This window comes from Primulina eburnea, chromosome 3, assembly GCF_022965805.1.
Source record: "Primulina eburnea isolate SZY01 chromosome 3, ASM2296580v1, whole genome shotgun sequence".
NCBI classification, from domain to species: domain Eukaryota; kingdom Viridiplantae; phylum Streptophyta; class Magnoliopsida; order Lamiales; family Gesneriaceae; genus Primulina; species Primulina eburnea.
This window is the reverse complement of record NC_133103.1, coordinates 51,891,273-52,021,133: the sequence shown is the minus strand read 5'-3', so window position 1 is coordinate 52,021,133 and position 129,861 is coordinate 51,891,273. Positions and strand designations below refer to the sequence as shown.

General features: G+C 35.6%; 7 protein-coding genes, 1 long non-coding RNA gene and 1 pseudogene across 16 annotated transcripts; all 9 read right to left on the bottom strand.

The window, feature by feature from the left end:
- Nucleotides 1-5,902: 5,902 nt before the first annotated feature.
- On the bottom strand, nt 5,903-8,764 carry LOC140827881 (uncharacterized). Of its 2 annotated transcripts, XM_073190816.1 has the most exons (4): nt 8,624-8,764; nt 7,970-8,020; nt 7,310-7,361; nt 5,903-7,153 (listed from the first exon to the last, which is right to left on the bottom strand). In XM_073190816.1, the coding sequence occupies exons 1-4, from the start codon at nt 8,732-8,734 to the stop codon at nt 6,948-6,950; spliced, it is 420 nt and encodes a 139-aa protein (XP_073046917.1). In that variant the 5' UTR covers nt 8,735-8,764; the 3' UTR covers nt 5,903-6,947. The 2 variants fall into 2 exon arrangements, with proteins under 2 accessions (XP_073046917.1, XP_073046918.1); XM_073190817.1 differs by lacking the exon at nt 7,970-8,020 and having other exon boundaries at nt 8,624-8,744.
- Nucleotides 8,765-18,377: 9,613 nt separating this feature from the next.
- LOC140827468 (uncharacterized) lies at nt 18,378-24,710 on the bottom strand. The gene is made up of 5 exons (XM_073190143.1): nt 22,961-24,710; nt 22,718-22,867; nt 20,904-21,922; nt 20,283-20,828; nt 18,378-18,974 (listed from the first exon to the last, which is right to left on the bottom strand). Exons 1-5 carry the CDS (start codon nt 24,708-24,710, stop codon nt 18,378-18,380), a joined length of 4,062 nt encoding a protein of 1,353 aa, XP_073046244.1.
- Nucleotides 24,711-29,053: 4,343 nt separating this feature from the next.
- Nucleotides 29,054-35,758, bottom strand: LOC140827467 (uncharacterized). Its single transcript, XM_073190142.1, has 5 exons — nt 33,637-35,758; nt 33,394-33,543; nt 31,580-32,598; nt 30,959-31,504; nt 29,054-29,650 (listed from the first exon to the last, which is right to left on the bottom strand). The coding sequence occupies exons 1-5, from the start codon at nt 35,756-35,758 to the stop codon at nt 29,054-29,056; spliced, it is 4,434 nt and encodes a 1,477-aa protein (XP_073046243.1).
- Nucleotides 35,759-42,166: 6,408 nt separating this feature from the next.
- Nucleotides 42,167-48,925, bottom strand: LOC140827879 (serine/threonine-protein kinase ATM-like). Of its 7 annotated transcripts, XM_073190811.1 has the most exons (10): nt 48,143-48,925; nt 45,150-45,287; nt 45,006-45,068; nt 44,753-44,880; nt 44,166-44,307; nt 43,927-44,067; nt 43,680-43,781; nt 43,521-43,567; nt 43,027-43,085; nt 42,169-42,927 (listed from the first exon to the last, which is right to left on the bottom strand). In XM_073190811.1, the coding sequence occupies exons 1-9, from the start codon at nt 48,356-48,358 to the stop codon at nt 43,040-43,042; spliced, it is 1,023 nt and encodes a 340-aa protein (XP_073046912.1). In that variant the 5' UTR covers nt 48,359-48,925; the 3' UTR covers nt 42,169-42,927; nt 43,027-43,039. The 7 variants fall into 7 exon arrangements, with proteins under 7 accessions (XP_073046911.1, XP_073046912.1, XP_073046909.1 ...); XM_073190810.1 differs by having other exon boundaries at nt 42,167-43,085; XM_073190808.1 differs by lacking the exon at nt 43,027-43,085 and having other exon boundaries at nt 42,172-42,927.
- A 27-nt stretch (nt 48,926-48,952) lies between these two features.
- On the bottom strand, nt 48,953-63,345 carry LOC140827877 (serine/threonine-protein kinase ATM-like). The gene is made up of 19 exons (XM_073190805.1): nt 63,052-63,345; nt 62,518-62,680; nt 62,408-62,433; nt 62,122-62,291; nt 61,916-61,979; nt 61,716-61,788; nt 60,385-60,488; nt 59,478-59,534; nt 55,822-55,906; nt 55,386-55,430; nt 55,210-55,284; nt 54,708-54,749; nt 52,241-52,289; nt 51,355-51,425; nt 50,896-51,039; nt 50,731-50,804; nt 49,380-49,944; nt 49,224-49,271; nt 48,953-49,117 (listed from the first exon to the last, which is right to left on the bottom strand). Exons 2-17 carry the CDS (start codon nt 62,656-62,658, stop codon nt 49,899-49,901), a joined length of 1,266 nt encoding a protein of 421 aa, XP_073046906.1. The 5' UTR covers nt 62,659-62,680; nt 63,052-63,345; the 3' UTR covers nt 48,953-49,117; nt 49,224-49,271; nt 49,380-49,898.
- A 3,074-nt stretch (nt 63,346-66,419) lies between these two features.
- LOC140827876 (serine/threonine-protein kinase ATM-like) lies at nt 66,420-78,966 on the bottom strand. Of its 2 annotated transcripts, XM_073190803.1 has the most exons (17): nt 78,664-78,966; nt 78,123-78,284; nt 78,013-78,038; nt 77,727-77,896; nt 77,521-77,584; nt 77,309-77,381; nt 75,746-75,817; nt 75,267-75,413; nt 75,099-75,179; nt 74,829-75,016; nt 69,650-69,765; nt 69,379-69,399; nt 69,219-69,265; nt 68,341-68,410; nt 67,641-67,756; nt 67,405-67,529; nt 66,420-67,017 (listed from the first exon to the last, which is right to left on the bottom strand). In XM_073190803.1, exons 1-15 carry the CDS (start codon nt 78,784-78,786, stop codon nt 67,710-67,712), a joined length of 1,407 nt encoding a protein of 468 aa, XP_073046904.1. In that variant the 5' UTR covers nt 78,787-78,966; the 3' UTR covers nt 66,420-67,017; nt 67,405-67,529; nt 67,641-67,709. The 2 variants fall into 2 exon arrangements, with proteins under 2 accessions (XP_073046904.1, XP_073046905.1); XM_073190804.1 differs by lacking the exon at nt 75,099-75,179 and having other exon boundaries at nt 69,379-69,477; nt 69,624-69,765.
- A 2,978-nt stretch (nt 78,967-81,944) lies between these two features.
- Nucleotides 81,945-84,602, bottom strand: LOC140827466 (uncharacterized). The gene is made up of 2 exons (XM_073190141.1): nt 82,726-84,602; nt 81,945-82,026 (listed from the first exon to the last, which is right to left on the bottom strand). The coding sequence occupies exons 1-2, from the start codon at nt 84,600-84,602 to the stop codon at nt 81,945-81,947; spliced, it is 1,959 nt and encodes a 652-aa protein (XP_073046242.1).
- Nucleotides 84,603-94,771: 10,169 nt separating this feature from the next.
- On the bottom strand, nt 94,772-97,846 carry LOC140827882 (uncharacterized). The gene is made up of 6 exons (XR_012117059.1): nt 97,832-97,846; nt 97,648-97,688; nt 96,808-97,106; nt 95,938-96,008; nt 95,201-95,318; nt 94,772-95,090 (listed from the first exon to the last, which is right to left on the bottom strand). It is a non-coding gene; the product is annotated as an uncharacterized lncRNA (long non-coding RNA).
- Nucleotides 97,847-102,740: 4,894 nt separating this feature from the next.
- On the bottom strand, nt 102,741-125,916 carry LOC140827465 (serine/threonine-protein kinase ATM-like; annotated as a pseudogene).
- Between the last annotated feature and the right edge of the window lie 3,945 nt (nt 125,917-129,861).

The window sequence follows — 129,861 nt, the reverse complement described above, 5'->3', positions numbered from 1 at the left end:
AATCCTTAATCTATTGCTCTCAATTTGGTTCGAAATCTAGGTTGCTAAGTGGGAAGCAATTTTGAGCCAACTTGGATGATTTGCTTCCAACCAATCAAGTAAAATAATTTGGCATATAATATGGTTGGATTTTTTCGAAAATCCCTAGCAAAATCATGCCTTATTTCTTCTAACTTGTATAATATCCTAATCTTCTAAATCTTCTTACCTATTTTCGAAAATTTAGTATGCCTAAGTGTAGGTATTGTTGACTTGGTAAAAGATTTCTCACAATTAATTCCCCAAGGTGCATATCTCATTATATTATTTATTTATTTTACACAAGAATATCAAATCCTACAATCTTAAAAAAAATTCGGTTCTCACAGGCTCTTGCCTTGAAAATTACACCTTAAATTATATATATTATTAAATAAACACTCCATGATTTTAAATCTAATAATATTTTATAATTTATTCGATATTTCAAAAGAACATTTTTTCTTAAACTATCTCTATACCATTATGAAATGTGTTTCTTAAAAAATATATTCATGTAACATGAAACAAAACTTTGAAAATAATATCATATTTAAAATGTTAATTAAAATCTTTTAATATCATATTTAAAAACAACGCGAACTGAAGGCTAAAAAAGGTTCTCAAAAGCATATTTCATGAATTTGAGAAATGTCCCAAAGTCCTAATAAGATAAGTAGATAACAATGCAAATTACAGTTATACCTTGGATATGAAATCAGAAACCATCGCACCAAGATCATTTGTGTTATCTAAGCTGCACAATGGAACAAGCTTCCATGCAGCAGGAAAAATTTCACTTTCCAAATGCCAATTCCATTCTTACAATTAAGTTTTATCATGTTAACTTGTTCATTTGTGTTTTATGTTTTAATTTTTTTCCTGCTTGTTTTGAGAGCATCAGCAATCTTTTGCCTCATGTGCTTAGAGTTTTTAGACTAATTTGCATCAACATCAACTTTTGTTTGGTACTTGTATCTATGTGTAAATTTTAATGATTTTTCTAGTTTGGTTCACTTTCATATGTTTTTCGAAGGGGAAATTGCATACAACCACTAGTTGACATGGGTGCGCATATATTTTCGTACCTGGATCGACTTTCATACCAAGAATTTTATTTTGATAGTATACAATACAATAACCAATTATCAAAGCCTTGAGGCACTAAATTTAATAAATATATTATATATACTCGAATTTCATTAAAAGAAAAAAGTGAAAATAAATCTTGTGACAACTCAAAAGCTAGTGAATTTAGTTGTATCAGTAATTGTATTTTAAGTTTCTTATATTCATTTGTTAATTTTACTAATAATTATAATAAAAAAACGTTGAACTTTTTAAAATTTAAATTTTCATTGACTATAATTATTGGAAAGTAAAATTTTTTTTTTTTGGAGAGGTGTTGGAAAGCTTTTTGAACATGAGTACCTTGTGAGACGGTCTCACGGATATTTATTCATAAAACAGTTCAACTCGGCTCATATTTACAATAAAAAAAAGTAATAGTTTTGGCATAAAAATAATGTTTTTTCATGAGTGATCCAAAATGAAATATTTATCAAATAAATTGACCCATGATACAGTCTCACACGAGTTTTGTATTCAAATATATACCACAATGGAGCTTTCCATTACCATTTATGACCAATTATTAGATACTGTAAATAAAATAATTAATTATAACTATATTCTAATTTTTAATTTTGTTAAGAAAACTCGAAATCCAAAAGCCTAAAAATACGATATTTAGGTTTTTGTTTTGCTTCTCTTTAAAAAATAAAAGCTATATTTTGCTACTTCATACAAATCTATACTATTATATTAAGTGTGAGGGCCTTAGAATAACTAACTTTGAGGACACCAAAATATTTAATTTCATAATTACCCTTCTTACCATACTTAAAACATTTTCAAGTCACTACATATTTTAAATAGAAAAAAATCAAAATAAAATTTTCCTTTTAAATCGAACAACTTTTCTAAATCGAAAATAATTTTGTGTTAATTATTTAATATTATTTGATCAAATTAAAAATAATAATAATAGCACATGCAATGCATGTGCATCTTTTACTAGTATAAAAAATGATTATGCATTTTTTAAAAATCAATGGTAAAAAGTCCGACTTAATGAAGTGTTCTTCTTAAGAAAAAATAACTACTTCTTCTGTAGCTAAATTGACCCTTATTGATTACATAATTTGGATTACATATGTTTGTTAAAAATGCATATTCTATATTGTTTTTTCATTCCCTATGTCACACCCCAAGACCGGAGTTAGTCGACACCGGCGTTGTTTTACAACCACACAATTGAAAAAAAACAAGTCTCGTAGTAAAGTATAAACCAAAAACCAGTTTATTACTCATAATCAATCATAAGATTGTCTTTATAACGTAAATTCTTAGAATGACAAAAATTATGCGGAAGCGTTTACAACTTACTAAAAGAAAAATAAACTAAATTTCTTGATTCATCTTATTATCAGCCTCAACTGGTCTTGTTCATCTTCCTCGATTTTCTCTTCTAATTTATCTGGGGAAGGTAGAGTAATGAGTGAGTGATATATATGGTCGTCACTTAGTAAGTGGGGGTCGTTCGAGCACATACATAACAAATACACATGAATTTCGAAAACCACATATCATATCATGCCTAACATAGTGTGAAAGCCACGTCAGGACGAATGCGCAACGGAAGTTTAAAAATTTGTTTTCAACAAGAATCGAGCACCCTAATGTACTAGTGTGTAGCATATACGAAAAACACGAAATATGTCATACTTAGGGTGTTTTTAAAAAATATACCTATCAATCTCTTGAGATTGATGTTTGGCTCCAACTTAGTTGATAAACAACTAAGCTCTTCAAGGATGACAATCTACAAGCTTCACCTTGCTTTTGGACTCTTTTCTTCAAAATTAGGTCCACCACTAACAAAGTAGAACCACCCTAATTTTGTACTAGAAAAATTAGGGCATTTTCCATTGAGAAGTCTAAGCTTTCCTCAACAAGTGAAGAAGCAAAAAATTGGAGAGAATTAGAAATCAAATTTTCGGCCATAAGGTGATGGGAGAGAAAGGAGAACAATTTTCTTGGTGGTTGAAAAAGTGTTGTGGTGTCCCAAAAGCATGCCATGCCTTGGACCTTGAAAAGTTGTCTCCCAACTTTTCACCTCCCCATGCACATTCTATTTGGTCTTGTAACAATTACAAGGCCCATGGACTTTTATTTAAATGTCTCAAACACATTTGAGCTCATTTAAACTTTACTTGATTTTACTCAAGCCCACTAGTTTAAATAATTATTTCAATTGGGCTCTACAAGACCCAATGTGATTTAATTAATTCAACACTTGAATTAATTTAATTATTTGGACTCTACTAGGCCCACTAGTGTTAAATTAATTCAACACTTGAATTAATTTAATTTAGTCCATAATAATGTTTATGAAAATCACATTTTTCAAATACATTATTTGTTTGGCCAACTTTTAATTTAGGAACACTTTCTCAAATTAAAAGTTATATTCTCCTTATATAAGTCATACTTCTATTTTTTTTTACGCTTATAAACTCTTTTATAAGCCGGTCAACACATTGAACTATTTTACTTTTCAACGGGATCTAAAAAGTTCGCACTTGTGTGACCCTCAATGGTTCATTGATACAACTAGCTGTGGGTTCACATCTCCATGTGATTCGGACTAAACATGTCCTTATACGAGCATATCCCAATAGCTCCATTCTTAATTATCAACACCTTGATAACAAAAACGTCAGAACTCAAGTCTGATAGTACCCAACCAATCATGTTAAACGCCTAGCAGCATCACTTACATGATTCCCTAGGTATCAAATGATAGTGCCTGCAAGAACCATTCAATTATGGTTAGCGTACAGTACGGTCCCTTCAACTCATATATCCCGACCGATTCGACAACCATTGGTATATCGAGAGTTGTCAATGAATCGATACTATGTGTCATGTTGTAGTTGCATCGATGGTGTAATATATGAACCTCTTTCATAATTACCACCATACTCTGATCAGAGATTTCATACTACATATACATGAGATCAAATAGGATATTCATACCAAAAGGTAAGCGGTGAATCCCCGACTACAATGCATCGACTCCTATATGTTTCGATAGAACACCCAACCTTGCCACCTGATGACCCCTAAAGAGTCGGTAAATAAGTCAAATTGCAATGCTATCACATAGAGTCTCAATGTTGTCCCAGGTCATAAGGACTAATGGTGTACAACCATAAACTAGTGAGAACCACTTGGAAAGTCCTTTATGGAGGATTGTTCAGTGCACTCTACCAGGAGCACCTATCTGCATGCTCGGACATCACAATGTCCCCTACCAATGAAACATGGTACTCACATCGCAGATACTAGTCTCAAACTCGAGCGGCCTATATCCTTCTTAGCGGCGGCTGAATCGACTAAGAACTGTTTAGAATATACAGTATTCCAAATATGAGTTTCATGATACTCATCATATGAGCATCTCATATTCTTTCTACTATTTGTATATTCAAGGACTTTATCTATGCAACTAGCATGGGTATACAGATAAAGATGTGTCAAAATAATAATTTCAAATATTATTAAAATAAATATTGTTTATACATAGAGTTTATTGTGAATACTCGGCCAACACTTGGCTCGACGTGCACCTACTATAACATTTAATTCTCCTATTGCTTATCAGTTTAAAATGCATGTTTGAAGTAGCTTATAAATGATTACAATAGATTTCTATAACAATTTGGGTTACCATATGCACAAAGTAATGATGGATATAAAGTAGTTGTTGCAAAAACTTATTGAGCAATCACACAGGTTTGGCCTGAGGCATGGTATTCATCCTTTTTTTTTTTTTTTTTTTTTTATCATGATTAGTTCATTTAGATTGAATTTCTCCTTTTTATTCTTGCAATTGGTTGATTATATTTTCATTTTTTTGTACTTTTCATAGTTGTTTTCCAAAGAATGCCCTACTTGTAGAAAATAAATTTGTTTTCTCGGTGCTTGGAGAAATCATGACAAAGAGATAAATTTCGTGTGCTTTATATGTGGAACATGCAGTTAAATGTTTAGATACCATTTAATACGTAGCAATTTCTCGTAAATGAGCTAGTGCATTAACCACTGTGGTTGCGTGCGAAATACAATCGAAATAATCTAAGTGACATGTCTACTTTATGAAATGACTCATGTGTAGTTTGTTTTGGAAATTAAGGATAAAATGTGTAACCCTTGTTCTATTCTCATCCATTACTTCCATCTTTGAAGTTCTGAAGTAATATATTTCTTGGGAGTGAGAACTTGCGGAAGCATCATTGACCTGGCCTTTGGAACTTTGTTGTAAGATTAAATTGAATTTTAGGTTCTATAACACTTAATTTGTCGTCATGCATGAGATGCATACTGAGATTTAGATATTTGAAATTGAGGTCTCTTGTTCTTAAATTATAGATTTCCAGAAAAATGAATGTGTTCCACAGATTTGCAAGTTACAACACTATTTTATTGTAGAGATGTGTTTTTCTTGAGGGGTATGTATATGTGTTCATAATTCTTCCTTATTTTACACATTTAAATCTGCCAATTTATATGAGTTAAGATACATAACATAACCACAGATTCTTTCATTGAAAATGTATCAAATTTCCTGTAGAATCAGATCAATTTCCATTTTCCTATCAAGATTTGGCACAACGTTTGGATTCCACTGCAATTGAATTTTCATTTTAGTTGTGTGGTTTGAAAGTTACGCAGCGCGGAAGTACGCTGTTTATCCATGTCTTGCAGCTTTATAATGTTTTATCATATGGAGGGTTCATGTTGGTTTTTATTGTGTTTATGTGCTTCGGGATCATTGTCTTTATTTCAAGGGCTTCGCATGGTTTGTCTCTTGATAGAATTATGAAATTATTTTGTTGCTATTCTTGATTATTCAATATTGGAGACACTCGTGTCCCGTGTTACTGAAGGTGTAGTAATGCTGAACCTTGACTTACAAAGACTGTCGGTCAGAAAAGTCTATCATTTGAAAAATAGCACGTATGGCGGCTCTATCAGAATTTAACAAATAGCACGTTTGGCGGCTCTATCAGATCCATAAAGTCTATTATTTGAAAAAATCATTAAAAGTAATCAAAACTTTGGATTTAATCACCTCACTTAGTCTCTCAAGTTTGAAACGAGTTTCATTTGTTACACAACTTTTCCCAACTTTAAAAAATACTCCAACCCAAAGAAAAGATGGCTTGATCAATTTTTTATTTAAAAACAATTAGAAATTTTTTTTTGACTAAGCCCATTTCCAAAACGATCCTCCAAGTGCCTAATAACACATGAAGTAAAATAAAATAATCTACCTATTGGGCAAAGAGACCCTATTTTTTAATTAACTTCAGACATAACCACCTGAAAAATTGAGCTAATTGTCTTATACAGAATTTAAAAGACATGAAACTCTTTAAAAATATTAATAAATTTTAAAAAGCAAGACACATTTACCTCTCTGTTAGGAGGTTTTTATGCATGAGATTTTGATGCAATGAGCCCCTAAAACAATTTACATAATGATTTTAAAAATTGTTTTTAAATGTATGACAATATTATGATATCATTCGTATAAGTTCATAATAGAGTGTACTGTGGAAAGGGCTGGACCGGTTTCAGCCCAATAGGTCAAGATGAATTCTATTGACTTCGGCCCAGACCCATTTAACTGTGTAGTTTATATTTCCTCCCCTTTCAAGAGGACTGTAGTGTCGCTCACTAGGTAAAAAGTGGGGAAATAAGTTTCAAATCTCGTGTTTTTTTTCTTTTTCTGCTGATTAAGCTCGTAAAAAATGACCAATATCCTGTCTTCAAATAAATGATAAAGGTCAAATTGATGTTTAGTACATCAAGACAGTGTTTGCATCCACATCTTCTCCATTTTCATCGTCAGCATCCAAAAATAATCTGAACTTGAGAACCTTATGAAGACTTGTCAATGGATTGACTTGCTTAGCTGGGGTTTGCTTGGGGTCCATTAAGCGTCTGCTGGACAAAAGGTTCGTTTCGGATGGCCCCGTTTGTTCATGAGCAATAGGCGTCACTTCTGCATAAACAAAATGCTTATGGCAAAGTAAATGATAATGTTTCACTACCCAACTTATGAGTCTTTAAGACTAACATCACATATGATACGAAAGGCAACTGCTCAACTACATGAACCAAACCAATCAAAACTCAAAGAATAGTAAATGTGACTCACCACTTTCATCGAAGATGATGCAGGTCCCTATTGTTTCTTCATATTCTCCAATCTGGTGGCACTCAAACAAAAATGAATTAAGTTTAAGAAGCAGATGTAACATTCAATTAGTCTAATTGTGGAAGGTTCCAGATAATTTTAAATAATGTGCATGCCCCCGTTATGTTTTATGCTGCAGTCAAAGAGACATATCTCAGGAAGTGGATTGACAAAAAAGATAGCATCGTCCATTAAGGTAATCATCTAATACCAGTGTATTCGAGTATGAACGGGCAACTAAGATAATGAAATCTTCTAGCTCAAATCATGGTAAAAGGTAGCCACAGGTTCCACAGAATGCTTACATCTTACATAACATAACCTCTTAACAAAGATCATTCTGTCAAAAAACTTTCAAAAACAGTTGCAGAAAATTAAAAACATACAAAAGTTGGCTCATTAAAATATATTTCTGAAATGGCAGTGCATCAAGAATACTTGTCCTTTGAAGGTAAGCTTTTAGAATTAGTTACCTTTCACAAGTTTTTCCTAACAAAATAAACAGAACGAAATCAACACTAAAATTCACTCATGAAAAGGAAAAATCTAAACGAGAAAGAGGCACTTTATTTTGAAGCCCACTAACGCAATATACATTTTTTTAAAGTCTTTCTCACTTACCAACTTAATTTTGTTATCGATAATCAGAATAGGGTTGAGCGTATCCAGACCCTGCATTATTTGTTCAACAATAAAATTATGAATAGTATGAAATTAAGAAAGAAAAACGAAATAAATAAAGAAAGTAAGTGCAATAATCATGCTATTATTCATGAATTAGATGCCCATAACACAAGGTCGGAGTAACAAAAACAAAACAAAAACCTTAACAAAACATATGAGAAATTTTTTCTCCAAACGTTGTATATTTTGCATGGTTGATAACAACATTGCATGGTTGATAACAACAATTAGGTGTTAAGAATCAATATTCTACATAAATACGCCCAAATCCAATTTCGATGAATCATCGCACTTCCCAGGAGCACCCAATTGCGCCTTTGAAAAAAAGGAGGTACACAAAATAGCGAGTGAAGCAATGAAGAAACCAAGTTCAAATTTGTAATCACCTTTTTCAGTTATCAATTACTTTTATTGGGTTCCGGAACTGCTAAACGAAAGATTGAGTGTTTGCCCAAAATATTACAATTCCAGTTCAGATTTCATCAAGAAAAGAACAAATTGGAACAGGCTGCTGCATAAAACTTCAAACACTAAACTAGCAGAACAGAAGATATGAATTAAACACAAGTGATTGGAAGGTAGCAATCGTACAGAAAGAACATATGGGGCATCCTGTGGAATATCAATGTCGGCTGAAACGTTGTCCAAGTCAAGCAGTACATACTCTTCTTCCTCTCCTATTTCTTCTCTATCTTGGCCCATGGATTATTTCTTGGTACAAATTGCAAAACATGTGACAACCTATAAAGCAGCCCCGAAACTTCATAAACTTTCTTACAACTTAACAAAATTAAATGTTAAGAGTTTATTTTATTCGAACGTTTCAAAAACTCCAACTTCAGATAAAATAGAAAAGTTTATACATCATAGCAAAAGTACAAACTCACTGTAATTTGCGAGCATGTATAGGTACTACCATAGAAAAAAAAGCGTACAACAGTTGCACAAAAAAGAAACAGAATCAAAGTAAATAAAATCAAAACAAAAAACCCAAAATACACATACAGAAACAACCATAGTTCAGACAAAAATAAAAACCAAATCCCGAACTTTTTCAGCAATAAAAAATCCCTAAACGAGACATAAAACAGTTAATTTCTGCAAATAATATTACAAAAAACTGTGGTTAATCTAAGGTTAACTAAAAGATTAGGTTTTTAACCAGTCAGTTGAAACTTGGAGTTGCTGAATGAATTGGGGGTTTCTGGAATAAATACCTAAATTGAATCCAGCTGCATTTATTATTTTCTGTTTTAATTCAAGCGCCTTTGGAGGTCAAAGTTTGGTTTGCCAAACTAGCTACTTGTGAATTACCGAGAATAACCCCACTTATATTCCTATTTGACATTTTTATATCGCGATAATTCTCACACTTTCAACTTTATTAATTATTTTGTATATTATTATTTATTATTAAATTTATAAATAATTTGGGATGGTTTTGTATTTGGGTTAATTTATCAAAATATAGTGTTTTTTAATAAAAATTATATAGAATTATGACTAGGGATAATTTCGTCCACTTAAAAGAGAAGTGTCGTTACACTAAAGATAATGAGATAAATAAATGATTGATTATATTATAGATAACAAGGTTGATATATTATTAATCAAACATTATGTGATACTTTTAAGATTGTTTGGTTCAACATTTTGAATATGTGATTAGCTTCTAAATATTAATAAATTTACTATTATACACTTGTAAAGTTTACTTATTTGTTGTACACCCAGGGAAGCAAATTCACGTTAAGAAGAATAATTAGGAAGCAATAAGGTAAATGACATACAAACAATGGACCAAATAAGTTACAAGATTCAGAATCTAAGTTTCTAAATATTAATGAATTTACTATTATATCATTGCTAAGTTTGCTTATTAATTAAATGAGATATTATAACTAATTTTTAATATTACACACGCGTGTGTGTTATATATATTTTTGTTGATGACTAGGCAAAATTGTTATTTCTCATCTCACATTTTTTTTATATTCTAACAATGTAGCAATAAATAACTATTGTATAAAAATCAATGCTCAAATGTACAGGTATCACAAAAAGGGAGGAAGAACACAAAGAACCAAGATACAGGAGAGGAGCCAAGGGAAAGAAACAAACCAATAATTCTTATTTCTATTCATTCCAAATATAACAAACATTACATGCATAAATCGCTAGTAAAGACTCCTAACAAACTAATAATATATATATATATATATATATATATATATATATATATAAGACAAATGTAACATATGAATATTTGGTTATTATAGTATTGACAATGATAATGCAATTTGATGAAATTAGTATGATTATTATTATATATTCCTAATATTAATACCATAAGAAATTCAATATCAAGATAAAACTTCATGAAATTTACCTAGATCCAAACACTCTCCCACCCCCAAAGAGAAATAATCATTGTTATCTCGATACACACACTTTTGCAAGCAATGCAAGTCAATACCTAAAGAAACACCGAGAACCTAGAAACTGAAAAAAGTGAACTTCCAGCAGGCAATGCAGTTGCCTATCCTCACAACTTCCATGGTAAGAATTTTTAAAAAAAGAAACAAGTTTTGCCCCATTCCCACCCCTAAAACTTTGTAATCTAAAACTTCTATGCATTTTTAGGCCCTTATTTATAAACCTCACGAAGCTGATACAATTCAAAAGGCTGATTCCAGTCCCAACAAAATAAATGCTAACAAATAAAACGAACCACAGAGAAAATGGACAGCGCACGTTTGTCCGGAATTAAGAGGCGCAATTTAATTTAAACACAAAATGAAACTAATATAGAGTCCAAAAGATATTAAAGTTTACAAATCCTTACCGAAATACAAGAAATTCAGAAAGGTAGAACCTGTAATCGGAGACCGAACGAGAAGAACCAAGTCAGGTAGCAGCGGCTGTTTTTATGGAGTTCGGCTGCAGAAGAATAGGTTTAAAACCAGTACTTTAAGTGTTCGGGTTTTGGGCTCAGATTTAGAAAAATTTTAATTGGGCCAACCCAGTGTAGACTTTTCTTTGGGCTGTTAATATATATATTCATCGATGGTGTAAATTGCATAAAAGTTGTATTATTATTCCATGAATTTTTGATTATATACAATTATTTAATTATTTTTTCTAGATATGTCAACGTGACAATATCATCATAAAATTTGAATCATATATTATTTACTTATTATGGAAATTTTTAAAAGAATCTTTCGACATATGTTACATTATCAATTGTTGAGTTTTGTTTATTGATTATGCTATTTTTTTAAATAATATTTTAGTAGAATAATTTTTATATGTACTTCATGTGCATATGTTATTAATGCTTCAAGAAATTGATTTATGTTATGTTATTTTATTTATTCTTGTGCAAATAGCATTTTAGCATAATGATATGCAAATTAAAGGCAATTGTGTTAAAGTGGTATAAATTAAATTGTTTCACCAATATCTCGTGTTCAAATCATTCCAAATACATTTGTACTGATATTTTTATTTATCAAATTAAAAAATGAGTCGAGCTCGAGCCCGAGAGTCACATAAACGGCTGATATCGAGCTCACGAACATGCTCGTGAGTTTATGAGCCTAATATCCTTAAGCTCGAGCTCGAAACTATATATACTTTAAACGATCTGAGCCCGAGCCTGATACCATTCTGTCCTGCTTGATTCGTTTACATCCCCATTTTGCACCCGCCGATGATGTTTGTTGGCCACTTGAAGAATAATGCTTACAAAGCAGTTATTCACAATAAAGACTGGTTTCAAATTTCATTATACATATATTTTCATAGGTTTACACGAGTTTCCGTCAGCTATTAGGTTATTAGTCAATTACTTTACTATACCTAAAACTAGGGAAGCATTCCCATCTATTATAACTTTTCGCTCATGTTTTTTGATGTTGTTTATCCTCCCGTGTCAATCCTCATTGAGAAATTGTGAAGGATTGCTATGCGAGCATTACTTCTTCAAGTGGCCAACAAACATCATCGATTGGTACAAATCCACATATTTCAGTGTCATCTTATGATTCTCAAGAGTGATACTTTATAAACGTTAAATTTTCTTTCTTCTCAACAGTGGTAGTGTATTACACAAAATTTGCAATTTTTAGTTATTTATGAATAAATTTACACTTTTCAATATTATTTTAGTCTTATTTTATAAAGATTCATTCTATTATATGTTTGAGCTCGATTCTATCTTTGGTGAGCTCAAATCAAGCTCGAACTCGATCTTTGTTGTATGCTCAACGAGCTTCAAAACAAACCCGCTTAACGAGTCAAGCTCGAGCCAAACTCATTAAACATTAATACAAGCTATTAACGAACGGAGCTCGAGCTCGAGCTATTCCCGAACTCAGTAATTTCAAAGCGAACGGAGCTCGAAGCTAATTTTAAGAGCTCGAATCGAGCTCGAGTCTGTATAAATTTTAAACGAACCAAGTTCCATCATCTCAGTGTTCAATTCGGCTTGGTTTGTTTCATCTCTGTTTGTCCACAATATACAATTTTAAAAAAAGAATTCATCGAGTTCAATTATTGGTCTACAACCGGATAAAAAAACTCATTTCATACGATGTAAGCTGAAATATAATTTCTAAAATGTAGGAGGGTTGGTGCACTCATCTCTCCTAACCAACAACTCAATACATGGATTAAACTTTAAAAATAGTCTCACAATAATCCCATAGTAAATCATATAGTGCATTGTCAACTCCTATGATGCTTTGAACAACCGTCTTTTTCGCTCTTAACACTTTCCATTTACTGACATCCACACCACAATTTCTCATGATAATATTTCGTAACCGATCAATTTTTATATCAGGATTATCCCTCAATATGCTTTCAACTCTCGTGGACAAGTACTTGTAATTTGCTATACTGTTTGTGTGCCTTACTCACATAATAGTGCCCCTTTTATAGTTTTCAATCGCAATGTTGGACCACCTTGTACTAAAGAACCATGGACTCTCAAATTATACCCTTCTTTGCAGCTGTCATCCTAATCCTCTAATTTTTTTTCATTGTTAATTCATACTCCTTTCACACACTATAATTTCTCAGGACTCCTCTAAACTCAGAAGCATTCTTGATTTCATTTCCACAACTAGATTGAAAATTTTCATATCATGTCCATTGTAAACAGCATAAATTGGAGTATCCTCATCTGACCCATTAATGCTTAGAAGATTATAATTATGCAGAATATTATTATGTTCACCTGCATCACCAAACCAGTTAGTTTCCTCTTCACTATGATTTTCCTAACTCGTATCTAAGCTATTTTCTTTGGTTTGGCCTCACTATTCTTTTCATTTTCTAATTCCATCTCTTTTAGACTTATTTGTACCTGCAAATATATCCTCATCACTTGCGCCTTCAACATCACCTATCAATTCACTAGGTGCATCAGATTCAAAGTTTTCAAATGATGATAAATTTATCAGGTGCTTTGTATTCTCATGATCAGAATCACTACAAGTACTCACTTCATGTGCATCCCTGCTATTATGTTCTTCACAAAGATTAACTTCATTAAACTGGGAGTCAAATAGCTGTTTTCTACTTTCATCGACTTCTAGGAGATCGGGTGGTGGACAATCTGCTGCATCGAGTCCACAATTCAATATTGACTCACAGTATTCCCATCTGGGTCCACTACACTGTCAAGCTCGGGCATGATTCCTCAATCTATATGGTGCTTTGAAATCCTTATACCATCGTTTCAGAAATCCGTCGATCTCTGTAAATCTTGTTGGTCCAATCACATATCCAAGATTTCGTAAAAAAAATCTAACATTTGCCTTGTCGCCCATCATTAACTACACAATGAATCAAAATTAAATCTGTCAAAGTTTATTTCTCGAAAACTCGTGCTTCATAACACCAGCATACTGCACTTTTGGTTCATTATCATTCATCAAAATATTTACTTTGGAACAATTATATTCACCAACCAATAGAAAAATTTGCCCAACATCACTGCACAAATGCGAGATTTAAATAGTAGAAAATTTCACCTTCGAGAAACAACTTACCAAAGCTCACCGATTTACCGTTGTTTTTGTAAGTACTTGATTGATTGTAGAGTTTCATCGTCTTCGAAAGCAACTACTTGATTGATTGGTTGTTTTTGTAACAACTTACCAAAGCTTTTTTTTAAGTTTTCAAATGAGTTTTTACGATTATAAGAAATGGGAGAAAGAATGGCATAACAAGTAGTATTTACTATTTATAATGGACATTTTAGTGATTTGACATTAAGATATAATCCTAGAAGCCGCGCAACACCAGCAAGACATATAAAATCAAATTAAGCATGCTGAAATATCATAACATCTGATGTTCTGGTAAATTGCTCAAAGAACAATCCAAAATGTATAGTAACTGCCTAACTTGGGTAACATAAAAACAAAACACACTTTAGAGACTTTAGAATCATGCTTGAGCTAACTTATGTGAAAGTTCTGTTTCCACAGTGTATATGTGAGTGAGTTGAGAGTGAATGTTGTGTGTTTCAGAATATAGGTGTTGTACGTAAGTGTTGTAACACTCACGACAACATGCAGCGGAAGTTATAATTTTAACACACCTAAACGTAGTTGGAATAACGATAATAATAAGAGAGACGAGATATAAATTATGCACAAGTATAAAATACTTGTGCGATGCCTCAGGGCAAAATACTTCACTAGAAAAACTTGTAAGTTTACAAAAACCAATACTAGTGAGAAAACAAAACAACTCCCTTGTACAGGCGAGTGACAAATTGCGTCCTATACTTCTAACAAACCGTATAACAAAACTATATCGGATGCATCAACCGAGAAGTGATAAACTCTTCGAAACTGAACACACTAATCACAGCCGTGATTAGGTGTTGTCTTCAGATGTCGGCAACACTTCACAGCAACAGGTTATCAATCACACGAGATTGCTAGGCTTCGGTAAACGTCTCTGCAAATCGTCTCATCCACACCCAGTTCTGTATCTTCTTCTCCTATTTCTACTAGCTTGTCTTCGGAGTCCTATAAAATATGGAAAACCAATTTTATAAGGAAACAAACTCATTTTAAATTAAGGATAACATATCTTGAAGATCAAATCATATCTTTTCTACATTATCGATGATTCTATTAAATTTTATAGGAGATCATATAGTATGTCTAGAAAGGCAAAACAACAAAGATCTTTTTAAACAAGGAAAGTATTAAACGAAGGAAATATTTCAAGGAATAAAATTCCTTTCAATCTCCCCCTTTTTGCCTTTCTGGACAAAACTCAGTAAAATGGTAACTCCCCCTGGATTAGTCAACCAGTTGTTGACTCCCCCTGAAAAACAAACCCAGTAAAAAATTTGCAAGTTAGATGTTGCACGATAGATGTTGTAACACTCAGATTATATCATTGATTAGGTCAATAACAAGGAGAGACTTAGAACAGAACAAAAGCAGTTAAAGCACCAAAGTAGTCAGTCCAACAATCAACAAAACATCTGTAGTGACCCGTTCCAGAATCACCTACTAGTTGAGAACTAAACATGCAACTAACTTAATTAAAAACAATCAGAGATAACAGCGGAAAACTGTCAACAAATGGTAGTTATACAACCCAATCGAAATCAGAACAACTCAAAATATATTCGGTACAACCATATCGAAATAGAATAGTACTGAAAACTAAACCAACCAGATACTCACTGTCCTCCTCCTACTCTTCCCGAGCTGTCCAACCTGAGGCCTGCCCCGTGGAAATGGGGTGTCCAAGATAAACAAAACCGAGGACGTGAGCGATAAGAACGCCCAGTACAAAAGCATGAGTATACAAACCTATATGAAATGCACATGCTATGATATGATACCAGGGTAGTCAAGAAACAGGAGTCACAAAAGATCTCAAAATGCTCAGTCTAGAGGCGCCAAGTGGATAGTGCCGCGCGGTCCTACCTCTGGGTCACTGCATCCACTGCAAGAACAGACGTGGACCTAAAATGTCCCGGATCACCGAAGCCCTCCCGACCCGTCGGCCACTGTGTACTCTCGGTGTCCATGCGTCCACAAGACAAGACAGGGCTGAGCGGCCCCACAAGATATAGCTTATCTCGAAAGAGATACAGCTCAACAGTAAAGGCTATCTCGAAGAAGATACGGCTCAACATGAAATGCAACATGCATCATACAACGTGACATAATAACATGCATCATATGACATATAACAATGCAGCAAATAATCATGCAACACATATATGAATGTATACTCGACCAGGATATCTCGGATAGTACTTTCGTACCTCTATCACAGCAAGCCTAGCCTTACGCAACACCGCTAATCAGGTCTAGAACAAGCCTACGCATCAAAAGCATACCCAATGAACAATACTACCATGCTAGACTAGCAAAACCAGTACTCCCTAGTACTACCAAAGGTTTAGGGTTTACCTTCGTCCGTCGACAGCCCTTTGATGTCGATTGCCTCGTAATTCAGGCGTCGCTACACTACCAATCCTGGCAGCTCTTGGCTATCGCTCGACCGGCAACTAACCCTAGAAACCTTCCAAATCTCTCAAATATGAGACACAACTCAAGGATTGTCAATACAAAATGAGGAAATCCGAGCACTATTTATAGGCTATGTTCGGATCCACCGAACCCACTTCGGAACGTCCGAACTCCTACGTGTCCATCAGCTCTTGACACCTCACGATCGGATCCACCGAACCTACACTTCGGAACGTCCGAACTCCCACGTGTCCATCGGCTCTTGACACCTCACGATCGGATCCACCGAACCTACACTTCGGAACGTCCGAACTCCCACGTGTCCATCGGCTCTTGACACCTCATGATCGGATCCACCGAACTCGCTTCGGATCGTCCGAACTCTTCGGTGCTACCGAACCATCTTCGGTCCGTCCGATCATGACCACGGTCAAAATTACACATTAAACCTTCTTAATCACCATTAATCCGTTAATTACCCAATTTGGAATTCGGGCTACTACAACATCAGTCAGTTTCCTTGTCTGCGTCATCATCTTGATCGGCCATTTTTGTCCCACTGGTCCCAGCAGCAGTGTCTACTCCCCCTTTTTGTCCAGAATGGAGACTTGCCGCTAGCAAAAGCTCATAATCAGCCACTTGATTTTCATAATGCTCGATGGTCGCCCTAGCATTATCAATCTGTTGTCGACCATAGGCGATTTGAGCACGAATGTAGGAGAGGGACAGTGTAACATAGCCAGCAGGAGGTGTCGGGGGCAGACTCGAAATGTCAGGCAGAGGGTCAGATGTTGTTTCACCAGTGTGGCCAACATCTGCAGCAACACTCGAACCCATCCAAGGCAGATCGACTTTTCTGTTGCCCTTGAAGTAAGCTGGGGAAATCTTCAGGGAATCGCCAACAGGGCAGAGCTCTTCATCAATATCCGGAATGAACCCTTGAGATTCCAGGATGCCATAGATGAGCGAAGGGTAAGGAAGCTTGGTTTTCTTGAAATCCCCTTGAGCGTATTGCACTGTATTCTGAAAAACCAACTTCCCAAAGTTAAAGGCACGCCCGGTTCCAATAGCGAATAGCATGATGGCCTGTGAGCGAGTCACCGTGGTAGTGTTGCTCGATGGAGTCCAGTTCCAAATAGCAGTTTTATGTAGAACAGAAAAGAAGGAGGTGAGATTTGCAGCACTCAATTTCTTGGGATGATCAGGGAAAATTTTGACCACACCTCCAGTAAGCACAGTGGTGACAGCATGAATATCTAAGTCCTCTTCAGCCTCTTCAATATCTGGGGTGTCATAAAAAGCATTGATCACAGTTGGTGAGAAATTGTAAATACGATCCCGAACGAACACTCTGCCGTATTTCACCGAGTCCTCATCGGCCACACTCCTCAAAAGATTGCAATAAAACTCCAACACCACTCTGCGACAGTAGGGCATGACTGCAGTGACAGTTGAGAGCAGCCTTCGGCTCTTCAAAAATTCAATCAGATTATGCTTTCCATACGCATCAAAGTCAATGTTTTTCTCTTCAATCAACTCTCGATGAATAAATATGGGCCACAATGCCAAGGCCTCTTCTTAGTAAAACTTCGGAGAGAAGGACTTACTGAGATCATAATCAGCAGAGTCAGTGTTGTGGGAGGTGTTGTCAACATCATCCTCAACATCGGGTGCAGCAGCAGCAGCATTCTCAGAGGATTCGCTGGCTTCAGAGTCAGTCTCCTCAGATGCATCATTACCTTGTTCCTCTGATTCAAAGTCAGAGACAGACGATGAGGAGGACTCGTCAGAAGCGCCAGGCTGGTTTTGTTCAAATTCCTTCATCATTTCTGAATCAGGTTCTTCCTCCTGAGCCATTTGTTTCTTGGCCGCCTTATCTTCTTTGAGTTGTGCCAGAAATTCGGCAGGGATTGCTCATCTTCTTCAGGCTCACCAGGAACTCTTTCTTCAGCAACATCTTGAGTGTCCGTGACTGGGTGTTGCTTGTGGGCACCAGAAGAAGAGCCACTCTCCTTTGCAGTAACAGTTGGTTTGGGGCGAGCCACCAACTCAAAATCCTCATCATTGGAGTCGTCTCCAGAAGAGAAATCAGGGTCCAGAATAAATGGGACGGTGGATGCCCTTGGTTTCTTCGTAGGAACAAAGTCAGGATCGAACCCTGCTTGTCTCTTTGACGTGCGACGCATAGGAACAGGGGGGAAAGCTCTATTCACCGCCTCAAAATCTGGTGGATTTTCAATGTCGATTGCATTCCCGGGTTCACCAGGAGCAATAGTTTCCAGCGGCACTGGTTCTTCTGGTACACTGACCATTGCCATCCCTTCCACATTGGTTTCGGCTGAGGGTGTTGAGTAAGGTGATTTTTCCCCCAAACTCGCAGCCATTTCATTTCTGATGTCGTGACGATCGAAGCCAGCCATCTGTAGAATAAAGAACACAAGAAATAGTGTGGAGCGAAGGGACACAAGAAAATTCGAAGACAGAGATAACTTTTCGCAACAAATGAGTAATGAGAGCAGGACAAAATTATATATTGTGCGAGAAAATAACAGACAATAAAGTTGTTGCATCATCCATTCCTGAGTATTTAAGCATATCCCTCCAACGGTAACATTCTCTCAACCCGTAACCGCAGCTTCTTTCCAAATCAGAATTTACGCTCATCCAACGGTAACTTTCCGAGCCAGTGTAATCATTAAAAAAAATCAGGCAGAATGAAACGCCACATCGAATTAACCCCACTAACCGTTAGATAACAATGTATTTCAAGATTGGGTTGGTTGGGGTTTTTCTTCGTCTTTCATTTGTCAAGAACTGATAGCCCACTGGACATGATGAATTTACATAACAGCAATATGAATAACTTAAAATTTATGCCTAAAATGTGATCAAAAATGAAATATACATGCAAGTGACCAAACTGTGATCAGCCTGTACTTGGGTGTTGGCAGCACCTCTTGGCAACACTCACTCGTGAGACTAAAACTTTCTTGAACCTCTTTAATTCAGACATGGTAGCTCCCACTCCAGAGGAACGGTCTTCATAGGACTCCTCTAGGTAGCTTTTTCCATCTGTATTTTGACTTAGAAGTGGTAGCTCCCACACTAGAAGAACGGTCTTCATGGGACTCTTCTAGGTAGCTTTTTCCATTTTCTTCTAAACAATTTTTTTGTTCAGTTATTCTCCTCTTTTCTATTTTTCACCTTATTGCTCAACAGTTTTTCAAGTCATTATCTGCATAGGATAAGATCATGTGGAACATAAACATCCGCAACAGCATTATGACTTGAATTGAGCACACTCCATACCTTTTAGAGAATTTTGATAGAAAGTTCGAATCACACCTGAGAGTGCGCCATTTAGTGTCCTTCACTTTGTTACGGGCTTCACACAAAACAAGATGTATGCAATATGTCTAGCATCCTAAAAAAAATGCACATGCATGCTGAGTGTTGTCCGCCAGTGTTGGAACACCCAGGACAACATCCGTAAATGATCATTGTGCACACAAGCTGAGAGACTTCCTAAGATTGGAGAATCTCTCAAAATCCAATGGTTTTGTAAAAATATCAGCCAGTTGGTTTTCAGTTCCAACAAATTCCATTCGAATTATTCCCTTTTCAACTAAATCTCGAAAAAAATGATGTCTAATGTCAATGTGTTTAGTTCGAGAGTGTTGTACTGGATTTTTTGAAATATTGATTGCACTCGAATTGTCACAGTATACAATTAAGGTGTCACTGCTGAATCCATAATCGTTAATCATTTGATTCATCCACAAAAGTTGTGAACAACAACTAGCAGCCGCAACATATTCTGATTCAGCAGTGGACAAGGACACACAATTTTGCTTTCTGCTATACCATGACACCAAATTGTTACCAAGATAAAAACATCCACCTGTGGTACTTTTCCTATCATCTAAGTTTCCAGCCCAGTCAGCATCACTAAATCCCACTAAATTGGTGTTTGTTTCTTTGGTGTACCATAAACCTAAGTCAACTGTTCCAGATATATATCGCAAAATTCTTTTGACAGCCTTTAGGTGAGTGACTTTAGGATCAGCCTGGTACCTAGCACACAAACATACACTAAACATGATGTCGGGACGACTCGCACTTAAGTAAAGAAGACTGCCTATGATGCTGCGATACTGGGTGTTGTCAACATCTGCGGCAACATCTTCTTTTGACATTTTTTCAGACGATCCCATTGGAGTTTTCATGTGTTTAGTGTTCTCAGCAGAAAATTTCTTCACCAAATTTTTGGCATACTTGGATTGACATAGAAAGATACCATCATGCATTTGTTTAATTTGCAATCCAAGAAAAAAACTTAATTCTCATACCATGCTCATTTCAAATGTGGTAGACATGCATTTAACAAATTCATCAACATCCTTTTGAGAAGAAGCACCAAAAATGATGTCATCCACATAAATTTGACACACCAGAATATCATGCTTCGATTTTTGAATAAACAGGGTTTTATCAACCTCACCTCTTTTGAAGCCTAAGTCAAGCAGAAATTCCGTAAGCTTACCATACCATGCTCGAGGAGCTTGTTTAAGCCCGTACAGTGCCTTCTTCAACTTGTAGACATGGTTCGGATGGTGTGGATCTTCAAATCCTTTAGGTTGGCTTACATAAGCTTCTTCTTTCAAGATGTCATTCAAGAATGCACTTTTCACATCCATTTGATATAATTTTATGTCCATGTGACATGCAATAGCAAGTAAAAGTCTAACCGATTCAATCCGGGCAACAGGGGCAAACGTTTCATCAAAATCAATTCCTTCAATTTGTGTATACCCTTGAGCCACTAGCCTAGCTTTGTTTCTCACAACAATTCCAGATTCATCAGTTTTGTTTTTAAAGATCCATTTGGTTCCAATAACATTCACATTATCGGGTCTGGGAACCAAATCCCACACATCATTCCTAACAAATTGTTCAAGTTCCTCATGCATGGCATCAACCCAAAATTCATCTTTTAAGGCTTCACTTATATTTTTGGGTTCAACGAGTGAAACAAAACAAGAGTGGCTTACTTGAGAGTACACGGAAGTCATGCATACTAGTCCCATCATTTTCCGATAGTCTACCTTCTCATTTCTTCTAGTTTGCATTCCTCCAAATGTTTCACCGAGGATCTGAGATGAAGGATGATTTTTCTGGATCTTACTGGGAATATCAATCCCTTCATTGGTTACATCATCCTCCTTTTCAGAATTCTCTCCTTGTTCATCTGCCGGTGCAGGTGTTGTCTCAGGTGTTACAACACCGGGTCCAACATCTGTGTTAGGCAGTGTCTCACTTGTATTCAGGAGCCCATCAACATCATCCTCGATTGTTTTTCCTGCTAGATCTGCAAGATCGTCAAACACAACGTTAATAGATTCCATAGTCGTTCTTGTTCTCAGATTATACATGCGATATGCACGACTATTGGATGAATAACCAAGAAATAAACATTTGTCACTTTTAGAGTCGAATTTAGCAAGATGGTCTCGGTCATTCAAAACATAACATACACACCCAAAGACATGAAAATACTTGAGGTTCGGCCTCTTTCCCATGATGATTTCATAGGATGTCATAGTAGAACCACTCCTTAAGTACACACGATTTGAAATATGACATGCTGTGTTCAAGGCCTCGGCCCAAAATCTCTTTGAAATATTCTTAGAGCTTAACATGACCCTAGCCATTTCTTGCAGTGTCCTATTCTTCCTTTCGGCTATTCCATTTTGTTGAGGAGTCTTAGGGGCCGAAAATTCATGAGTTATCCCTCTCTTTTCACAAAATGATACAAAGCGTGAGTTTTCAAATTCTTTACCATGATCGGTCCTTATCTTACCAACCCTCAGATTATGTAGATTAGTAATCTTAGCATGTAATTTCTTGAAAACATCAAATGTATCGGATTTTTCTCTAAGAAATCTTACCCAAGTAAAGCGAGAGAAATCATCCACACAAACACATGAATACTTCTTACCTCCAAGACTTTCCACTTCCATTGGACCCATAAGATCCATGTGCAAGAGTTCAAGACACCGTGTTGTCCCAAAGTGTTGCAACACTTGGTGGGGAACACGTGTTTGCTTATCTTTTTGACATGCACCACAAACATACGAAATTCCAGAGGATAGATTAGGCATACCTCTCACAGCATCGTACTTACCAAGATTCTTTAATGTCTTGAAGTTTGCATGTCCCAATTTTTGATGCCACATGTTTAATTCGCTCACCTTTGAATGATTGCTTACTACGTCTTCTCCAAGTTGATAGCAATTATCAGCAGACCTAGTACCTGTCAAAATGCGAGTATTAGCATTATCAAACACTTCACAATTGTCTTTATCAAACTTAACATGCAAACCGTCATCACAAAGTTGACTTATGCTTATTAAGTTTGAGTTAAGCCCTTCGACATAGAGCACATTGTGTAGATTAGGCAGTCCATCAACATTCAAGGTTCCTTTGCCAGTAATTCTTCCTTTAGCACCACCACCGTACGTCACATGACCACTCCTTAGTTCAACAAAGTCAATCAAATGGTCTTTAGAACCTGTCATGTGGCGCGAGCAGCCACTGTCAAAGTACCATATTCCTGCAATGTTAGTCTTTAATGAAGTATAAATAACAGAACATTGAATCTGTGCCTTTGGTACCCAAACCTTTTTTACCATCGGTTTTCTGTTGGCAGTGTTGCGCCGGGTGTTGTACAACACCTGTGGCAACACCCGTTCTGATTCCCATCTCTTGTAATCATCTCTCAGTTTAAAGCAGTAGGGTTTGATATGACCAGGTCTGTAACAGTAGTGACAGATGAAGTGGCGCTTTCTGGATTTAGACTTCTTGATAGACATTCGCCCTTTTGATGGAGTACTCTTTTCAGTTTGTGTAGCATTCGAAGCTTCAACACTTCCTTTGACAAAAACAGTTTGTTTTCCCTTAGTATTGGAAGATTCTCCAATTTCAAACAGACTATTCGGATAACCAAGTCCAGCTTTGTCATTCTGTCCAGTCATCAAAAGTGAATCAAGTTTGGATGAGCTTGAATTCATCTTGGCAAGAATCTGAGTTGCTTCTCCAAGTTCCTCTTTGATTTTGCATAATTCCAAATCTTTCTTGCTTAAGATTACTTCAAGTCGTGAAATTTGTGACTTTAGCTCAACATTTTCTTTGGAGAGACTTGCATTTACTTTGGTTCTTTTGATCCAGTCTTCATATAATTCTTCGTACATCGTCTGCACACTTTCTAGAGTGACTTCATCATCATCTATTTCTTGAATTTCAGACTCACTTGCCTCCGCAAGGGTTGTAGATTTAAGACATACTGACTTCGAAGAGGTGTTGCGGCCAGGTATTGCAACACCTGTGGCAACACCCAAAGGATTGACTTGCATTGAGCGCTTTTCCTTGATCACAGAAGATAACGATGTGTGATTTTCAGATTCACTCGATCCTTGATCATCATCAGACTCTTCATCACTCAGGGTGACAGTCATGCCTTTGTTTTTCTTAAGTCGATTGGCACACTCATTGGCATAGTGTCCATATCCCGAACACTCTCTACATTGCACCGAGTCCAGGTTTCTGACATTAGATTGGATTTTCACTTCGGTCTTTGGTCGAAACTGTCCTTTCATAGGAGTAAACTTTTGAGGTTTTGCAAATGTGGAGTTATTGGGCAGCTCAGACTTTTGTCCAATTTTCTTCTTTTCTCTCATAGTCTTCAAATAATCACCAAATTTCTTAGTAAAAAGAGAGATCGATTCTTCACCTAAATCAGACTTATCCACCTCTTTAGATATTTGAAGGATTTCATCATAAGATTCAGTTGAGGCTTTAAAGGCTATTGTCTTCCCTTTATCCTTCCTTTGAAGATCGAGATTCATCTCAAAGGTTCTGAGAGAACTCATTAGTTCATCTAAGTTGATTGTTGACGTGTCTTTAGATTCTTCAATAGCAAAGACTTTGACATTGAATCTCTCAGGAAGAGATCTTAGGACCTTGTTCACCAATCTTTCATTTGGTATGGGATCTCCTAGGCCATGTGATTCATTTGAGAGTTGTCTCAGCCGGCAGTCATGCTCAAGGATAGACTCCTTGTCCTCCATTCTCAAACTTTCGAACTTTGATGTCACCATCCTTAGCCTAGTTTTACGCACACTTGCGGATCCTTCACAGTGCTTTTGGAGTATCTCCCAAGCATCTTTGGCGCATGCACAAGTGGTGATTAGTATATGATTGATTGTAGAGTTTCATCGTCTTCGAAAGCAACTACTTGATTGATTGGTTGTTTTTGTAACAACTTACCAAAGCTTTTTTTTAAGTTTTCAAATGAGTTTTTACGATTATAAGAAATGGGAGAAAGAATGGCATAACAAGTAGTATTTACTATTTATAATGGACATTTTAGTGATTTGACATTAAGATATAATCCTAGAAGCCGCGCAACACCAGCAAGACATATAAAATCAAATTAAGCATGCTGAAATATCATAACATCTGATGTTCTGGTAAATTGCTCAAAGAACAATCCAAAATGTATAGTAACTGCCTAACTTGGGTAACATAAAAACAAAACACACTTTAGAGACTTTAGAATCATGCTTGAGCTAACTTATGTGAAAGTTCTGTTTCCACAGTGTATATGTGAGTGAGTTGAGAGTGAATGTTGTGTGTTTCAGAATATAGGTGTTGTACGTAAGTGTTGTAACACTCACGACAACATGCAGCGGAAGTTATAATTTTAACACACCTAAACGTAGTTGGAATAACGATAATAATAAGAGAGACGAGATATAAATTATGCACAAGTATAAAATACTTGTGCGATGCCTCAGGGCAAAATACTTCACTAGAAAAACTTGTAAGTTTACAAAAACCAATACTAGTGAGAAAACAAAACAACTCCCTTGTACAGGCGAGTGACAAATTGCGTCCTATACTTCTAACAAACCGTATAACAAAACTATATCGGATGCATCAACCGAGAAGTGATAAACTCTTCGAAACTGAACACACTAATCACAGCCGTGATTAGGTGTTGTCTTCAGATGTCGGCAACACTTCACAGCAACAGGTTATCAATCACACGAGATTGCTAGGCTTCGGTAAACGTCTCTGCAAATCGTCTCATCCACACCCAGTTCTGTATCTTCTTCTCCTATTTCTACTAGCTTGTCTTCGGAGTCCTATAAAATATGGAAAACCAATTTTATAAGGAAACAAACTCATTTTAAATTAAGGATAACATATCTTGAAGATCAAATCATATCTTTTCTACATTATCGATGATTCTATTAAATTTTATAGGAGATCATATAGTATGTCTAGAAAGGCAAAACAACAAAGATCTTTTTAAACAAGGAAAGTATTAAACGAAGGAAATATTTCAAGGAATAAAATTCCTTTCAATCTCCCCCTTTTTGCCTTTCTGGACAAAACTCAGTAAAATGGTAACTCCCCCTGGATTAGTCAACCAGTTGTTGACTCCCCCTGAAAAACAAACCCAGTAAAAAATTTGCAAGTTAGATGTTGCACGATAGATGTTGTAACACTCAGATTATATCATTGATTAGGTCAATAACAAGGAGAGACTTAGAACAGAACAAAAGCAGTTAAAGCACCAAAGTAGTCAGTCCAACAATCAACAAAACATCTGTAGTGACCCGTTCCAGAATCACCTACTAGTTGAGAACTAAGCATGCAACTAACTTAATTAAAAACAATCAGAGATAACAGCGGAAAACTGTCAACAAATGGTAGTTATACAACCCAATCGAAATCAGAACAACTCAAAATATATTCGGTACAACCATATCGAAATAGAATAGTACTGAAAACTAAACCAACCAGATACTCACTGTCCTCCTCCTGCTCTTCCCGAGCTGTCCAACCTGAGGCCTGCCCCGTGGAAATGGGGTGTCCAAGATAAACAAAACCGAGGACGTGAGCGATAAGAACGCCCAGTACAAAAGCATGAGTATACAAACCTATATGAAATGCACATGCTATGATATGATACCAGGGTAGTCAAGAAACAGGAGTCACAAAAGATCTCAAAATGCTCAGTCTAGAGGCGCCAAGTGGATAGTGCCGCGCGGTCCTACCTCTGGGTCACTGCATCCACTGCAAGAACAGACGTGGACCTAAAATGTCCCGGATCACCGAAGCCCTCCCGACCCGTCGGCCACTGTGTACTCTCGGTGTCCATGCGTCCACAAGACAAGACAGGGCTGAGCGGCCCCACAAGATATAGCTTATCTCGAAAGAGATACAGCTCAACAGTAAAGGCTATCTCGAAGAAGATACGGCTCAACATGAAATGCAACATGCATCATACAACGTGACATAATAACATGCATCATATGACATATAACAATGCAGCAAATAATCATGCAACACATATATGAATGTATACTCGACCAGGATATCTCGGATAGTACTTTCGTACCTCTATCACAGCAAGCCTAGCCTTACGCAACACCGCTAATCAGGTCTAGAACAAGCCTACGCATCAAAAGCATACCCAATGAACAATACTACCATGCTAGACTAGCAAAACCAGTACTCCCTAGTACTACCAAAGGTTTAGGGTTTACCTTCGTCCGTCGACAGCCCTTTGATGTCGATTGCCTCGTAATTCAGGCGTCGCTACACTACCAATCCTGGCAGCTCTTGGCTATCGCTCGACCGGCAACTAACCCTAGAAACCTTCCAAATCTCTCAAATATGAGACACAACTCAAGGATTGTCAATACAAAATGAGGAAATCCGAGCACTATTTATAGGCTATGTTCGGATCCACCGAACCCACTTCGGAACGTCCGAACTCCTACGTGTCCATCAGCTCTTGACACCTCACGATCGGATCCACCGAACCTACACTTCGGAACGTCCGAACTCCCACGTGTCCATCGGCTCTTGACACCTCACGATCGGATCCACCGAACCTACACTTCGGAACGTCCGAACTCCCACGTGTCCATCGGCTCTTGACACCTCATGATCGGATCCACCGAACTCACTTCGGATCGTCCGAACTCTTCGGTGCTACCGAACCATCTTCGGTCCGTCCGATCATGACCACGGTCAAAATTACACATTAAACCTTCTTAATCACCATTAATCCGTTAATTACCCAATTTGGAATTCGGGCTACTACAACATCAGTCAGTTTCCTTGTCTGCGTCATCATCTTGATCGGCCATTTTTGTCCCACTGGTCCCAGCAGCAGTGTCTACTCCCCCTTTTTGTCCAGAATGGAGACTTGCCGCTAGCAAAAGCTCATAATCAGCCACTTGATTTTCATAATGCTCGATGGTCGCCCTAGCATTATCAATCTGTTGTCGACCATAGGCGATTTGAGCACGAATGTAGGAGAGGGACAGTGTAACATAGCCAGCAGGAGGTGTCGGGGGCAGACTCGAAATGTCAGGCAGAGGGTCAGATGTTGTTTCACCAGTGTGGCCAACATCTGCAGCAACACTCGAACCCATCCAAGGCAGATCGACTTTTCTGTTGCCCTTGAAGTAAGCTGGGGAAATCTTCAGGGAATCGCCAACAGGGCAGAGCTCTTCATCAATATCCGGAATGAACCCTTGAGATTCCAGGATGCCATAGATGAGCGAAGGGTAAGGAAGCTTGGTTTTCTTGAAATCCCCTTGAGCGTATTGCACTGTATTCTGAAAAACCAACTTCCCAAAGTTAAAGGCACGCCCGGTTCCAATAGCGAATAGCATGATGGCCTGTGAGCGAGTCACCGTGGTAGTGTTGCTCGATGGAGTCCAGTTCCAAATAGCAGTTTTATGTAGAACAGAAAAGAAGGAGGTGAGATTTGCAGCACTCAATTTCTTGGGATGATCAGGGAAAATTTTGACCACACCTCCAGTAAGCACAGTGGTGACAGCATGAATATCTAAGTCCTCTTCAGCCTCTTCAATATCTGGGGTGTCATAAAAAGCATTGATCACAGTTGGTGAGAAATTGTAAATACGATCCCGAACGAACACTCTGCCGTATTTCACCGAGTCCTCATCGGCCACACTCCTCAAAAGATTGCAATAAAACTCCAACACCACTCTGCGACAGTAGGGCATGACTGCAGTGACAGTTGAGAGCAGCCTTCGGCTCTTCAAAAATTCAATCAGATTATGCTTTCCATACGCATCAAAGTCAATGTTTTTCTCTTCAATCAACTCTCGATGAATAAATATGGGCCACAATGCCAAGGCCTCTTCTTAGTAAAACTTCGGAGAGAAGGACTTACTGAGATCATAATCAGCAGAGTCAGTGTTGTGGGAGGTGTTGTCAACATCATCCTCAACATCGGGTGCAGCAGCAGCAGCATTCTCAGAGGATTCGCTGGCTTCAGAGTCAGTCTCCTCAGATGCATCATTACCTTGTTCCTCTGATTCAAAGTCAGAGACAGACGATGAGGAGGACTCGTCAGAAGCGCCAGGCTGGTTTTGTTCAAATTCCTTCATCATTTCTGAATCAGGTTCTTCCTCCTGAGCCATTTGTTTCTTGGCCGCCTTATCTTCTTTGAGTTGTGCCAGAAATTCGGCAGGGATTGCTCATCTTCTTCAGGCTCACCAGGAACTCTTTCTTCAGCAACATCTTGAGTGTCCGTGACTGGGTGTTGCTTGTGGGCACCAGAAGAAGAGCCACTCTCCTTTGCAGTAACAGTTGGTTTGGGGCGAGCCACCAACTCAAAATCCTCATCATTGGAGTCGTCTCCAGAAGAGAAATCAGGGTCCAGAATAAATGGGACGGTGGATGCCCTTGGTTTCTTCGTAGGAACAAAGTCAGGATCGAACCCTGCTTGTCTCTTTGACGTGCGACGCATAGGAACAGGGGGGAAAGCTCTATTCACCGCCTCAAAATCTGGTGGATTTTCAATGTCGATTGCATTCCCGGGTTCACCAGGAGCAATAGTTTCCAGCGGCACTGGTTCTTCTGGTACACTGACCATTGCCATCCCTTCCACATTGGTTTCGGCTGAGGGTGTTGAGTAAGGTGATTTTTCCCCCAAACTCGCAGCCATTTCATTTCTGATGTCGTGACGATCGAAGCCAGCCATCTGTAGAATAAAGAACACAAGAAATAGTGTGGAGCGAAGGGGCACAAGAAAATTCGAAGACAGAGATAACTTTTCGCAACAAATGAGTAATGAGAGCAGGACAAAATTATATATTGTGCGAGAAAATAACAGACAATAAAGTTGTTGCATCATCCATTCCTGAGTATTTAAGCATATCCCTCCAACGGTAACATTCTCTCAACCCGTAACCGCAGCTTCTTTCCAAATCAGAATTTACGCTCATCCAACGGTAACTTTCCGAGCCAGTGTAATCATTAAAAAAAATCAGGCAGAATGAAACGCCACATCGAATTAACCCCACTAACCGTTAGATAACAATGTATTTCAAGATTGGGTTGGTTGGGGTTTTTCTTCGTCTTTCATTTGTCAAGAACTGATAGCCCACTGGACATGATGAATTTACATAACAGCAATATGAATAACTTAAAATTTATGCCTAAAATGTGATCAAAAATGAAATATACATGCAAGTGACCAAACTGTGATCAGCCTGTACTTGGGTGTTGGCAGCACCTCTTGGCAACACTCACTCGTGAGACTAAAACTTTCTTGAACCTCTTTAATTCAGACATGGTAGCTCCCACTCCAGAGGAACGGTCTTCATAGGACTCCTCTAGGTAGCTTTTTCCATCTGTATTTTGACTTAGAAGTGGTAGCTCCCACACTAGAAGAACGGTCTTCATGGGACTCTTCTAGGTAGCTTTTTCCATTTTCTTCTAAACAATTTTTTTGTTCAGTTATTCTCCTCTTTTCTATTTTTCACCTTATTGCTCAACAGTTTTTCAAGTCATTATCTGCATAGGATAAGATCATGTGGAACATAAACATCCGCAACAGCATTATGACTTGAATTGAGCACACTCCATACCTTTTAGAGAATTTTGATAGAAAGTTCGAATCACACCTGAGAGTGCGCCATTTAGTGTCCTTCACTTTGTTACGGGCTTCACACAAAACAAGATGTATGCAATATGTCTAGCATCCTAAAAAAAATGCACATGCATGCTGAGTGTTGTCCGCCAGTGTTGGAACACCCAGGACAACATCCGTAAATGATCATTGTGCACACAAGCTGAGAGACTTCCTAAGATTGGAGAATCTCTCAAAATCCAATGGTTTTGTAAAAATATCAGCCAGTTGGTTTTCAGTTCCAACAAATTCCATTCGAATTATTCCCTTTTCAACTAAATCTCGAAAAAAATGATGTCTAATGTCAATGTGTTTAGTTCGAGAGTGTTGTACTGGATTTTTTGAAATATTGATTGCACTCGAATTGTCACAGTATACAATTAAGGTGTCACTGCTGAATCCATAATCGTTAATCATTTGATTCATCCACAAAAGTTGTGAACAACAACTAGCAGCCGCAACATATTCTGATTCAGCAGTGGACAAGGACACACAATTTTGCTTTCTGCTATACCATGACACCAAATTGTTACCAAGATAAAAACATCCACCTGTGGTACTTTTCCTATCATCTAAGTTTCCAGCCCAGTCAGCATCACTAAATCCCACTAAATTGGTGTTTGTTTCTTTGGTGTACCATAAACCTAAGTCAACTGTTCCAGATATATATCGCAAAATTCTTTTGACAGCCTTTAGGTGAGTGACTTTAGGATCAGCCTGGTACCTAGCACACAAACATACACTAAACATGATGTCGGGACGACTCGCACTTAAGTAAAGAAGACTGCCTATGATGCTGCGATACTGGGTGTTGTCAACATCTGCGGCAACATCTTCTTTTGACATTTTTTCAGACGATCCCATTGGAGTTTTCATGTGTTTAGTGTTCTCAGCAGAAAATTTCTTCACCAAATTTTTGGCATACTTGGATTGACATAGAAAGATACCATCATGCATTTGTTTAATTTTCAATCCAAGAAAAAAACTTAATTCTCATACCATGCTCATTTCAAATGTGGTAGACATGCATTTAACAAATTCATCAACATCCTTTTGAGAAGAAGCACCAAAAATGATGTCATCCACATAAATTTGACACACCAGAATATCATGCTTCGATTTTTGAATAAACAGGGTTTTATCAACCTCACCTCTTTTGAAGCCTAAGTCAAGCAGAAATTCCGTAAGCTTACCATACCATGCTCGAGGAGCTTGTTTAAGCCCGTACAGTGCCTTCTTCAACTTGTAGACATGGTTCGGATGGTGTGGATCTTCAAATCCTTTAGGTTGGCTTACATAAGCTTCTTCTTTCAAGATGTCATTCAAGAATGCACTTTTCACATCCATTTGATATAATTTTATGTCCATGTGACATGCAATAGCAAGTAAAAGTCTAACCGATTCAATCCGAGCAACAGGGGCAAACGTTTCATCAAAATCAATTCCTTCAATTTGTGTATACCCTTGAGCCACTAGCCTAGCTTTGTTTCTCACAACAATTCCAGATTCATCAGTTTTGTTTTTAAAGATCCATTTGGTTCCAATAACATTCACATTATCGGGTCTGGGAACCAAATCCCACACATCATTCCTAACAAATTGTTCAAGTTCCTCATGCATGGCATCAACCCAAAATTCATCTTTTAAGGCTTCACTTATATTTTTGGGTTCAACGAGTGAAACAAAACAAGAGTGGCTTACTTGAGAGTACACGGAAGTCATGCATACTAGTCCCATCATTTTCCGATAGTCTACCTTCTCATTTCTTCTAGTTTGCATTCCTCCAAATGTTTCACCGAGGATCTGAGATGAAGGATGATTTTTCTGGATCTTACTGGGAATATCAATCCCTTCATTGGTTACATCATCCTCCTTTTCAGAATTCTCTCCTTGTTCATCTGCCGGTGCAGGTGTTGTCTCAGGTGTTACAACACCGGGTCCAACATCTGTGTTAGGCAGTGTCTCACTTGTATTCAGGAGCCCATCAACATCATCCTCGATTGTTTTTCCTGCTAGATCTGCAAGATCGTCAAACACAACGTTAATAGATTCCATAGTCGTTCTTGTTCTCAGATTATACATGCGATATGCACGACTATTGGATGAATAACCAAGAAATAAACATTTGTCACTTTTAGAGTCGAATTTAGCAAGATGGTCTCGGTCATTCAAAACATAACATACACACCCAAAGACATGAAAATACTTGAGGTTCGGCCTCTTTCCCATGATGATTTCATAGGATGTCATAGTAGAACCACTCCTTAAGTACACACGATTTGAAATATGACATGCTGTGTTCAAGGCCTCGGCCCAAAATCTCTTTGAAATATTCTTAGAGCTTAACATGACCCTAGCCATTTCTTGCAGTGTCCTATTCTTCCTTTCGGCTATTCCATTTTGTTGAGGAGTCTTAGGGGCCGAAAATTCATGAGTTATCCCTCTCTTTTCACAAAATGATACAAAGCGTGAGTTTTCAAATTCTTTACCATGATCGGTCCTTATCTTACCAACCCTCAGATTATGTAGATTAGTAATCTTAGCATGTAATTTCTTGAAAACATCAAATGTATCGGATTTTTCTCTAAGAAATCTTACCCAAGTAAAGCGAGAGAAATCATCCACACAAACACATGAATACTTCTTACCTCCAAGACTTTCCACTTCCATTGGACCCATAAGATCCATGTGCAAGAGTTCAAGACACCGTGTTGTCCCAAAGTGTTGCAACACTTGGTGGGGAACACGTGTTTGCTTATCTTTTTGACATGCACCACAAACATACGAAATTCCAGAGGATAGATTAGGCATACCTCTCACAGCATCGTACTTACCAAGATTCTTTAATGTCTTGAAGTTTGCATGTCCCAATTTTTGATGCCACATGTTTAATTCGCTCACCTTTGAATGATTGCTTACTACGTCTTCTCCAAGTTGATAGCAATTATCAGCAGACCTAGTACCTGTCAAAATGCGAGTATTAGCATTATCAAACACTTCACAATTGTCTTTATCAAACTTAACATGCAAACCGTCATCACAAAGTTGACTTATGCTTATTAAGTTTGAGTTAAGCCCTTCGACATAGAGCACATTGTGTAGATTAGGCAGTCCATCAACATTCAAGGTTCCTTTGCCAGTAATTCTTCCTTTAGCACCACCACCGTACGTCACATGACCACTCCTTAGTTCAACAAAGTCAATCAAATGGTCTTTAGAACCTGTCATGTGGCGCGAGCAGCCACTGTCAAAGTACCATATTCCTGCAATGTTAGTCTTTAATGAAGTATAAATAACAGAACATTGAATCTGTGCCTTTGGTACCCAAACCTTTTTTACCATCGGTTTTCTGTTGGCAGTGTTGCGCCGGGTGTTGTACAACACCTGTGGCAACACCCGTTCTGATTCCCATCTCTTGTAATCATCTCTCAGTTTAAAGCAGTAGGGTTTGATATGACCAGGTCTGTAACAGTAGTGACAGATGAAGTGGCGCTTTCTGGATTTAGACTTCTTGATAGACATTCGCCCTTTTGATGGAGTACTCTTTTCAGTTTGTGTAGCATTCGAAGCTTCAACACTTCCTTTGACAAAAACAGTTTGTTTTCCCTTAGTATTGGAAGATTCTCCAATTTCAAACAGACTATTCGGATAACCAAGTCCAGCTTTGTCATTCTGTCCAGTCATCAAAAGTGAATCAAGTTTGGATGAGCTTGAATTCATCTTGGCAAGAATCTGAGTTGCTTCTCCAAGTTCCTCTTTGATTTTGCATAATTCCAAATCTTTCTTGCTTAAGATTACTTCAAGTCGTGAAATTTGTGACTTTAGCTCAACATTTTCTTTGGAGAGACTTGCATTTACTTTGGTTCTTTTGATCCAGTCTTCATATAATTCTTCGTACATCGTCTGCACACTTTCTAGAGTGACTTCATCATCATCTATTTCTTGAATTTCAGACTCACTTGCCTCCGCAAGGGTTGTAGATTTAAGACATACTGACTTCGAAGAGGTGTTGCGGCCAGGTATTGCAACACCTGTGGCAACACCCAAAGGATTGACTTGCATTGAGCGCTTTTCCTTGATCACAGAAGATAACGATGTGTGATTTTCAGATTCACTCGATCCTTGATCATCATCAGACTCTTCATCACTCAGGGTGACAGTCATGCCTTTGTTTTTCTTAAGTCGATTGGCACACTCATTGGCATAGTGTCCATATCCCGAACACTCTCTACATTGCACCGAGTCCAGGTTTCTGACATTAGATTGGATTTTCACTTCGGTCTTTGGTCGAAACTGTCCTTTCATAGGAGTAAACTTTTGAGGTTTTGCAAATGTGGAGTTATTGGGCAGCTCAGACTTTTGTCCAATTTTCTTCTTTTCTCTCATAGTCTTCAAATAATCACCAAATTTCTTAGTAAAAAGAGAGATCGATTCTTCACCTAAATCAGACTTATCCACCTCTTTAGATATTTGAAGGATTTCATCATAAGATTCAGTTGAGGCTTTAAAGGCTATTGTCTTCCCTTTATCCTTCCTTTGAAGATCGAGATTCATCTCAAAGGTTCTGAGAGAACTCATTAGTTCATCTAAGTTGATTGTTGACGTGTCTTTAGATTCTTCAATAGCAAAGACTTTGACATTGAATCTCTCAGGAAGAGATCTTAGGACCTTGTTCACCAATCTTTCATTTGGTATGGGATCTCCTAGGCCATGTGATTCATTTGAGAGTTGTCTCAGCCGGCAGTCATGCTCAAGGATAGACTCCTTGTCCTCCATTCTCAAACTTTCGAACTTTGATGTCACCATCCTTAGCCTAGTTTTACGCACACTTGCGGATCCTTCACAGTGCTTTTGGAGTATCTCCCAAGCATCTTTGGCGCATGCACAAGTGGTGATTAAATTAAACATCCTTGTGTCAACGGATGAAAATATAGCATTGAGAGCCTTGGAATTATAGTTTGAAGATTGCACTTCATCGACAGTCCATGTACTTTCAGGTTTGAGCCGTGTGTCTCCATCAGCATCCTCGAGTTTTGGTGGACTCCAACCATCAAGTACACGTTGCCAAGCTCTTTCATCAATGGATTTAATAAAAACCCTCATCTTTACTTTCCACAATGCATAGTTTGATCCATCCAACACGGGAGGCCTAAAAACAGTATTTGTTGATCCTTCCATAATTCCTTTTTCACTCTGAAAACAAAACAAAACAGGATCTCATTTAGTATCGTCAAGTGGAAGCTCTGATACCAATTGAAAGTTCTTTTTCCACAGTGTATGTGTGAGTGAGTTGAGAGTGAATGTTGTGTGTTTCAGAATATAGGTGTTGTACGTAGGTGTTGTAACACTCACGACAACATGCAGCGGAAGTTATAATTTTAACACACCTAAACGTAGTTGGAATAACGATAATAATAAGAGAGACGAGATATAAATTATGCACAAGTATAAAATACTTGTGCGATGCCTCAGGGCAAAATACTTCACTAGAAAAACTTGTAAGTTTACAAAAACCAATACTAGTGAGAAAACAAAACAACTCCCTTGTACAGGCGAGTGACAAATTGCGTCCTATACTTCTAACAAACCGTATAACAAAACTATATCGGATGCATCAACCGAGAAGTGATAAACTCTTCGAAACTGAACACACTAATCACAGCCGTGATTAGGTGTTGTCTTCAGATGTCGGCAACACTTCACAGCAACAGGTTATCAATCACACGAGATTGCTAGGCTTCGGTAAACGTCTCTGCAAATCGTCTCATCCACACCCAGTTCTGTATCTTCTTCTCCTATTTCTACTAGCTTGTCTTCGGAGTCCTATAAAATATGGAAAACCAATTTTATAAGGAAACAAACTCATTTTAAATTAAGGATAACATATCTTGAAGATCAAATCATATCTTTTCTACATTATCGATGATTCTATTAAATTTTATAGGAGATCATATAGTATGTCTAGAAAGGCAAAACAACAAAGATCTTTTTAAACAAGGAAAGTATTAAACGAAAGAAATATTTCAAAGAATAAAATTCCTTTCATTATGTACTACTACTATCAATCCTAAACATCTACTTCATTCACATGTATTATACATAAAAAATCTCCTGGAATATGTGAATCATTAGAATCTTGACAGGGTTGGCCATGAGGCATTCATATTTTGAATTTGATCAACGGGAAGGAGTGGTTTAGCATCCTGATACCAAAACCTTACACGACTTCCAAATATTATTGGCACAAAAAGGAACAAAGAACCAATATGAATAAAAGATAGAATGGACAAATAAAATAGCACAACGTAAAAAAGCTTGGTAACTTTTTTCGCGGCTTTCTCACAGAATCATGCATTTGGATTACGGAACCAGGTTCCTTCGATTTCGTCAAACATCTAGAAGCATTGAAAATATCTAGGATTACTCATTGTATAAGCAAAAAACTGAACACGTTTGAGATATTTTTATACGTCGAGTCGTATTTGAAACCAATATTTGATTTTCGACGAAAATATGAACTTTTTAAGAACTTGGCTGATATTTTCACAAACTTTCCTAAACAAAATATTGTAAATATTAACTAATGGGCTTAATGGGCCTATTATACTAGGTTAATGAACCTACGCTTATACTATGTTTTAATTAAAATAAAAGGCCCTAAACCCTATCCCAAACTCCATGAACACACGCCCCACCCCTCTCTAAACCTACTAGGACTCTTCCTACAGCAATGAAGCACACACCACACGTATTTTGTGAAGGGAAGCCACGGTTTTGAAGAGAAATTCAGCAAGTCCCCTCTACATCGACGTTCTTCGCATCTCAACTCGTTTTCGTGCGTAATAAACGCAAAGGCATACCTTAATTTCATTTATCTCATCTATCACACCATATTATATCTTTGATGTATGTTTGCATGAAAAAAGTATGAACTCTTGTATTATTTTCGTTTTTGTGCCATAAAATGCCAATAACTCAAGTTTTTGTGATCCAAAACTTATGATAACATTGCACAAAGGGGCTGCCATGGTAGGGACATCATAAGGGACGATTTTCAGTAGGTTTAAAGGTCACAAGACATGGCTAAGGACTGGAAAAAAGCTAAGGAAGGCTTGAATGAAAATAGAGTCCTTAACGGCTAGGGTTCTTCGGCTAGGAGTCTTTGATGGCCACAGCTTCTAGCTGGAGAGCCGCGCATGCCTTGGGACGAGTTTGAGGGGTTGTGGGTTTTAGGCTTTTCAAGCTTGGTCCAGTAGGGTCCTTGGGTGGTCAACTAGGGGCTGGTCATGGTGGATAAGGGTTAGGGCCGAAGCTTGCATGACTAGGATGGCTAGGATTTTCGCAAATAGGAACAAGGGTTCAGTAGGTGTCCTAGGCTGGTTCGAAGGTCTTAATGGGCATGAATTGGGTTGAATATGGTTTAGTTAGGTGTTAATAAGCTTTGATTCGAATTTGGTAAAGTTTGGGTAAGTTTCAAGTCAATACGAGTCAACCGGGATATACGTCTAAGCTTTTAAAACAAATTGGGAAATTAGTCGAAGGGCTTCAGTTTACGTCTAAGAAATAATTATGGGTTTATTTAATGTAATATGTTAAGTTTGGAATGATTTGAGACATCGGTTTAAGGTCTAAAGACAAATATGGAAAGTTAGGGTTTCAGGAGCAAAACAGTCATTTTACACCTGAAAAATGTTAGACATCCTGGTAGTGCCCTGAATTCTGTAGTAAATATTAAAACACATATTTTAAATTGCTTATGGAACATTATGATAAAACGTTAACGCTAAAAGACGTGTTGCATGCTTGGTTTCAAAAGAAAAAATGATTTATATATGCTTGAATTTTATAAGTGATAGAAATATGAAAAGTTGAAGGAGATGAATTAATTGTAACTAATATGATAATACGATGATATGATGATATGTAAGGCCAATGCTCAGTTGACGGGTGAGAGTGTCTCCACCGCCTGGTACCATGGTTATACGTAGATGGATCCATCGACCTTCAGCTGATACGAAAGTCACAATTAAATATCTCAATTCAATGAAAAGGAAATATGTATACGTTCATGATGATATGAAAAAGTATATGTTAAAAGGGACATGTTTATGATGAAAAGTTTAAAGTTTACGTTTACGAAAAGCTATTTTAAGTAAAAGTATTTTCACTATTGCATGTTGATGTATATGTATTACATGCTATCAAGATTAAGGTTTGCTGAGTCAATAGACTCACTAGATGTGGTCGATGCAGGTGAACATGATGTTGTTGGAGGCCTTGATGGTTGAACTAGATGGACTGAAGGTGCATATAACCCGAGAACCGTCGCTAGTTTTTCGCACTTATATTATGGTTTATCCTCACTTTAAAGATTTTACGATTTTTATATGTTTTGAGAATATTTAAGAGTTTACTATTTATTTTGCAAAATACTAAAATTAGGTTTGGTTTTACGTTTAGGATTTCACGTTTTGAATTATGTTTTGGAGTTCATCTTCCTGCTGCCTTGTTATTTATAGAAGTTGTAATGACTCGAAACTGCTCACCCGCGATCATTATTCATAGGACTTCTCCAGCCCAGGCACTGGAACTTTTACCTTCCCAGGATCCTTTGCGGATTTGAGTTCCGGACTTCAAAATCTTGCCATAGCTTTTCTTTATTGCCTTCCAGCTGTGGTTGGCCTTATCTTTTTGAGTGGTTGGTTAAGTGGTCCCTCCATTTTTCTTGAGTTGCCTATTTCTAGATTATCAATCTAGAAACAACTTGTTCTTCCATTTTTATCTCCTGGAACAACCAGTTGATATGGGTTTGGATCATCTCGGCTGAGATTTCATTCCCTCATTTTTTTAACAGTTTGTAGAGATCTTTGAAAATCTTCAGCTGCTTTCTTATCACCCTGATGCGTTTTTAGAAACCTTCAAATATGTAGAATACATTTTCTTTGGTTCCCGACTTTGTTCTTGTGTATTTTACTTGTTCCCGTTTATTCTTTATTTATGGGTGTAATTGGGGTCCAAGTCTTTTTTGATAGTGGGAAAATCACATGTCCCAAGAAAAACGTGATTATGGTCACATGTCCCTTTACTTTTGTCGGAGAATCTTAAACTTTTGGTGTCCCCGAGAAAATTTGAATTGTGGTCCTTCACCACTTGATCATGTCTCTGCAAGATGCTTCCTATCTGCTCTTGGTCTGAAGCCCTTGCCAAACTATGGCTTTTTTGATTCGGGCATTTTGGACATATTTTTTTTTATCATCTTCCCACATGAGCCATATTACAAAATTTTCGACAAGTTTCTTTAATTCCCGACAGCCTTTTCGAATAGATCTTCTGCAAAACTTGTTTTTCCAGTCATGGTATTTAACAAGAATGATCCATTTACAGAATTATGGTAAAACTTAAATGGAAACTTGAATTTGTCCATCTCTGATAGAAAGACTCATAGACCCCATGCTCTTCTGGCGGAGATGTCATCTTCAGTTATTGAAACAATAAGGGGTGTTTCTTTTGATGGAGGATTCTTGATAAATTTCTGGACATTTGTATCTGGACTCCTTAGCTTGATGAAATGAAAGGATTCATGAGAGCCCTTTCCTGCTGGTTCTGGTGTTGTACTGAAAAAATATAGCTCCAGAATGTCTCATCTGGACAAATATTCATTATTTGCCCATGTTTGATGAACAGCTTCCTGGATCCATTTGGGTAATCCTTAGATTTCTGGGAAGCTGGGTGATGTAGTATAAATCGAGGCCAGAGCCCCGAATTCATAGCATGCCTTTACCTGCTTTGAATATGAATTTGATTTCATCCATATCCTAGGATATTTCTCTGAAACATCAACCCTGATTGTGGCCAGGTTAATGCATATTCTTGTTTTTAATTTCTTTCAATTTTGTTGATATACATGTAATGGAGAAATTGCAGTTTCATTAGTATCAACCTTAGATTTACCCTTGTCTATATTAGGTTTAAGGTTGATCTTTCCATATTCAATCCACGAGGTAAAGGTTGACTTGAAAGTTCGAGATAAGGATCTGGAGTTTCAATTTTTGTTTTAGCCGATTCATCTAGAGATGATCCCTACTTAATACTTGTGCTAGGGGTATTTGAATCCCCAGCTCCAGGTATATAGTCATGTACTCGAAAATTCTCCATTTGGGAAACTAGTGGCTTCTCAATGCCTTGGAGGATAGGCCGTTACATTACAGATCATAACTAAGTATATGTAATGCACATGGGCTGTTCCCGATTGGGCTTAAGTCCCCTCACGGTTATCCCATTACCCGTTACTCATAGAACTTCTCCAGCCCAGGCACTGGAGCTTTTGCCTTCCCAGGATTAGAACCCAAGACCTCCTCTGCTTTTGCCTTCTCAGGATTAGAACCCAAGACCTCCTGAGGAGGTCTTGGGTTCTAATCCTGGGAAGGCAAAAGCTCCAGTGCCTGGGCTGGAGAAGTTCTATGAGTAATGGGTAATGGGATAACCGTGAGGGGACTTAAGCCCAATCGGGAACAGCCCATGTGCATTACAGTATAAGCCTATAACATCCTGTAATTCGACCGGAGACAATTCTCTTATCGGCTTGTTGTAGCCTACCCGCAACTTCTGCATTTAGGGCAAGTTTATTGAACTCGTTTTTTAAGCATTTCAAGGTGTTCCCTCAAATGCATCTGCATTTTTATGATGACATCGATATCACCGCTATCCATCTCTTGTTAAAAAATCTGCAAGAATATTTTCATGAAATTTAATAATCATAATATCAAAAATATAATTTTATCTAGCTTTCTCAGATTTAGATTCTATTTTTTTTTCTCAAGAAATCTATTACTTGTGTTATCAACTTTTAACGTAAATTTCTTTGCAAGTAAAAATAATGGTCATTTTTCAAACGTCCTTTTTACTGCATAAGATTCTTTCTCGTTGATATGACATCTTATGGCTTCTGCTTCTGAGAAAAGTCTACAGCAATATTTATATGATTGTTCTCCGTCTGATGTGAGTTTGGTTAAAATTGCTGTCCACCAATGATCACTGGCATTGGTGTATAATACTCGATCATCTTCGTCTCGAGGAATAGCCATTTTTGGAAATTTTTTACAAATCTCCTTTAATTGGATAAGCCACTCTGTGTGTTCTTTTGTCCATAAAAATCTTGCATTTTTTTTGTAACAATAACTGCTTTCTTTTCAGATAAAAGCAGTTCTTCTTCTTAAAAATTTAGAGAAAATCTCTAAATGATTGATATTTCTTCTATATTTTTATATGTGATGAGAACATCATCAATATAGACAAACATAAATTTGAAATAATCTTTGAATAGATTATTCATTTTTCTTTGGAATATCTGGGTTGAATTAGCCAATCTCATTGGTAATACTTCTCAAATATAGTGTCCTTGTGGTGTAGAGAAAGTTGTGAATTTCTTGCTTTCTTCTTGCATCCGAATCTGATAGAATCCAGATGTACAATCAAATTTAGAGAATATTTTAGTGTTGCTGCAACTAATTAGATGTTCTCTACTAGGTATGAAATACACATCAAATTCCAATATCTTATAAATTTCTTGATAATTAATAACTAACCTTTGTTTGTTCTTTTGATCTCACCATGATTTCTTATCAGAAAACCTTGACTACTATATGATGATATTCCTGCTTTGATTAGTCCAAGGTCCAGATGTTCCTTGATAATAATCTGTATATCTTTTTGATCGATTATGTTCATCAGGATAGGTTTACATCGGACAAATTCATACTCTTTGTCTTCTTTTATTTTAAGGCAAGTTGGAACTATATGCTTGTCATTCATGCCAGCAACTCAACAAAGAACAGGTGTTTGGCCAAAGAACTTACAAAGCCTACCTATAAACATTTGTGCATGATCAATGTCTATGCACCAACTTGAGGAGTATTATAATAAATTTTATATAAAAAAAATTAGCAGAAGTCCAGTATCTAAGTGAGTAGAATAAATTAAGATATGCATAATTATTTGTAACCTATTTTAGTTACTGTTTTCTTCATACATATTTGTTCGTCCTAGAAACTTCCATAGATATCTTTCCTATAATGAAACTTAAATCACAGGAAAAATGACATCATATACATCAAACTTCAAAACAAAGAATGAAGATAAGCACAACGCATGATTATAGCACAGTCAAAAGCTAACAGCAGTCTCAAATACTTCTTTAGAAGCCTCATAAGGACTAGAAGAGCTTCTTCCGATATGCCTGTATCTGCATGGATGTTAGTTTCTCCCATGCCAATAGCTATTCCAAACACAGGTACTGAATAATCACCAGGCAGATGGAATACAACACGATGAGGATCGCCAATTCCAATCTATAATCATAACTGAAGCATAATCAAATGTACTCGAAAGCATATTTCATGAATTTGAGAAATGTTTCCTAAGAGATCAAAATGCAACGCTACTGTTACCTTGGATATGAAATCAGAAACCATTGCAGTATTGCACAAGATCATTTGTGTTATCTAAGCTGCACAATGAAACAAGCTTCCAAGCAGCACGAAAAATTTCATTTTCCGAATGCCAATATGCATCTTTGAAATCATTTTGATCTCCAAGAAATATCCCACTTGACCCAATATTTTTATGCAATGCTTTCAGTTTTTTAGCTATCTCTAGATAGAAGTAGTTAATTTCTCTCCTAAACATCCTCTAATGAAGCAAAAGAATGATGCTATCACTTTAGAAAATTTTAAACATGTAATTAAGACAAAAAAACCAACCGCACTCACTGTGACTAAGAAGTTGTGTCAACTATACTCTTCACTATACTGTTTAAGCCAAAGAAATATTACATTTACAGAACAAAATAAAAAGAGAAATAAGATGTGTTTCTACCATATTGTTTCAGCAGTAGAAATATTATGAAACAAAAAAATGTGAACTGGGAGAATAAAGGACATACCTGCAAAGAAGTAATCTTGGAGGGACATAGTGAGGTCTCTTTACATACTGAAAGATTAAAAACACTCTTATAACAAAGTAAGATATTAATGAAGAACACAAACGGCTTGAACATTATGGTCCAGTGTCAATAAACATGAGGCAGGTAGCACTTGATTACATTCAGTAAGTGAACCCTCGGTGAGTAGGTTTGACGTATTTTCCGGTGGAAGTCTCGTATTTCATTAATTAATATATCGAATTCAGGGAATGCCACTAGTTCCTGATTGAGATATTGACCAACAATAATGAGCAATTGCAATTAAAAGCTGTGAAAGTGATTGTTGTAAATAAATAGTTTACAGCATTAAAATTTTACGTGTATATTCTGAAATCAATCATTGCAATCAAAAATACATAGATCATACTTTTATGAATTCAACCATAGATGAATCAGCACCAATGATAAGTTGTTGGAGAAGTAATATAGCTCGGGATGATGTATTCACGGATAGCTTCTTATTAGTTCCACAAGGGATGCAACATGCGACCAACTCTGACACTAAAAACTATCAAGTGAAACAACTAAGTCAGCATAAATCATAAAACATTATCAGCATAAATATAAAACATTAAATGAACAAAAGAGATTAAAATATGTTGTTGCCTGAAGTTGTTCACCAAGCACTCTGATAGTCTCCCCTGATGGGTAATCTCTTGATATATTGAGCAGTGTAGAAATTATACAACAACGTTGATCAAGTAAACAGTCGCAACCAATGAATTGACCAATCAAATTGAGAAGGTAACTGTTCAGAAAATTAACACCAACCATTGCAAGAACACATGATATAAGAAGCCCCTTGAGAGTTCAACTAGTATCCAAATTAAAGTCAGTTGTACCCTCTGACTCTATTCTAAAGAAACTCCTCCAAGTATTTAAAAAAACTCTTTTACAAGTGAAAAATATCATACTCAAGACCACATAACACACTGAGAATTGCAGTCAACAGAGCTAAGTTATAAACGACCATTAAGACTCCATTAATCTTAAAATTGTATTCAGAAAAATATGATAAAATGTTCTTTGTATCAACAAACATATCATGGTATATACGACTCAACATAAACAAAAAATTTCGATAAAAATGTTACATATTTATATGCCTCCCAAACAGAAAAATAATGGAGTAGAGTAATTCCTAATATTTATATCACCAAGTCATGGGTGTAAGATGTGCGAGCAATACTCACTTAAAAGTACTAGGAATTACAGCACTATGCCCAAGCAAATTGACGAGCACCTCAATGCCGGCCAAATGGTTGCATTTATGCCAATGATGAGCCGCAGTAGCGATCTTGTAATGTAGATCAACTATAAACTACAAACAAAGGTGTCATTTATTTTAAAAATATGCATTCAACAATAAATACACAAGACAAAATTACTGGAAAGGAAAATATAATAACGAAAAAACAGCTTGAAATATAAGTTTTGAAGAATCACCATGAATACTCTGTCCGGTCTGAAGATGTTAATCTTGTCAACAAGTTCGAAACTTTTAGAGTGCTCCCCACTGCAAGAATAAAGCAATCAATAATAGAACACTCAAACTTTTAGAAGAAACATGGAAAAAAATATAGACAACTAACAGAAGGTATTGAACCTATCCAAGAAGCAATCCACAACAGTTTGAATTGTACATGCAATTGTATCTTTAGAAAAGAATGGAAGTGGACAGTCAGAGGAGCTGGAAGCTTGAGAAAATGTATGGTTCACAATAGAAACCTGCATACAAAGTGAAGAACATAACAAATCAGTAAGCGTATATAGCTCGCACAATGTTTTGCATCATCATATTTTCATTTTAAATAGAATTTGATGTATTAGAATCAGAAAATTAGCCGTCCGATATTTTGTATCGATAAATTTTCTTTTTAGATAGGCTTTGATGTCTGACAATCAAAATACTAATTGCATGAGTGATTCCTATTGATTGTATAGTTTACTATTATAGAATAGGTTATGCATATTGTGTATAGGTTTCCCTAGTATATATTAAGATCATTCAACCATTTATCAATTTGTACTGGTATAGAAAGTAGAAACCGCAATTGTTCTTTCTTTTCGGCTGAATTAGAGCCATGACTTTCTTAATCTTTCATCTAGTTTTTACATCATGTCTGGAAAAGCAAATGTGAACACTCTTGATGGCAAAAAGCAATTCATAGCAACTGTCCATGAAATTTTGTTTCCAACAAATTTGACGAGTTGGATAATGCTAATTATTGTATTTGGTCTCAACTTATAGAGATGCATATTGCAGGCAGAAGAAATTGGGATGCATCACAATGACGAAGGTTGCATCGCATAGAACGGCCCAAGATATGAGGAATGGGAGGCTAAAGATGCTACGGTCAAGTCTTTGCTCATCAATTCCATGATAGAAGGCTGATGGCCTATTTGCATAGTGTGGCGGCTAAAGAAGTTTGGAATAGAATCAAGAACTATCTGGATGTGTCAAATTCTTCTTGAGTCTAAAAGCCAATGAAGCAAACATTCCAACCACACCAAAGAGATCGCCCTCTTGTGGAGTAATGTAGTGAGTTGGACTCAAAATTCTTGCAACTTGATTACTGTAGGCTAAATGATATAAAATGTCCATAGGATATTGAGAAACTAAGGAAATGTACCGTTACGTATCGGCTCTATATATTTTTTTTTGGTCTTGATCACAATCTACATCGAGTTAGGGACCAGGGCTTTGGCTTCCTCTCTTTGCCAAATCTAGATGAAGCTTATTCACAGCCCAATCGAAAAGCATAAAGGTGTTAATAGTAGATTAAATGATCATTCTAAAGCCTCTGCAATGGTTATCAATAAAAATAATATAGGGCCAACACTCGTCATTGCACCAACTGCAATAGCCCTAAATACTCAATCGATAATTTCTAGGAGAAAGATGGCTATCCATATCAATACAAACCGAAATGAACTGAAAAGGAAACAAGAAATAAACTCATATTTCTCTTAATGATTCATGTCTCAGGTTTCTTGTTATCTCCTCAAGAAGGTAATTCGGTCTCCCGGTTATTTATTCAGGGAGACTAAACTTATAGCTAGCAGACCCACCATACTTAACACTCTATTGTCCCCAACTCTTCATAGGGCTCGGCTCCTATGTCCATCTCAAGAGGTGGAACATCATATTTACTCTTAGACTATCCATTTCATCCATCTTGCTTGCACCTTGTTTTTCAAAAGTCTTATTAGAGAGATTGCTAAACACCATAGTTATTTGGGGCGCAAGGCGCACTAAAGCGCTAGGGTGCCTTGGAGCCTGAGGCGCGAGGCGAAGCGCACGCTTTACCGAAGTAAAGCGTATTTGACGCAAATTTTAAAATTCAACATATATAAAGTATTTTATTCTATTTATATTAAATACTTATTCCCAAAAATAACAAATAATATAAATAAAAATCAATTAACAGATAATGTAGCCACTAGAACAGAGAGAGACGAACAGAAACAGAGTTTGAGACGTGGAGAGGCCGCAACGCATACACAGAAAAAATTTCACAGACCGGCACATGTAGATTGTAGGGCTCTTTAAAAAGTTAAACATGGCTTTTGTTTGTTATTGGGCTTTTAATTTTATTGGGCTTGAGTTATATATATTGAAATAATTGAATCTAATCATATTATACAAACCTTTCTGCAGGCGCGCGCGCGCTTGTTTAACGTCGTGCGCCTGGGTCATAATCTAGGCGCAACAGGTGCGCCTGTCGCCTAGGCGCAGCCAGGCGCTCGCATTTCATAACTATGCTAAACACCTTAAATGTTCAGAGGCATTTCCACTCACTCTGCTTGAAGACAATCCTACAAAGATTGAGAATGATACTAACAAGGAGAGAAAATGCACCTATTTCTTGGATGTGATGAGAAAGTTACAATCTGAATTTGATCATGTTTTCCAAGTAACAAAGAAGATATTTCTTTCTATTCGCACTAGTTTTTTTAAAAAAGAAACGATATTATATAATCAAAAGAAATTAATTACAAAAAGCAGACTAAAGGTCCATGCATAGTAAGGTAAGACTCGTACTACGAGTCGATTCTTATACAAGTCTGCGACCAAGAACGATTTAACCTCCACATTCTTAGAGATCCAACTTGAAACCCTAAACTTAATCTTGTCCCAACATTCTTCCAAAGAATTCTAAATCTTCAAAAATCATCGTATTCTTTCTAGTTCAAGGTGTCAATTATCCACTTATATTATTCACTTATGCTGAGAAACATCACATAAAGTTCAAAACTCCAATTTTTGGCGGGTCAAGCATAAAAAATGAACTTTTTAATTGAATGTAAATTTTACCATTGTTTTACAAAACACTTTCATAAATTAGAATTAAAATTGCTTTTGAGACTGAAACTTGATACATACGTGTAACAGACAAAGGTTTTGTTCAGATTAGTTCATTTTTAATTTTTTACCACAATTTAGTATAAAAGAAAAATATTTCAAAGAAACACAATTACAACATTAACTTCATGCAAACAGTATCAAATAGAATGCAGCTGATTTTCAACATGAGATGTTAAAAGTTAAAACTAAAATTGTAGACAGTAAGTGAAAGTACCATTTGCTTCTTAATGAGTTCATCCCTTTCATGTTCAGAGATATCAACGATAAGTAAAATAGAAGTTTCCAGCACTCTTGATCCCCTCTCCCACCCAGCTTTCTTACTGCAATGCATTGCCATACAGACAGAGAAGATATGCACAAAGTGACTCTTAACTAAAGCTGCACAAGGCTGGCAAGCAACCTGGGAAAAAAAAAATATAAAAACCAGCATATATAGTTCAAGATATTCAATAGCAAAAATGTCATCTTATGATCCTGACATGGGTAATATCAATTCGCAAAGATCAATCCACATCGAGTGAACACGACATACAACTACCCTATGCTAAAATCGTTGACTCGAGGTACTATCATTTTTAACATTAATTAGATCAAACGCCTCACCACATTAAGAAAACATAGAAGACATCTAAACCAAAATAACTTCGACAAAGATGTAATACAAATCTAAAAATAATATTAATGTTCAAAAAGTTAAATGATTTGTCCTCGTTGATCTGGTTTGTCCTTGTTGATCTGAAACCTAATTCTCGCGACCTAACTTCTAGTAACTATGCTTCAATTGTATCTTTTTTACTTCAACTTTTATTTTAACACTGGATAATTTGTACAAATTAAACATTAACTTACAATTGCATTCCTCAAGACTGTTCTGACAAAAGCTAAAAATGACATGTATAAAGTCAGCAAAATCAAGTAAGAAACAAAAATATTGACACTAATAACTCAAACTCACATCCCACTTGCCATCAATAATTTTCACTAACATCCAAGCATGTTTAGAGATATATCACAACTATCACACCTCTTCGGTCTCCCTTTTCGTAAAGGAAGATGCAACAGTATTCTGAGTTCCAACCCCATTTGACTGCAACAGGCTTGCCACCAAAAAACAGATGCCATCCAGTATATAGGAACACGGGAATTTAAGATTTTCATATTAATTTACTACATCAGTCATAGACGTAACCTGCAGAGGGGAAATCAAATAGAGACCGCGTAGTTTTAGAATAATCAAATGGTGTCACCAAATTGCTTGCATTGAAATGACAGAGACGACAAAAAGAGCACAATACCAAATCCAATATATGCCGGCTGAGAATGCATAAAAAGTTTTCTAAAACCTACTCAAATACGAAACAGAAATAAATTACTTGTGTGCATGATAGCTATAAAGCAAATGCCAAGAAAAACATGGAACGTAAAGGTATGACCGTATGAGACTAAGATACGTGTGGGTCGTTCTCTTTTCCCTAAGATTGAACATGATTTCCCACGTCGACAATGATAAAATTGGGAAAAAACTTGAAATGATTGACAGGAAATTCAATTTCTGATTCACTAAAGAAACGGAAGACCCAGTTGTCTGAATACAGTCAAAACCTAACCTATCTACATCAATAGACCCGCCGTTCATATCCAACTCCACATCCAAAATCAATTATTTTCTGTTATTTAGCGGCAACGGATCATGAATGGAGTGGGCGTCTGATAAATCGGGGAAGTCTGGCTTTGCTTGAGAATTCCTTCTGCACTCTGAACATCTTTCATACAGTTTTGGAAGGGCTTTCAGAAGCCTCTCAGAAGATTGAACAATTCCAAAATAAAATCCAGAACTTGCAATATTTTTCTCTTGGCAATTGCTAAGAAAAGGCGAGCTAGTGAAACTTTTAAAATAAATCGCAGTCGAGTCAATGTTATTAATTATGGAGCTCCACTCCAAACATCCTGACAAACCATCATTGTAATATTTACGATTCACCCAGTTTAGAAAAGAAACGAGGAATTTCTCTGATCCTGAGAGTGAAAGAAAAAATGTGAAACACTGTGAGAATACAACAGAATATTGAAAACCATATCCATAAAAATTTATAGTTGTTCGAGAAAAATGAAGGAAATAATAAAATATGCAAACAAGTGCTAAAGAGAAACGTGTCAATAAATTTATCACAAAAACATTATATTTGACGAAACAAATGACTAAGATCAGATTGAAACAAAAAGCCTATAAATTGTTAGTGAAAGCAAAAAAATAATGGAATGAATAAAATTGGCATCCCCAATCAAGTGATTGAGAAAATATGGACCTTCTAATCAAACCAGAACAAGAGTGCGATGGGTAACCATGCAGGCAATGAACAATGTCACGCCGTCATGTGCAGGTTTGTCTCAAGCCCCAATTACGTGGAGCTTATTAAAAGTTTACAGAGGAGCATACAACACGGTTCAAAAGAGTTTAAGTGAAGTCATGGGACATATAAAAGGATTACTGCCGCAACAGAGAATGGGAAGGATCAATGAAAGTGAAGATTGACCTTGTTGAATACGAGCAGAACATGAAATTAGCTAAGAGAGTGCATGTGTAGATAACTTCTGAGAGGCATTTTGTCAATTTCTACTTCTTTTATGCATTCAAGAACGTGATTTTCCATTTCACGAAGCAGCTGATCTCATAGATTCAGTGGCAATCGTACATTTTGGCAGTAATTGGACAAATTCACCAACAAATTTATAATAACTGACAGTGCAAATCTATCAGTTATTAAAATTTCAAAAGTAGCAAAAAATAGAAGTATGTGACACCTTTGGACCAGAATCAATGTCAATCTTCGCAAGAACTTCAACTGAGCATTCCAAAAAATCACTTGGACTTTCCTCTATCTACCAGACATCGGATACAACCTTTTAAGATAAGTCATTATACGTGAGATCAAAAGGTTTATAAGGATGGATTTGCAAGAATAATACCTTGGCCAATTCCTCCACAGGCTCAAGCATAGAGCAACGGCAGAAGTCCTGAAGCGTCATAAGAAGAGGGGTAGAACCAGTAGAAAGGGCATATGCAGCTGCCGGCAGCAGCACAACGAACCGCTCATTCAGTGTTGTGAATTCCTATGTAATTAGGAGGTCAATCAAATATTCTAAATAATGTCAACATCCTGCACCACCTATACATGTATAAAAGAAAAACAAAGAAGTAAAGAGATACAAAAAAGGATGTAGTACTAGGTATTAGAAAATTGATGGATTCATCATATTCTCTCAATCTATACGTTGATGGGATTCATTTCTTATGCAGATAGATTGGAATTTTCACAGAGAATCATTTGAAGATTGTAAAAAAATTCCTTGGTTATTAAAAGTTATGATCAATCTCATCAAATCACTTCAAAATATCAAAGCCACTGTACCTAGTTTGGAATGTACCTTCAAGTTAAGTATAGCTAAAACAGCTGGTAACACATTCTGCCGAAGATACAAAAAATCTTGCAGATCACCTTGCAGCAAGAAAACGAATACTTTTAAGTTACAATCTGGATCCTTCCAATAAATTGAAACACGTGAAACACCCTTTTAAAATGTAATCCATTCAAATTGAATTCAAAAGCTAAAATAAAGAAAAGCTGTTAAGATGAAGGAAAATCTTTTTTCGATCCCAAGAATTTCATTCCTACTAACAAATTTGCAGGCTTAGATACATGACGAAGAATTACTAACACTGTCATCCAATATGACATATAGCAACGGGAAACAAGCACAAAATAACAAGCTTTGCATCTCAGGGAAAGACGCAAAAATCAAATACACCATTTTATTCGCAGTTTATGATAATGGGATGGCAACCCTTTCCTTTCCACCTACTAAAGCACCAATCAATTATTACCAAGTCTATAAACATGGCCATAAATATTAGAGGAAGAAATTCCAGATTCCAAAACTACAAATTTGGAACCGCAACAAGATGCCTACCTGTATGCTTCTCATGGTCATCATACTCTTGACTATATCAACTGTAGAGTAAGCACCATTTAGATATTTTCCAACCACCATAACAGCTTTGAAATAACAAAAGAAATCAAAAGAAAGATACAACCTGAACTTTAATAGCCATGTTTCAACACAGTTGAGTCATTCTGTTTTGAGTTGTTGATGAGAAAAGACCCTCATATATGTTTCTACACAGCAGAGTTGTTATGTTTCGGGTTGGTTATAAGAGAAGAAACTAAGAGAGAAATATCAAATACACGAGTCTGAAAAGCACTCTTGCAGTTATTAAAGGAATACAAAAATGAGAAATATAATGGGTTCTTACCAACGAGGTTCTCCTGGAGAAGTAGCATGAGATGAAACACAAAGCAGACCTGAAGTATATTTCCCAACATCAGGACATTGGATAGAATCATCGGAAAAGAATTACGACAGCTAAACGAAAATTATACTCTTGCATTCTGAACTCTGAATCAAAGATTAACATTGATATTCCGAGAGAACATACAGCAAGTTACTTTAACATAATCACACACGGCACACCAATAAAATATGGTGGGAAACTAATCTCAAAAACAAATTTTTTGTAGGGGATCCATACACAAAAATTTCAAGCCAGTGAATTGAATAATGGTTGTGCAAGGGTTTTATTTTCACCTAAACTACTCTTAACTAGAATTTTCCCCTTAAAACAAAAGTTTGCATGATAACACGAATATCTTATCACATAAAAGCATTCTAAAACTTGACCCCGGAAGAAAGGAAGTATTCAACTATATTGCATTTCGTGCATCAGCCATCTCATGATAAGACTAGAAAAATCTACTTCTTTACAACCCCACAATTTTCATTCTTATTTTAAAAAAAGTCAGTGAGAAACACTTCCTCTGAAACATAAGCGAAAATCAAATCGTTATTCGTTTATCACTCAAACATACTATAAAATAACTCCACATACCATGGTATTCTAATGGCGACAATGGAATCTAAACCTTACAAGTTTCGTAATTATAAAATAAAAATTGCTATTGTTCATAAGGATGTAGTTGATGGTAACTGCATAATTTAAATCTTTATGAATGTATAGTAACTTAAATGTCAACAAACAAATACTACATTGCTGCCAGAAAGAAAAAAAGGCAACATCCATATAAGACCAACAATTCCGTCCTAATGTTTACTCTAAACTGCACTTCACTAATTATAGAATTTAAGTGCTTGATAATACATAAAAAAAACAACTGATGGTTTAAACATTAAAGACTCAACTCTTTGAAACAGAATCACTGAACCAACAATTCTAATAATTCGATTAGATTGAGGTAAGCTGTAAGCAACAATTGTCACCAACTAATTCTACCCAAGATATTAATGAAGAAAAAAATAAAAAAGGCAATAGAAAAAAATATGAGAAAACCATCGAAGATATCATGGAAATCAAATAACTATTTAAGGTGTTCAGAATTATCAGACCATCACGGAGGAGATCAAATGGATATATAAGGTGATTATTCCGTAAAATATTTACCTAGCAATATTAAAAGCAAAATAAAATGAAAATTTAAAAAAGTAGCATATAGGAAGGCCGATAGTAAGGCTTCCATAATTCCATGTCACACAAGATATTAGGAGTTGCAATTTATTTTGAAAGGTGTATGCACTTAATACACTAGTCTGCCTAGTTGTCCTCTCTTACTCAGCTTAAGAGACAGCATATGATTAATATTTGGTTAGTGCTGATATAATATAACCAATGGTCACATTTAAGATATATATTAAGGTGAATTAAATTCTAACAAGAATTATGAAATATGCCTTTGGCTTGACATGATATATTCTATGTTAGAATAATTCAGTTTTTATAAACTGGAGTGGCTGACGCATCTAATAAACAGACCTTTAGGGTTGTTTTTCATTGGACTCCAGTCCTACATCCTTTAAATTTGTAGTTTCATCCCAATGGCGAGAAATATCGACATCAGAATTCTAGATTGAACATGTTCTCTTTTTCACGTCGAATGATTGTCCCGATATTTCCGGATAGAGATGAACTTCAAATCCTTGTGAGTTATTATTTCTCAACCAATTATAACTCTATAGCTACAAATAGTGGGTATTGTACACAAACTTTAAAATGTATGCTAATGTATGCCAATTTTACACCAATTATTATGCATTCAAATATTCTCCCGTTTCATATTTTCTCTTGGGCATCGGAGGATTTTTGCCGAAATATGGCTGGTGACCCTAAAGCATCTTTTTGCATGACATATTTTAGTGGCAACCTAAGTCATATATTCTTCGTTGGACCCAAATAGCGAACACTTTACCATCTCAAGAGAAATTAATTTTACTAGAAATTAAAGTAGCTAGAGGTTTCCAAAAAAGCTGAACGAACCATCCCATAGTACCACGGGTCATATTCAAGAGAGTAAACGAACAAAAATATATATAACATGTATCTCTCCGGAACAAAGAAAGAATATCAGACAAGTATTAAGTGGATTTTAGGGTAAAGATGAGATCGACAATGTCATACAACGAAAGATTTATACTCTAAAGCAACATGAACGACAAAAAGTTTGCAAAGGTGAATCACTCACGTTGGAAGTGTGCGTTTAAATAGCGGAAGATCCCATATCTCGAGAGAAACAAGATATGAATCTTTTGTATCCTAGGTAAATGCCAAGCAAAGAAGTTATTATACTGAAATCATGGAGAAGCAAGCATTTTACTAGCAAAGAAACAATCAAATCAAAATAAGAGAAGCAAACAGTTATCTATAATCTTACGCTCGACGTTATGCTACAAAGCAGCATAAAAGCAGCCTCCACCTGCAAAGACGAGAGCACAACTAACCCTGTAATACTGAATTTAGAGCTTGAAAATTTGATTTCAGAATTGTATAAATACTTGAACATCCAATCAAAATTACAAATAGAAGAACATTATACAATATGGAAACATGAAGAAACTGGTGTTAAGACATCGTTAAGCTATCCTTAACCTTCAATTTAGGGGTCACCCATAACAAAAGTGAGGTAGCTTTTTTTCTCTCCTAACTTAAGTGCATAATCAATGCCATATTAAAAACACATTCATTTTAAACACGCATTTATCAAAATGAGATTGAGATTTCGTGAGAGGGAATCTAACTGTACCTACTTTTTCCTACAATATGAAATGCTAAGTAGATGAATTGTACTTAACAATTCCCCATAAGAGGAAAGGAAGCATTTCAAAGATCTATCTACACCATGCCTTGATGGGAATTTTACACAAATGGATGCTTACAATTGAGGTGAGATTGCAAAATGTTGGCAAACTCCGCATAAGGCAGTTCCATATCACATGCCAACCTTTGCCAACCTACAGAATTTTTACAAAAATAAAACAAAATATGCACAAGGATTAAAAGAAAAAAGAATATCAAGCAGGTCCCTGCATTAGACATCCTACAAACGCGATACCTCATATAATGGTCCAGAAAGTTCATGGAGTTTATTTTCATTATCCTTAGAAAGCCCCAGATGCCACACAAAAAAAAAATTAATCAGTGCCATTTTTCTTCAAAAAAGACGTTGATAGAAAGAGGCAGAAAAAATTTATTAATAAGAAAGGAAAGGGAGAGAAGTAGGAAGGTAAGATGTTCGCAATAATTGATGAGCAACAATCCAGTCCATCCACAATATATGATTGCTATTGGCCATGATAAAGAAAAGTGAACAAAGAAACCTAGACTGCATCCTTCCCCACATATTATACAAGCAAAGCTTGCATTAAAAACGATCCTTCTTAATTAGCATATGACTATGACAAGTCCAAGGAACAAAATTATTCCAAGAAACCAGGAGGACACACCGAATAAAACTATATCTTTTCCTCCATACATATAATGTGATATACCTCATTCAAGGGAAATGCTAGCTTCTTCGATGATTTCTCATTTGGAGCAGCAAAAAGCATCGATAAAGAAAGTCTAAGCAGACTCCTTCAAATAAAATAAAAAACTCGTGAGAAGAATCTTACGAAGACTCATTCAAATGAAATACAAAATTGGTCAGAAGTTAAAATGAATAACAAAGAGTGCTGACACGAGATTAAACTTAGGGTTCCATGCTGGATTACAAATAATGTGGAGTTTAAAATGTTTTCGCTGTCAAATTTGTTTACGGATTGGAGTCTCATATGGCGTTAATATGATTCCAGTTCTTACTTTGTTATGTGATGACCTCTGGTCTCCTTTTTGTAATTAAAATCTTTTATTAAAATAATATTGTTTCTTATCAGATGTGAACAAATTTGGAAATTATTGAAAACTATTGTGTCGGATTTTCCATTGAATGTGTGATCTATGAACAAGGAAAAAATCCACCAGCCCAAAGGATACTGTTAAGTATTGAGATATTTGATGTTTATATTTTTTATCTAAGCAAAAGAACAAGTTCTGTTGAAACCTACCACAGCCATTAGCCCTCCACGACTCTCTTTTATCAGGACAACCACATGGTCCCTCCGGGCTCGTTTTTCAGTAACTGGGCTTTTATATGTAATAGCGCACACCTGGAAAGTGAACATTGCGTTGTAACCTTTAACCATAAATATGGAAAACTGTTTTTCTCAAGATTGAAATAAAGAGGAATACTTCAAGTCATATCAAATACATGGAAGCAACTAAAAAGATCTCAAACTATTTCAAAAAGTAAAAGAATTAGAAATCAAATTTTGATATTTACTTATGTTCTCTCAGTTTATTTACTTATGTTCTCTCAGTTGTCCTTCCCTCTCATTATGTTTTAAAAATTTTGCATCATATCACAGCTGAAAAGCCTTCAACAGTTTTATACCGTATTTATTTCTGCTCAATATGATATAAGTGGATTCTACATATTGATGTCCAAAATTCTATTAAGCCCTTTTAGTTCATTTAAAAGCTTAAATTCATGTTAATTGTTGAATCAAAAAGGGGTCAGAACTCAATTTTTCATTTGATAGAATCTCACTTGGTATCGTCAATATTGAAATCAATTTGTAATTTGATTGAAGTTGTTTACTCCACCATTAATATCCCAAGATATCCTCTTACGAGCATGAAGTGGTGACAATTATATAAAATCAAGAAGAAAAAAAATTAAGTTGTGGCACGTCGTTTATGGCGACAACACTTATGACCAGACTTTTCACTTTTTTCTGTTGTTTTTCCCATCTTCCTATTATTCAAAATTTAACGGAGTAAGCTGCTACAATTTTAGCAACAATGGAAGATAAAATAAGGTTGAAAAGAACCACCAGAAGATAAAACCGAGCCCATAACCAATGAAATACAAAAGAGCCATATCGTGGCTGGTAAGCACACAACCACAAATATGTAATGGACTATCAACTTTAAAAGGCACGACAATTAAGTAGCTGCAATAAGTACCCGGCAAAAAAAAAGGCCAGCAAGCTCCGCCACCTTGAACTGTGAGCTTGTCATAATCCCACATTTTTCACCCCTAGTTGAGTCACTCAAAATAAAAATAATAATAATAATAAATAAATAAAATACAAACAAGAACAGAGAAGTAGCATTTCATAAACCCACCAAAAATTAAGCACGTTGTAATTCTAACCAGGGTGAATTGGTGCTGGAAGTACTCATTTGATCAAGCTCCTTGCTCATCACATCCAAAAGTTCTAGTAAAATAGAACCGTCATCCACACCTCTAGTTAAACTTACTTGCGATTTTGCATAGCAAATAAGAGAATCCTACTGAAAGATAAGGAGAAATTTGAAGGCTGCGTCAACCCCTTTAGTGCAACATTTCAAAAAGATACTAATAACTAGATACAAAAGCAAAGGACTCCTTCACTTCAGCGCCATCTAGATTGTCTTCTTTTTCACTAAATTTAAGTGATGAAATGTTGGTGGTAATTCAACACAAGACCTTTCGAAGTGAGGAGGATAATGTTTTTACACATGATTGACAAGATGAAATGAGAACAGACCTTTACGGCAAGTTAAAGCCGGCCGACAAGCAACATCACTCTTGGAAGACTCTCTAAGATAAAGTCACAGATAGTTGCATACATCAAAATTCATTCAAATTAAAAAGGTATCTAAGATATTCACCACAAGAAATTCTGCGAACAAACACAACATTATCAGATTGCTTTCATGTTCCATATGAGACAAAAACTTCAAACACTAACCTGAACACCCATCATCCTGGGCTCGTTGCACAATAATCCGAACAGTCTTCCCAAAAATTGACTTCGGTAATCTCTTCTTGCTGGATGAGATCTTGGAAGATGCACGTTGCATTAAAATTTTGACAAGAAAAGGCCAAGTCTCAGATGCACAAAAAAGTAGTAAGCAACTGCACACCATCAATTCATCCAAAACAATAAAAATAAAACGAAATCTTTCAGATGGTTAAACATAGATGGTTATATATGCTTACAATGTGGAACTTCGTTAGGCTTAAGCACTGAAGTTTTATCAGACAAATATCTACAGAATCCAATGGATCTATCGGTTTCTAACCATGTATTCAACAACTTAACCCCTTCCTGTATTCATAAACCAAAAGATAAAAAACATTAATACACTACATGAGCAAAATATTATCCACGAAAAAATTATCTCAGAATATTAATCACTTGTAGAATTGAAGAGGCGGATATGAAATTACCTAAACTTAATTACAGAAAAAGCCAATTATAAGTATTTCCAATAATTCTCGCAAAAGATTCGAAGTTCATAACGCATGTAGCGAATGAGACTCCCTGTTTGAATAATTTAAAATCAAATAAAAGAAAGTAAATTACCTTTATGTTTATCTGACTGGCCCATTTCAGGGGGAAAATAAATTAATAAAACAAGGTAATGACAAACATCAAAAACTATCATCATGTACCCGCCAAACTTCACAAAATAATACAAAGAAAATGAATAAAAGTTTCCTTCATTTTTAAATAGATACAAAAGGAATGGCAATGAGCTCTATATATTGTTCAATGCCTATTAAACAATAGGACTCAATGCCATCCTAAGATAAGAAATATGAATCGGAAATGTTTCAGCAAAACAAACGAACTGTGTGAAAGTATACAAGTATGAATTCTACTTATTGCTCGATCCTATTAAACAAAATCATTGAAAATTATGTAAAAAGATGATTTCATATACAAGAAACTCAACTCGTTACCCTCCAAGAAACTATATCTTCTTGATTACTTCTCGAGCTTTGTCCTTGTCGGATGATAGCTTGGAGACGATCTCTTGAATATCTCTGGAAGTGAGTTTCAAGGACATTTTTAGCGTATCCAATATCACTCCTTCGGAGTAGAGCGCTAGGGTTTCTTTAGAGAGAAAAGGCGGGAGAATCAGGAGATGGATCGGGGAAGAAGAACCCCCTATTACGGGGTATTTGATAACTCCACAATGGGAGCGGAGGGGAGCGGGGCATAGTGTTTGTTTAAGCATCAAATTATTACAGTTGCAAACCATATCACACTGATTTCTTAGGCTCAATTATACAGAGTGAAATGAAGTTTTTGCATGTAAAGGAACAACTTACTGCAACGTGCAGAACAGATCGTCATAAGAATGCTCTAAAGTTTCAGCGTTAATAATTCTGCAATCGAGAACAAGCGAATTCCGGAAATCAAAATTTGACTGCGAACTCCAGAAAGGGCAAATGTGATATCAGAAGTATGAAAAACAGAAACATTAGAAACAAGTCTGAATGGCGGTATCACTTGAGTAAGGCAACTGATGAATTAACATTTGTACTGAAAAGCAAAAGGAAAAAGAGAACCTACAAAGCACATGACAAACCAACAAAGATAAGAGAATTGTGCCTCTGCAAGACCCTAACAAGAAAAAAAATAGTTCCCTACTGGTGCCAAAAGAATAAGTTTGAAATTAAGGCAAAAAGAAAAACAGACAACAGCTCTCCTCTCCCTCAACGAAGAGGTATAGATATTAACCAAATTAAAATATCAAGAAAATGTGAATGCATATCCAGCACACAGGAAGGAGACAAATAGACTACAGGAGCACAAATTTTTTGTCACCGGAGGATGAAATATAAACCAGTCAATAAAGCTACAGGTAACAGTCAAGATTTCACAATAAAATCAATAAGTGATCTTTACGGATGCGAGTAGAATAATTGCGGATGAGACAAACAATTGCAGCATGCCTGCCACGAATATTAGCTCGTTTTAACTCAAGATGGTGGATAATAAGTAGCAACATGAATGCAAATGTGAACAATAGATTCTCATTCTTTTGAACGTAAAAACAAATTTGGAATTATTGAAAAATATTGTGTCGGATATGCCATCGAATGTGTGATCCATGAACAAGGAAAAAACATGATATCACACCATCCACCAGCCATAAGGATACTGTTAAGTATTGAGATATTTGATGTTTATATTTTTTATCTACTCAAAAGAACAAGTTCTGTTGAAACCTACTGTGGCCATTTGCCCCCCATGACTCTCTCTTTTATCAGGACAACCACATGCTCCCTCCGAGCTCGTTTTTCAGTAACTGGGCTTTTATATGTATTAGCGCACACCTGGAAAGTGAACATTGCCTTGTAACCTTTGACCATAAATATGGAAATGTCCATTACCGTCTACACTGATTGATTTCTGGGTTATGATTGTTCATTGCGTCTTTTGGTCCTTATGGTTGGAGAGGAATAGAAGAATTTTTGAAGATGAAACCGACTCGATTGAACAAGTATGGGACAAAGTCAAATTCAGGATTGCAATATGGACGACGAGATTGAAAGAATTTAGTCATTTATGTATAAATGATTTAGTCCGAGATTGGAAGTTTGTAATGCCACGGCAATAGTGTCAAACTCGGTTCATTTAGGTTAAGTTAGTAAGGGAGTCAGCTCAACGAGGATTACTTATCCTCGTTTTATCGTTTTATTGTAACTAAAGCTTATTATTTTAATAAAATAGTTTTCTATCAAAAAAAATAAATAAATATGGAAAACTGTTTTTCTCAAGATTGAAATAAAGAGGAATGCTTCATGTCATACCAAATACATGGAAGCATCTCAAACTATTTCAAAAAGTAAAAGAATTAGAAATCAAATTTTGATTCATTAAAATCACACTTAATATTTACTTTTGTTCTCTCAGTTTATTCACTTATGTTCTCTCAGTTGTCCTTCCCTCTCACTATGTTTTAAAATGTTTGCATCATATCACAGCTGAAAAGTCTCAACAGTTTTATACCGTATTTATTTCTGCTCAATATGATATAAATGGAATTCTACATATTGAAGTACAAAATTCTATTAAGCCCTTTTGGTTCATTTAAAAGCTTAAATTCATGTTAATTGTTGAATCAAAAAGGGGTCAGAACTCAATTTTTCATTTGATAGAATCTCACTTGGTATTGTCAATATTGAAATCAATTTGTCATTTGATTGAAGTGGTTTACTCCACCATTAATATCCCAAGATATGCTCTTACGAGCATGAAGTGGTGACAATTATATAAAATCAAGAAGAAGAAAAATTAAGTTGTGGCACGTCGTTTATGGAGACAACACTTATGACCAGACTTTTCACTTTTTTTCTGTTGTTTTTCCCATCATCCTATTATTCAAAATTGAACAGAGTAAGCTAAAATAAGGTTGAAAATAACCACCAGAAGATAAAACCGAGCCCATAACCCAATGAAATACAAAAGATCCATATCGTGTCTGGTAAGCACACAACCACAAATATGTAATGGAGTATCAACTTTAAAAGGCACAACAATTAAGTTGCTGCAATAAGTACCTGGCAAAACACAAGGTCACCAAGCTCCGCCACCTTGAACTGTGAGCTTGTCATAATCCCACATTTTTCACCCCTAATTGAGTCACTCAAAATAATAATAATAATAATAATAATAATTAATAAATAAATAAAATACAAACAAGAGCAGAGAAGTAGCATTTCATAAACCCACCAAAAATTAAGCACGATGTAATTCTAACCAGGGTGAATTGGTGCTGGAGGTACTCATTTGATCAAGCTCCTTGCTCATCACATCCACAAGTTCTAGTAAAATAGAACCGTCATCCACACCTCTAGTTAAACTTACTTGCAATTTTGCATAGCAAATAAGAGAATCCTACTAATGAAGGACAAATTAGAAGTACTACAGACATTTAACTTTAAATTAAAACCATCAACTTAGTACCGCTCAAGACACATTTTAGACTTCGATCATGAGTAGCAAACCAGTACCGAAACACGAAATGATTTAATGCTTGATGAATTTCCAGGGATTTGCCACCTAAATTTGGTTCATCCTTTAACAAATATGTATTGATGCACTCCACAAGCTTGCAAGAAATTTTTCCCTCATCCCTAACATGCAAAAAGAACAAAATTATAAAGTTGACGATTATTGCAATAGAATAACTATAAGAAATCTGTGTGACGATTATTTGACCAAAATTATCTGTGCTCAGGCTTGTTTCCACCTTTTCCATGTACAGAAGTACAAGATCTGTCCATATAGAAAACCGATCTGCAGATGAAATTCACAGTCATATAGATAGTGTATTAGCCAAGTTACTGGAGGTACACTCACTGGAGTAAACTTGTTTCCGCATGTGAAACCGATAATATGTAACTTCCAAAAGATAGCGAAGGATAACACAATACTCAGATTGGAAACTTGGAACATCTTTGAGGACAATCCACACATGATTGAAAAGTGATTTAGCCACATGTAGAAGAAGATTTTTTTTTGCCTGAAAAACAGAAGAAATCAAATGAAACAGAAAAAACTACATCAATGATAAATCTTACATTGATGACCTACGACTACAATTCTTGATACAGAAACATGTGGATCCCCTCACCAATCTGCAGTTCTTAATAATCCTTCATTTTTAAATAGATACAAAAGGAATGGCAATGAGCTCTACATATTGTTCAATGCCTATTAAACAATAGGACTCAATGCCATCCTAAGATAAGAAATATGAATCGGAAATGTTTCAGCAAAACAAACGAACTGTGTGAAAGTATACAAGTATGAATTCTACTTATTGCTCGATCCTATTAAACAAAATCATTGAAAATTATGTAAAAAGATGATTTCATATACAAGAAACTCAACTCGTTACCCTCCAAGAAACTATATCTTCTTGATTACTTCTCGAGCTTTGTCCTTGTCGGATGATAGCTTGGAGACGATCTCTTGAATATCTCTGGAAGTGAGTTTCAAGGACATTTTTAGCGTATCCAATATCACTCCTTCGGAGTAGAGCGCTAGGGTTTCTTTAGAGAGAAAAGGCGGGAGAATCAGGAGATGGATCGGGGAAGAAGAACCCCCTATTACGGGGTATTTGATAACTCCACAATGGGAGCGGAGGGGAGCGGGGCCAATTCAGATATGGAAACCGACAAAACGCGTTTTATTTTCCCCGTTTTTAATTTATTTTACTAAAATAATTTTGTACAATGTTTTATATTTGAAATAACTTGATAAACTTATTAATTATAATTTAATATCTCAAAATGCAAAATTTTTATTTTTATATTTTACATATTTTTAAAAGTAACAATTATATAAATTTATTAAATTAACAAAACAAGAAGAAGAAAAAAACATGTCTCATTTAATTTGAGTAGGCTTCCGTCTGTTTTAAAGTTTTTATTACTATTTTTTATTTAAAAAACTCGATCTTCTTTCTTTCATTTTTTAATATTATATTCTTGCAGTTATGAAAGTCGATTGATTTTCTATTTGACTTGTGTTTAGTCTTGAGTTTGAGTTTTGGGGATTTTTTAAAAAATTAATATTAATGAAAAACTATTTAATAAAATATTGTAAAAATGATATGTTTGTAAAACAGTTCAATCCGTAGAAATTTGCATGTCACAGATTCCCTATTTGACTTGTGTTTAGTCTTGAGTTTGAGTTTTGGGGATTTTTTTAAAAATTAATATTAATGAAAAACTATTTAATAAAATATTGTAAAAATGATATGTTTGTAAAAACAGTTCAATCCGTAGAAATTTATAGCGGATTCTAAATACTTTTTAAAAGAAAAATTAAATAAATATTTAACTCGTGTTTACTCTTGAGTTTGAGTTTTAGGCTTTTTTAAAAAAATAATATTAATTAAAAAACTATTAGTAAAATATTGTAAAAATGATATGTTTGTAAATATATTGTAATCCGTAGAAATTTATAGTGGATTCTAAATTTTTTAAAAAAATGAAGAAAAAGAGTCTGTCACGGATTCTAGGGAATCCGTCACTCTTCCTCTTTAAATTGCGCGCATTTTCTCCTTTTCATCTGCCCAAAATGCTTCTTTTCTCCGGTTCATTCTCGCAAAATATTTCTTTCCTCCGATTCATTTGCGTAAAATTCTTCTTTTCTCCTTCGACCTTGTATTAATATTATTTGTTGATTTTGTCATCCATTCCATTCGAAGAGGTGTGAGGAGGTAATGTTTAATTTCGTTGATAATATTATAATTATATATTAAAAAGTAATATTTTGTTTTGTGTAAATTTCCATTAATGTTTGTCATTTATTTCAGATATTAACATTATCCGTTGATTGTATTATAAATTTCGTATAACCACGTTTGAGAAGGTAATTTAAGCGATTTTTTATTATTTTATTTGTATTATTTATATGGTATTAATGTATTTATAATTTTGTTCACTAGCATTATACGAATAAGTATGATTTTGTTAAATAGTATACTTTTTATATTAATCATGATATAAATATAATAATGTGGATATTAAAAAATAATAAATATAATTTTGTGCTTTTTGAAAATATTTCAAGGTTATTATTTTTGCGTAGTCGGAACACAACCGGAAACAAGAATTTCTTAACAGCCTTCAAGTATTTTGCGCAAAGAAATCGAGGAAATGCAAAGAAGTCGGAGGAATTGCACAAAGAAGTAAGAGGAACTGCACACAATTTAAATGATGGTAGTCATGGATTCCTAGAAGCCATGACTGCATGTCACGGATTCAGAATCCATGACAATCTGGCACGGATTCTACGCCTCTGTTTCTTTATTTTTTTTAAAAAAATATTAAGAATCCTGTAAAATTTTCTATGGATTGCATTATTTTTACAAGACTCGCACTTTTGCAATATTTTGCTAAATAGTTTTTAAATTAATATTATTTTTTTAAAAAAAAGCCCTTGAGTTTTTAGGGTACGAGGATGGATCATGTGCTTTTTACTTTTTTTTAAAATAACTTTTTGTTGTTTATTTTGACAATATATATTAATTCATAAAACTTACGTGAAACAGTCTTATAGTTCAATTGTGTGAGCTTGATCTACAACTCGATCTATTTCATTTAAAAAAATTAATTTTTATAATACAAGTATTGTATTCCACATTTATTAGTATGAATCAGGTTAATACATCTCATGGAAATATATGTAATATCTTCTCAAGTGATACATAATGTTAATTTTTATCCTTAACTCTAAATCACATGCAATGGAGGATAGCTTGGCTCGTTGTTTAATTGTCTTGAGAATGGGAAAGCCAAAGTAAATTTCGTAAAAGTTGGGTTTTAAAAAATGGTAGAAAATGGATGGTTGTTATCCGAGTAAGTGCTTAATTATCTAAAATAAATTGATGTACATTATGTTATATATGTTACTTGTGGAATTTTATTATGAATACCCGTTACAATTCCATCCAAAGAAAAAGTTTATTCAAATTGAAGATAATATAAGAATGTCTCCAATCATCTATGTCACGTGAAAGATTGAACGGATTTGCTATGTTATCGATTGAGAAAAAATATTTGAACATGTAGAGTATGAAAATTTTATCAATATTTGTGCGGCCAAAACTACAGTACATGTAATATTTAAGTGATTATTTAAACAAAATTGTAAACTTTATTTCCTTATATTACACAAGTTTTGAATGTGTTCTATATTATTTGATTGTTTGATCTTTTAATTATATTCTCTTTTACACATGTATTGTTTTACAAAAAAACGCATTAATAAAAAAAATCACATTTTTAGTCCATTTTTTCAATTTGTATCAAACCTATAAAATATCATATATATGACCAACTCAAAATTAGTTCCTTGCTCAAGGGTGGCAAGATGTCAGCAACATGATTGGCTTCATGGTTACAATGACTAACTTTTGACTCGGAGTTTGTTTCATAACATTTTGAATTTCAGTGTAATATAAACAACGATTTGCAGAATAGTCTAATTTTATAAATAGCTGTGATAATCAACATAACATGCCTTCATAAATATGGATAAGGTTGAATGAAAAGCATCAAATGAACATCCCCGACTTGCCACCATCGTTTAAAAATACGACGGTCGAAACGACTCGTGCTACTAAAATACTTCTAGGAAAAAAATATTTCAAGCTAATTTTGAAAATGCTCACACACATGCATGCGAATGAAAACAGTCCACCATGCGTATTAAAAAGTTATTCAATTACTGAATAAAAATAACTGCAATTAAATAAATATTAAATATCATCAATATCACTATCACTATTCAAGAATTATACAGTATCACACCTTTGAGGAGGGATATTTAATCACACAAATAACTTAAATAGTGAGGGCTTTCAATCATAATCAAGGGCCTCCATGCTAAATTAAAAATGAACCAAACATGAGATAAGAGATGATTATTTAATAATCATTCCCTTATCATGACTACCAAACATAGCCCAAGGGCAGTCCCAAAGTTGGGGTCTCAAGTATTTGATCAGAAGGTGGCAATTTATTTTTAAATTCAAATTTGAATAGGGTCCTGAACCCATATGCCCTCATTTAGCAAGCTGACAAATCTTTATTTTTCTTGATGTTTCAGAATATCTTTAAAATGTAATGCTTATATTTTTATCACATTAATCCAATCATAAATCAATATTCAAAGCACAAATTGCAGGTTGTCTAGCACCTCTACCTTCGAGCTTTCACGCTTTTGAGGAACAACAGAAGATTTTCTTTCCGTTACATGACACAGTCGAAGCTCATTTAGAGCATGCAAGAATATCTGAATTGATTTGATCGAGGCATTGGACTCGATAAATATATTTTCATGCACCTGTATAAAATGAGATAATAAATTACAAATCAACAAAGATCAAGATTTGTTTTTTGGTTATCTGCAATTATTCCTCTAATAGATCTTAATAAAATTATGAAACTGAACAAATTTATCTTCTTATGCAAATTATTGAACAAAAATTTGTCATGATATGCCGATATAATTTCCAATTACAAGAATAAGCAAGCAATCTCAATTCAAATTTCAAGGAGACCCTTGTGCTATAAGGAACAATCATGTCTTTTGTGGACACCTTCCCACAATAAAGCAAGCATGAAAGAAATCTAGTGAATGTATTTTTCTCAAACACTGTTTGTATTAAGTTGTTGAGAACAAATGATACCATGATGTAAAGACCGGTGTGCATAAAACAGAGTAAGTAACCTTCAAAGAGATTAGTTTGCAAGATCCACATCTAAATCCATTCTCCCAGCAACATTGACAATGACATATGGGAACAGAAAAATTCTGCAACTTCTGATTTAACCAGCACAATGTCTTGACATAAACTGAAGCAACCAGTAATATAGATCAGCCGCATGATTGATTTACGGAAAATTCCAATGGAAAAAAATAGTAATGCAGGAATTGAGCAACTATCTCAAATACTAGTATAAAACCTTAAAATGAGATCGTTGCAATAACCTATAACTGCATATACAAGTGACAAGATCCACGCTTCAAATGTTTTATCCAAAGTTGTCCACATTTGAATCCTCGATAGAAATTGATTCAGCTGAAAAATTAGGAAATAAAATCAGGATGTAAGTAAGAGAATATGTGTTGTCTGTCTAAGTGTATGCATGCCTTCACTAAATTTCTTCGAGGTCATTCGAATTTCAGTTCATACATGAAAAGGTTGTTGAGACTACTTTTTATTAGTCGAATTGGTGGTCACATTTACTCTATTGCTAGTTGTTACTACTCACCAGTGTCATCATGAGATGTACACAGAAAAGGCATTGCCTTCCCAGCAGGCATAAATACAGACCTAGATAATCGGGGATCCATGTCACTTCCATATCCATTGCTATCGCAAAGGTTTCCTCTCTTTATCAGTTTATGTTCTATGAAATTTATATGGACCCAGGAAACTCCTAAATTTCCACCAGAAGTTTGTTACAAAGTTTCTGTAATGAATTTATTTAAAAAAAAAACGAGTACAGCTGGTCAAAAGTATCACCCAGCAGCAAGATTTGCTTAATGTGCTAGCATATAGATGAAGGAAAAACACATGGCACATTACCACTAGTGATATTTTTGAAGGAGAAATCTCACGGAGAAAATATGAGCTAACAATCTTTCTCGGTAACAACTTACCTGTCAACTTTCTTTGTAGATTAGAAATAAGTCTCCGCACAAGCTCCAAATTAACACCTTTTGAGTGGACCTAGAATGATTATATAAATTGGAAAACATAATTAAATCTATTTATCACAAAAAATACACAAACAGCGAAATTGTTAAGTTTGGACGTATTGCGGTGGCAGCACGTGTCTACAACATTTGGAATGCACGCAATCGAGCTATTTTTGAAGAAGAAATGCCGTGTCCCAAGGATATCATTAGGAAATCAAGATCCTTATCCTTTGATGTTTGCCAATTCATATGGATACAGACTCTCGATTATATTAATTATTTTTTCCTATGATGTATGTGGATATGATCATCTTTGCTTGTAGGTATGCCCCGTGTAGTTGGTGATGGCATCGTTGGTTCTATTGGTTCCATATTTGCCATCTCCTCGGGATGCATAGTGTATATGAACAAAACAATTTTTTAACTTATTTAATGGATGTTATTCATTAAAAAAAAGAAGAGAAACTCGAAGCATTAAAAAACACACTTTTGGAGAAAATATTTATTAAAAATCAGATATCACCACAATTTCAGTCACTCAGGTATATTAGGCCGCTTGAACATTTGTCGATGACCGTCTCAAAAAAATACCGATGCTACCACTTTAGAAAATCTTAAACATGTAATTAAGGAAAAAAACCAACCGCACTCACTTTGACTAAGAAGTTGTGTCAATTATACTCTTCACTAAATTCTTTAAGCCAAAGAAATATTACATTTACAGAGCAAAATAAAAAGAGAAATAAGATGTTGTGTTTATACCATATTTCACCATATTGTTTCAGCAGTAGAAATATTATGAAACAAAAAAATGTGAACTGGGAGAGTAAAGGACATACCTGCAAAGAAGTAATCTTGGAGGGACATAGTGAGGTCTCTTTACAAACTGTAAAGATTAAAAACACTCTTATAACAAAGTAAGATATGAATGAAGAACACAAACAGCTTAAACATTATGGTCCAGTGGCAATAAACATGAGGCAGGTAGCACTTGCTTACATTCAGTAAGTGAACCCTCGGTGAGTAGGTTTGACGTATTTTCTGGTGGAGGTCTCGTATTTCATTAAATATATCGAAATCAGGGAATGCCACCAGTTCCTGATTGAAGATATTGACCAACAATAATGAGCAATTGCAATTAAAAGCTGTGAAAGTGATTGTGGTAAAGAAATAGTTTACAGCATTAAAATTTTACGTGTATATTCTGAAATCTATCATTGCAATCAAGGATACATAGATCATACTTTTATGTATTCAACCATAGATGAATCAGCACCAATGGTAAGTTTTTGGAGAAGTAATACAGCTCGGGATGATGTAGTTACGGATAGCTTCTTATTAGATCCACAAGGGATGCAACATGCGACCAACTCTGACACTAAAAAACTATCAAGTGAAACAACTAAGTCAGCATAAATCATAAAACATTATCAGCATAAATATAATATAAAACATTAAATGAACAAAAGAGATTAAAATATGTTGTTGCCTGAAGTAGTTCACCAAGCACTCTGATAGTTTCTCCTGATGGGTAATCTCTTGATATATTGAGCAGCGTAGAAATTATACAACAACATTGATCAAGTAAACAGTCGCAAGCAATGAATTGACCAATCAAATTCCGAAGGTAACTCTTCAGAAAAGTAACAGAAAATTAACACCAACCATTGCAAGATCACAAGATATAAGAATCCCCTGGAGAGTTCATGTAACTTGAAGATGTTTGTCGAAAAAGATTTTGGCGACTGAAACTGCGGTGTAAGGATGGGCTAAGCCAATGAAGTGAGCATATTTAGAAAAGCGATCGACAACCACGAAAATTACAGTCTTCCCTTGTGAGGTAGGCAACCCTTCAATGAAATCCATTGAGATGTCGGCCCAAATGTGGTAAGGGATGGGCAGAGGTTGTAGGAGTCCGGCTGGCTTCATTGCTTCCGTTTTGTTGTGTTGGCATGTGGAACAATTGGACACTACTGCTTGAACTTGACGTTTCATCCCTGGCCAATAAAAATCTCGTCCTATGTGGTGGAGAGTGCGCTGGTAGCCTTCAGACAGCCTTCATGTACCATTGCAATAATAGGAGCAGTTAATGGTGATCGTGGAGGAAGGTAGATTTTGGATTTAAACCATAAAATGTCGTTTTTAACTTCCCATGGTCCGAAAGCCTCTCCATCGTGAACCTCTCGAATTTTGCGTTGTACTTCTGGTGTATTAGAGTGTGCTTCTCTGATGGCTGCAAGAAAATCCCACTGTGGTTTCGAAATGGCCATCAAACAGCCCTCCTCCTCGCCTAGGCGTGAAAGTGCGTCCGCCACGACATTTGATTTTCCTGCCCGATATTCTACCTTAAAGTCATAACCCAATAATTTGCTTATCCCTTGTTGTTGTGGAGAGGTTGAAATACGTTGTTCGAGCAAAAATTCGAGACTATAATGATCCTTACGAACGATGAAGGAGTTTCCCCAAAAGTAAGAGTGCCAGAGACGCACGGCTTTGATTAGTCCAATGAGTTCCTTTTCACAGGCGGGTAGTTTCCTATGACGGAGGGCGACAATGGGGCGCCCTTGCGGTTGAAGTACAGCCCCTATTGATGTTTCTGATGCATCACACTCCACGATGAAAGGTATGGAAAAATCGGTAAGAGCAAGGACGGGTGTAGAAGTGAGCACTTTCTTCAATTTTCAAAGGCATGCAGGCTATCAGCTGTCCATGAAAAGCCTTGTTTTGCAGCATATTGGTTAAAGGGGCAGCAATAACTCCATAGTTTTGCACAAATTTGCGGTAGTACCCTGTTAGTCCGAGGAAGCCTCGGAGTGCCTTTAGAGTCGTGGGTTGTGGCCAGTGTTGAATGGCTGTTATTTTATTTTCATCCACACTCACCCCCTTCCTTGAAACCACATGTCCTAAGTAAGCAACCTATCTTTGAGCAATGTAACATTTGGATTTCTTAAGGAATAAGTGCTGTTGTTGCAGGATTGTGAAGACAGTACGAAGATGGAAATTGTGATCTTCCCAGGTTGCGCTGTAAACGAGGATGTCATCAAAGAAAACCAAAACAAATTTCCGTAAAATGCCACCGAAAATTGAATTCATTAAAGCTTGAAAAGTAGAAGGCGCATTAGTGAGGCCAAAAGGCATCACCATAAACTCTAAGTGGCCATGGTGGGTGCGAAAGGCCGTCATGTGGATGGTACCGGGGTCCATCAAAATTTGATGGTAGCCGAATCGCAAGTCTAATTTTGAAAAATATTCAGCGCCGTGTAATTCCTCCAATAATTCGTCGATCACCGGAATGGGGAACTTGTCCTCTACTGTTTTTGCATTCAAGGCACGATAGTCGATACAAAAGCACCAAGTGTCATCTGCTTTTTTGACAAACAATACTGATGAGGAGAAAGGGGATGAGCTAGGTCTAATAATCCCTCTTTGTAGCATCTCATCACATTGCTTCTCAATTTCATCTTTCTGCATATGAGGGTATCGATAAGGTCTAACAAGAATGGAGTTGGTACCTTGTTCCAGTAGGATTTTATGGCTGAATCCTCTTGAGGGTGGGAGTCCTTGAGGTTCCTCGAACAGGCTGTTGTAGGTTTCCAAAAGGTGTTGTAGCTGTGTAAGGGGTGCCTCCTCTGGTATAGTTGCCGAGAGGTTTCGGTGTGACGGAATGTAGGATGAGTCTCCGTGCCACGTAACCAGCACGCCTTCTCCTACAAACTGTATCTGCATTTTTTCAAAATCCCACGTGATACTTCCTAAAGAGCGGAGCCAATTTACTCCCATGACAGCGCCAAATTCTCCTAGTATGAGGACGTAAAAATCGACATGGAATATATGATTTTCCAGTTGAGTCTGAACAGCCGAACACATCCCCGAACATGGTAGACTCTTCCCATTTGCGACGTTCACATATATGTCTCCTCTTTGCGATATTTCAAGGTTCAATTGTGAGATCAAATTGGAGTCTAAGAAACAGTGCGTGCTGTCGGAATCAATAAGAACACGGAGAGGTATCGAACGGATGTATCCTATTATTTGCATAGTCTGGGCGTTACTAATTCCCGTGATGGCGTGAAGATAGATGCCTGGATCGTCTGGATTAATCGTGTCAACTTCATCTTCTGGGTCGCTGTTCTCGACCACTTCTAGACGAAACAACTGTTTGCAACGATGTCCTGGAACGAACAGTTCATCACAGTTAAAGCACAACCCTCTTGAGCGCCGTTCCTCCATCTCTGATCTGCTCAATTGTCTCGTGATCGATGGTCGTGTGTTTGTTGGGATGGTACGTCTTTTTGGATAATTGGGTTCTTGTCGTAGGCTTCCCGTGCGTCTTTCGTACAAATGGGCCAGGCCCGTAGCAGTTGTTAAATCTTTTGGGTGGTGAATGTCTACCTCAATCGCGATGTGTTCTTGTAGGCCGCTAATGAAAATTTCCACTTCTTGCTCGCTTGTGAGGGAGGAAGCTCGTGCAGAAAGTTGTTCAAATTGACATTGGTATTCTCCCACCGTGCCTATTTGTCGCAATTTCGATCGTTCTCCCAGTTTGTTGGTGCGAATCGGAAGTCCAAACCTCACGTGGCAGTACTGTGCGAAAAACTCCCATGTAAGATCGGGTCGATCTCGCTCAAGTTTTTTAAGAACCACAGTTGAGCGTCTCCTTCAAGATGAAAAGACGCAAGCCCCACACGCTGATCTTCGGGTGTGCGTTGATGGGGGAAAAATGTTCACATCGGCTTATCCAACTAATGGGGTCGGTTGACCCGTCATATGTCCGGAAATCCATCCTGGAATATTTGGGAATGAATTTGTCAGGTTCCCCAACTCATTGGCTTTGCGCTGATCTCTTGTCTGTGAATCAGATGCTCCGCTGCTATCCTCGCTGTCCTTGCTGGTTTTTGACACTTGAGCAGCCAATTCTTCAAGCCTTTTGTGTAGATCTTGCTGGCTGCGTTCTTTTGTTCATCTTGTCTGCGTGCTTGGTCTTCTCTTTCGGATTTGAACAGGTTGAAGAGGGTCGTAAGTTGCTCTTGGATTGCTTGCAAATCGCCCATAACTACTGGCTCTGATACCAACTTGTTATGAGCACGAGTAAAGGATCGGGTTATGGGTCGGTGAAGAGATTGATCGTTTAACTCTGATATTTTGTTTGTGGCTTTTTCTAGCTTGTCTACCTACTTTTTTGGATGTTCGAGGCTAGTTTGAGAGAACCTCGCGATCTCAATATTAGCTATATTTTTTTGAGAAAAGCTGAATGTTTATTTCTTTCATCAGCAACCCTTTAAATACTATAAGCATTAAACTGGCATCCAAGAAAAACATGGAACGTAAAGGTATGAGACTAAGATACTTGTGGGTCGTTCTCTTTTTCCCTAAGATTGAACACGATTTCCCACGTCAACAATGATAAAATTGGGAAAAAATTTGAAATGATTGACAGGAAATTCAATTTCTGATTCACTAAAGAAACGGAAGACCCAGTTGTCAGACTACCGTCAATACCTAACCTATCTACATCAATCGACCGACCGTTCATATCCATCTCCACATCCAAAATCAATTTTTCCCTGCTATTTAGCGGCAAAGGATCATGAATGGAGTGGGTGTCTGATAAGTCGGGGAAGTCTGGCTTTGCTTGAGAATTCCTTCTGTACTCTGAACATCCTTCATATAGTTTTGCACTCAGAAGATTGAACAATTCCAAAATAAAATCAAGAACTTGCAATAGTTTTCTCTTGGCAATTGCTAAGAAAAGGCGAGCTAGTGAAACTTTTAAAAGAAGTCGCAGTCGAGTCAATGTTATTAATGGAGTTCCACTCCAAACATCCAGACAAACCATCATCGTAATATTTCTCCACAATTGAAATGGCATGATTTAGATATCCTAACAACGATTCACCCAGTTTAGAAAATATATGAGGAATTTCTCAGATCCTGAGAGTGAAAGAAAAAACGTGAAACACTCTGAGAATACAACAGAATATTGAAAACCATATCCATAAAAATTTATAGTCGTTTGAGAAAAATGAAGGAAATAATAAAATATGCAAACTAGTGCAAAAGAGAAACGCGTCAATAAATTTATCACAAAAACATTATATTTGACGAAACAAATGACTAAGATTAGATTGAAACAAAAAGCCTATAAATAGTTAGTGAAATCCAAAAAAATAATTGAATGAATAAAATCGGCATCCCCAATCAAGTGATCGAGAAAATATGGATCTTCTAATCAAACAAGAACAAGAGTGTGATAGGTAACATGCAGGCAATGAACAATGTCACACCGTCATGTGCAGGTTTGTCTCAAGCCCCAATTACTTGGAGCTTATTAAAAGTTTACAGAAGAGCATACAACACAGTTCAAAAGCTTTTAAGTGAAGTCATGGGACATATAAAAGGACTACTGCCGCAACGGAGAATGGGAAGGATCAATGAAAGTGAATATTGACCTTGTTGAATACGAGCAGAACATGAAATTAGCTAAGAGAGCGCATGTGTAGATAACTTCTGAGAGTAGCATTTTGTCAATTTCTACTTCCTTTATGCATTCAAGAACGTGATTTTCCATTTCATGAAACAGCTGATCTCTTAGATTCAATGGCAATCGTACATTTTGGCAGTAATTGGAAAAATTCACCTACAAATTTATCATAACTGACAGTAAAAATCCATCAGTTATTAAAATTTCAAAAGTAACAAAAAATAGAAGTATGTGACACCGGCTTTGGACCAGAATCAATATCAATCTTCGCAAGAACTTCAACTGAGCATTCCAAAAAATCACTTGGACTTTCCTCTATCTACCACACATCGGATACAACTTTTTAAGATAAGCCATTATACGTGAGATCAAAAGGTTTATAAGGATGGATTTGCAAGAATAATACCTTGGCCAATTCCTCCACAAGCTCAGTAGCATAGAGCAATGGCAGAAGTCCTGAAGCGTCATACAGAAGAGGGGCAGAACCAATAGAAAGGGCAAATGCAGTTGTCGGCAGCAGCACAACGAACCGCTCATTCAGTGTTGTGAATTCCTATGTAATTAGGAGGTCAGTCAAAAATATTAAATAATGTCAACATCCTGCACCACCTATACATGTATAAAAGAAAAGCAAAGAAGTAAAGAGATACAAAAAAGGATGTAGTACTAGGGATTAGAAAATTGATGGACAGAATCGAATATGTTCATCATATATTGTCTCTCAATCTATACGTAGATGGGATTCATTTCTTTTGCAGATAGACTGGAATTTCAGAGAGAATCATTTGAAGATCGTAAAAAAATTCCTTGGTTATTAAAAGTTATGATCAATCTCATCAAATCACTTCAAAATATCAAGGCCATTGTACCTAGTTTGGAATGTACCTTCAAGTTAAGTATAGCTAAAACAGCTGATAACACATTCTGCCGAAGATCCAAAAGATATTGCAGATCACCCTGCAGCAAGAAAACGAATACATTTAAGATACGATCTGGATCCTTCCAATAAATTGAAAACATGTGAAAACACCCTTTTAAAATGTAATCCATTCAAATTGAATTCAAAAGCTAAAATAAAGAAAAGCTGTTAAGATGAAGGAAAATCTTTTTTGGATCCCAAGACTTTCATTCAAACTAACAAATTTGAAGGCTTAGATACATGAGGAAGAATAACTAACACAGTCATCCAGTATGACATATAGCAACGGGAAACAAGCACAAAATAACAAGCTTTGCATCTCAGGGAATGACGCAAAAATCAAATACACCATTTTATTTGCAGTTTATGATAATGGGATGGCAACCCTTTCCTTTCCACCTACTTTGTGAAATTATTAAAGCACCAATCAATTATTACCAAGTCTATAAACATGGCCATAAATATTAGAGTAAGAAATTCCAACTTCCAAAACTACAAATTTGGAACCGCAACAAGATGCCTACCTGTATGCTTCTCATGGTCATCATACTCTTGACTATATCAACAGTAGAGTGAGCACCATTAGATATTCTCCAACCACCATAACAGCTTTGAAATAACAAAAGAAATCAAAAGAAAAATACAACGTGAACTTTAATAGCCATGTTTCAACACAGTTGAGTTATTCTGTTTTGAGTTGTTGATGAGAAAAGACTCTCATATATGCTTCTACACAGCAGAGTTGTTATGTTTCGGGTTGGATATAAGAGAAGAAACTAAGAGAGAAATATCAAATACACACGTTTGAAAAGAACTCTTGCAGTTAGAAATCAAATTTTGATTCATTAAAATCACACTTAATATTTACTTTTGTTCTCTCAGTTTATTCACTTATGTTCTCTCAGTTGTCCTTCCCTCTCACTATGTTTTAAAATGTTTGCATCATATCACAGCTGAAAAGTCTCAACAGTTTTATACCGTATTTATTTCTGCTCAATATGATATAAATGGAATTCTACATATTGAAGTACAAAATTCTATTAAGCCCTTTTGGTTCATTTAAAAGCTTAAATTCATGTTAATTGTTGAATCAAAAAGGGGTCAGAACTCAATTTTTCATTTGATAGAATCTCACTTGGTATCGTCAATATTGAAATCAATTTGTCATTTGATTGAAGTGGTTTACTCCACCATTAATATCCCAAGATATGCTCTTACGTGCATGAAGTGGTGACAATTATATAAAATCAAGAAGAAGAAAAATTAAGTTGTGGCACGTCGTTTATGGCGACAACACTTATGACCAGACTTTTCACTTTTTTTCTGTTGTTTTTCCCATCATCCTATTATTCAAAATTGAACAGAGTAAGCTAAAATAAGGTTGAAAATAACCACCAGAAGATAAAACCGAGCCCATAACCCAATGAAATACAAAAGATCCATATCGTGTCTGGTAAGCACACAACCACAAATATGTAATGGAGTATCAACTTTAAAAGGCACAACAATTAAGTTGCTGCAATAAGTACCTGGCAAAACACAAGGTCACCAAGCTCCGCCACCTTGAACTGTGAGCTTGTCATAATCCCACATTTTTCACCCCTAATTGAGTCACTCAAAATAATAATAATAATAATAATAATAATAATAATAATAATTAATAAATAAATAAAATACAAACAAGAGCAGAGAAGTAGCATTTCATAAACCCACCAAAAATTAAGCACGATGTAATTCTAACCAGGGTGAATTGGTGCTGGAAGTACTCATTTGATCAAGCTCCTTGCTCATCACATCCACAAGTTCTAGTAAAATAGAACCGTCGTCCACACCTCTAGTTAAACTTACTTGCAATTTTGCATAGCAAATAAGAGAATCCTACTAATGAAGGACAAATTAGAAGTACTACAGACATTTAACTTTAAATTAAAACCATCAACTTAGTACCGCTCAAGACACATTTTAGACTTCGATCATGAGTAGCAAACCAGTACCGAAACACGAAATGATTTAATGCTTGATGAATTTCCAGGGATTTGCCACCTAAATTTGGTTCATCCTTTAACAAATATGTATTGATGCACTCCACAAGCTTGCGAGAAATTTTTCCCTCATCCCTAACATGCAAAAAGAACAAAATTATAAAGTTGACGATTATTGCAATAGAATAACTATAAGAAATCTGTGTGACGATTATTTGACCAAAATTTTCTGTGCTCAGGCTTGTTTCCACCTTTTCCATGTACAGAAGTACAAGATCTGTCCATATAGAAAACCGATCTGCAGATGAAATTCACAGTCATATATATAGTGTATTAGCCAAGTTACTGGAGGTACACTCACTGGAGTAAACTTGTTTCCGCATGTGAAACCGATAATATGTAACTTCCAAAAGATAGCGAAGGATAACACCATACTCAGATTGGAAACTTGGAACATCTTTGAGGACATCCCACACATGATTGAAAAGTGATTTAGGCACATGTAGAAGAAGATTTTTTTTGCCTGAAAAACAGGAGAAATCAAATGAAACAGAAAAAACTACATCAATGATAAATCTTACATTGATGACCTACGACTACAATTCTTTGATACAGAAACATGTGGATCCCCTCACCAATCTGCAGTTCTTAATAATCCTTCATTTTTAAATAGATACAAAAGGAATGGCAATGAGCTCTACATATTGTTCAATGCCTATTAAACAATAGGACTCAATGCCATCCTAAGATAAGAAATATGAATCGGAAATGTTTCAGCAAAACAAACGAACTGTGTGAAAGTATACAAGTATGAATTCTACTTATTGCTCGATCCTATTAAACAAAATCATTGAAAATTATGTAAAAAGATGATTTCATATACAAGAAACTCAACTCGTTACCCTCCAAGAAACTATATCTTCTTGATTACTTCTCGAGCTTTGTCCTTGTCGGATGATAGCTTGGAGACGATATCTTGAATATCTCTGGAAGTGAGTTTCAAGGCCATTTTTAGCGTATCCCATATCACTCCTTCGGAGTAGAGCGCTAGGGTTTCTTTAGAGAGAAAAGGCGGGAGAATCAGGAGATGGATCGGGGAAGAAGAACCCCCTATTACGGGGTATTTGATAACTCCACAATGGGAGCGGAGGGGAGCGGGGCCAATTCAGATATGGAAACCGACAAAACGCGTTTTTATTTTTCAGCCGTTAACATTTTTGGGGATATATTTAACATTTTTGGGGATATATTTAAAATATAAATAAATTTTAGGTAATAATTTATAAACATAGTTTGCCCCGTTTTTAATTTATTTTACTAAAATAATTTTGTACAATGTTTTATATTTGAAATAACTTGATAAACTTATTAATTATAATTTAATATCTCAAAATGTAAAATTTTTATTTTTATATTTTACATATTTTTAAAAGTGACAATTATATAAATTTATTAAATTAACAAAACAAGAAGAATAAAAAAACATGTGTCATTTAATTTGAGTAGGCTTCAGTTTTTTTTAAAATTTTTATTACTCTTTTTTTATTTAAAAAACTCGATCTTCTTTCTTTCATTTTTAATAATATATTCTTGCAGTTATGACAGTCGATTGATTTTCTATTTGACTTGTGTTTAGTCTTGAGTTTGAGTTTTGAGGATTTTTTAAAAAATTAATATTAATGAAAAACTATTTAAAAAAATATTGTAAAAATGATATGTTTGTAAAAATAGTGCAATCCGTAGAAATTTATAGCGGATTCTAAATACTTTTTAAAAGAAAAATTAAAGAAAAAGAGCATGTCACGGATTCCATATTTGACTTGTGTTTAGTCTTAAGTTTGAGTTTTAGGCTTTTTTAAAAAAAAAATATTAATTAAAAAAACTATTAGTAAAATATTGTAAAAATGATATGTTTGTAAAAATAGTGTAATCCGTAGAAATTTAGAGCGGATTCTAAATTTTTTAAAAAAAGTTAAAGAAAAAGCAGCTGTCACGGATTCCCTATTTGACTTGTGTTTATTTTTGAGTTTGAGTTTTGGAGCTTTTTTTAAAATTAATATTAATTAAAAAAACTATTTAGTAAAATATTGTAAAAATGAGATGTTTGTAAAAATAGTGCAATCCATAGAAATTTATAGTGGATTCTAAATCCATGACAGCCTGTCATGGACTCTCAATTTGACTTGTGTTTAGTCTTGAGTTTGAGTTTTGAGGTTTTTTAAAAAAGTAATATTAATTAAAAAATTAGTTAAAAGTATGACTTGTATTATTTATATTGTATTTATAATTTTATTCAATAGCATTATACGAATAAGTATAATTTTGTTAAATAGTATATTTTTAATATTAATCATATATAAATATAATAATGGGGATATAAAAAATAATGAATATAATTTTGTGCTTTTTGAAAATATTTCAAGGTTATTATTTTTGCGTAGTCGGAACACAACCGGAAACAAGAATTCCTTAACAGCCTTCAAGTATTTTCCGCAAAGAAGTCGAGGAAATGCAAAGAAGTCGGAGGAATTGCATAAAGAAGTCGAAGAATTGCGCACAATTTAAACGATGGTAGTCATGGATTCCTAGAACCCGTGAATGCGTGTCACGGATTCAGAATCAATGACAGTCTGTCACGGATTCTACGCCTCCGTTTCCTTTATTTTTTTTAAAAAAATTAAGAATCTTGTAAATATCTACAGATTGCATTATTTTTACAAGTCTCACACTTTTGCAATATTTTGCTAAATAGTTTTAAAATTAATATTATTTTTTTAAAAAAAGCCCTTGAGTTTTGTAGGGTACGAGGATGGATCATATGCTTTTTACTTTTTTTCTTTAAAATAAATTTTTGTTGTTTATTTCGACAATATATATTAGTTCACAAAACTTACGTGAAACGGTCTTATAGGTCAATTGTGTGAGCTTGATCTACAACTCGATCCATTTCATTTAAAAAATTTAATTTTTATAATAAAAGTATTGTATTCCACTTTAAGTATGAATCAAGTAATAATTTATAAACATAGTTTGCCCCGTTTTTAATTTATTTTACTAAAATAATTTTGTACAATGTTTTATATTTGAAATAACTTGATAAACTTATTAATTATAATTTAATATCTCAAAATGCAAATTTTTTTTTATATTTTACATATTTTTAAAAGTGACAATTACATAAATTTATTAAATTAACAAAACAAGAACAAGAAAAAAACATGTCTCATTTAATTTGAGTAGGCTTCTGTTTGTTTTAAAGTTTTTATTACTATTTTTTTATTTAGAAAACTCGATCTTCTTTATTTCATTTTTTAATAATATATTCTTGCAGTTATGACAGTCGATTGATTTTTTATTTGACTTGTGTTTAGTCTTGAGTTTGAGTTTTGGGGCTTTTTTAAAATTAATATTAATTAAAAACTATTTAATAAAATATTGTAAAAATGAGATAGTTGTAAAAATAGTGCAATCCGTAGAAATTTATAACGGATTCTAAATTTAAAAAAAAAATTAAGAAAAAGCGGTTGTCACGGATTCCCTATTAAATTGTATATTTTTAATCTTAAGCATGATATAAATATAATAATAGGGATATTAAAAAATAATAAAAATAACATGATTGGCTTCATGGTTACAATGACAAACTTTCGACTCGGATTTTGTTGCATAACATTTTGAATTTCAGTATAATACAAACAATGATTTGAATAATAGTCTAATTTTATGAATAAATGTGATAATCAACATAACATGCCTTCATAACTATGGATAAGGTAGAATGAAAAGCATAAAATGTCGATCCCCGACTTGCCACCATCGTTTAAAAATATGACGGTTGAGACGACTCGTGCTACTAAAATACTGCTAGGGAAAAAAATTTCAAGCTAATTTTGAAAATGCTCATACACATGCATGCAAATGAAAACAATCGACCATGCGTATTAAAAAGTTATTCAATTATTGAATAAAAATAACCGCAGTTAAATAAATCTTAAATATCATCAAATTCCTAAACTACTGTTTGAGAAGAACTCATATGCAGCAATCAAAGCCTGTCGTATCATCAACGTATAAAAAGATATAAAATGCATAAAAAAACAATGTTCATACATGACCCCATAAACATATAGTGTGGAAATATGCAAGGTCCTCGGGCCATCGTATGGACTCCCAGCTCCGCCTACTAGTGTTCGGCACCTCCAGTCTCAAACTCATCGTACTCACTTGCATCATTCACATCTAGTGAGTCTAAAGACTCAACACACCTGAATCGTTATAACAAGTATATATACATAACATGCAGGGACGGATCCAGGAATAAAAGTTGAGGGGGGCTTGAACTCAATATGATAAGTTATATATTATTAAAAAAAATACATTATATCGTTCAACAAAGTTGTGCCCTACGAGATTTTAAAACATAAAATTCATCAATAATAGAATTTACATCAATATGTTTAGCTAAATCTCGTTCAATATAGAGTGTCAAACAATCGGCAAGAAAGTCATCCTCCATTTTATTGCGAAGTGTCGTCTTCACATGCTTCATTGCTGAAAAAGCTCGCTCAGTAGTGGCAGTAGACACAGGTAATGTCAAAACAAGATGAATCAATCTAGTCAACATAACATAAACACTTGACCGTCCACTCTCGGTCAATTGCTGACACAACTCAACAAGTGTAGAAACCTTTAAATTCTGCATCACATCAAGTTTATAATGTATCAATTCATACTCCAAAGTAACAATTTCTTGATCTGTGAAATCTCCAGGATAAAACTTCTTCGCAAGCTTGCAAATATCATCACTGTTAAATGAGTCAAATGAATTTTTAGGATCTAAAGCTGTACTAAGAGAAAGAAGTTCCACCGATGACTCATTGAACCGAGTATTTAACTCCATCAAAATGAAATCTATTGCTGCATTAAAAACATCAAAGTGGTAATGATGTTCTATTGTAGTTTGCCGACAGGAACGTCCAATCTTATATAGACAATCAAGATCAGGCACATCAATTTCATTTCTTGAGCAAAAAACTTTAACTTCCTGAAGAAATTCATTCCACCCACATTCTCTAAATTCTTGAAGGCAAGTTTTGGTAGTAGTGACAAATGTGATAGCAGTCAAAATGTCTTCAGATTTTTTTTGAAGAATTTGACAAAGAGTATCTGTTGTTCTCATAATTTTATGCATTAAGTGCAAAATAAACACAAATTCAAAGCTTGCTATGTTTCTGTAAATCCTCCGAACTTCAGCCTTAGCTCTTCCATTTGGAGAATGATCACTGAGAACTTCAAAAACTTTGCAAGTTGCAGTGTACATACCTATCAAGCTTTTTACCGAATCATAGTGAGAACTCCAACGAGTAGCTCCTGCTCGTTGCAAATTACCAATCTGGTTTGCACCACTTCCAGAATCACGTTCTCCAATTGACAACATATACTCAATTTCATTTCTTTGTGCAGTATGTAATTCAGCAATGCGCTTAGTAGAAGAAGTGACAATATTAACAATATTGTCCAAATGAGAAAAGAATTCCCAAATAACACTAACATCCTTAGCTGCAGAAACCAATGTCAGTTGTAAACGATGTGCAAAACAGTGGACATAGTATGCATAGGGACAATCTTTGAGAAATAATGCTTGAAGTCCATTCCAGGCTCCACGCATATTGCTAGCACCATCATATCCTTGGCCTCTGATTTTCTTAACATGGAGATCATGATGAACAAGAACATTTGATATCTCATTTTTCAAATTCATTGAGGTAGTGTCACTAACACTTTTGATGGCAAAAAATCTTTCTGTCAAAATCCCATGATTGTTCACAAACCTCAATATAATGGCCATTTGCTCTCGTTTAGATATATCTCGGGCTTCATCAACAAGAATACAAAAGTATTTATCTCCAACTTTTTCACGAACCATCTTTCGTACTCTATTGGCCATAATATGTAAAATCTCTTTCTGAATTTCTGGAGCGATATATTGGGCATTTTTTGGAGCATTCTCAAGCACAACTTCATCAATTTCTATATTCATTTTTGCAAAAGCCTTCACCAATTCAAGAAAATTTCCACGATTAGATGAAGATAGAGATTCATCGTTACCTCTAAAAGCACAACCTTGAAGTGCTAGCCAACGAACAGCTACAATTGAGGTGCTCAAACGCAGACGATTTTTCTCTTTTTCCTCTTTAGATTGTGCATGCATCACTTTATCAATATGTTGTGAGGGCCTCATCAAATTTTCAGCCCTTCTCTCACACATAGTATGAGGTGAAGAAGCTGCAGAACCAATATGGGAAAGAAAAGCACATGTTTTTCCTTGGTTTACCCTTTTCCAATTGTCAAATCCTTCATTGACCAATGCCGAGATATTAGATGAATTAACATCATTCAGGAAAAGAAAGCAATAGAAACAATATGCCTTATTTGTTGAAGGCGAATACTCCAACCAATAAAATTTCTGAAACCATTTTTTCTGAAAACGACGATTCTGGCTTCCAAATTTCGTACCTGGATACTCCAACATATATGGTTGATAAGGCCCCATATTTAGATATGAACGTCTTATCTCATCTCGTACATTAACATGATATTCACATATCTGTTTTCTTTTTCCCGGATCTCGTTCAATAAAAGTAGACGAAGACTGATGATCGTCTCTAGGAGAGGAACATGAAGGAATTTGGATATTGGGAAATAGAAGACTTTCACTGGATTGATGTTGCATTGTAAGGACCGTAGGAATTGAAGTATCTTCACTAGCTTGACGATCTCTCTTCTTAAAGAAAGAAGATATCAATGTTTTTCCTTTCTTTGCAGCAGATTGATGTTCCATTTTCAAATAGTTCAAGTTATAATCTTAAACAAGAATAAAATGTATTTGGTCTCATCCTTATAAATGGTCTGGACTTGATTGGACGGATGTACGACGGTTTTTGGAACAACCGTCGCCATTAGCGACTGTTTTTTGAAAAACCGTCGCTAATAGCGACTGTTTTTATTCACATTTGAATAAACCGTCGCTAGTAGCGACGGTATAATTAAAACAGTCGCCGATCCCCATCGGCGACGGTTGTACAAACCGTCGCAAATATTAGCGACGGTTTGAAAAACCGTCGCTAAATTTTTGAAAATGGGGTGAGCTACAGCCCAGTACAGCCCTTATATCAATCCGTCTCTGATAACATGCAACAGTGAAAATTACTGTAATTAAAATATATTTCATGATCTTAAAAGTATGAACTTAAACATAGCATGTCCAAGCATAACGTGTCCATAACATATATTGTCATATCAACATATACGTGTTCATTTTCTTTATTTGAGTTCAGATCATTTTAGTCGATGGATCCATTTACGTATAACTGCGGTATCCGACTGCGGGGACATCAGAGACAATATTAGCCATCCACTGAGCCTTGGCCTTACATGTTCGTGTTCGTGTTAGTTACAACCAACTATCATCCTTCAAAAACATGTCATTGCATTCATCACTTATAAAATCATGCATATACGTAAATTTCCTTAAAATCAAGCATGCAATGTATTTTCTGTATTTTCATAAAAATGCATGCTCGTAATAACATATACATTTTTAAAACACCTCAAAATACATTTATAACAATTTCCTAGACGTAAGATCGAGCCCATGCATTAATTTCTATAGTTCGTTTTAAAATTTGGATCGAAAACCCGGTTTTAACCCGAACTCAATCAAACTTAAACCATAGTTCAAAGACTCCTAATTAACTCAAAATGATCTAATTTAACTGTCAATAACCTCAGTCATATCGACATATCAATACCCAAACGAGTCATAGGCGCTAAAACAGCTATCCCATCCACACTGGGTTTGCGCCTAGGCGCTGACACTGTGGTGCGGCAGCGCTCATCTTGTCCGGCATCAGTGCTACCAGCTCCGAAGATCGGGCGCTGCGGCGCTAGCCCTGCGGATAAAAAATCCCAAACAGCATTTGAAGACAACCTCTACCCACGTTCAACTAGCCCGGACCAGGATCGAAACAACCCTTCCTAGTCCACCTTAAGACCCTCCTGGATTGACCTAGCCGTGGTCCCTAGCTTCATGCACGTTGCCCTCAACCCTTCGCGCAACATAGTTGTGGGGACCCGGACGCTAATCATCTTCTTAATCATCGTTGGGATTTAATTATCAGTTCTGATAAACAGAGTCTAAAAATTTTTTCTTTTTAAAATGTAAATGCGGAAGGTAATGGAATCTAAATAATATACATCTCAGTATAAAATACATCTCAATATAAAAGTACAATACTGTACAATCTAAGTCTAAGGTTCGGTTACTAAGTTCAAGTAATAAACCAAATCTACAGTAAGTCCGGAATCACCACGCTAACTCTTCTTCTCTCCTCCTCCTCTTGACCCCGATCCAGCCCCACCTGTTGTCATGCACACATACAAAACAAGACAACAGTCGGATAACTCCGGTAGAATAAATCCCAGTATAAAACATGGTAAACATGTATATACATAAAGTAAATCATGAAATATTCTATCATGAATAAACTTAAAGACGATAGATTTCATAATCTATGAAATCAACTCAAAATAAGCATGCAACACAAATCAATTAAACATGCTACTCAAATCAAATCATAAAAACATGCTATCATGACTGAAAGCAATAACAATGAGTTTCATAGTCTATGAAACCACATCCATAGACGCATGCAGTTCTAGTCACATCATGTCTAGACTCGACTCAACTATAACTCTAGGGATCCCGGTGTGAATAAGACGTCAATGGCTGTCACCTACCCTCCCACTCGGGGTGACTGTACGTCTTATTCCTAGACTTCGGTCTGAGCTGTATCGACGGCTGCAATAAGAGTCAGAGCTGCTCCTAAACTGAGATACACCGAACATCTAGAAGTCTGACTATCTGTCAAACTTTCCTATCTCAAATGCAATGTATAACAATCTGTAAACAAAGCATGTTCATTTCAAAAGATTTGAATATAAAGTCTATAAACAAATCATAATTATATCAGAAGATAAACAATAATCAAGTATGTGATTTTATTGGGAAACTCAAATGAGATCTGATTTGAGTTATATCTTCCCAGATATCACATGAATTATACCTTTGTCGTCCCTGTCTGACGAAGACGAAGTCTCGAAGTCGAATCTGTCCATATCAATATGATAATGACAAATCATATAAATACAATATCAGTATATATCTCAGTTCAGAATCTGTTCTGATCAATACTCAACTCGGTATACAATCTGATCCAAGTCAACACTATAACAATGAATCTCAATCAATATCATATCTGATCAATCTAAATCAATACTGATGTTTCGACGGCATAACAATACAATCTGAATAACCCCGTCAATCTGAACATCTCAGATATAATACCAGAACTCATAATCTCAATATCGGTATATTCAAAATCAATAATATACAATTCTGATATCAAAATCTCAGTCAATATCTTTCGAAAATCATAACAATTACAGAAACAGTCTGTTCTGTAATCTGACTTCAATTCTACAATGTCTACGGTATCAGAAAAGCCATATCTGGATCACATGCAATTCTAGCAACATCATATTCTCAAAACACTGCAAAACATAATGAAACTTACATCCTTGTGTAGCTCGTGTCACGAGGAATACGGTACTACGTTCAAATTCGAATTCTGATGGACGGATCTTCCACAATCGCCAATCTAAAAGGCGTAAGGATTTTCTATCAAAATCTTCGGCCTTATTCTGAGTTTCTGAGGAAAAGACGCGTCATTCGAACATATATATACTGCATGCAAATTCTGAAACGTGGCATCACTTTTCATGCTACACGCATGACCGCGGGTGCGGTCGTGTCATGCACTGCGGGTGCGCTCATGCTTCGGCATTATCTTTATTTTTCTGGATTCGAGCACCGTGGGTGCGCTCCTGCTAGCACCGCGGGTGCGGTGATGCTACGGAATTTCTTGCCAACTTACTGTCCATGCACCGCGGGAGCGGTGATGTCTGGCACCGCGGGTGCGGTGCTGTTTTCTCAAAATATTCTAGTTTTGCAACATCATTTCTCCACTTCTGTTGTTGCCTTCCTTATTCATACTTTATATATATCAATACAAAGTATCAAACTCAATTCTCGAGCCTTACAATAGTCGTCCCAAGCCCTAAATCGAGGAAACATGATCGCATCATCACCAAATCGTCTCACGATCTGATCCTAACATCTAAACACCATAATTCAGACGTGTTTGAGTCCCATACCTCCCCATCCAGGCAGCCCCTTCAACCAAGAAAAAACGTGAGAATCAATTCATACAAATAGGTTTCCTCTACGAACATGCATTCAAAACTCACATAAAACATTAGAACGACAATAAAACACGGGCAATCAATCAAAAAATCTTATTATGGTGTGAAAGACGAAAAAATGGAGGTATTGGTTTGCCTTTGCGATTAAACGCTCGAAAGCCAATGAAAATGAGGAGAGAGATGGACACCGGAGGGGCGGGACAACATTTCTTAAGAAAATTCTTGAGGAATCTGATCACTCCTGCTGCTGGAACTCTTGGAGGATGCTGGGAAAATGGGGAGGGGCGGCCGAGAGAGGTGAGGGTGGGAATAGGGTTTTTGGGGTAGGTTTAATTAAAATATTAAGTGCTAATGGGTCTTTAATTAAATAATTAGGAGGAGTAAGAGTTTAGACCCAAAATATTTTAAAATAGGCCCATTAAGTCCATTAACACACTCGTAAAATATTTCGTTTAAGTAAGTTTTTGAAAATGTAGTCCAAATTCTCAAAAGTCCTCCAACTTGCTAAAATTTTGCGTGCCAGATTAAAATATGAGCCGACGAGTAAAAATATCTCACCAAGACCCATTTTCAAAAATCTCACTTAATTACACCATATATTAAATAATTATTTTAAAAATATTTTTCTTCAATTATCATCGGTCTTTGTTTCTCGTTCGAGACTTCGAGCGCAAAATATTACTAAAAGCCATAATACATGAAGCCTTTATAAACCATGAAATAAAACACATATCCATGCAATAATCATGCATTTAAAGCTTTAAAAATAATTAAACACATATTGTAGTATCATAGGTTGCATGCACTCAGGTTACATAGTTCAAATTTTCTAGACCTTACAACGGTATTTCTTCAATTACTTCCATTTTCCATTTTTTCATAAACGTACCTTTGCATCATTATGAAATGTGTGAGAAAATGGTATAATATTTGTGTTTTCAAAACAATATTTATGTAACACAAGATTAAATTAAAAAAATAATATAGTAGTTAAAAATATTTATACAATTATTAATATTATATTTAAATCATCAATCAAACCTGATACCCCATGTAGCCGACCCGATCCAGATCTGACCCGAGCATTTATACCCCATATCAGTTACTTACATTATATAAATAATGGGCGTATTATTTATACAATTAGGGCCTGGGCTCGGACCAGAATTTTGCATGAACTCCAAACTGTCATCCACTTGGTCGTAAGGCTTATCGAGATGATCAGGGCAGACCAGTCGAGCAGCATGATAAATTTTATCGAGTGAAGTCCCAAATATTTATGGTGGTGAGTAGATAGTACTGATTTAAATATCAGATAAGTTGTGACGAATATACTTATGACGCCCTCTAGTTTATGTTAGTTTGTGCAAATCTGAAGCTGACTGTCGTCTGGCTCGTGCTGAACCAGTTTGAAGTACCGGGTTCACCAAACCGAACCCGGTGCATATTTTTATATATATCTAAACATTTTGAATAATTTACTTAGAAATTTTGAATCCCATCAATACAAAAATTGTATGTTAAAAGAGAAAAAAATACAAATGTAATGTACACAGGAAAAATATATTTCATGATAATTTAAATTTATGTTTGAAGAAATCGTTCTTTGTATATAAATAACATGCTCGATTTAAATATAATATAATATATCTAATATAATACGTGAAGTGTGACAATATACAAATATAAGTGAATGTGCTTAATTCGATCTCAAACCAACTGCAAATAATAGCTCCAAACTGTTAATGTAACATGAAATTCCACATTATCTATCATATTATCATATGATATTTCGTTTTTTTCAATTATAATTACAATGGTTTGATTTGTTTTGATTTAACTTAGTATCAAATTTACGCTTATATCTTATTAAGAGATGTGTATGTCAGTTGTCACTATACGGCTAGTATAACATCTACTGCTTAAAATAAATGCTTAAATATTTTTTTATTTAAAAAAAGTCTTTTTCAGAAATACACAAACATATGCATGCAATAAAAGCAGTCAATCAGGCATTTTAAAAAGTTTCACAACCACTAAATAAAAATAACTGCAGTTAATTAAATCTTAAAATGAAATCAATCTTCTAGTCTACTGTTTTAAAAGAACTCAACGTCTGTCAAAATCATCAACGTATAAAGAGTTGCAAAGACATTTAAAATATTGTTTACACCCATGACTCATGATCATAATATGCGGAAAAATGCAAGGTGCTCGGGTTAACGTGCCCACACCCAGCTCCGCTTACTCAGCTTTCAGCGCCTCCAGTCTCCACATCATCATGCTCACCTGCATCAATCACACCTAGTGAGTCTAAAGACTTAACACACCTGAACCGCAGTAGTAAGTACAAATGCATAACATGCAACCATGGAAAATTTTGTAATTAAAATGCACTTCATTATCTCAAAAGCGAAAGCATAAACATGACATGACAAAGCATAAACGTGTCCATATCGCATCATATCAACATATATGTGTTCAATTTTCTTTATTTGAATTCTTTTCATTAGTTGTGACTTTCGTATCAGCTCTAGTCGATGGATCCATCTACGTATAACTGCGGTATCCGACGGAAGGGACATCATCGACATTATTACCATCCACTGAGCCTTGGTCTTACATGTTCGTGTTTGTATTAGTCACAATCAACTCCTTTCCTTCAAAAACATGTCATTGTATTCATCATTTATAAAAATCATGCATATGCGTAAATTTTCTTAAAATCAAGCATGCAACGTATTTTTCGTATTTCCATAAAAAGTCATGTTCGTGATAACATATACATTTAAAACATGTCAATTTGTGATCTGGGCACTGCCATAACCGCTAACTCGACCCGGGTGCAAATGACCATTTTGCCCCTGGAAACCCTAATTGACCATTTTATCCCTGGACCTCAAAATTTCGACTCGAATCCAACCAAACTGGTCATTTTGACCCTAGAAACCCTAATTGACAATTTTACCCCTGGACCTCAAAATTTCGACCCGAACCAAAGCCAACCAAACTCCTTAAAACACCTCAAAACATATTTATAATCATTTCCTAGACGTAACATCGAGCTCGTCCCGTAACTTTTACGATTCGTTTTAAAATTTGGACCGGGGTCCCAGTTTTAACCCGAATCAACCCGCAACTTAACCAAACTTTCCCAAATTTAAACCATGACTTGAACCCACATGAAAAGCCCTTAAACCACTTATATCAGACCCACGAAAGCCCTCGACCAGCTGCTGGAATTTTCTTCACGCAATAACAATCAAAACCTAGTGCACCTAGCTCCCGATTTCTCGACCCGAGACCAAACTCGCTTGGACCAGCCCCTAGCCGACTATTTTAAGACCAAGACCGAACCAAGAGCCCCCCTCCTGGACTGACCAAACTCATGACCACAGTCTCTGCACGATGGATCGCTCGAACACCTCCAAACCATAATCTAGCTTGCTACATAACACACGATCCCACCCAAGCTATGCGTCCAGTGGCTCACAGACCATTCCAAGCCCCGACATGAACCCACCAGGGTATGAACCACGGCCCGACTGAGCCCATGCACGCTGCCCTCGCCTACTTCACACAACCTAACCGTACCAAGCCTTAGAACGACGAGATGCAATCGGCCACTTGCAGGACGGGTTCTAGCTCGACATTTCCCATCTGAATTCATGGTATACCTACTGTAGATCGCCCATATCTCTCAAGACATGATAGTCCCTTACAAATCAAGATCAAGGCGTGAGAAATATGCAAGAATGTCCCACGTTTTCGCATAAAAGCTAAGCAAAACCGATGCATAACACTATATCCTTAATATATCATGCAAATACAATTCAACATACATAATATAGTGTGATTGATGAGAAAATAGGGGAATCGGGCTTGCCTTTGCGTCTAAAAGCTCAAAGATTCGCACAAACAACACGAGGGACGAACATCGGAGGGACGAGATCACAACTCTAACAATTTTTCATTGAAGGTGGCATGACAAAGTTGTTGCAACTCGAGTGGGGAGCTGTTGGATGAGGTTAGGGGCGGCTGAATGTAATGGGCTGAGGGGATTAGGGTTTTTGGGTAGGGTTTGATATAAAAAAAAGTTGTATGATGAGACCTTAATAAAATAACTAAGAGCTGAAAGAGTTTGGGCCCAATACCACTTAAAGTAGGCCCAATAAGTCCAAAAATGTCATCGCAAAATATTTCGTTTAGGTACGTTTTTGAAAATATTGTCTGAACCCTCAAAAAGTCCTCTTCTTTGCTAAAAATTGAATACCGCTTTAAAATACGACTCGTCGCGTAAAAATACCTTAACTAGGCCCGTTTTTGAAAATCACCCTTATTAACATCATATATTAAATAATTAAAAATAATTATTTGATAAATATTTTTTTCCTTAATTGTCCCCGGTCTCCGTTCCCCGTTCGAGTGCGAAATACTGCTAAAAGTCTTATATCATATAATCTTAATGAACCACGAATTAAACATATATATATATTGGGCCTCGTTCGAGTGTGAAATAATGTTGTTTCGTACTTGTTATGAATTCCTACCCTACCCCACAGCTACATTTCCATCACACTAGGAATGATCACGTGCGATGTACGTAGGTGACTAATAATGAAAAATAAAGATTTAGATAATTTTGAAAATCATTTGAATAACATCTTGTTTATAAGTATTTATTAATCTAAATATATCAAAACACAATAAATAAAAATACATGATAACGATAAATCAAATATATTCATTTATTTATATAACATTTTTCAATTCGTGTGATTATAACATAATGATAACTCTATCAAATTAAAAAAGATATTTTTTCATCCAAATATTATTCACAATGGAAAATAATAAAAATAAAATTAATAGTATAATGAATATTACTAAAACCAAAATCAATATTTTTAAATGAAGTGCATATAGCGATTGTCAAATAAAATTCTCTTAATTAACTAAATTATCATTATAACGTTAAAATAAAACCCCTAAACTTGTTATTAAGTTAAATATCAATTTTGTTTTTGCTAACTTTTAACTCCTTGCGAATTTTGTTTTACTTTCTCCTTTTTTAAATATATATTATACACAATTAATTTTATCATAATAGATCATTTGAAATTAATATTGATGATTAATAATTTCATGTCGAATAAAATTTTAAAATAATATCAATCAAATAAATATGTGTAGTAAAACACATGTACATAACATTCAGTTTAAAAATATCATATATAAAAAATTTAATTTCTAACAAATGATAATAAAGTAGCACTATAATTCATATTTTATTATAAGAATTATCTTAATTAAAAAATTTATAAAGATTATCTCATAAATTTAATACAAAAGTATAAAGTAATTTTCATTCTTTTTAATTTCTCAGAATTTCTTTTTCTATGAATAAAGTTGAAATAACTCAAAATAATCAAATTATATTGCAAATAAAATATTAAAAAACATTGCAAAAGAGCATATATAATCTGCATGCTCTCAATATCCATTTTAATTGAAAAAAAACCATAAAAAAGATGACATATTGTCGCATAGTTTTTATAACACTTATAGAAAAGTGTAAGCTTCAGATATATATTGAGACATTAATTAATATCACAATTTATTAAATTAAAAATATTAAAAAGTATCATACTAATATATTTGTAATATTTTTCGTCAATTCAAATAAAATAATGAAATAAAGTTATTCTCATTTTCCATCTCAACTCTTAAATCAGAAAATTAAAAATTCACCAAAATAAATAAATAAAACATTAATTAAGTAATAGTGTGTAAAAGTGTAACTAAAAAAATTCACAAATCAAACTCATAAATAAACAAAGCACAAATTGCAGGTTGTCTAGCACCTCTACCTTCGAGCTTTCGTATACAATGAGATAATAACTTACAAATCAACAAAGATCAAGATTTGTTTTTTGGTTAGATGCAATTATTCCTCTCATAGATCTTAATAAAACTATGAATAACCTTTAAACTGAACAAAATTTATCTTCTTATGCAAATTACTGAACAAAAATTTGTCATGATATGCCGATATAATTTCCAATTACAAGAATAAGCAAAGCAATCTCAATTCAAATTTAAAAACAAACAATTCACAACTAGCAAAGCAAGCAACTAGGTCAATGCATATCAGTCAGTCATGCAGGAAGTGCCTTACTCTCAGAGGTCATATTGATCCACCAACCAGAGATGATGAAATAATAAGACGATCAATCAGTCAATTCTTTGATACACTGGTCATATATTTAAAATGCTCATGCAATTGCTACTACTCTAAATCTGGAAACCAAAACACGGAACCCAAGATACTTCACACTGGAGGATTGATTTCATACATCCATTTCCATTCCAAAAGCACCAACAATTCTGAACTTCGTTTTAACATACCAAGACGTTCTTGAGAGTATAAAGGAAATTAAGACAACTCTTCTGGAAATCAAATCACACAAAATATGCTCCCCGTTTATGTTCGCAATGCCAAGGCTAATCATTTTTTACATTCAGTATCAAGCTCATAGAGACTCAAACTTACCTTTATGGGGTTTGATACTTACGCTCTTTTCAATTATTTTAGTTGAAATGACAAGTGAAAAAGACACAACATAAAACATACCAGAGAACTTGGGAAAGAAAGGTACACATGGCAACTAAAATAAAAAACGTAAGTGGTAAAATGAAGCGTTTAAGAAAGCCTTATGCTACAAGGAACAATCATGCCTTTCGTGGACACCTTCCCACAATAAAGCAAGCAGGAAATAAATCTAGCGAATGTATTTTTCTCAAACACTGTTTGTATTAAGTTGTTGAGAACAAATTATACCATGATGTAAAGACCGGTGTGCATAAAACAGAGTAAGTAACCTTCAAAGAGATTAGTTTGCAACGATCCACATCTAAATCCATTCTCCCAGCAACATTGACAATGAATTATGGGAACAGAAATTCTGCAACTTCTGATTTAACCAGCACAATGTCTTGACATAATCTGAAGCAACCAGTAATATAGATCAGCCGCATGATTGATTTACGGAAAATTCCAATGGAAAAAATAGAAATGCAGCCATTGAGCAACTATCTCAAATACTAGTAAAAAACCTTTAAATGAGATCGTTGGAATAACCTATCACTGCATATACAAGTGGACATATCCACGCTTCAAATGTTTTATCCAAAGTTGTCCACACATTTGAATCCTCGATAGAAATAGATTCAGCTGAAAAATTAGGAAACAAAATCAGGATGTAAGTAAGAGAATATATGTGTTGTCTGTCTAAGTGTATGCATGCCTTCACTAAATTTCTTCGAGGTCATTCGAATTTCACTTCATACATGAAAAGGTTCAACGCATGCGCTTCAGCCAGAAAAAAATGGTTGAGACTACTTTTTATTAGTCGAATTTGTGGTCACATTTACTCTATTGCTAGTTGTTACTACTCACCAGTGTCATCATGATATGTACACAGAAAAGGCATTGCCTTTTCCCGCAGGCATAAATACAGACCTAGACAATCGGGGATCCATGTCACTTCCATATCCATTGCTATCGCTAAGGTTTCCTCTCTTTATCAGTTTATGTTCTACGAAATTTATATGGACCCAGGAAAATCCTAAATTTCCACCAGAAGTTTGTTACAATTTTTCTGTAATGAATTTATTTAAAAAAAAACACGAGTACAGCTGGTTAAAAGTATAACCCAGCAGCTAGATTTGCCTAATGTGCTAGCATATAGATGAAGGAAAAAGACATGCCACATTGCCACTTGTGATATTTTTGAAGGAGAAATCTCACGGACGAAAATATGAGCTAACGATCTTTCTCGGTAACAACTTACCTGTCAACTTTCTTTGTAGATTAGAAATAAGTCTCTGCACAAGCTCCAAATTAACACCTTTTTGAGTGGACCTAGAATGATTATATAAATTGGAAAACATAATTAAATCTATTTATCACAAAAAATGCACAAACAGCAAAATTGTTAAGTTCAGACGTATTGCGGTGGCAGCACGTGTCTACAACATTTGGAATGCACGCAATCGAGCTATTTTTTAAGAAGAAATACCGTGTCCCAAGTGTATATGTACAAAACAATTTTTTTTAACTTATTTTAATGGATGTTATTCATTAAAAAAAGAAGAGAAACTCGAAGCATTAAAAAACACACTATTGGAGAAAATATTTATTAAAAATCAGATATCACCACAATTTCAGCCACTCGAGTATATTAGGCCGCTTGAACATTTGTCGATGACCGTCTCAAAAAAATATGAAGTATTCTTTATGTTAAATCAAAAGTCAAGCCCACTTTAGCAGCTACAAAATATTTAGCATGACATAATGGTACATATTTAAAGCAACAAGATGAAATATCTCAAAGCCAAACCCAATGACAATTGCTTTTGCACTTCATAAGTTTGTGATTGATATAATTAATAAAAACAATATATTATATGAAAGAAATTATTTCATTTAATAACACCGAAAAAATATACAAAAAACTTCATTTGCTCAAAAGACATAATGCAATCAGCGTGATGACCAGAAAGATGCCAAACTTTTTTTTAGTTCAAATAAATCGACCTTTCTAAGACAATGAGACATTATTCCTAATCGATCAGCAAAAGACAAAGTCATAGGAAAAAGAGCACATAAATCATAAATATAAAGCATAAAATATAATGGAAAATCTGAAATACATTCTAACCTCAATAAGAGACCTCTCATAGGAATCCAGTTGCATCAAATCCCGTTGACCATTTTTGTAACGCCCTTGACTGATTTTAATAAAATAACAGCGGAATTTAAAATTTCTCAAAGGAAAGAAGGATTTAAAATACATTTCAATATATAATCAAGAGTATAAACATGACCAATAAAGAGATGTATCAAAACACAAAATATCATTTTTGGTCATGCCAAAATGATAGCAAAATATTTTCTTCCTTCCATTTCTTGTGCATATGACTTCGGCCCCCAATCAACGTCCCGGCTCGTCGCTCTTATCTGCATCACATGAATAACTGAAATGAGTATAAAACTCAGCAAGTGGAACTCTTACAGAGCAATCTATAAATATCATACTCTGTAAAACATGACTTTGAAATCATTAAATACCATCAAACTCTTGAAACATAGAATACCATAGTATATCATGACTATAACGATGGTATTTCTCTTTTCTCTGGTGGATTGATATCTAAATAGTATCTCTGTCTCTGTACCTATATCCCATCAATATAAATCGATTACTTTGTCGGGATATAAGACTATGGTCGTTGATCAACTAATTGCATGCAACCTCTGACTATCTATTTATCAATCCCATAAAACATTTGAACTCTCTTTTGGACATTAAAACAAACACTTTGAAGACTCTTCTCTTTTGCATTCCCTTTTGACATAATTGAGACATAAAAATGCCTCTAATATACAACAAAGTGTATTAATACATAACATGAATCAAATGGAAGGGAATAGCACATTAACACCATTGAAATACAATACATATACTTTCATGTGAGCACAAGGAATGAATTCTACTTACAACCCTTGGAGCACTTGATTTCCTAAACCTTGATGGTGATCCTACAACAATAAATCCAATAACTAACCATCAACACCCAAATAATAACATTAGATGACCATTTAACCCAATACATCAATCACAACTATCAAACCCTAACTCCACCATCTTCAATATCTCAAGAACAAGAATAAAAACCACTTACCTTACTCCCTTTCCTTAGAAAGATGAAGTTCCAACTCCGGATTGAAGATTAATTGCTTGAATCAAAGGGACAAAAGAAAGAAATAAGAACCCTAGCCAAGAACCGATGGAGAAGAGAAATGGAGAAGGAAAATGAGTAAAAAAATGATCCCATCCAATTTTATGCCTTCCCAAACACCAAAACACGATTTTTAACATTGTTGGCCGCCCGGGCGAACATCTTTTTCGGCCCGGGCGCGGAACTCTCGGCAAGAAATCCAAGATTTTTGAAGTAGACTCGCCCGGGCGGACATCTATTTCGGCCCGGGCTGGCTCTGCGCACAGCTACTTCAAAGATCGCTTCCGAAACGCCTCTTCCCTTCAGAATTAGGAAAAGTGGTAAACTGGAAAGTTGTAGCTCTATGTCTTGACTAGCATCTCCAATTGGCCTCATGTCATTTGAAGGTCTGAGTAAAAGGTTATGCTAAATCTCCCAACATGTGTCACTGGAGGAACGACGAAACGCACGACACACTTCGGGGCACTTTTGGCCTATCTTCCACAATGATTTGAACAAAACCCAAAACAAGAAAGTTATAGCCTTATGTTTTATCTTTCTAATGGAAGTGGCCTCCCTCATTTGGATCAATATACAATTTATCATGAATTTAATCGTAACGCCGCTACAATAGCACTACACATCATCTATAACCAACCATACTATAAATCACAAATCGAAACTCTTAACATCAAAACTATACTTAAACTTGACCAAGTAGTCAATAAACGTATAAAATCTTAAACCATACCGATCACCATGCTTGGATATTACAATTTTCAGTTGAAAGAAACACTAGAATTCAAGAAGTCCCTTAACAACTAGAAATCAAACAAACAAAGTCTCAATGAACACAATCATACTGAGTTTATGAAAAAAGATTTATTTTTTTTAATAAGACACAATATTTTATGAAATACAAAGGATTTTAATTAACATAAGCTGACTAGTTTTTTTTTTTGATAAGAAACTATTTTATTAATTATAATTAGTAAAAGATTACAGAACGTAGCGGACAAGCGATTCACGATTCACGACTAGGAATTTAAACTAGTATTAGTTCAACATGAAATAAAACACCAATCCCTAACAAGATCTGAAAATATTAAATGCTGAAACGCTGGAATGATTAGTGTCCATCTCGCCACCCTGATTCTAATTAATTCCCACAAATTCTCTGACGGCTCTTCTATGTCGTTGAAAAGTCTGTTGTTTCGCTCCAGCCATATCGACCAAAATATGCAATGGATAATAATGCACCAAAAGTGTCTTAGGACCTTTCCCTTAAGGTAGTTATGCTCCATAAGGAACATGTCTCTTGAGTTGAGAGGAAAGGTCCATTCAAATACCAAGTGTTGCATGACCTTGATCCAAATACTTCTTATGTAAGAGCAGTGAACCAAAAAGGTGATCTTGATTTTCCTCATTATTTTTACACAAAACGCACCACTGAGGACACAAAACGCACCACATAAGCTGACTAGTGAATGAAAGAAAAAAAACAAAATTGTTGCTAGAAGAGTTGATACGTCGAAAGAATCAAATCTATTATCAGAAGAGCAAGGTCAAATGGATTACAGAGGGGGATCAAAACACAAAATTTTTTCACTCACTTCTGAATCAACGGAAGAGCAAGGCTACCATTGACAGATTGGAAAGAAATGATGGTTCAATTACAACAAATGAGGATGAAATTGTCTCCAATATTTTAAAGTTCTTTAAGGAATTGTACAGTTTGACAGATACGAGATGTTGGGGTATCGAAAAAATGGCGTGGTGCCCCATTGAAGATTATTTAAGTCGAGAGTTAGAAAAAAAATTCACGGAAGATGAGGTTAAGAAAGTAGTCTTTCAGTGTGATGGAAGGAAGAGTCCGGGGGCAGATGGATTTACTTTGGCTTTTTTTCAAGATTGTTAGGATATAGTCAAAAGAGATCTAATGAAGGTTTTTGATGAGTTCTTTCAAAGCGGGATCATAAATGGAGTAACTAATGAAACATATATTTGTTTGATACGAAAGAAAGCTAAATCGAATAAAGTGAAGGATTTTAGACCGATAAGCCTGACTACAAGTTTGTATAAGATCATAGCGGAAGTCCTAACAGCGAGAATTAAGACTGTGATAGCATATACTATATCTGAATCTCAGAATGTTTTCGTTGAAGGAAGACAAATCCTAGATTGTAGCCTCATAGTGAATGAACTGCTCGAAGAAGGGAGAAGAGAGAAAAAGAGGAGATGGGTTTTGAAGGTGGATTTCGAAAAGGCTTATGACAATGTGAAGCTGGGAATTTTTTGGACTTTGTTCTGATGAAAAAGTGGTTTGGAAGAAGATGGAGATCTTGGATGAAAGGTTGTGTGTCGAATGTTTCATTCTCTGTCATGATTAACGACAGACCGAGAGGTAAATTTAGGGCTTTTAAAGGTCTTAGACAAGGAGACCCATTGTCTCCTTTTTTGTTCAATTTGGTGGTGGATGTGTTGGGGAGATTGATCAACAAAGCTAAGGAAAAGAATCTCATAAGGGGGTTCGAGGTGGGTAGAAACAAGATAGAGATATCTAGAAACAAGATAGAGATATCTCACATTCAGTTTTCTTTGTGTAGAATGAAGATCACATCAGGTTCCTGGTGCAAGTGATGAGAGCGTTTTGTGAAATGTCTGGATTAAAAATCAAGTGGGAAAGAAGTGCTTTGTTGGGTATCCACCGTGATCAAGGAGAAGTTGAAATGTTAGCACAACAAGTGGGACGTGGTTAGGAGATGTGGCCTATTAAGTACTTGGGCGTGGAAATCCGTTACAAGCATCATTTTGGGATCCCGTTGTGGCTAAGATGTCGAAAAAATTGGCAAGTTGGAAGAAAGCTTTCTTGTCAAGAGGTGGAAGATTAACACTGATTTTGTCGTTTTGAATTCTATTCCCATCTATTATATGTCTTTATTCAGGGTCCCTAAAGGTATAGTGGAATCGATGGAGAAGATTTCAAGAAATTTTTTATGGGATGGAGCGGATGGAGATGTTCATAGCCACTTGGTCGCGTGGAACCATGTAAGTAAACCGAAGGAAAAAGGAGGCTTGGGTGTTGGGAATATTAAATTGAGAACAAGGCAATGCTGGGAAAGTGGTGGTGGAAATTTTTTGAGGAAGGAGGGACATTGTGGAAGAAAATTATTGTAAGTAAATATGGGTTGCAAGAAAATGGGTGGGATGCGAGGTTGGCAAGAAACGTAACGTTCATGTGCCCATGGAAGTTTATTTCCTGATACTCGACTTTTAAGCTGAGAGTGTCAGTTAGGGTGACGGGAGGTAACAAGGTCAGATTTTGGGAGGATAGTTGGTGGGGGGGATTCTTCTTTTAAAGATATTTTTCCAGCTTTATTTCAACTATCAACATTTCACAATCTATCTATAGATTTTTCCACATACTCGCTTTCCAGTTTTTCCTCTTTTCCATGTTATTTGGAAAGTTCCGGTCCCAAAAAAGATCAAGATATTTTCTTGGATAGCATCTCAGGGTAAGCTACCAACCTCGGGGAGGATCAAAAAAGATGGCCCTCAATTGCTTTGTGCCCAAACTGGTGTGTGTTGTGTAGAAATGAAACAGACACTCAGGATCATATGCTCATCCACTGTTCATTCACAAACAAGGGCTAGAACTTTGCAAGAACTTCGATTGGTTTGGGTTATTCCTAAGTCAACAAAGGATTTATTCTATATGGATTAGGGGCACATTACTGGTACCAGGGGAAGAATTTTTTGGCAAGTGATCCCTCATCTCCTTCAATTATTCAGACTAAGCTAATGATTCACTGACAAGCTATCAAGTCATGTACAAAACATCCTTTATTGAAATTTGTTTCTTATGAAAAAATTTCTTTTTTTATTGTTTTCACTTCAAAAGTGTCCAATGCAGAAAATCTAAAAAACGTATGTGAAGCTCTTAAAATTCCAAAGTTGAAAGATGCATTGCTTGAGGAGACAACACTTGGAGTGCAGTGACACTACCAAGTGAAAACAACCTTTAATTGTAAATAGATTTTCACGATAACACACGACTATGGCCGTTCATTGGAGAGAGATGAGGAGTGACTTGTAGTCAAAGGTTTCACACAAACTCATGGTGTAGATCACTTTGAGACCTTTGCACCAATTGTAAAACTTACCACGGTGTTGGTCCTTCTGTTAATGGCAGCTAACTTGGATTGGCCTCTTCAACAACTTCATGTAAAGAATGTATCTCTTAATGGCGATCAAGAAGAAAATGTAAACTAAAGTCAAACTAGAAAAAACTCTATATAGGCTTATATAGTATCGAGAGCTTCGTCTGAAAAATTCACTCGGTCTGTAGAGTAGCACGGATATCAGCAAGGACGGACTTATTGTACATAATGGCAAAATTCCAGTGTTAATTATACAAGTTGATGACATTATTTTTACATGAGATGTAGATGTAAAACTAAAAAGAACTTCGCAAATGTATTTAAAATTAAGGAATTGGGGGCATTGAAATACTTTATTGGAATGGAAGTTGCAAAACAAGAAATTGTTGTTTCTCAGTGTAAATACATATTAGATCTATTGAAGATTTCTGGGATGGTGGTCACGGAGAGAAGCTTTTGAGGACATTGGCGAGTGTCCTTACCCAGTTTTGCTAGCAAATTGGTCTAGATCTATGACTAATAGAAGATCTACCTCGGGATATAACACCTTTGTTTGGGTAATTCAGTGACATGGTGGAATTAGGAGAGTGATGTCATTAGATGTAGTGCAAAGGCTGAATTCAATGTTACGGTTCAAAGAGTCTTTGAAGTTCTTTGGTTAAAAAGAGTCCTCCAAAAGTTCCAAACAATAATAGAAAGCCTTTGAGATTATACTATGCCAACAAAGCAGCACTAAGATCATTTGTGTTATCTAAGCTGCACAATGGAACAAGCTTCCAAGCAGCATGAAAAATTTCATTTTCCGAATGCCAATATGCATATTTGAAATCATTTTGATCTCCAAGAAATATCCCACTTGACCCAATATTTTTATGCGATGCTTTCAGACTTCAAGAATAATTGATAAACAAGATTTTGTAACTATCTCTAGATAGAAGTAGTTAATTTCTCTCCTAAACATCCTCTAATGAAGCAAAAGAATGATGCTACCACTTTAGAAAATCTTAAACATGTAATTAAGGAAAAAAGCCAACCGCACTCACTGTGACTAAGAATTATACTCTTCACTAAATTGTTTAAGCCAAAGAAATATTACATTTACAGAACAAAATAAAAGGAGAAATAAGATGTTGTGTTTATACCATATGTCACCATATTGTTTCAGCAGTAGAAATATTATGACACAAAAAAATGTGAACTGGGAGAGTAAAGGACATACCCGCAAAGAAGTAATCTTGGAGGGACATAGTGAGGTCTCTCTACAACCTGTAAAGATTAAAAACACTCTCATAACAAAGTAAGATATGAATGAAGAACACAAACGGCTTGAACATTAAGGTCCAGTGGCAATAAACATGAGGAAGGTATCACTTGCTTACATTCAGTAAGTGAACCCTCGGTGAGTAGGTTTGACGTATTTTCTGGTGGAAATCTCGTATTTCATTAAATATATTGAATTCAGGGAATGCCACTAGTTCCTGATTGAAGATATTGACCAACAATAATGAGCAATTGCAATTAAAAGCTGTGAAAGTGATTGTGGTAAAGAAATAGTTTACAGCATTAAAATTTTACGTGTATATTCTGAAATCTATCATTGCAATCAAGGATACATAGATCATACTTTTATGTATTCAACCATAGATGAATGAGCACCAATGGTAAGTTGTTGGAGAAGTAATACAGCTCGGGCTGATGTAGTTACGGATAGCTTCTTATTAGATCCACAAGGGATGCAACATGCGACCAACTCTGACATTAAACACTATCAAGTGAAACAACTAAGTCAGCACAAATCATAAAACATTATCAGCATAAATATAAAACATTAAATGAACAAAAGAGATTAAATTATGTTGTTGCCTGAAGTTGTAATGTTCACCAAGCACTCTGATAGTCTCCCCTGATGGGTAATCTCTTGATATTGAGCAGCATAGAAATTATACAACAACATTGATCAAGTAAACAGTCGCAACCAATGAATTGACCAATCAAATTGAGAAGGTAACTGTTCAGAAAAGTAACAGAAAATTAACACCAACCATTGCAAGATCACATGATATAAGAAGCCCCTTGAGAGTTCAACTAGCATCCAAATTAAAGTCAATTGTACCCTCTGACTCTATTCTAAAGAAATTCCTCCAAGTATTTAAAAAAACTCTTTTACCAGTGAAGAATATCATACTCAAGACCACATACCACACATAAAATTGCAATCAACAGAGCTAAGTTATAAACGACCATTAAGACTCCATTAATCTTAAAATTGTATTCAGAAAAATATGATAAAATGTTCTTTGTATCGACAAACATATCATGGTATATACGACTCAACATAAACAAAAAATTTCTATAAAAATGTAACATATTTATATGCCTCCCAAACAGCAAAATAATGGAGTAGAGTAATTCTTAATATTTATATAGCCAAGTCATGGGTGTAAGATGTGCGAACAATACTCACTTAAAAGTACTAGGAATTACAGCTCTATGCCCAAGCAAATTGACGAGCACCTCAATGCCGGCCAAATGGTTGCATTTATGCCAATGATGAGCCACATCAGCGATCTTGTAATGTAGATCAACTATAAACTACAAAATAAGGTGTCATTTATTTTAAAAATATGCATTCAACAATAAATACACAAGACAAAATTACTGGAAAGGATAATATAATAACGGAAAAACAGCTTGAAATACAAGTTTTGAAGAATCACCATAAATACTCTGTCCTGTGTGAAGATGTTAATCTTGTCAACAAGTTCGAAGCTTTTAGAGCGCTCCTCACTGCAAGAATAAAGCAATCAATAATAGAACACTCAAACTTTTAGAAGAAACATGGAAAAAAATATAGACAACTAACACAAGGTATTGAACCTATCCAAGAAGCCATCCACAATAGTTTGAATTGTACATTCAACTGTATATTTAGAAAAGAACAGAAGTGGACAGTCAGAGGAGCTGGAAGCTAGAGATAATGTATGGTTCACAATAGAAACCTGCATATAAAGTGAAGAACATAACAAATCAGTAAGCGTATATAGCTCGCACAATGGTTTGCATTATCATATTTTCATTTTAAATAGAATGTGATGTATTAGAATCAGAAAATTAGCCTTCCGATATTTTGTATCGTTGAATTTTCTTTTAAGATAGGCTTTGATGTCTGACCATCAAAATATTAATTGCATGAGTGATTCCTATTGATTGTATAGTTTACTATTATAGAATAGGTTATGTATATTGTGTATAGGTTTCCCTAGTATATATGAAGATCATTCAACCATTTATCAATTTGTATTGGTATAGAGAGTAGAAACCGCAATTGTTCTTTCTTTTCGGCTGAATTAGAGCCATATGTTTCTTAATCTTTCATCTAGTTCTTACATCATGTCTGGAAAAGCAAATGTGAACACTCTTGATGGCAAAAAGCAATTCATAGCAACTGTTCATGAAATTTTGTTTCCAACAAATTTGGCGAGTTGGATAATGATAATTATCGTATTTGGTCTCAACTTATAGAGATGCATATTGCAGGCAGAAGAAATTGGGATGCATCACAATGACGAAGGTTGCATCGCATAGAATGGCCAAGCTATGAGGAATGGGAGGCTAAAGATGCTAAGGTCGTGTCTTTGCTCATCAATTCCATGATAGAAGGCTGATGGCCTATATTTGCGTAGTGTGGCGGCTAAAGAAGTTTGGAATAGAATCAAGAACTATCTGGATGTGTCAAATTCTTCTCGAGTCTAAAAGCCAATGAAGCAAACATTCCAACCACACCAAAGAGATCGCCCTCTTGTGGAGTAATGTAGTGAGTTGGACTCCAAAATTCTTGTAACTTGATTACTGTAGGCTAAATGATATGAAATGTCCGTAGGATATTGAGAAACTAAGGAAATGTATCGCTGAGTATTTTTTTTTGGGTCTTGATCACAATCTTCATCGAGTTAGTGACCAGGTCTTTGGCTTCCTCTCCTTGCCAAATCTAGAGGAAGCTTATTCGCAGCCCAATCGAGAAGCACAAAGGTGTTAAAGCCTCTGCGATGGCCATCAATAAAAATAATACAGGGCCCACACTCGTCATTGCACCAACTGCATTAGCCCTAAATACTCAATCGATATTTTCTGGGAGAAAGATGGCTATCCATATCAATACAAACCGAAACGAGCTGAAAAGGAAACAAGAAATAAACTCATATTTCTCTTAATGATTTATCTATCATTAATATTCCCAGAATGAATAAATTATTGATAAATCCATTTAAATAATGAAAGAAAGCAAGAAAATATTAATAAAAAAAATAAAAATCCAATTCCATTTCTATCAACTATAAAAATAGCTACTTGATAGTATTAGTAAAAACAATTCACATTATTTTTATGACTTATCCTACATTTAAGATTTATGTCACAGGTTTCTTGTTATCTCCTCAAGAAGGTAATTTCGGTCTCCCGGTTATTTATTCAGGGAGACTTATCTTATAGCTAGCAGACCCACCATACTAACACTCTATTGTCCCCAACTCTTCATAGGGCTCGGCTCCTATGTCCATCTCAAGAGGTGGAACATCATATTTACTCTTAGACTATCCATTTCATCCATCTTGCTTGCACCTTGTTTTTCTAATAGTCTTATTAGAGAGATTGCTAAACACCTTAAATGTTCAGAGGCATTTCCACTCACTCTGCTTGAAGACAATCCTACAAGATTGAGATTGATACTAACAAGGAGAGAAAATGCACCTATGACTTGGATGGGATGAGAAAGTTACAATCTGAATTTGATCATGTTTTCCAAGTAACAAAGAAGATATTTCTTTCTATTCGCACTAGTTTTTTTTTTAAAAGAAACGATATTATATTATCAAAAGATATTAATTACAAAAAGCAGACCAAAGGTCCATGCATAGTAAGGTCAGACTCGAGGTTAAATCGTTCTCGGTCTCAGACTTGTATAAGAATTGAGGTATAGTATTACGTTGACTTGTAGTACGAGTCTGACTTGAAACCCTAAACTTAATCTTGTCCCAACATTCTTCCAAAGAAATATAAATCTTCAAAAATCATCTTGTTCTTTTCTAGTTCAAGGTGTGAATTATCCACTTGTGCTGAGAAACATCACATAGTTTTTGGCGGGCCAAGCATAAAAAATGAACTTTTTAATTGAATGTAAATTATACCATTGATTTACAAAACACTTTCATAAATTATAATTAAAATTGCTTTTTGAGACTGAAACTTGATACATACGTGTAACAGACAGGTTTTATTCAGATTAGTTCATTTTTACCACAATTTAGTATAAAAGAAAAATATTTCAAAGAAACACAATTACAACATTAACTTCATGCAAAAAGTATCAAATAGAATGCAGCTGATTTTCAACATGAGATGTTAAAAGTTAAAACTAAAGTTGTAGGCAGTAAGTTAAAGTACCATTTGCTTCTTAATGAGTTCATCACTTTCATGTTAAGAGATATCAACGATAAGTAAAATAGAAGTTTCCAGCACTCTTGATACCCTCTCCCGCCCAGCTTTCTTACTGCAATGCATTGCCATACAGACAGAAAAGATATGCACAACGTGACTCTTAACTAAAGCTGCAAAAAGCTGGCAAGCAACCTGGGAAAAAGAACAAAAATAAAAAACCAGCTTATATAGTTCAAGATATTCAATAGCAAAAATGTCATCTTATGATCCTGACATGGGTATTATCAATTCGCAAAGATCAATCCACATTGAGTGAACACGACATACAACTACCATATGCTAAAATCGTTGACTCGAGGTACTATCATTTTTAACATTAATTAGATCAAACACCTCACCACATTAAGAAAACATAGAAGACATCTAAACCAAAATAACTTGGACAGAGATTTAATAAAAATCTAAAAATAATATTAATGTTCAAAAAGTTAAATGAAGCAACAACATTCTTAGGGGAAACGAATGCAAGGCTAGCTACCTTAGCAACCCATTTTAAGCTGTTAGCATCTTCCTGCAAGATCAAAGCCGGAAGCAGCCACGGACAACAATATTTTATGAAGTTCATAGGTTCCAAATTCGACGTAAAAATGCCTCTTGCCTGCAAATCCAATCAGATTAACTGTCTAGTTTTCTATTTACATGCTAAACACCTCGAATGCAAAATATGACATTACCTCAACAAGTGCAACTAAGCTTACACCACAAGCAACCCAATTAAAAAGAATTGGCCCCATAAGCTCCTCCAAGAACTTCAAAAATGTTGAAAGCACAAAATAATTTGTAAAGTTGGTATCATGTAATTAAACTAATCAACCAGAAATGTATTTGTCACCTTTGTCCTGTTTGTATGGCATGCTTCCTTAGATAAACTGTCAAGCACAGCACTGACTAGTTCGATTTTTATTGACCAATCCGAATTCTCTCTCAGGGTCTATAATTGCCTAAAAAGGTCCAATAACTCTGAACAAAGATGGATATTTGGAAAATTAAGCCGAGGTCAAATGCAAAATAAAGATGTGGCTACTTTACTTTTCCACTCTTACCTTTGGGAGGGATCGATAGCAGCAACAGATATAATAAAAACTGCATGTATGTAAAATTCAAAAATCAAAACGCTAAAAGTGATTATCGACAATTCACTGAATAAATTATGAAGCGGCATCAATCATCATTTTAAGCTGGTTCGTAGGAATAGTTTGAAAATTTTGAGTTGGCAATACAAGATGCATGAGAGTTATGACAATTCGTGGGAATAGTGTTTGCGAGAACTAAATAATTTTGGTACCTCTAACTCTATTTTCAACTGTGCAGTACAAGATACAGAAGAGTTATGACAATTGTTTCCGTAATCGGCCGAGGTTGAGGACCAGCAGACAAAACTTCCTGTGCTCAAACTATTTTCTCCCCAGAGGAAGTAACCAATTTCCTTCCAAAATTTGAACTGCAGTGACATTTTCCAGAACGATGTTATTTTAGAAGCAAAAGGAAGAGTAATCATATCAAAAACCACATTGTATATGAGCAAATCCTAAATGAATTGATACACTAATTAAACCACACAAGTCTACATTAGACTTGTACAAAATGGAGAAAAGCCTAAAACATTAGCCGCCCACGGATAAAATATAGTATGGAATGTCCAATCTTAAAATGTGCAACGACATCAAGAAACTTATTGGTAGAGCAAGTATTAGAAAGTGTGGTTAGACAAACAAGATTATAAATGGACCTGACCACCCATGTCAATGGCCGTTTAGAACAACACTTAAGCTGCAATAAATTTGATAAATTATCATAGCTACTGGAAATATGTCTATCTCAAGCCAATTACCAAACATCTTGGAAGAGTTCAGAGTGACCATCCCATGTCTGGAAAAGGACGCCAATCCGACGAGCTAGGCAAATCCTTACTCGATAATCAGGATCTCGGAGCAGCATAAATAGCTTGTCGATCACTAACTGTATAAGAATGAATAAAAGAATGACAACCTAAGTGAGGGACTAAAGATTAATTACTGAGAAAAAGAAAATCAAGATAAATAAACCAGCTTCACATTTTCTCAACTAAAAATCATGATGGGGATAAAGATTAATCACCTGAGCAAGTTGTGGTCTGAGTAATACAAAATTGCATATGCAGTTAACAAGCTTTGCACAATCATACCAGTCGAAGAGACTATTATCAAAGACTTTAGTCACCAAATCTCCGAGAGAAGTAAAGCACTGAAAGTCAATAGGCTAATTTAGAAAAAAGAAAACAATTTTTCTGACAAGTATTAGCATGAGAAAGCTTTAAATATGACTATTTCTCTAGTAATTCCACACACTAAATTTCTTCACATGGTTTGTCCTCGTTGATCTGAAACCTAATTTCTCGCGACCTAACTTCTAGTTGCTTCCATTGTATCTTTTAACTTCAACTTTTATTTTCACACTAGATAATTTGTACAAATTAAACATTAACTTACGATTGCATTCCTCAAGACTGTTCTGACCAAAGCTAAAAATAACATGTATAAAGTCAGCAAAATCAAGTAAGAAACAAAAATATTGACAGGAACAACTCAAACTCACATCCCACTTGCCATCAATAATTTACCACTAAAACATCCAAGCGTGCTTAGAGACATATCACAAATATCACACCTCTTCGGACTCCCTTTTCGTAAAGGAAGATGCAACAGTATTCTGAGTTCCAACCCAATTTGACTGCAACAGGCTTGCCACCAAACAACAGATGCCATTCAGTATATAGGAACACGGGAATTTAAGATTTTCATAGAATTTACTACATCAGTCATAGACGTAACTTGCAGAGGGGAAATCAAATAGAGACCGGGTAGTTTTACAATAATCAAATGGTGTCACCAAATTGCTTGCATTGAAATGACAGAGACGAAAAAAAGAGAACAATACCAAATCCAATATATGTCTGCAGGAAGACCAGTGAGGATGCCTGCTAAGAATGCATAGAAAGTTTTCTAAAACCTACTCAAATACGAAACAGAAATAAATTACTTGTGTGCATGATAGCTATAAAGCAAATTCCAAGAAAAACATGGAACGTAAAGGTAGGAGACTAAGATACCTGTGGGTCGTTCTCTTTTTCCCTAAGATTGAACATGATTTTCCACGCCGACAATGATAAAATTGGGAAAAAATTGAAATGATTGACAGGAAATTCAATTTCTGATTCACTAAAGAAACGGAAGACCCAATTGTGTGACCACTGTCAATACTTAACCTATCTACATCAATCGACCCACCGTTCACATCCAACTCCACATCCAAAATCAATTTTTTTCTGCTATTTAGCGGCAAAGGATCATGAATGGAGTGGGCGTCTAATAAGTCGGGGAAGTCTGGCTTTGCTTGAGAATTCCTTCTGCACTCTGAACATCCTTCATACAGTTTTGCAAGGGCTTTCAGAAGCCTCTCAGAAGATTGAACAATTCCAAAATAAAATCCAGAACTTGCAATATTTTTCTCTTGGCAATTGCTAAGAAAAGGCGAATTAAATGAAACTTTTAAAAGAAGTTGCAATCGAGTCAATGTTATTAATTATGGAGTTCCACTCCAAACATCCAGACAAACCATCATTGTAATATTTCTCCACAATGGAAATGGCATGATTTAGATATCCTAACAACGATTCACCCAGTTTAGAAAAGAAACGAGGAATTTCTCTGATCCTGAGAGTGAAGAAAAAATGTGAAACACTGTGAGAATGCAACAAAATATTGAAAACCATATCCATAAAAATTTATAGTCGTTTGAGAAAAATGAAGGAAATAATAAATATGCAAACAAGTGCTAAAGAGAAACGTGTCAATAAATTTATCACAAAAACATTATATTTGGCGAAACAAATGACTAAGATCAGATGGAAACAAAAAGCCTATAATTGTTAGCGAAAGCAAAAAAATAATGAAATGAAGTCATGGACATATAAAAAGACTACTCCCGCAACGGAGAATGGGAAGGATCAATGAAAGTGAAGATTAACCTTGTTGAATACGAGCAGAACGTAAAATTAGCTAAGAGAGCGCAGGTGTAGATAACTTCTTAGAGCAGCATTTTGTAAATTTCTACTTCCTTTATGCATTCAAGGGCTTTCAGAAGCCTCTCAGAAGATTGAACAATTCCAAAATAAAATCCAGAACTTGCAATATTTTTCTCTTGGCAATTTCTAAGAAAAGGCGAGCTAGTGAACTTTTAAAAGAAGTCGCAGTCGAGTCAATGTTATTAATTATGGAGTTCCATTCCAAACATCCAGATAGACCATCACTGTAATATTTCTCCACAATTGAAATGGCATGATTTAGATATCCTAACAACGATTCACCCAGTTTAGAAAAGAAAGGAGGAATTTCACTAATGTGAAGCACTGTGAGAATAAAACAGAATATTTGAAAACCATATCCATAAAAATTTATAGTTTGAGAAAAATGAAGGAAATAATAAAATATGCAAACTAGTGCTAAAGAGAATCAACGTGTCAATAAATTTACAGCAAAAACATTATATTTGACTAAACAAATGACTAAGATCAGATTGAAACAAAAAGCCTGTAAATTGTTAGCGAAAGCAAAAATAATAATGGAATGAATAAAATTGGCATCCCCAATCAGGTGATTGAGAAAATATGGAACAAGAGTGTGATGGGTAACCATTCAGGCAATGAACAATGTCACACCGTCATGTGCAGGTTTGTCTCAAGCCCCAATTACTTGGAGCTTATTAAAAGTTTACAGAGGAGCGTACAACACAGTTCAAAAGCTTTTAAGTGAAGCATGGGACATATAAAAGGACTACTGCCGCAACGGAGAATGGGAAGGATCAATGAAAGTGAAGATTGACCTTGTTGAATACGAGCAGAACATGAAATTAGCTAAGAGAGCGCATGTGTAGATAACTTCTGAGAGCAGCATTTTGTCAATTTCTACTTCCTTTATGCATTCAAGAACGTGATTTTCCATTTCATGAGGCAATTGATCTCTTAGATTCAGTGGCAATCGTACATTTTGGCAGTAATTGGACAAATTCACCTACAAATTGATCATAACTGACAGTGAAAATCCATCAGTTATTAAAATTTCAAAAGTAACAAAAAATAGAAGTATGTGACACCTTTGAACCAGAGTCAATATCAATCTTCGCAAGAACTTCAACTGAGCATTCCAAAAAATCACTTGAACTTTCCTCTATCTACCAGACATCGGATACAACTTTTTAAGATAAGCCATTATACGTGAGATCAAAAGGTTTATAAGGATGGATTTGCAAGAATAATACCTTGGCCAATTCCTCCACAGGCTCAGTAGCATAGAGCAATGGCAGAAGTCCTGAAGCGTCTTACAGAAGAGGGGTAGAACCAGTAGAAAAGGCATATGCAGCTGCCGGCAGCAGCACAAGGAACCGCTCATTCAGTGTTGTGAATTCCTACGTAATTAGGAGGTCAATCAAATATTCTAAATAATGTCAACATCCTGCACCACCTATACATGTATAAAAGAAAAGCAAAGAAGTAAAGAGATACAAAAAAAGGATGTAGTACTAGGGATTAGAAAATTGAGGGACAGAATTGAATAAGTCCATCATATATTGTCTCTCAGTCTATACGTTGATGGGATTCATTTCTTTTGCAGATAGACTGGAATTTTCACAGCGAATCATTTGAAGATTGTAAAAAAATTCCTTGGTTATTAAAAGTTATGATCAATCTCATCAAATCACTTCAAAATATCAAAGCCACTGTACCTAGTTTGGAATTTACCTTCAAGTTAAGTATAGCTAAAACAGCTGGTAACATGTTCTGCCGAAGATACAAAGAATCTTGCAGATCACCCTGCAGCAAGAAAATGAATACTTTTAAGATACGATCCGGATCCTTCCAATAAATTGAAAACACGTGAAAACTCCCTTTTAAAATGTAATCCATTCAAATTGAATTCAAAAGCTAAAATAAAGAAAAGCTGTTGAGATGAAGGAAAATCTTTTTTGGATCCCAAGAATTTCATTCCAACTAACAAATTTGCAGGCTTAGATACATGAGGAAGAATAACTAACACAGTCATCCAATATGACATATAGCAACGGGAAACAAGCACAAAATAACAAGCTTTGCATCTCAGGGAATGACGCAAAAATCAAATACACCATTTTATTCGCAGTTTATGATAATGGGATGGCAACCCTTTCCTTTCCACCTACTTTGTGAAATTATTAAAGCACCAATCAATTATTACCAAGTCTATAAACATGGCCATAAATATGAGAGTAAGAAATTTCAACTTCCAAAACTACAAATTTGGAACCGCAACAAGATGCCTACATGTATGCTTCTCATGGTCATCATACTCTTGACTATATCAATAGTAGAGTGGGCATCATTTAGATATTTTCCAACCACCATAAAAGCTTTGAAATAACAAAAGAAATCAAAAGAAAGATACAACGTGAACTTTAATAGCCATGTTTCAAGACAGTTGAGTCATTCTGTTTGAGTTGTTGATGAGAAAAGACTCTCATATATGTTTCTATACAACAGAGTTGTTATGTTTCGGGTTGGATATAAGAGAAGAAAGTAAGAGAGAAATATCAAATTCACACGTTTGAAAAGAACTCTTGCAGTTATTATAGGAATACAAAAAAGAGAAGTATAATGGGTTCTTACCAGCGAGATTCTCCTGGAGAAGTAGCATGAGATGAAGCATAAAGCACACCTGAAGTATATTTCCCAACATCAGGACACTGGATAGAATCATCGGAAAAGAATTACGACAGCTAAAGGAAAATTATACTCTTGCATTCTAAACTCTGAATCAAAAATTAATGTTCATATTCTGAGAGAACATAGAGCAAGTTACTTTGACATAATCACACACGGCACACCAATAAAATATGGTGGAAAACTAATCTCAAACACAAATCTTTTGTAGGGGATCCAAACACAACAATTTCAAGCCAATGAATTGAATACTGGTTGTGCAAGGGTTTTATTTTCACCAAAACTACACTTAACTAGAATTTTCCACTTAAAACAAAAGTTTGCATGATAACACTAATATCTTATCACATAAAAGCATTCTAAAACTTGACCCCGGAAGAAAGGAAGTATTCAACTAAATTGCATTCGTGCATCAGCCATCTCATGATAAGACTGGAAAAATCTACTTCTTTACAACCCCACAGTTTGCATTCTTATTTTAAAAAAGTCAGTGAGAAACACTTCTAAGGATAGTAACTTAAATGTCAACAAACAAATACTACATTGCTGCCAGAAAGAAAAAAAAAAGAACCATCCATATAAGACCAACAATTCTGTCCTAATGTTTACTCTAAACTGCACTTCACTAATTATAGAATTTAAGTGCTTGATAATACATAAAAAAAAGAACAGATGTTTTAAACATTAAAGACTCAACTCTTTGAAACAGCACCACTGAACCAACAATTCAAATAATTCGATTAGATTAAGGTAAGCAACAATTGTCACCAACTAATTCTACCCAAGATATTAATGAAGAAAAAAATAAAAAAGGCAATAGTAAAAAATATGAGAAAATATGATCATACAAATTCCATCGAAGATATCATGGAAATCAAATAACTATTTAAGGTGTTCAGAATTATTAGACCATCACGGAGGAGATCAAATGGATATATAAGGTGATTATTCCGTAAAATATTTACCTAGCAATATTAAAAGCAAAATAAAATGAAAATTTTAAAAAGTAACATTAGGAAGGCCGATAGTAAGGCTTCTATAATTCTATGTCACACAAGATATTAGGAGTAGCAATTTATTTTGAAAGGTGTATGCACTTAATACACTAGTCTGTCAAGTTGTCCTCTCTTACTCCGCTTAAACAGCATATGATTAATATTTGGTTAGTGCTGATATAATATAACCAATGGTCACATTTAAGATATATATTAAGGTGAATTAAATGATGTCAAGAATTATGAAATATGCCTTTGGCTTGACATGATATATGCAATATTAGAATAATTCATTTTTTATAAACTGGAGTGGCTGACGCATCTAATAAATAGACCTTTAGGGTTGTTTCTCGTTGGACTCCACTCCTACATCCTTTTAATTTGTAGTTTCGTCCCAATGGCGAGAAATATCGACATCAGAATTCTAGATTGAACATGTTCTCTTTTTCACGTCGAATGATTGCCTCTATAGCTACAAATAATGGGTAGTGTCACAAATAGTGGGTAGTGTACACAAACTTTAAAAGGTATGCTAATGTATGCCAATTTTACACCAAGTACTATGCATTCAAATATTCTCCCGTAGGTATGCTAATGTATGCCAATTTTACACCAAGTACTATGCATTCAAATATTCTCCCGTTTCATTTTTTCTCTTGGGCATCGTAGGATTTTTTGCCGAAATATGGCTGGTGACCCTAAAGCATCTTTTTCCATGACATATTTTAGTGGCAAACTAGGTCATATATTCTTCGTTGGACCCAAATGGCGAACACTTTACCATCTCAAGAGAAATTAATTGAACTAGAAATTACAAGTAGCTAGAGGTTTCCAAAAAAGCTGAACGAACCATCCCATAGTACCACGGGTCATATTCTAGAGTAAAAGAACAAAAATATATATAACATGTATCTCTCCGGAACAAAAAAAGAATATCAGACAAGTATTCAGTGGATTTTAGGGTAAAGATGAGATCGACAATGTCATACAACGAAAGATTTATACTCTAAAGCAACATGAACGACAAAAAGTTTGCAAAGGTGAATCACTCACGTTGAAAGTGTGCGTTTAAATAGCTGAAGATCCCATATCTCGAGAGGAAAAAGATATGAATCTTTTGTATCCTAGGTAAATGCCAAGCAAAGAAGTAGTTATACTGAAATCATGGAGAAGCAAGCATTTTACTAGCAAAGAAACAATCAAATCAAAATAAGAGAAGCGAACAATTATCTATAATCTTACGCTCAACATTATGCTACAAAGCAGCATAAAAGCAGCAGCATCCAACTGCAAAGACGAGAGCACAACTAACCCTGTAATACTGAATTTAGAGCTTGAAAAGTTGCTTTCAGAATTGTATAAATACTTGAACATCCGATCATAATTACAAGTATAAGAACATTATACAATAATGGAAACAGGAAGAAACTGGTGTTAAGACAGTGTTGAGCTATCCTTAACCTTCAATTCAGGAGTCACCCATAACAAAAGTGGGGTAGCTTTTAGAAAGTGAGAAATTTTTTTGGAAATGGTCCCTCCCACCTTCAGACGTCAAACATTAGGGTTCCTCCACTGCTCAACCATCACCTTCGTCTACTGAGATTTTTCGACCGACCTTTTGTCTATCCTCGGCGCCGGTCGCCGGCCGTCGACGACATTCATATTCTCGTATTTCCGCCTTTCTTGAGTGCGATAGATATATTCAAAAATGCCTACCCGTTCCGCTTGTCACCTTAGATGGAGGTATTCTCTTTTGTAGTAATATACTGAACTCCGCCGTTCGTCACTTTGTCGCCACCCATCATAGCACATTTCCGACCAATTCCGAACACCCTTGTCGGCAGTCTACTTTGTCTCTTCTTCAAGATAATACCCAATCCGATTTCTTTTGTCTAAAGACATTTCCGACCAATTCCAACCAACTTTGTCGGCGGTCTACCATCTCTCTTCACCCAGATAATACACAATCCTATTTCTTTTGTCTACTGACCTTCACGGTGTTCCTTTCCGATTAAAACCATTCATTGAGATAACCGATCCTTTTACCATACTCACATATGTCAAGGATGGAGTGTAGTAAGTACCAGGCTGCTAAGGCAGTAGAAGAGATTAGAATAGAGCAAAAATTATTTCTAATCTCATTGGGGAAAAGGGGTAACTCTATCTGTGTGACAGAAAGAACTCGGGATGCGAGCTACATGCTGGAATTAGATCGTGAGAGTGTTTACTGGCTGAGGAAAATAATGTGCGAGTACATTATCAATCCTAAATCTTATACAACTTTTAACAGAATGAGAGTGGGGGAAGCAGTTGTATCTGTGCAAAAAATTGTCAATGATCGAGGAAGCTATATTGAAGTGTCGAAATTTGAGAGATTCAACAAGAAACAAGCGAATTATAATTCCAAGTGGAAGGTATGAAGAAGGCTGGAGATGTATGGTGTTTTATGTTGATAAAATTCTGAGCAACGCAAAAATGAAAGGATCATACAAACTGAAGGGTAAACAGCAAATTCGGCAATCTATGTATCGTGGTAAGACCAATCCAAGCTTTACAGGGTCCGAGAACATTGATGCTCATTCAGAATTTCGACAGTGTTTGAGTAAAGACTGGAATAAAGCATTGCTTGTTAGGAAAGATTGCGTTAATATATCTTGGGAAATGGTAACAGAAGCACTTGGTAAGGCAGTGAAGAAGAAAATTGAGGTTTTCCCTTTCTAGACAAATAAAGCAATGTGGTGGCCAAACAACAGAGAGGATTATGAATTCTACTTGAAAATTAATAGATGCTTTTTCGAGAAGAGGATTCTTTGACTTTTGAACGATGGAGGAGCGACATCAACAGTCAACACGGAAGAGGAAGTTTTTGAATGCTGCAACAGTTGGATCAGGATTATTGGATTACCATGGGATGTGTGGACAACAGATGTGCTCAAAAATATCGGGACAGTTGTGGGGGATTGGTGGATATTAGTCGAGATACTATTTTCCTCAAGGATTTGGCAGCTGCTAAAATCAAAGTGGTGGGGCTAGAAGGGGGATTCATTAATAGCTCTTTGGTAATACGGACACCACGCGGTCCTCTGAATGTTCGCATTTATGTTGATTCGATCAACATTTCAGCATATGATATCTATGAAAAAAGATCCTACGCACAGGTGGTAGTTGATGGTGCAAGAGTGATAGCAGGCTGGGGTAGAGTGGAAAAACCGGTTGTTGAAGATACTGGACATCTTAAAAAAGTTGATGTAGCGAAGGATTCGATGGCCACAACGGAATACCATCAGATTAAAAGTGACGGAGAAGCTGCCCAACAGAAAATGGCTGGTACAGATATGGTATTGGGGGGAGAAAGTCCTTCAACATACAAAGAACGGAAATACAGCAATACTCGAGTCATTCAAGGGATGGAAGTGTTTGTTGGAAATCAACAGGAAACTGTTCACACAGCGACAAGGAAAGGGATTAAGGGTTCCAAAGCAATTGGGTCAGAACCAGTGCGCGGAGGAAAACAAATCAAGATTCTCAAAAGGCTTATTCCGAAAGGAGTGGATGATTTCGACAAGGGAATGGTTCAATCAATGAGCAAAACAGACAATGAAAAGTCACAGCAATATGGTAGTCTAGATGATACAATCAAACAAGATAGGAAATTCGAGGTGGTTTATACAAGGAAAAAATCAAGGAAGAATTATGGTGCTTTCATTATAGAGGATGAGGATGTGACAAAGACTAATACACAGAGGATGGATAATGGATCATTGCACAGGGGAGAGGATGGTACATGGGAGGACAGGGATTTCACAGTGGAACGAGGTCTTGCGTCGGAAGAGGAAAGTGATTATAGCGACATCAAATCCCATATTCCTGAAAGTTCGGACACGACGACACACACCAGCTTGGGATTGGAGGACATTGGAGATCTCTTCGCACCAAACTCGAATGAGGTACACAACAAAAATACTAACTCTCATAACCAGCTTCCCAATCCTTCCACCCATTCTTCTTCGTCTTTTTCATTCAAACAAATCTCGGGGTCGGGGAGGGTTTTAGAGGTTAAGGAAGATAAAGTGGTTAGTGATAAGTCGGGTATGTCGGAGTGCAAAATCCACAAGGGTGATAACAACAGCGGGGGGATGATGATAATGTCCGAACATGACAGAGGTAATGGATGTTTGGAAATGATGGGAGTACAAAGGTGGAACTGGGGGCTGGATTAAATACGGTTGGAATAAGTGCAAGGGGAGAAAAGGTGTTTAGATGAAGATTCTCTCTTGGAATATAAGATGAGGAGGTTCTGCAAAGAGGAGGGGATTCATTCGAGATATGTCACGCAAGGAGAAGCCAGACTTAGTTATTCTACAAGAATCAAAAAGAGAAGTTGTGGGCAGAAATTTTATATCCAGTGTATGGAAATAAAGGTTCGTTGAATGGATTCATCTACCTTCAATTGGCAGATCAGGTGGTATTTTGGTTATGTGGGATCCAAGAGTGGTATCCATCAAAGATAATATGATTGGGGAATTCACGGTTTCGGTTTGTATAGAAAAGAGAAAGACATTGAAAGTTGGTGGTTTACTGTAGTTTATGGCCCATGCAAACCACGATTGAGAAATATGTCCTGGAATGAATTGGCGGGTTTAAGGGTCTTGTGTGGGGATAGGTGGTGTTTGGGAGGGGATTTTAATGTTGTGAGGTCATTGACCGAGAAAATGAACAGTCATTCACAAACAACAAGTATGAATTGCTTTGATATTTTGATACAGGAATTGGAATTGTATGATCCCCCGTTAGTAAATGCAAAATTTACATGGTCAAATTTGAGGGCTACACCAATCTGCAGCAGATTAGACAGATTCTTGTTTTTGGGAGGGTGGATGGAGTTATTTCCATACCATAGGCAATCTGTTTTGCCTCGAATAACATCGGATCATTTTCCAATTGTTTTGGAGACACAAAAACTCAAATGGGGGCCGACTCCATTCAGATTCGAAAACATGTGGCTGAAACATAAGAGTTTTAAGGAAAAATTTACGACATGGTGGAGTAGCTCACAACTGCGGGGATGGGAGGGATATAAATTCATGAGGAAACTCAAGTCTGTTAAGGAAGAGATAAAACTATGGAATGCCGAGGAGTTTGGGAAGACGGAGATGAGGGAGGCAGAATTGAAAAACATAATTATTACATTGGATGAGATGGAGAGTGACGGAAGGGGGAATGCAAAAGCGGTGAATGAAAAAAAACTGATAAAATGGGAGATGGAAGAATTAGTGTGTCGACGAAAGATGATGTTATATCAAAAAGCAAAGATAAAATGGTTACAAGGAAGAGATCACAATACCAAATTCTTCCATTCTTTACTTAATCACCGAAAGAGCAAAGAAATAATTAGTAGATTGGAAAATGAGGATGGGGTGGTGGTAGAGGATGAAGGTCAAATAATTAAAGCCATTGTCAATTACTTCTAACAGTTGTACAGTAAAAGAGAGGTGAGAAGATTTGGGATTGAAGGTGTAGAATGGAGGACTATTGATGTCGATACGAGGGCTGAGCTTGAACAACCATTTCTCAAGGAAGAGGTTAAGAAGGTGATTTTTGAGTGTGACAGATGCAAAGCACCGGGGCCTGACGGTTATACTTTGGCATTTTATCAAGATTGTTGGGATGTGATAAAAGGGGGAGTTAATGAAGGTTTTTGAGGAAATTTATGAAGGAAGGATCATAAACGGGATAACTAATGAGTCGTATATATGCTTGATACCAAAGAAGCATGACTCATTAAGGGTGAAAGATTTCAGACCCATTAGCGTCACAACGAGCTTATACAAGATAATTGCAAAAGTGTTGGCTACAAGGATGAAAAAAGTATTGTCACATACATTGTCCGAATCTCAGAATGCATTCATTGAAGGAAAACAAATTTTGGATTGTTGTTTGATTGCCAATGAGCAGAAGTGAAGAAGAAGAAAAAAAAGGGATGGGTCTTGAAAATTGATTTTGAAAAAGCATATGACAATGTTGAATGGGGGACTTCTTGGACTTCGTGTTAGGGAAAAAGGGATTCGGCGAGAGATGGAGAAGATGGATAAGATGATGTGTATCAAATGTCTCGTTTTCATTCATGATAAATGGGAGACCGAGGGGGAAATTTAAAGCGAATAGAGGACTTCGACAGAGAGATCCTTTATCTCCATTTTTGTTCGATATGGTCGTAGACGTTTTGGGAAGTTTGAATGATATAGCAAAAGAGGAGAATTTAATCCAAGGGTTTGAAGTGGGCCGAGAAAAGGTGGAAGTATCACATATACAGTTTGCGGATGACACTCTATTTTTCGTTCAAAAAGAGGCTCATTTAAACTTTTTGGTGCAAATCTTGAAGTTGTTTTGTGATATGTCAGGACTTAGGATCAAATGGGAAAAGAGTGCTTTGTTGGGTTTATGTCAAGATGATGTTGAAGAGGAGGAGCTAGCCCACAGGATTGGTTGTCGTAGGGATCAATGGCCAACTACATACTTGGGAGTTCTTTTAGGGGGTAATCCACTCAAAGTGTCTTTTTGGGAACCTATCCTCATCAGGATTACTAGAAAATTGGCAACTTGGAAAAAGGCATTTTTATCCAAAAGGGGAAGAGTAACATTGATTGTTGCGGTATTGAGGGATCAATGGCCAACTACATACTTGGGAGTTCTTTTAGGGGGTAATCCACTCAAAGTGTCTTTTTGGGAACCTATCCTCATCAGGATTACTAGAAAATTGGCAACTTGGAAAAAGGCATTTTTATCCAAAAGGGGAAGAGTAACATTGATTGTTGCGGTATTGAATGCTTTGCCTATATACTTTCTGTCACTATTCAGGGTACCGAAAGGAATAGCAATGAAGATAGAGAAGTTAATGAGAGATTTTCTGTGGGGTGGAAATGAGGGTGAATCACATTGTCATATGGTTGGCTGGGAACAAGTTTGTAGACCGAAAGAGAGAGGTGGCTTAGGTATTGGTAACATTTGCTTGAGGAACAAAGCGCTTTTGGGGAAATGGTGGTGTGGAGGTTTAACGTTGAGAATGAGCCGTTGTGGAAAAGGATAATAAAGAGCAAATATGGGTTACAAGAAAACGGTTGAGATGCAGGTTTGGCTACGAATGTGACGTTTAGATGCCCGTGAAAATTCGTCTCTAGATCATACCCGACATATCACGGACTACTAAGATTAGTGGTTAGAGGGGGTACAAAAATCATGTTTTGGGAGGACATTTGGTGGGGGGAGTTATCTTTCCGGGATTTATTCGCTTCTTTATTTCGTATTAGTTCGGTTCGTAACTTGCCTATATCTTTTTTTGCTGCATTCGATACTGTGTCACATGAGTATTCTTGGGATTTGCATTTTCGTAGGTCTCTCAGAAAGGAGGAGGTCGTTCAGTTGTCTTCGTTTTTGAGCATTTTTGATAGGGTAAATTTGGTCGAAGGGGTCGATGATTTTCGAGTGTGGGAAGGGGATCCGTCTAGGAAGTTCACAGTCAAGTCTTTTTTCCATTCATTCTTCTCAGCGAATTTTTGTGTCCAAAATTTCGAATTTTACCATATCATTTGGAAAACTCCTATTCCTTCAAAGATTCAAATATTCTCGTGGACGGCAATCCTTGGAAAATTACCTACATCCGACCTGATGCAAAAGAGATGGCCTAAATGTGCTCTCTCTCCCAATTGGTGCGTGTTGTGTCGTAATGATTTGGAAATGCAAGATCACATGCTCATTCATTGTAAGCTTGCTAATGAATTGTGGTCTAGGGCTTTGGAAGAACTGAAATTGGTTTGGGTCATACCAAAAACAACACAAGATTTGTTCATTACGGATCTTGGACAGTGGGTCGGCAAAAGAAGAAGAATATTTTGGAGGGTGGTAATTCATGGCATTTGTTGGGGTATCTGGTTAGAGAGAAATACAAGAATCTTTGAAGATTTGGAAGACAGCGCAGAAGAGTGTTGGGAAAAAATCAAGTTTAGGATTGCAAACTGGATTGCAAATATTAAAGAGTTTGAGAGTTTATCCATTCTTGATCTTTTAAGAGACTGGAGTTATGTTTATTGTTAGTTGCATTATTTTATCTTTCTTCGTAGTGGACCACTAGTCCACTTTATGTAAAAGAAACACTCTTTAGTTTTAATAATACTATCATGTTTCTTATCAAAAAAAAAAGTGGGGTAGCTTTTTTTATCTCCTAACTTAAGTGCATAATCAATGCCATATTAAAAACACATTCATTTTAAACACGCATTTATCAAAATGAGATTGAGATTTCATGAGAGGGAATCTAACTGTACCTACTTTTTCCTACAATATGAAATGCAAAGTAGATGAATTAAACTTAACAATTCACCATAAGAGGAAAGGAAGCATGTCAAAGATCTATCTACACCATGCCTTGATGGGAATTTTACACAAATGGATGCTTACAATTGAGGTGAGATTGCAAAATGTTGGCAAACTCCGCATAAGGCAGTTCCATATCACTTGCCAACCTTTGCCAACCTGCAGAATTTTTACAAAAATAAAACCAAAATATGCACAAGGATTAAAAGAAAAAAGAATATCAAGCAGGTCCCTGCATAAGACATCCTACAAACACGATACCTCATATAATGGTCCAGAAAGTTCATGGAGTTTATTTGCATTATCCTTAGTAAGCCCCAGACGCCAACCAAACACAAACAATTTAATCAGAGCCATTTTTCTTCAAAAAGGACGTTGATAGAAAGAGCCAGAAAAAATTTATTAATAAGAGTAAGAGATAGGGAAAGGAAAGGGAGAGAAGTAGGAAGGTAAGATGTTCGCAATAATTGATGAGCAACAATCCAGTCCATCCACAATATATGATTGCTATTGGCCATGATAAAGAAAAGTGAACAAAGAAACCTAGACTGCAGCCTTCCCCACATATGATACAACCAAAGCTTGCAATAAAAACTATCCTTCTTAGTTAGCATATGACTATAAATGACAAGTCCAAGGAACAAAATTATTTCAAGAAACCTGGAGGACACACTGAATAAAACTATATCTTTTCCTCCATACATATATAATGTGATATACCTCATTCAAGGGAAAAGCTAGCTTCTGCGATGATTTCTCATTTGGAGTAGCAAAAAGCATCAATAAAGAAAGTCTAAGCAGACTCCTTCAAATAAAATAAAAAACCGGTGAGAAGAATCTTACGAAGACTCGTTCAAATGAAATTCAAAATTGGTCAGAAGTTAAAATGAATAACAAAGAGTGCTGAGACAAGATTAAACTTATGGTTCCATGCTGGATTACAAATAACGTGGAGTTTAAAATGTTTTCGCAGTCAATTTTGTTTAGGGATTGGAGTCTCATATTGTGTTAATATGATTCCAGTTCTTACTTTGTTATGCGATGACCTCTGGTCTCCTTTTTTGTAATTAAAATCTTTTATTAAAATAATATTTTTTCTTATCAGAAGAAAAGAAACTAGAAGGCATTTCTGCACATAAGAAATAAGTTATATCACATAAAAAATAAGATATCATAGTATTTGTTTAAGCATCAAATTATTACAGTTGCAAACCATATCACACTGATTTATTAGGCTCAATTATACAGAGTGAAATGAAGTTTTTGCATGTAAAGGAACAACCTACTGCAACATCCAGAACAAATCATCATAAGAATGCTCTAAAGTTGCAGCGTTAATAATTCTGCAATCGAGAACAAGCGAATTCCGGATATCAAAATTTGACTGAGGACTCTAGAAAGGGCAAATGTAATATCAGAAGTATGAAAAACAGAAACATTAGAAACAAGTTTGAATGGCGGTATCACTTGAGTAAGGCAACTGATGAATTGACATATGTACTGAAAAGCAAAAGGAAAAAAGAGAACCTACAAAGCACATGACCAAACCAACAAAGATAAGAGAATTGTGCCCCTGCAAGACCCTAACAAGAAAAAAATAGTTCCCTACTGGTACCAAAAGAATAAGTTTCAAATGAAGGCAAAAGGCAAAACAGACGACAGCTCTCCTCTCCCCCTCAACGAAGAGGTATAGATATTAAGCAAATTAAAATATCAAGAAAATGTGAATGCATCTCCAGCACACAGGAAGGAGACAAATAGACTACAGGATCACAAATTTTTTGTCAATCGGAGGATGAAATATAAACCAGTCAATAAAGCTACAGGTAACAATCAAGATTTCACAATAAAATCAATAAGTGATCTTTACGGATGCGAGTAGAATAATTGCGGATGAGACAAACAAGTGCAGCATGCCTACCACGAACATTAGCTCGTTTTAACTCAAGATGGTGGATAATAAGTAGCAACATGAATGCAAATGTGAACAATACATTCTCATTTTTTTGAACGTAAAAACAAATTTGGAAATTATTGAAAAATATTGTGTCGGATTTGCCATCGAATGTGTGATCCATGAACAAGGAAAAAACATGATATCACACCATCCACCAGCCCAAAGGATACTGTTAAGTATTGAGATATTTGATGTTTATATTTTTTTATCTACTCAAAAGAACAAGTTCTGTTGAAACTTACCATGGCCATTTGCGCCCCATGACTCTCTCTTTTATCAGGACAACCACATGCTCCCTCCGGGCACGTTTTTCAGTAACTGGGCTTTTATATGTATGCGCACACCTGGAAAGTGAACATTGCCTTGTAACCTTTGACCATAAATATGGAAAATTGTTTTTCTCAAGATTGAAATAAAGCGGAATTCTTCAAGTCACACCAAATACATGGAAGCATCTCAAACTATTTCAAAAAGTAAAAGAACTAGAAATCAAATTTTGATTCATTAAAATCACACTTAATATTTATTTATGTTCTCTCAGTTGTCCTTCCCTCTCATTATGTTTTAAAAATTTGCATCATATCACAGCTGAAATGCCTTCAACAGTTTTATACCGTATTTATTTCTGCTCAATATGATAAGTGGAATTCTACATATTGATGTCCAAAATTCTATTAAGCCCTTTTATTTCATTTAAAAGCTTAAATTCATGTTAATTGTTGAATCAAAAAGGGGTCAGAACTCAATTTTTCATTTAAAAATTAAGTTGTGGCACGTCGTTTATGGCGACAACACTTATGACCATACTTTTCACTTTTTTTCTGTTGTTTTTCCCATCTTCCTATTACTCAAAATTTAACAGAGTAAGCTGCTACAATTTTAGCAACAATGGAACATAAAATGGATAAAACCGAGCCCATAACCCAATGAAATACAACAGAGCCATATCATGTCTGGTAAGCACACAACCACAAATATGTAATGGAGTATCCACATCAAAAGGCACAACAATTAAGTTGCTGCAATAAGTACCTGGCAAAAGACAAGGGCAGCAAGCTCCGCCACCTTGAACTGTGAGCTTGTCATAATCCACATTTTTCACCCCTAATTGAGTCACTCAAAATAATAATAATAACAATAATAAATACAATACAAACAAGAACAGAGAAGTAGCATTTCATAAACCCACCAAAAATTAAGCACATTGCAATTCTAACCAGGGTGAATTGGTGCTGGAAGTACTCATTTGATCAAGCTCCTTGCTCATCACATCCACAAGTTCCGTCATCCACACCTCTAGTTAAACTTACTTGCGATTTTGCATAGCAAATAAGAGAATCCTACTAATGAAGGACAAATTAGAAGTACTACACACATTTAACTTTAAATCAAAACCATCATTTTAGTACGGCGACACCTTTAGACTTCGATCATGAGTAGCAAACCAGTACCGAAAGACGAAATGATTTACTGCTTGATGAATTTCCAGGGATTTGCCACCTATAATTGGCCCATCCTTTAACAAATATGTATTGATGCACTCCACAAGCTTGCGAGAAATTTTTCCCTCATCCCTAACATGCAAAAAGAACAAAATTATAAAGTTGATGATTATTGCAACAAAATAACTAAAAGAAATCTATGTAAGGTGGAACCGGAATACAAAAATATCGATGTGTTACTTTACATGAGAAAAAATTCCAAAAAAACCCGAAATAATGTTATCTCGAAGATCATCAGGAATATCTCCAGGAGAGTTCTCAAAAAGTGAATGAAGTGTCAAGGTGAAGCAGGAAACCTCTTCTTTGGGGTTTATTTGACCAAACTTTTCTGTGCTTAGGCTTTTTCCACCTTTTCCATGTACAGAAGTACAAGATCTGTCCATGCAGATGAAATTCGCAGTCATATAGATAGTGAATTAGCCAAGTTATTGGAGGTACAATACTGAAAAACAGAATAAATCAAATGAAACAGAAAAAACTACATCAATGATAAATCTTACATTGATGACCTAGGACTACATTTCTTTGATACAGAAACATGTGGATCCCCTCGCCAATCTGCAGGTCTTAATAATTCTCTCTTAAACAAGAATCTGGATACCATTTTGTATCCTTAAATTTTCGGATAGATGTTGATCATCAGATGAATTTATTCAATCTCACCTAACAGATGCTTCTCTTGTTATTCATAAAAAACCTGATCTGATCTACAGGCCAATTAATGAATTTCATTCAATCTCAGCCATCATATTCTTATGTTGTTATCAATGAGAAATCTGATTTATCTTCCGGTCATTGGACGATTTTCATTCCATCTCAAGCATTAGATTTTAGTTTTGTTATCTATATTCAATCTATAATATCATATCTTGTCATTTCACTATAACTCACACATGAGACAAATTACAAAATAATCCTCTCTAGAGCATTTATATATTTTTTATTTCATTATATGATATAACCCAACAGCATTTATGTATACTGTTTTATCATTTTGTGTATGTTCTTATCTAATATCAACATTCAATCTATAAACAGCATTTCAGATCATTAAAAAAAAACTCAACTATGAAGCAAATTTATAACATACTCCCCTCCCTGTTACTTCTGGTATTGTGCTTCTGCAGATATCTTATCCGCCTCCTTGTTCTCTGAGTTCCTATTTTAATATAAATATGTTATATATAATAAATAAAATAACATACTCCCCTCCAGGCATTTTTGTTCATGAGAGACATTCCGAGCATTTCAGTGTTTTCATTCCTTGTTTGCAAATAAATCAATAGCTTTGAATTCACAAATGACATTTTATGATTTACAAAGAAGACAAAGACCTGCATCATTTCTATCTCAAAATGTCTAAAAATCATACTACAATCTACAGGTATAAACCAATCTCAATATCAATTTTGGACAGATTATATTCCACGTGATTGGTAAATTCAGAAGATGCATCTTACAATGTGGAACTTCGTTAGGCTTAAGCACTGAAGTTTTATCAGACAAATATCTACAGAATCCAATGGATCTATCGGTTTCTAACCATGTATTCAACAACTTAGCCCCTTCCTGTATTCATAAACCAAAAGATAAAAAACATTAATACACTACATGAGCAAAATATTATCCACGAAAAAATTATCTCAGAATATTAATCACTTGTAGAATTGAAGAGGCGGATATGAAATTCCCTAAACTTAATTACGGAAAAAGCCAATTATAAGTATTTCCAATAATTCTCGCAAAAGATTCGAAGTTCATAACACATGTAGCGAATGAGACTCCCTGCTTGAATAATTTAAAATCAAATAAAAGAAAGTAAATTACCTTTATGTTTATCTGACTGGCCCATTTCAGGGGGAAAATAAATTAATAAAACAAGGTAATGACAAACATCAAAAACTATCATCATGTACCCGTCAAACTTCACAAAATAATACAAAGAAAATGAATAAAAGTTTCCTTCATTTTTAAATAGATACAAAAGGAATGGCAATGAGCTCTACATATTGTTCAATGCCTATTAAAAAATAGGACTCAATGCCATCCTAAGATAAGAAATATGAATCGGAAATGTTTCAGCAAAACAAACGAACTGTGTGAAAGTATACAAGTATGAATTCTACTTATTGCTCGATCCTATTAAACAAAATCATGGAAAATTATGTAAAGATGATTTCATATCAAGAAACTCAAACTCGTTACCCTCCAAGAAACTAAACAGACACGCCAGTAAAAGTCTTATCTCGAAAATATCCGAAGCATAACATGAACCATATATTCTGTTCAGAACACAAAAGCGTAAGAGAGGTGCAAAATAATCAATATATAAACTTGAACATCTTTCCCGGATAAGCCGAAACATGTTAAAAACCAAGTATCCACCATCTTCTTGATTACTTCTCGGGCTTTGGCCTTGTCGGATGATAGCTTGGAGACGATCACTTGAACGACTTTCAAGGCCATTTTTACCGTATCCAAGCGCTAGGGTTTCTTTAGAGAGAAAAGGCGGGAGAATCAGGAGATTGATCGGGGAGGAAGAACCCTGTTACGGGGTATTTGATAACTCAACAATGGGATGGGAGCGGAGCGGAGGGGAGCGGGGCCAATTCAGATATGGAAACCGACAAAACGCGTTTTTATTTTTCAGCCGTTAACATTTTTGGGGATATATTTAAAATATAAACTTTAGGTAATAATTTAAAACATGGTTTACACCGTTTTTAATTTATTTTACTTAAATAATTTTGTATAATGTTTTATATTTGAAATAACTTGATAAACTTA

Bases quoted from the DNA above. Each gene is read 5' to 3' on its own strand.
- LOC140827881 (XM_073190816.1), bottom strand. From the start codon at position 8,734: ATGGGCCAAGATAGAGAAGAAATAGGAGAGGAAGAAGAGTATGTACTG. The intron at 7,362-7,969 runs GTAAGTGAGAAA...GAGTGCCACCAG, and splicing joins TCGATAACAAAATTAAGTTG to ATTGGAGAATATGAAGAAAC. The intron at 7,154-7,309 runs GTGAGTCACATT...TTGTTTATGCAG, and splicing joins CATCATCTTCGATGAAAGTG to AAGTGACGCCTATTGCTCAT.
- LOC140827466 (XM_073190141.1), bottom strand. From the start codon at position 84,602: ATGGAACATCAATCTGCTGCAAAGAAAGGAAAAACATTGATATCTTCT. The intron at 82,027-82,725 runs GCAAACTACAAT...ATAACGATTCAG, and splicing joins AAGATTGGACGTTCCTGTCG to GTGTGTTGAGTCTTTAGACT.
- LOC140827879 (XM_073190808.1), bottom strand. From the start codon at position 48,358: ATGCTGGTTTTTATATTTTTTTTTTCCCAGGTTGCTTGCCAGCCTTGT. The intron at 44,881-45,005 runs GTGATTCTTCAA...CTTTGTTTGTAG, and splicing joins GACCGGACAGAGTATTCATG to TTTATAGTTGATCTACATTA. The intron at 42,928-43,520 runs GTATGTCCTTTA...TTATGATTATAG, and splicing joins CCAAGATTACTTCTTTGCAG to ATTGGAATTGGCGATCCTCA.
- LOC140827468 (XM_073190143.1), bottom strand. From the start codon at position 24,710: ATGGTGACATCAAAGTTCGAAAGTTTGAGAATGGAGGACAAGGAGTCT. The intron at 22,868-22,960 runs GCATAAGTCAAC...GCATTTTGACAG, and splicing joins GCTTAACTCAAACTTAATAA to GTACTAGGTCTGCTGATAAT. The intron at 21,923-22,717 runs GTATGCCTAATC...ACGATCTTGCAG, and splicing joins TAAGTACGATGCTGTGAGAG to ATCTAGCAGGAAAAACAATC.
- LOC140827467 (XM_073190142.1), bottom strand. From the start codon at position 35,758: ATGGAAGGATCAACAAATACTGTTTTTAGGCCTCCCGTGTTGGATGGA. The intron at 33,544-33,636 runs GCATAAGTCAAC...GCATTTTGACAG, and splicing joins GCTTAACTCAAACTTAATAA to GTACTAGGTCTGCTGATAAT. The intron at 32,599-33,393 runs GTATGCCTAATC...ACGATCTTGCAG, and splicing joins TAAGTACGATGCTGTGAGAG to ATCTAGCAGGAAAAACAATC.
- LOC140827877 (XM_073190805.1), bottom strand. From the start codon at position 62,658: ATGTGGCTAAATCACTTTTCAATCATGTGTGGATTGTCCTCAAAGATG. The intron at 62,434-62,517 runs GTGAGTGTACCT...CTATATGGACAG, and splicing joins GCGGAAACAAGTTTACTCCA to ATCTTGTACTTCTGTACATG. The intron at 55,907-59,477 runs GTAAGTTGTTCC...TTTTATTTGAAG, and splicing joins GATCTGTTCTGCACGTTGCA to GAGTCTGCTTAGACTTTCTT.
- LOC140827876 (XM_073190803.1), bottom strand. From the start codon at position 78,786: ATGGGATACGCTAAAAATGGCCTTGAAACTCACTTCCAGAGATATTCA. The intron at 78,285-78,663 runs GTAACGAGTTGA...CCTGTTTTTCAG, and splicing joins AAGATATAGTTTCTTGGAGG to GCAAAAAAAATCTTCTTCTA. The intron at 75,017-75,098 runs GTGTCACATACT...ATAAATTTGTAG, and splicing joins TTGATTCTGGTCCAAAGCCG to GTGAATTTTTCCAATTACTG.